This window comes from Colossoma macropomum, unplaced genomic scaffold, assembly GCF_904425465.1.
Source record: "Colossoma macropomum unplaced genomic scaffold, Colossoma_macropomum, whole genome shotgun sequence".
In the NCBI taxonomy this organism is placed as follows: Eukaryota; Metazoa; Chordata; class Actinopteri; order Characiformes; family Serrasalmidae; genus Colossoma; species Colossoma macropomum.
The window spans coordinates 39,680,062-39,823,600 of record NW_023494790.1 but is presented as its reverse complement, the minus strand read 5'-3'; the positions used below and the strand labels follow the sequence as shown (position 1 = coordinate 39,823,600).

Genomic DNA, 143,539 nt, shown 5'->3' with positions numbered 1-143,539 from the left:
CTGATGGGGGCAGTTTTGGGGTCTACCAGCTCTTCCAGGTGGTTGTTAGGAGTCCCATTTTGTCTGTAGCTTTTTATCAGTTTTTGAATAGCTTGTACTTCATTGCTGTTTTGTTTAAATAAGCCAAACAAAGGTGGTCTCTTGCACAGCACTGTATGTCAAGATGAACATGGACAAAACACAGAGTGTCTTTTAAGAAACGTATGGTGATATGTCGTGTGCTAAATGTGTTGGAAAATGTTCATAAAAGAAGGGCTTTTGTGCCTCACTGCTCTGGCAGCTCATACAGCAAACGTATCTCCACAGCTTCACTGGGACACGCCTTCATTGCTCAAGCAGATGGAGCCAGACCAAAGGGGAGGGAGATGCATCGCGTTTTCTTTTCTTTCAAACGTCCATGTTCCAGTGACCCCAGTGGTGACGTGGTTAGTGAACATGGCAAGTTTGGCCTCCTTATGAGCAGCTTTCAAACATCTACAGATGATCTGAAACATCCTGAAACCTTTAAATGTACCCGTTAAGAGCTTCAGTGCAGAAAAAAAACCTGAATGATTATTGCTATGGTCAGTTTTTTGAAATATTTAATCAAGTAACTTAACCCCTTAACAATCCAGGCTTATTACATACTGAGGCTTATTATTCAGTAACTACAGGGAATTTAATGCAAACTAATGGAGCTTTTCTAGGTTATAGAAGTGTGTAATAAGGTTTTGGGCTACTTTGAATTCCTATTTCAGCATTATCTTGTACATTGAAATAATGATATTACAAACTTTAAGAAGTTATAATAAGCTAAATGTAACAAGTTTCACTTCATTCACATTTATATTTTCTTGAAAAGTAACATAGCAATAACTGTATCAGAGAAACAGAGTGCAAAAACAAAAACAGTGGTGAGTGGTAAAGTAAGACGCCAGCAGTTTAAGGAGGACAATAATTGTGGAACCAATCAAAACAACAGAAGCAGTTTTTTTTTTCTACATTTCTACATTCTAATATTTAGCAGATCCTGTTAGAAGAGTTTTGCCTCTAGACTCTTTCTGTGGCTTTTCTGACTGGACAGGGAATCGAATCACCAGTCTTCCTTGTGTTGGGCTGGTGTTATCCTCTACACTGTCCAACCACTGACATTTCGTAATAATACATGCTGCTGACTTTTACCTCTTTTCCACTGTAGATCCAAACAGTTTCCACAGCTGTACTGTGCCGTTTCATGTTGGTTCAGACTCATGAGACCTGTTGCAGTTTCTTTTCCCATCTGATGTGCTGCTAAATCTGTAAATACTAAAGAACAACTACACAGGATAGTGGCTCAGCAACGGCTAATAGGCTAACATTTCATTCCGACTGTCACTCTTACTGCAGTCATTGAACTTTGTGTTCTTATGTATGCGTCTTCATAATGAGTCCTCTAAATGTGCATAATCTGAGTCTGAGTTAGCTGGAACTGGGCCTATACTGTGGTAGGGGGCACTATAAACCTGATAACTAAGCTAGCAATAGCTTAGCCCAGAAGGTTACAGCTTAAAACACCTCAGAACAGGTGAAATTTCAACTTTCTGCCACTCACAACACCCCTCACTCAACTTTGCTCCCTTATGATTTTTTATTATCTACGCTTGTGTGTTGTGGAGCACTGTTTGTGTTTGGATTTGTTGCCTAGTGCTGCTAAATAGGACAGAGAGGAACTGGCTAGCATTAGCCTCGCAAGCAGGCTACAGATCCAAATGGAACAGGTTTAATTTTAGTTTTCTGTCCCTCCAAAAAAACAGCTGCTCAACTTCACTCCCTCAATTTTCAGCTAAGCTTGGTCAGCGTAGCTTCTGTTAGCCGGAAGCAAACCTGTTCTGTGGTGAGCAGAGCCGTTAGCATGCTAAGCTAATCCTAACCAGGTTCTCTCTCCTAGTTAGCAGCGCTCTTTAACATTTAGCAAGTGTTGTTAGATTTATGGTTTGACGTTTATTGTATGAAAGTCGTGCATTGCTGTCATTTATTTGGTGACTGTGTAAGAGAACTCAACGTATTTGATTGTTTTCTGTTTGGAAGTAATGCAGAACGTGGTGGCACAATAACAATGTAAACATAGAACCGGTCAGCAAATAGCTACACCATTATGTCATCCAGCTGAATTATTCTAAGACCCTGAGCTTGGGTTAGCTCAGAACCGTTCGACTCTACAGTGGAAAAGAGGCGACTAATCGTTGCAGTGTTTACTGTTACCAACACTAGAGGCGCTACTCTCTTTAAAAAGCTGCGTTCACGGTGCTCTGACAGTAAAATTCTCCTCTAAGTGAAAATTACGGGTCTGAAGGAGAGAGTTGGACTATGGTTCGGTCTAAAGATGGAGGCAGACTAAGCCATGTCATTACCAAATCACTGCAGCTCACAAAGACATCAAGGTGCAACGCAGCCAAGCACTCGGAAGGCAGCCTTCCACCCTGTAATTGAGTCCTCCCACACAAATCCTGAGAGGAGGAGTCGGGCCTTTTGCTTGCAGGGTGCTGTTTAGGACACGCTTGCAGTGAAATCCACTTTGAAAGTAAGAGTGCAGGACTCTCATGGTGCTGCTGGAAGCAAAAGTTTGGCATTGTGGAAGCTAAAAAAGTTTACCTTTGGGTATTTATGCATGACCAGTATTATGTATCCAAGGAATAATGGGTGAAAGTCATAAATCATTAAAAAGCATATTTCAAGCTATATGTTTTCCTCTACATGAAAATAAATGTGCCAAAATGGGTTCTTTGATTGGTTCAAGTGATGCCATTAAAGAACCACTTTTGGTTCCCTCAGTATCTTTTAAGTGATGGTTCTTCAAAGAAAAAAGCTTGCGTCTCCAAAAATAGTAACTTTACGTAAAGTAAAAGTTCTAGACTAATTAAGTGTTCTTTCATGGATTGTACGTCCATAGATATCAGTGTATCCAAACAATCTTTTTGACAAAACACATTGTCTGGATCAACATCAATTGAGAACCTGCTAGAATTCAATCTCCTAAATTCCAGGCTGCATTGTGCCAGGTTAACCTTTAGCCCCTCCTAGTTAGACTGGGTGGCCTGAGGATCCACCTCACTCATTAAGGTGTGGCAGCAGAGAAGGGACGAGCAGAAAGAAAGACAATTACTTGGAAATGACCAAGGTAGACCAACAAAATCCGGTCTGGTATAGATATTATGCACTCCCAGCAGCTCGGTTTAATTATTCATGCCTCAATGGAAGCAACTTCATTTCTGAAAGTCCTTCTTGTCTATTAAGACAGAAAAGTCCATTCAGATGCCAAACTGTCCTTGGTTCAGTTTCCACAGAATATTTTGGTGTAGGTACAGATCTGTGCAAAAGACAGAGATCCTTCATTTATTTAATTTACAGTCAAAGCAGCCATTAAGCACAAGTAAAAGAAGCACTGATTAAAAACTGCAGAAAAAAACTGTGACTCCTAACAACCACCTGGAAGACCTGGGAGACCCCAAAACTGCCCCCATCAGATAAACAGCACTTAAAGCTTTCATCTCTGAGAGAGAGGAGAAAATCAAGCTGATCAGATCTGAAAACATCCACAGGTGTTTCTGTCCATCCTTCCACTGTGAGAAGACGACTCAGCGCTGTGGGTCTGAAAGGATGTGTAGCTGATCAAGAAGAACCTCACTGAGAAAAGGAGACGGACACATCAAACAAAGAAGCTGAACGATGGGCTGACCACCCCAGAGTCCAGACCTCAACACCACTGAATGTGTTTGATTACTTCAGAAAATGATCAACCAGCTTCTAAGACTGAACTTTGGAGGTGTGTCTGCAGATTCTTTGAGGAGCTGAAAGAGAGTCTCCTGAAGAGAATGGAAGCTGGAATAAAATGAATATGAATAACTTGCATTTAATGGCTGTTTTGAGTAGGCATTAAATAAATGAAGGATTTCCGTCTTTTGCACATTGTATCACAGTATATCAGTTAGTAAGGTCTTTAGTATGTCTTGAAAATGTCGTAGTAAGAGCATATCTGCACGGGTAGCCCAGAAAAATGGAGGCTGGAATGCCTTGTAGAGCTGTGGTGAGTCGAACATTCTGCAGGAAAAGCTGGAGTGATGTCAGGAAAAGATTAGTCAGACGCAGATTTTTTTGTACTAACTTCACCAAAGAAAACTCTCAGACAGGCTGCAGACCTTTCGATCCAACTTGCTGCTTCTAATGTATTTTGCTGGTACTTCAAAATGTGGAAACATCTAAACGTGATCAGATGACCATCATTTTACTGATATAGTCCCTTCAGAAAAGGTCACTGCTCTCAGATAAAAAGTCACATTTTGGACCTTAAAGGGAACATAAACCTAAATAGTGTCAGTAGACTCTGTAAGTCGCGGCTTGCAGATCTATAAAAGGCTCTTACACAGTGATTGATAGTATCCCAGAAGCAAGAAGTGAAGCAGGGGGAGAGAAATGGGGGTGGACAAAGGGAGTGTGTGGGGGCTTGGCAGGGATGTTCTCCAGCGCTAGCGTAGCGTTCTCCTTTGCCTCTGCAAGTACAAACACGTCAGGAAGGCCAGATGCTCAGAGATTGTGCTTGTTTGCCTTAGGCTCAGTTCTTCCTGCCCAATCAGCACTATCATTAGTGTAAACACAAAATATTCTTAATGGTGTTAAATACAATTTATTCTGAACTGGGTACTAATTGTGGAATGGAGGAGAAGAAAGGAAGAAAGGGTGGCCAACATTCATGAATCCAGGTCATAAATCTCACAATTTATGTGCATGATTCAATACAATACTTTGAAATATGTTGAAATTTGAAACTATTTTCGATGCCAAAGCCAAATAAAATTGCGTGTCATTTTATTTTTTAGATAAATGTATCAAAATAAACATAAGATTTCTCCTGTAACAGTATAAAACACATGAAAGACAACTCAATATTACCCACCCCCAGCTATAGGATGATTTAGGCCCCATGTGTCAAACACAAGGCCTACAGGCCAAATCAGGCCCGTGACACAATCCTATTCGACCCACAAAATTATTTTAATTTTCTATTAATATTAGCCCATTTTGCCATGAACTGCACTACAATCCCCAGCCTGCACTGCAACATTATGTGCCCTCAACCCCCTTCTCCCAGCAACAGGGGCCAGCGGTTACACAAAAAGAAAAGATGCCAGGTGTCTAGTTCAAGCAAATAGGCAGTTTTAAAAAACCTCCCTCCTGGAGACATTTAAAGAAGTTTAAGAGTTACCTGTAGATATGTAGCTTATTGTTTTATATAAAACCAGTTGTTATTATTTAAAATGATTTCTGAATAGTTCAAGTATTGTGCAACAGTGTCTATTTTGCTGTTGCAGGTTTGATATATTTTGAATAAGTGATGGTCAGTTAGGGTCATGGCAAAATGTTAAGTAAAAATGAAATAAAAACTGACCCACAGATTTTTTAATATGGTCCTTTTAGTGTTTGAGTTTGAAACCCCTGATTTAAGCTATAAAAATACACTAATTATTCTTTTATTTCTGGTAACATTTTCTGATAAGAACATTTAGACTATGAAGCAATCCTATCTACAGTTTCAGTATGAGGCTGAAGTTATTCACCAGCTTCTTGCTTGAATTTTCTGTACCACCTTAAATAGTGCAGCAGTTATATTTTGGTGCCGCCTTTTAAGGTGGAACGGGAACATTCTAACAAGAAGCTGGTGAATAAGAAGCCAACTTCAGCTTCGTAGTTTTAATGCTGCTAGTATTACCTAATGAAAAATTAATAGAAACCATTAAAAGTTTCTGCTGGTTCCTGGTGGTGTCCAACAGTCTCTAATGTTATTTTGTGTTTTCCTGATGGGTTGATATCACAGTGTAAAGGACTCTAATGGTTTAATAGGTGTTCTGATTCCAGATACATCTGATAGTTTCCTAATGGGATCTAAAGGTGTCCTACAGGAAACTAGTGGTCTCTAATCGTAAACACTAAGCCAACTCCCATTAGAAAGTAAAACCATCAGATTTTAGTCCACATGGTTAAAATGATCTTTTTTTAGCTGGATTTTTGATAAGGAGATTTAGGCCATCAAAATATCCTACCTAGAGTTTTCAGCAGGGTGTTTGGCCAGATTTAATGTTTTAGCACCCTAAGTTGGAACGGTTCTGAATCACCTGGCTGGCTTGCTCATGTCCTTTGGCTTTCTATCTACATTTGCTTCGAAGCCAAAGTACATCCACACAGAACTCCTGCCACTCCTGTGTTACAGAAGCATGGATGCAAACAGGAAAGTGCATTTGATATGAAGAGTATCGATACCGCTGGAAATGAGTATAGTACCATTTCAAAATGTTCAGTATCGATATGTATCAATATATCAATATTTTTGACATTTTGCCTTGTTCAAACTGCCAGCCCAAATCCAATTTTTGGCATATCCAGATTGTATCCAGATTGATTTTTGATGGTCTGGACAACCTCCATTTGGACGTGGTTTGAAATGCAACTCCGATTGGATTTTTACAGATTGTCTGGATGCTCTGGACGCTCAAATTGGATTTCAAAGTGTCACTCACAATGTGAAAAGATCCAAAAGGATGGAAGTTCTGATGATGGCCCTCCATCTCTCCAGCATCTGCATTTGAAATTTGCATCACCAGCGTAGCTACATAGTTACTGACACCTACATCGTTACCACAGCAACCCATGCAGATAGATTGGTGATGTCTGGACGCACAAATCTGATCTGATCACTTGCAAATAACAGTGCAGGCAGTCGCCTCAAAGGACCTGATTTAAGAAACAAGTCCGATCTGCCTGCAGTCTGAACATACTGCAGCCTAATACTGCATTAGCTGACAACCACATTACAGCACCCAGTATAGTGTATCATCCCTTTTGGAACAAAATGATGAATTTCTGGGCTCGGAATCTCTGCCTGACTCACAAAGTACAGCCAGGACACAAATACAAAACCATACACTCATTGGTCACTTTATTAAAAACTCTGACCTTAGAGGTCCTGATACACAGGTGGGGACTGTAGCCAGAAACTGACCAATAAAGGAAGAGGTAGAGAGCAACTGACAAACTGTGCAACAGATGGGCTACAGTCTGAAAGTGTACACCTTTACAGCAAAGTAGGTGGATCTCAAAAAGTAGTTAGTGAGTGGAAGCACAAAGTAGGTGTTTCAATTAATGTGGCCAGTGAGTGGAAGCACAAGGTAGGTGTTTCTAATAATGTGGCCACTGAGTGGAAGCACAAGGTAGGTGTTTCTAATAATGTGGCCAGTGAGTGGAAGCACAAGGTAGGTGTTTCTAATAATGTGGCCAGTGAGTGGAAGCACAAGGTAGGTGTTTCTAATAATGTGGCCAGTGAATGGAAGCACAAGGTAGGTGTTTCTAATAATGTGGCCAGTGAATGGAAGCACAAGGTAGGTGTTTCTAATAATGTGGCCAGTGAGTGGAAGCACAAGGTAGGTGTTTCTAATAATGTGGCCAGTGAGATGTGTAGGCTGGTAGCCTACTCTCCCAGTTGTAGCGCACATATTGTGCCCAAAATATTCAGCTCCTTGGCTTGCTCTGAGGAAAATGATGGAGACGGAAAGAAATCAGCTACAATGAAAGACAGGATGAATAGCTGAGAATATGCAGAATGCAAAGAGAACTTTAAAATCACTAAAGTGTAATTCAGTCTACAGAAAATACATCTAGAACACAGTGTTTGATAAGCACTGCTGCTAATTAGGGTTTTCTTAATGAGGCACTGTAGTCAAAATGAAAAATATAACCATTGCTATGTCTGTAAACATGCCTACTTTGCTCCTACAACAGTTTCTTCTGGTTTTAATAATTTTTCCTAGTTTGAATATCTCAGCCTCCAAATCTCTTTCAAAAGTATTTTAAACCCCTGATGTATTTATTAGCCTATAGATCAAAATGACAAAATTCTGTCTGAACCAACAATAACATTTATCGACCTGAAAATACTCAGAAAAACTAAATTAAAGCGGATGCTGGCCAAAATGTGTTTAAGGTAGGAGAATATAATACCTAAACGTGATCCAAGCCCAATAAATATTTGATAATTGTTGAAAGAAACCGCATATTTTGAGTTCTACTACAAGCCATGATTGTCTTGTGATCTCAAGAAGTGCAAAAACTGTTGACAAAATTTTAAGGCAAAATAGATTTTTGGAATGCACGGTTTTATTTTGATTAAATTGATTCAGATTGGTTGGTATGGTATGGATGGCATGGTGGCATAGTGGCATAGTGGGTGGGTTCGATTCCCCGGCCAGGCGACCAGGGTCCTTTCTGTGTGGAGTTTGCATGTTCTCCCCGTGTCTGTGTGGGTTTCCTCCCACAGTCCAAAGTCTGGCCAATTGGACATGCTAATTTGGCCCTAGGTGTGAATGAATATGTCTGTGTATCTGCCCTGTGATGGACTGGTGGCCTGACCAGTGCGTTTCCTGCCTTCCACCCAATGAACACTGGGACAGGCTCTAGCACAGCCCACCCCCCTCCCTGCGACCCAGAAGGACAAGCGGCTTAGAAGATAGATGGATGGATGGATGGACGGTTGGTTTGGTGCAGTTTTATAAAGGAGATACTTGAGGAAGCAGAGGCTGAGCTGCTGAACACAGGTAAGAAGTTATTTGCTGTAAGGTGCAACTCTGATGATGTAGCATTAATACCAACAGCAGCACATGAATGTACAGCACAGACCTTTGTCTGGGCACCAGGACCCACATTTATCAGACTTTTCTGAGTAAGAATGCTGATTTGGGATCGTTTATATAGTGCTGAGCTGATAAGGGATCTGATTATAGATCAATTTTCTCACTCTGTGATATATTCTGTAATATATTTCAGTCTGCACAGGCTCTCTGAAGATGGTGCCCAAGCACTGTGCATAGTGACACGTTGTTCCCGGCTAGCGAGAATGCCCCATTTAACACAGTCTGTGGCTAAATCTTTCCATTCATTTTATGTCTTTCTGCTAGGGCAGAACACACGCACTTGCTAGCAGGTAGCTTCTCTGACCACAGATGTTTGAAGAGACAAAATAAACCAGTGGAGCTGAAAGGGAGTTAGGCTCTCCTTCATCTTCTCTGGCTTCAGCTGCACAATGTGAGGCAGTGAGTAAAACTAAATCTTAAGAAAAGAAAGTGCCACCTCCAAGATAATTCACTCACTCAGCAGCTGACTGTGATAAACCATGTTTAAAAGGCAATCCACTCTCTCTGCAGGATGGGAGCCTCCAGTAATGCCAATCAGATAAGGGAACAGATCAGGCCCAAAGTTTGCTCCAGGAGGAACAGATGAATGCTAGGAATACACCTCTGTGTGAGCTAGCAGCGTTAACATTAGTACAGAGTCTAGCAGGAGAAATCAGATCCAAAGAAAGTCTTTGAAGGAAAAGGGTTTGATACAAAGATTAGCAGGTGCTGAGAGCAGTAATTATGAGGGAGCAACTTTCACTGAGCTTCTTTGGGCCAACAACAGCAGTCTAAAGGCTTACACAACATGATTTTAAAAAATAAAAAAGAGAGGTGCTGACATCTCACTCAGTGAGATAGTTTGAATTATGTATACTGATATGAAAAGTACACAAGGTTTGGTGTGAAATGGTTCTGATGTCTTTACAGTGGTGGTGATAGGAACCAGGGGTCGCCATGACTACAACACAAATATAGACATTTTATTTACTATCCAGAACCACCATTGAACCTACACGAGTCTTCTGAGTTTATATGGAATGTTGATGATGGAAAATAGTGGAAAATCTGAAATAATGATTTTTTGGGGGACTTTTTCGCCTCACAGCACCCTGCATTTTATGTATCCCTCCACCATAAATGGAGTTTAGGCCCCAAATGTTCTCAAAACTATCCTAAAACAGTGTCTCAGACATCAGGCAGTGATTTCATGTAGTAACTTTCTGTGAGGGAGCTTTTAGAGGTGGACGTCTGGTTCCTATCACCACCACTGTGAACAATTCTGACTCTGCAAGTTTCTCTAGAACAGAGCGTTTCACACCAAACCACTCTGAATGACTCTGTTTACATCTTAACCACTTAATTATGCAGAAATAATGAAGAATTTCCCTTTTAAAGATCTAAAAAAAAAACTGGTAATATTAGCCAACATTATCTAATGTGGTACTTCAGTACTTTTAGTTACACAGTGCTTTACTGACAGGTTTGTCTTGTCAGCTCAGATTTCTTAAACTCTAAAAATTCTTTAATAGTATATCTTCTGTGCAATCTATCATCAGTGTCATCTACCCATTTTATTGGCCACCCGATATATCGGCCAAGCCTTAGTTGAAATATGGACAGCTTTAATTGGCCATTGGAAACTTCTACTGATAAAACTCTTATGATAAGCATGTGCCTGATTCATGAAAATGGTCTGCAAAGCTCTGGGGCACAACTGTCCCTGAGACCTCTTTCACTCGGTGCACTGGTCACTGTGCTTCCACCCTAAACCACCGGTCTGAACTCACCCAGACACTGACCACACAGCCACGCATTACTGCGACTCCTGTCAAACAAAAACACAGAAAATTGCAACTTCTATTTAAAGCCAGACGAGCTTCTGCTGTATCTCCACACTTCCATTTCTCTCAGTGATATGAGAGCCTGACGAACGCAGAATGCATTTTAAAGAAGTCTTGCATTCTGGTAGACTGACCTGTCTGTCACAGCAAAGTGGACATGACCCAGTCAGTACAGATAAAATGCCATCTGAAGTGAAAACTGAAAATGAAAATAATTAAAATAGTGCTTTCTTTGCTCTCAGATAACACTGAGTTAAACCATTCAGAGTGTGAGCCACGCAGTAAACCAAAGACACATGTTCAACACTGCCAGCCAATGAATAAATGTTTCCGCTCGGTCATTCGAGGTTAGCTCATATGAGGGCCAACCCCTGATTGTAGTTAGCAGTTATCTAGAGGAGAAAGAAATATTCCCCATTTTAAAAGGGGACTCCTCAGAAGTAACACTGTGGGAGGAGCAAAGACAAAAACACTCTAAAGTCAGTGTCTCAGATGAGTTCAGAGACGTTACACTTAAACTGGGGGTTAATCTGAAATGAATAGCTGGGCAGATCTAAATGTACAGGCTATCTTTGTATTTTAAAAATAGTAATGACTAACTGGACATTTACAGAAGTCCAGAGAGACGATGAGGTAGTTATAACCTTCTGGATTGTTATATTTCTTTCTTAAGATCTCAAGATAGCAAATGTCGTTTTCTCGAGAACACAACTTTTTTGTCTTGTGATCTCAAGAAAATAAATGTTGTTTTCTCAAGATAACTTGATAATCTTGATGAGAAAAATAAGTTGTGACATCAAGAAAACATTTTTTGTTATCTTGAGATAACAAATATCGTTTTCTCGAGATCACAACTTTTTGTCTTGTGATCTCAAGAAAATAAATGTTGTTTTCTCAAGATAATTTGATAATCTTGATGAGAAAAATAAGTTGTGACATCAAGAAAATGTTTTTTGTTATCTTGAGATCACAAGACAATTAAGTCGTGATCTCCAGATAACAGTCCAGAAAATCACTACCTCCTGGCCTCTCTGGACTTCCGTATATACTAAGGTCCAGAATTCGCTTCTTACCCTATTAGACTGAGACATAAAAAACACAATTTAAAGGCCTCAACTAGTATAAACTCTGCTAATGACCTGTCCAATAGGAAAATTAGGTTATGTGATATGCAGGTATTACTCACTTAAAAATGCACCATGGTCTATATTTAGCTGTTACTAACATTGTGAAACTTTGACACAAGAAAGAAAAGTATTACATTAATACTAATCCCAATTCTGGACAGCCACACATATAAAACTCTACCTCACGTCTCGTCAAGCTGGCTAATGAATTTAAACAAATGCATAGAGTTCTATAGATTATATGGAAATTCTAACAAATGTTATGTTACTATATGCTAGCTAGGCTCAGCTCATAGCGTACTCACTTTTCTAGATTGGACTACAAAATTCAAGAAACTTCCAAAGATCACAAAATTGCTTCTTGTGATGACCAGTTTTACTGTGATAAGATTTTATCTACTTGCTTCCAGACAAGCTGCTGATCAAAAGAAGCTTAAAAGAAAACCGCCATCAAATCAAACCAGTAGCAGTTTGATGAAACTTTCACTGGACTGAGTTTGGAGGTCGGTGGTTCTGACCAGTTACAATGGCTTAGTGTAAAAAGAGGCATGCCCCCACTCCCACTCCCAACTCCCACTCTTTAAGAACATGTGAACCTTTGCATCATGGACTCAAGTCATGGACGTTTTCAATGAAATTCGTGTCATTTTGAACACAGCACTAAAACTGGACAATGATTTAGAAAAGCCTACATCTAAACACCACTGAAAACTGCAAGCTGAAGAGGACAGTCCACAGGCGTGAACCAGGAACTCTGAGGGATCTAGACTAGGGATCTGCATCCACACCCAAACTGGACGTGTGACTTTGAGACCTGACGCAGTAGTACCGCTAAATTTGAAACCCAAACATGACCGAAACCTGCTCATGCACACTGACATGGATTGTCTCACACACAGTTTTACAGAGCTTTGCTTTGTTACCAAGCATTATCTGTAATACTTTAACAGTGTTTATTTTCAGTATATTTCTGTGGCATTGCTGATCATACCTGGCAGAGAGCAGCATCCACCCTCCTCTGATCAGCAGCTGTGCTAAAGCTCCTCTTTTTACTGCTGCATCTTGGAGAAATGCTGTACACTTCGGTTGAGCTCAACAAGAAAGGAGAAAGATATACTTTATGGATATACTTTAAGATATACTTTTTTTTCCCTCATCATCCATGGACTGTGACTGTTGTACTGTTGAACTTCCTGTGTCATTACTAGAGAGAAAGGGAGAGAGCAGTCACAATCCTTCAAATTAAAAAAGAATCTCATTTAGAAAACTAACCTGACCTTGACCTTGATGATTTATCAGGCTGCCATTGGACTCTGAAGTGGAAAAACAGTCTAAAATCACACTCCTCCATCTGAACGCTACCTGCCAAACTGCACAGTGACAGTTGTAAAGTTTGGCGGAGGTGGAATAATGAGGTAGTGGTGTTTTCATTGTTTAGACTAGGGACGTGCCTTCAGACTAATTTTGATATTCGAGCATCTGTAAGAGTTAATGAACAGATATCTGGTTAACCACACTGAAAGAAAAAGCAACAACAAGGAGGAAAAATAGAATTTAGCCAAAATTAGCACTGAGATGCAGGCATACCTTTTAGATGCAGTACTATAGATTAAAATGGGGAAACATGTTGTATCATTCCAAAACAGCCAAGGGAAACTGGCAGGTTTTGTGTTGGATGAGTAACAGAAGCTACTAGAGAAGCTAATGTGTTGACGCTATCCGGTACAACGTTGAATGCTGATGAGGACTCATCATCTCCTACACAAGATCGTTTGTTCTTAGTGAATGATACACCTACATGCTACTTTGTCCGAAAAACCTATTTTCACTATTGCTGGCCCTAGCTAACATTAGCTACAGCAGTTAGCCTCGTGAAAATGTTATGCTAAACCATCCATGCTATCTCTGCCTTCTCAATCATGTCCTTAAAGCTACAGTAGGCAGGACTGAGAAGAGAGTGGATGAGTACAACTTCCAGTTCGGAAGAGTCACAACTTCCAGGTCTCTGCTGCACTCCAGCCCCACCTCCAAAGCCCCTCCCCACAGAGGAGGCTGCCGTGCATGCGCAGGCTAGCAACCATGTCAACTGAAAAGGCAGGGTAAACAGCATGGAGCACACGCCGCTAAGAACATGCACTAAACTCCACAAAGCTAGATATAACATGCTTTACAGTGACTGACAGATCACTGGCCTGTACTTCAGCTTGAAACTTGATCCTTAATTCATGCATGTGCAAACAGAGACGGTGTGTGGGGGAGGGGGGGCTGCCTGCAGCATGTGCATGAACAGTGATTGACACTCCATCAGACACTCCTCCTAACTCTAATTGGTTGTTTTGATTAGGCTGCGGTGGATTCTTGAAAATGGTTCTAGGTGGAGCCAGAGAAGCCTGATCACAGATGATGTGTCTCATTTACTACTATCAGGACACAGTAACAGTTTTAGCAAACATGACAAACAGTTATATTTATAGGGGTAACCTACTGCAGCTTTAATAATGTATCCGTGGCAACACACTTATGTTCAGAAATTTATGTTTTGTAGTAGCAAAACTGTCACATTTCACAGCCCTGTTAAAACAGAAAATTTTACTGAATTTTTTGCCTGTATATTTTTCATGTTCTTGTAATAAATATTCAAATAGTGAGGTCAGTATTCATATAGTGGCACTTCGAATGCTTAACCAAGCACTCGAGTAACCGTCGATTGGCTCCATGAGTTCAAGTAAATGCATACAGCATACAATCACATCCTAGAGAACTGTGTGCTTCCAACTTTGTGGAACATTGGGAGAAGGCTGTTTCCTTTCCAGTGCAACAATGCATCTTGCACAAAGCGAGGTCTGTGAAGAAATGCTTCAGGAAGAACTTGACTGGCCTGCACAGAGTTCTGACTTCAACCCCATCCAACACCTTTGGGATGGATCGGAATGTCGACTGTGAACCAGACCTTATCACCCAAAATCTCAATCTGACCTCACCAATGCTTTTGTGGCTGAATGGAAGCAAATCCCTGCAGCCATTTTGCAAAAGCTTTCCCAGAACGATGGAAGCTGTTACTGCAGCAAAAGGAGTACAGAGTCTTTGATGTAGTGAACTAAATATTGAATCTATTGTGCAGTGATACTGGCATTCATGCACTGGAATACCTTCTAGCGAAAGCTTGACGTGTGCTGCTTAGAAGCAGGGCCGACGAAACCAGGTGGCGAGCAGGCATTTGCCCCAACACTTTTCAAAGTGTGTTTGATTATCGATCGTGGAGCAAATTTTTGGCCAAGCGTCAGCAACCCGATTAGTTAAATTTATGTTGGTATTCACAAAGATGATAAGCATCTCTATTTTCTAGTTTTCTGTTTCTGTTTCTTGATGGTGAATGTGAGAATAACAGAGCACTCGCATCTGCAAAACTTCTGATCACTATATTAACACCCACGTGTGTAATTTAGTCCACTTTAGCCCTAGCAGTTCACCATCCGAACCAAAGGAAATAGATAAAATATCACAAAATCTGTGGTGTGGACTTTATAAAATGAACTGGGCATGAAAACAGCCTGGTGTTCTTCAAAGATGTTAAGTAACAAATGTCGCTTTCTAAGGCTGCAGCTACTGAAGCAGCATCAAAACTAACATTGACACTGTTCATGATCAGATTCAGAGGTGGGTAGAGGAGCCTAAATCAATACTCAAGTAAGAGTGTTGATACTTGCTTAAAATAATTAAAGTAAAAGTTACCCAAAACAACTTGAGCAGAAACAGAAAAAAGCAGGTCGAAAATCTACTTAAGTACTGGGAACTGCAGTGGAACTTCTTACTACATCCAGCATTTATTGGCATAGGAACTGAAGATTGTGATGCTCTGTTCTTCTCTTTTTGGGATTGTTTTGGTCCAAAGCACCAAAGTCAGAGATGTAACCAATTACAAAGCAGTACAAGTATTGCCACCATCAAAACAAACTGAAATTAAACACAAAAAGGAATTAGTAATTTAACATAAATGGGTAACATGCAACAGAGTAAAAAGATTCCTTTACTCACTTTAGCAAAAGTTATATGTTTTGAAAATACTCAAAAACTCAGGAGAGTAAGAATCCATCAATATTTTGTATAAGTACATGTACTTGAGTAAATGTAACTAGTTACAACCCACCTCTGAAACACGTGTCATTAGCATGACATGAAAGGCAATTTTAATCAGTGGCCTAATCACATTTCGTCACTCAGCCAGCTGTTTTTATTTATTATTATTTTATTTTTTTTGAAACAATATGTTTAGCCCAACCACTTTTGGAAATGTGGCACCACCCCTGCTTAGAAGAACATCTGAAAGTAAGTAGCTTGGAACACACATGTGATGCCTACAAACACCCAGAAAGGCTTCAGAGTGAAAAGTGAATGTTAGACTTAGTCTTATTTACAATAATATTTATCTGTCAAATAATCTTCCTATATCAATGGCCAGCATTTGAATCAGAAAAGCAGGTCACTCCCTAAAGGGTTATTGCAGACGTGTGCCAGTCTCTCTTCAGCAGCTGTTCCTCACCACTTTCATAAGGGAACAAGCGTTTGTATATCATGCTAGTGTCCATAAAATGTTCCACTGGGAAAGACTCCATCTTCTCCACTATTTCAGGCTACATCATAAAAGATGACAGAAGGTTTTTGCAAAACCTGCAAATCAGTGTGAAGTTGTAAAGCATAGTTTTGAGAGTTGTCAGTGCTGCGAAAATGCAAAGCTCTTCTCTAATGAAACGACTTGCAGGAATAGCCTTTTGTTTCCTAGTTTTCTAAAATTTTAACGTAAGCTTCAGACTGCAGGCTTCAGTTCTCATGTGAACTACATTCCTCTTCATTTAATAAGACTGGGAGTGAGTAATCAGAGACAGTCCTGCATGCAGGATAATGGATGAGGTTGCTGGATCGCGCCGTGGCTCTTGAAGTTGCAACGTGTCCACGATGCAATGAGTGCTTTGAAATGTCGCCAAATTTTCTTCTCTCCCTTTCTCGATCTGTCTTTCCGTCTCTCTTCCTGACATGTTATACATTGAAATTCATTGCATGTTGTTAATGCATGCAATGGTGAACTGTGCAGCTGGGCTGCGTGCAAATCTAACTGATTTGAAACTAATATTCCACTGGAATTAACCTAAAATGAGTATGCCAAACGCATGCACTAGTGCAGTGCTGGACTGCTGTGATGGTGCAGTGATGATAATCATAGATGCCATTCTTACTATCACAATGATAATGGGAGGAAACCCAGGCTTGTGGTGCACTAAACTGCTTCCAAAAACAGAGGCTAGTTAGACCACCCTTTTGGTGAAAATGCACATTTGCAAGCATTTAGTCAAAATAATTGTGTGTCAAAGATGCAGAATTTATTAAAAAAAAATTCTAACACATTTTAGCAGCTAAACAGCTAAAACATGTCTCTACAATAAAACTAACAAGAAGAACTCTCCCAAATCACCATGGGAAAAAAGCATTAGCATCATATGCTAACACTGACCCCATACAGAAATCTGATATATGGCCATATATGCAACATATACCATGTAGTTCAAATTAAATGCACATATATGTACATGTACATAAGTATCACGTATTGCACAATTCACAATTTATGAATGGTATATATGTGTCTGGTAGGTGGGTGAACTCATATATGCATGATATATGGATCATACATATAGTATATTTCTGATACAAAACCAAAAGATTTTTTAATGCAAAAAATCTAAATATACCAGCAACATACATGCAATAAAAACCTTTATATTATATGAAATGAACCTAGCATATATGAGTAATATATGCCATCCATATAGGAATAGTGTTTTCCGTCATATATTGTTCGATACATACACATATATGTTTGTATATGTTGATATATGACTGAAATACATGCCCCTTATTTGAAAACAGACAATTTGGCATATATGTCACATAAAGGTCCATATACGACTAATATAAGTTGAATATTCATATGTCATATATTTGAAATCCATTCAGATTTATGTATAGGACAGAAATGTGTATAAAACACAAAACACAAAACAGGAAAAAAAAGGATTCCAGGTCCATTTTTACCACCAAAAAACACAAGAAAAGCACATGCAGCTCTCCAGAGTCGTGGAGGTCCTTCACCATGACGTCCAGTTTCATCCCCTGCACTCAGAGATGCTAACATGTTTGAAAACGTCCACGTTGTAATGAGGAGGCAGATGCTGTGTGATAGGCGGCCCTTAGTGTCCTGGAGAAGGAGGGAGGTTCTGTGAACATGCAGACGGATTATTTAGGGCTCTCGGCGCCTCCCAAAAAAACTCGGTGGCATATAAAAGCCCGGGCGAGCCGTATGTTTAGGCAGTAGGGACGTATCCGCTCGGGTCTGGATCGGAGTTGACATACACACACAGGCCGGACCCAGCGTGCATGAGTGGAGCTAAAAGCAGGCTGTCCCTTCCCTCAAAGAGTCTACATGTCTAACTTTTAGACATGTTCAGCTTTGTGGATATTCGGTTAGGGCTGCTGCTCGCAGCCACAGCCCTTCTGGTCAGAGGACAAGGCGAGGAGGATAGTGAGTATCACTTTTTGTGTGTTTGAGTTTTGTTTTTGTGCGTTTTTTTTTGGAAAGATTGTCCGTTCCACCTTAAATCAAGGTGGAACATACAATTCGAATAAGAAGAAGCACAAGTTTTTTGTCCTTTTTAATTTTGCAAATCCTTTGTGCTTCTCTCTAAACTTATAAAAAAAAGTTGGAAAACTTACTAAGAAAAAGAAAAAACAGCTTCTCCTCACGTTTCACTGAAGCGCATCTGCTTGTACTGACATGTTCGCGTGTTCGCGATTTGGCCTCGAATTTAAAAAGCTATTTCTTGTGGGAATAAAATAAAAATAAAAGAAACGTATCAGCAAATCTTTCTCAAGTGAAGAGTTACGGATGGAAAAGTGAAATAAATTCATCAGATGTGCAAAATCTGCAGAGCTTCTGCTTTAACTTGGTGCAAAAGTGATTATTGCTTAAAACAGCAAATAAAACTACGAAACAACGTTCAATGTAAAACGCGCTGATTAGTAAGTTTAATTCGATGATGTAGTGAGGGCGTGAGTTTGGGTGCGCTTTTGCGATACACTGGCGGCATCTGCTGGTGGAGTCGTGTATTGCAAGGCACTGAACTCTAGGCCCAACCCCAAAATTAAAACACGCCCATTCGAATTTGATTCAGCCTTTTTTTAAACCATTTTAACCCACTGAGAACCAACAAGGCAACGTTTAAGCATTTAATAACACTTCAGTCTAGTTCAATAAAGACCATAGTTTAAATTGGGCTGCACTACTGTAAACATGTAAAGTAAACATGCACTGAGTTGCAAATGCCTGCATCTGTATTACAGCTTATTCAGAGGCATAAAAAGTGTAGAGACACTTACAGACAACCTGATGAGTTGGTCTTGTGGATCCTCATTTCAAATGGCTGTAGAAAATGTTGAGGAACTTAATGACTGACACCTTCTCCCCGCTTTTAATTCTCTCCCCACAGCCCTGTTCGGTAGCTGTACGCTAGAAGGCCAGTCCTACAACGACAAGGATGTATGGAAACCTGAGCCATGCCGGATTTGTGTCTGCGACAGCGGAACGGTTCTGTGCGACGAGGTGATCTGCGAGGACACGTCCGACTGCGCCGATCCAATCATTCCCGAAGGAGAATGCTGCCCTATTTGCCCCGAGGGTACTACTGCCTATCACCACTCTTACACCTGCTGCCCCGCGGCCGTGCTAGCTTTTATGTTGCCCTCTAGCTGCCTTTGTCACCTGGTCTGCTTGGGAAATATCAGATGAAGCGGGGTGGTCTCCTCCACTGGTCGTCCTGTTGGAGGCACACTCAGTTGGGAGGGCGCTGTTGCGCAGTTGGATCTATTGGGATCGAGCAGATTTCCAGCCCACACTGGATTGACGTTCAGTTTTGGACGGGCCCATCGGTGCTGCTTTTTGTGTGGCTTTGTTTTTTTCCCGTTGGCCCCAGAGAGCGCTTCGTCTGATATCTTAAGCAGTCACAGCATGAAAGCCTTTGTTTAGACTTGCTTCTGTTGCTTGATTTCACACAAACTGTATTTACAAAGCTCTAATTTTCGTTTTCTTTTGGTTTTGTAGACAGCCCAGTAGATGGACCTGAGGTTAGTAGGCTTACATCTGTGTCATACTTTGCTTATACAGTCTATGTACAGAATATGCAAAAAATGGACTCAATCTCAATTATACAATTTAACCAAAATGGAGTTGGCCTGTTTCAAAAGCACAAGTTCAAGAAAACCAAATTATTCTTCTTAGTTGGCACATATATATTGAGGTATGACGATATGAACCCGTGTTTATAATTTTAGGGTCCTGGAACTCCTGGCGATCCTGGTCCCAAGGGTGACCCGGTGAGTGACGTTTTGCTTCTTTTAAGCTGCTGTTTTTGCTGATATTTAAGCTGCCCATCTGAATTTGATTAGCAGGGCTGATGTAGATGTTTTACTTACCGGCTAGTTTAGGCTAATTGAGTTGAACATCTTTGGGTCTGAGAGACCATTAGTTCCTTCATGTTAAGTATACATGAGTGTAAATATATTGATTATAAGTAAATATGAGTATAGCTGTAGTCCATTAACCTGTGGTTTGTTTTTGTGTGGTTAAAACCACAGACATGTTTGGTGTAATATAGTGAATGCAGATGCTGTAGGATACCTAATGAAGTTAAACAGCAGCTATTGTTGCTTAGACAGTGAGGTCATATGGTTGTTATGGATACGGAAGTTGTACAGTTAGCCTGTTGACCTCATGATCCTACTGACCTTTGACCTCTGGCATGTGAATTATGAGGCCTTTTGAGTCATTATATTATCATTATTATTGTTTGATATAGTCTGCTATTGTCTGCTGTAACTCATGTACTTTTGCTATATTTTAAATGGCCATAATTGCAGATTTAATTTATTAATTAATTGAATTTATGAACATGATCACATGTTGGAATACTCACCCTCCACTCCAGCCTCCACATAGAATTGTTATTTTATGTACAAAAAGCTTTGTTTACATATTACATTGTTTTAATTGTCTTTTTCACTTAAATCCCATGCCATATTGACGACTCACCAAAAGTCTTGTTCGTTGTGTCTCATATCCATTTGCGGTTGCTTTGGCAGGGTCCTGAAGGTCCTCCTGGTAACGATGGCATTCCCGGAGAACCCGGACTTCCTGGCCCTCCCGGCCCCCCTGGACCCCCTGGTCTTGGCGGAGTGAGTAAACGAACTGGCTTTTTGTCGGATTTGCCACGTTGCACTTTAACAAGCACATCAATGAAGTGAACTCCCCACTCTTAAAACAAAGGTGTCAGAGAGCGTTCTATGTTCCGTAGGAGAACCATTTTTCGTTTCCTTAAGAACCTTTCAGTTGAGATTTTTTTTAAAGAACTTTCTGTAGGGAACCAAAAGTGATCATTCTGTGGCTTCTCTACGATGAACTGCACACACTGAACTGTTGTGAGGTCAGTAGGCGCAACAAAAGCCTTTAGGGGTGTATCAATACACAAAATTAATTATTCCGTTTGATGCTATATAGTGGTCTTGATTTGGTATATTTTTCAATGCAGGATAAGGAGTGGTTGAAAATGTGCCATGTATATATATATATATATATATTACTAATATGTGACTGTTTCCATTATTAGTTTATTATAGCACTTAATAGCATCAAGGTACATTAATTATTTGGAATTCAATACAATATGTTATGTTGAACTGTTATGTTCCTGCTATTGACCTACACAACTTCAGTCAGATGCAGCGTCTGAGTGGCCCCAGACTGGACAGCAAGCAAAAACAATAGTGACCAGCTTTATGTGGTTGATGTGCACATGTGAATAGAACTCATCAGTAAAAATCAGTATAAATTCCTGACATATACTTTAAAATGGATCTGAATGCCAGTGTATTGTTATTCAGTGTTATAGTCTGAACATAATAATGGTATAAGCTGAAAGCTTCATAGCAGTTGTATAGATAAAAACTCTGGAAACCCAGGCAGGATATTGTTTACAATTTAGATGCCAAAATTTTTTCACTTTTTTTTAAATCTTTGGATTATTAGAAGTTATTGAAGCAGAATATTTCTGTCATAGAATCTGCCAGGGCAGAATAAGAATCAGTAAGAAGTACACTGTGTTTACAGTCACATTTCCCTTTGAAATCAGCACTGGTAAAGTGGACAGCGCTTTTGACCCTTCTTTTCAGAGCCAATGAATGCTACAGTGGGTTGATTATGAGTTAGACGGCTATAAAATGTGCATATGGAGTCAAAAACAAGTTACGAATAGGGGAAACAATATATGGACCTGTTATGACTTGATATACCTAAATAATATTAACTGACTGTCTATGTGAAAAACCCAGGAAGATATCAGTAACATGTGCAGTAGACTCTTCTGTGAGCATACATAACTCTATAGTTAGAGCAGTAGAAACATCTAACCTGACTTATTTTCTTTCAGGGTTTCTTGCCCCAGATCTCTTATGGCAGTGAGAAGTCCAGCGGCCCAGCTGTCCCAGGACCACCAGTAAGACGTCATTCACTTTCACTGTTTTGCCCTCCATAATTGCCCCTCATTTCTCTTCTGGCCTAGAAACACCTCAGCATTCAGACTGATCTCAAAACATCTCAACATTCAGGCTGATCCTAAAACACCTCAACGTTCAGGCAGATCTGAAAACATCTCAACGTTCAGGCAGATCTGAAAACATCTTAACATTCAGGCTGATCTCAAAACACCTCAACATTCAGGCTGATTATCAAAACGTTCAGGCTGATCTCAAAACACCTCAACATTCAGGCTGATTATCAAAACGTTCAGGCTGATCCCAAAACACCTCAACATTCAGGCTGATTATCAAAACGTTCAGGCTGATCCCAAAACACCTCAACATTCAGGCTGATCTCAAAACATCTCACTATTCAGGTTGATCCCAAAACATTCAGGCTGATCTCAAAACATCTCACCATTCAGGCTGATCTCAAAACATCTCACCATTTAGGTTGATCCCAAAACATATCAAAATTCAGGCTGATCTCAAAACATTCAGGCTGATCTCAAAACATCTCAACATTCAGGCTGATCTCAAAACATCTCACCATTCAGGCTGATCTCAAAACGTCTCACCATTGAGGCTGATCTCAAAATATCTCAATTTTCAGGCTGATCTCAAAACATCTCAACATTCAAGCTGATCTCAAAACATCTCACCATTCAGGCAGATCTCAAAACATCTCACCATTGAGGCTGATCTCAAAATATCTCAACATTCAGGCTGATCTCAAACCATTTATCATTCAGGCTGATCTCACATGACCTCAATATTCAGACTGCTCTGAAAATGCTTCTACATTCAAGCCATTCTCAAAACATCTCAGCAGCAATACTATAAAACACATCTACATTGGTTTTCTGCGTTGTAACATTTTCAGCATGGCTTGTCAAAATGACCCACAGTAGCTAATTGCTTCTCTCTGTGTTTTTCCCATAGGGCCCAATGGGTCCCCGCGGACCTCCTGGATCTTCAGGTTCTCCTGTAAGTTTTCACACTTTCTGTGGGGCACCTATACAGTTATAGTTAACCTGTGTTTTAGTGTCTGGAACTTTTTGTCATTGTACTGCTGGTGCCGTGGCTGTATATTGCCATGTGGTCACCATGTTTCTTTACCCAGTTTTCCCCAAGTTTATTCATTGCCACTGCTCACCATGTGTTAAGACATTGATAACAGATAATTATTTATAATATTAAAGTTCACAGTCATACTGGATAATGACCACTGTTTTAAAAGGTATTTTCAGTTTAGAGACCAAAGTTAGTGACCGTTCTGTCTTTCTTTTTCTCTCTCAGGGCCCTCAAGGATTCACTGGCCCCCCTGGCGAGCCTGGTGAGCCTGGTGCCCCTGTGAGTATTTCCTTTCTGTGACACTCAGTGACTCAGTGTTTTTATGCCTTGTTATGACGTGATATCTATACATGACAATATAATGTCCCAAATGTTTACATATATGTTAGTATCTATATGTAGTACTATATCCCATATATATATATATCTGTGATTCTTAGAAAGCAAAAAAGTTTTTCTCTGTTTTTCAACATTTATAGCAAATTACAACATAATAACATAATTAAAAAGTATCACAACAAATCACTCACCCTTGCTTGTTCTGATTATCTACAGGGTCCTATGGGTTCTCGTGGCCCCCCTGGTCCTCCAGGAAAGAACGGAGATGATGTAAGTCCAGGCCATCTCATACTTTCTAGCTGCTGTACTGTTTAATGAGTTAGACCAGTCCTCGCTGTTAGGTTGTGAGAGCTGTGCCATAGTTTAATTAAGTAGTAGTTTTAACTCTAAGATCACTAAAGTTATTTTTGACTGTTTGATTACATTAAATAAATATTTGCATGTAATTACATTTACATTTGATTTCAAACAATGATAAAAAAAAACGGGGCAAACATGTAAAGGATGGATTACATTTTTAGAATTTGCACTTTCCACACGGTTTTTCCATTTGTTTCTGTGAGCTAAGAGTGATAAGATTGCAGCATGCTTTCGTTAGCGCTAGTGAGAGCTAAACCTGTAATATAGTGCATTGTATCCATTCAACTATGCGTGTATGTCTCAGCATTTACCCTTGTTAACCTCTGTCACTTCTCTTTATAGGGTGAGGCTGGCAAAGCTGGTCGCCCTGGTGAGCGTGGACCCGCTGGCCCTCAGGTCTGTAGTCCTGCTTGAGTTTCTTCTCACCCTCATATTGGAGTCCTACAACATCACAAATACAGGGAATATACAATCTATACAGTCAATACAATCAAAATAATCAGGACAGTCAGTACATTCAATTCAACAAGTACAGTCACTGCAGCCAATATAGTCAGTACACCAAATATAGTCAGTCCAGTCAATGTAGACATTATAGTAAATATTGTAAATATAGTCAATATAGTCAATGGAATCAATGCAGTCAATACAGTAAATGCAATCAGTAGAGGCAATACAGTCAATAAAGGCAATACAGTCCTTACAGTGAATATAGTCAACACAGTCAATACAGTTAGAGCAGTCAAAATAGACATTATAGTAAATATTGTAAATACAGTCAGCATAATCAATGCAGTCAATAGAGCAAATACAGTCAGTGTAGTTAATATGTTCAGTACAGGGACTCAGTATTATCATCAATACAGGGGATACAGTGAACACAGCAGTGCATCCAACCATAAAGGCAGCATGGAGCTTCTTTTATACGGTAGCACACAGAAAACCCCAATTCCACACACTGATCCGTTTTACTGACCACTGTGGGCATGTATGCTCACCAGCTTCTGTGGAGGTGGATTTTAATCACTTAAAAGAGACTCAAAGTCTCTGAAAGTACTGCAGATGATACATTAGGTTTGATAGGGCTAACTTAGTAGGGCAGCACCACTGCCCTTTACTGAAACGGAAAAAACCCTCAGCTTCCATTAAACCGTTCTGTCTTGTCTCTTATAGGGAGCTCGTGGATTCCCAGGAACCCCCGGACTGCCCGGCATCAAGGGACACAGAGTGAGTACCTCAGCATGTGAAGTCATAACCATTTCTTTCTTGACCTTTGACCTCTTGGTAACCTCTGGCTTTCTCATTGATCTCTGTCTTTTAGGGTTTCCCTGGTCTAGATGGATCCAAGGGTGATGCTGGACCTGCTGGACCTAAGGTATGGTTCTCGGTCTCGTGCATTCACTTGTTTATTTTTCCCTTGTCTTTAGATGCCCAGCTAACTCAGTATTGTGAATATTTTATCTTACATGGACTCAGCTGTAAAAATAGAGGTTTGAATTGAAGTGAACTGTGTTGTTGTTGGTGTGCAGGGAGAGGCTGGTGTATCTGGTGAGAACGGCGTTCCTGGAGCTATGGTTAGTCCCTCCATTCATCTTTTTAAGACACCAAATTGATCTATGAGGTCACTGTCTTTGGGAAACACTGATAAAGTAGCATAAGATTAGTGTCGTCATGATTAAACTCGATTGATGGTTTAAAAAAATTATTAAAATTTACCTTTTCAATGCATCAGCAGTGATGTGGTGGAGATTTGTGTTGTGATAATGTGTATTATTAAGAAACAGAGCCTTATGGACATTTATATGCATTTCTTATTACACAGTATTTATATATTAGTTTTCTTAAAGGCTCTTTTTCCACTCTTATTCCTAATATAATCAATAGTGAAGAGTCACTTTCTTACAGTGAACTTTTATATGAGTGCCTCAACTCTTCTTATCCTTTTCTCCTTCCTTCAGGGCCCTCGCGGTCTGCCTGGTGAGAGAGGACGCCCTGGACCTTCTGGCCCTGCTGTAAGTTCCCTGACCTCTACTTTGGCCACTCTAGCAATAGCAGGCCCTTTTGTAGCATGTGAACTGACCAGTGAGCAATAAATTGCACTGTTCTGCCTTCAAGCCTCTTTAAATTTGGCAAAATAATGCTGTACTATGGCATTTTATTTGTACACTAGATGAACAGTAACAAACGTGGTCAGCCTTCCACTGCTATATGGATCATAAGACAGTAGATGATCACAATACATATTCACATGTATCGTAACCCCAGAAAATCCTGTTGTTACTGCACAATTTAATGTCATACTTCATACGGCATGTGAACTGTTTTACTGTATAATGAAGGGTCAGCTCAATGCTGCAGTAATGGTAGTAATAAGGCAGCTAATTATGAAAAATAGCATGCATGTATTATGAAAAATACATATTGTTTTATGTTATATCAAACTAAATATAATATGTACTAGTGCATAAGATAAGTGATCTTATATCCTGTACTGGAATATGAACTCTGCTGGGGCAAATTTATTGACGTATTTAGATAAATATTCTGATTTTTTCAAAACATTCGAAAACTTTTTGTATTCTCATACTCATATACTCATATACTCATATTTGTATGAGCACAATGGCTAAATTAGGCCTCAAGGAAGATGATTGGTTTCTGCCATTCATTCTTCTGCATGTAACAAATGTATGTTTTCTACAGGGTGCTCGTGGTAACGATGGCAACTCTGGACCTGCTGGACCTCCCGTAAGTATATTCCGCAGTCTATTTGCATTCAGTTCACTGGAACACCTGTGTGCTAAAACATTAACGTAACCACTGTAATCAATTTTACTCACATATTGAACATTTGAGATTGAGATGTAAGTTTTATGTTTGTATATCTGATTCTCTCTAATTTATTCATCTGCTTTAGGGACCCACTGGCCCTGCTGGTCCTCCTGGATTCCCTGGTGGTGCTGGAGCTAAGGTAGATTTCATTAGCGTGTATACACACAACTCTGTGTTCTGTAGTGTTCCTTTAATTTTGTAGTTCGTTACAAAAGCATTTAAACTCCTCATTATGCTTGTTTCCTGTAGTTTCTTTAGCTGTGAGTTTTAGCCTCTTTTTTAGCTGCTAGTATTTATTAACATTATGCAAGAATTCATTGTTTCTGTGGTAACACGTACAGCCCACTACTGTGACCCTCATAACCCTGATGGCTCACCTCTTGCCCCTCTTTAGGGAGAGACTGGCCCCGCTGGAGGCCGTGGCTCAGAGGGACCTCAGGGAGCCCGTGGAGAGCCCGGTAACCCTGGACCTGCTGGAGCTTCTGGCCCTGCTGTGAGTCTATGATCTGCAGACATGAATTGCAGTATGTTACATGTATTTGTACAGAAAATGTAAAAGTTACAACAGTCATATGCACTGCCCTTTGCAAAAACCAGGCCTACAAAACGGGAGGAACACCTGCCAAAAGCCCAGCCTTTGGCAGTAAAGTCAGAGGTCATGCATGCATCGTGTGATGTCGGTCATACTGCATACTTTAGTGTTTGAGACACATACCAAGTCATTCAGAGTGAAACGTTTAATTGTAGAGAATCAGATGTCTTTACAGTGGTGGTGATAGGAACCAGAGGTTGCCATGTCTACAACACAAATAAAGACATTTTATTCATAACCATTTCATGTAGTAACTTTCTTTGAGGGAGCTTTTAGAGGTGGACGTCTGGTTCCTATCACCACCACTGTGAATCACTATTCTGATTCTAGAACAGAGCGTTTCACACCAAACCACTCTGAACGACTCTGTTTACAACTTAACCATGTAAGATGGTGAAAATTTTTAAACTTCTCCTTTAATTCCCATAAGAAAAGAAAAGCTGTCTCCAGAATGTTATTGTAAAGCAGAGCTGTAGGATTTGTAACTAGTTCTTGTCGCCTGGTTACCAAAATGAGGCGTATTACCAAATGACAAATCTTGTTCTTAAGACTGTTAAATCTTTTTGGACTCTGGACTCACCTCTCACTTACTCTGTTTCCCAGGGTGCACCTGGTGCTGACGGTTCTCCTGGAGCCAAGGGATCCCCTGTAAGTAGATTTGTTTACGCATTTAATAACTTTTTTAAAGCCTAATTGGAGCATTTTCATCATATGTTCATGAACTTTGAACGTTGGGTGTCTTCCTGTGTAAAGCACTTGCTGCACAGAGGTTTGCTAAAACTAACAGTGCTGTGTAAGTTATGAATATTATTGTTATTATGTGTAGGGTGCTGCTGGTATTGCTGGTGCTCCCGGTTTCCCTGGTGCTCGTGGACCTGCCGGAGCTACTGGGCCTGGAGGCGCCCCTGGACCCAAGGGTAACACTGTACGTACACTGCTGCTTCCATCCACATACAGCACATCATGTAGGTCCCCAAAAATGTGTACCTGAGACCAAGCTACAACCGAAATGAGACATAGGGCACACATATAAAGGGGCACTTTCACCCTAAATAAAAATGTGACCATCACTACGTATGTTGCTGAGATGCCTACAGGACATCTCACAGCAATGCTGTGGTAGTCTAGAGTGAGATTTCCTGGTTTAAAGACATGGAAAACCACATTCTGATGTATCTTGAAGGTGTAAGTAAATTATGAACTCCAAAGTGCTTTGGGGTGTTTTTTTAATGAATTATTGTAATTGTTTTGCTTTAGATCAGTGGCTAGTTTTCAGGATTTGTTGAGCGCCATAGGGATTTCCAATGACTGTATCATGTATTTGCATAATGCATGCTGGGTTTTGTAGTCAGAGAAGTTTGATGGATGAAAACAAGCAAATGACAGTGTCAAACCGATGAGGCTGAGGGATACAGAATACTACACAACATGACAAATAACATATTAAATGATGGTTTTTAGGTTTGAATGCCTCTTTAATATGCCTTTATATATTTTTATATACAAAAGTTAGGTGACAACGTGTGATGCGAATCAGATACATATGTTTTGTGGCTTATATGAAACCATAAAAAAAAACATAAAAAATATCCTCAAACCCAAAAACATTAACATGTATTTGTCTTTAAGCAAATTGGCTCGTTTATGTTAGTGCCTTTCTAGAGACATACATAGAATCACATTGAGAGATTTGTTTATAGTTGCATCCTGTAATGTGTAATAATTGATTTGCATCTGATTTCACATTGGAACCTGAAAATGTTCTGATCCTCCTTTATTTTGATGATCACAGGGTGATGCTGGACCCCAGGGACCCAGAGGAGAGCCCGGTCCTAAGGGAGAGCCTGTGAGTATACCTTTTAAGCAATTTTTTTGTAAACTTTGTTGACGTTTGTAGTCGGAACGGTGACTGACTCTCTCTCTCTCTCTTTCCCTGCCTTTCTCATGTACAGGGCCCCGCTGGACCTCAGGGTCTTGCTGGACCTGCTGGTGAGGAGGGCAAGAGAGGCGCTCGTGGTGAGCCTGGCGGTGCTGGACCTGTTGGACCCCCTGGAGCTCGTGTAGGTTTTAGATGCCCATAAAAACTCTGACTCTCTGTCCGCCGCACACAAACTCCTGATCTCCTGCCAGCAATTATAATTAGGACACCATGAAAAATGTAGGCGGGTGCCGAATCGCAGTGGTTAGCTAAACCCAATGACAGGGCAGCCTTTCGCATAAGAAACAGCAACAGGCACATGATCTTCAAAGCACTTACTGTGTATTAAGTATTCATAAATTGCATTTACTGAAGTTTAAATATACAGAAATTGGGCTTTTTAAAGTGTACATATTCCTTAATTGCACACATTGAAGTTTAAATATCTTTAAATGGTACTTAATGTGGTATTCCAGTTCATCAATATGCAAAGAAAATATACTTCCACTTACATATTTCAAAATATGTCAAGTTCTGACATAGATGTACACTATAACATTCATTTAGTGCATGTATATACATATCACATATATGTACATATATTGGCAAATAGTTAAATATTCTGGAATGACACATTTAAATATATGTAGCACATAATTTTATAAATAAATGCACGTGTTTCAATATAGCAAATATATATACTATTTTTGCTTCCATTTGGGGAAACATCTATAAATTGCACTTATAAACGTTTAAATATTCATTGCTGGCCCAAATGAACCAGGGTGCTAAAATTATCAGGCCAACTTTATTATAAAAACATCTGGTAGACCTTCCATATTATTCATTTTCAACAGAAAATTCTGATCACATTTAATAAATTAAGCAAAATCGCTTCACCAGACACTTTAACTGCCTCCTATTAATTTAGACTCATTTGATTCCTACTGGTGTACATATGTATTACACTGTACGTGATATTCAGTTTGAGCTTTTTCCTCTTTCTTATGTATTTTCATGTCCGTCTTTTCATACAGGGTGCCCCCGGCAACCGTGGTTTCCCTGGTACCGATGGTGCTCCAGGCCCCAAGGCAAGTCGCTCAGTTCCCTTTGCTTGTCGAGCAGGTAGCCCTTGTTTATGGAGCTGTCCGTGGTGCTGGGCAGATCTATAGAGCTTTGGAGATGTTTCTCTGTCTAAACAATCTGTCCATGTCTGCGCTGTAGGGTGCCCCTGGTGAGCGCGGAGCCAACGGACCTGCTGGAGCTCAGGGAGCCACCGGAGAGCCCGGTCGCCCTGGAGAGCCTGGATTGCCCGGATCTAAGGTCAGATATGTGTTTTTTTTCCTTTTATCTTGATGATTTCTGCCATGTGGCTCTTTTTTCTAGGCTTACCTGTTCCTCTGTGACTGTCCTTTAGGGTGTGACTGGTGCCCCTGGTTCTCCTGGACCTGATGGCAAAGCTGGACCTTCTGTAAGCAAAATTTAAAATGTTATGACAGCACAGCAACATTAGAACTTCGGTATACTTCAATATAATTGATGTTTTTTAAAAAACATACAGCAGTTTAATACTGGAATGAAGCATTAGCTACAATAAATAACACTGAAGCTTCAAACTTTCTACATTAGAAGAATATATATAGTACATAAATCTCTCAGAGATATAATACATGACAATTTTAGTATAATTCAGTGGATACTTACTGTTGGATCTGCTTCCTGCTCTTCTACAGGGCACTCCTGGTCAGGATGGTCCTGCTGGACCCCAAGGTCCTGCCGGATCTCGTGGTGCACCCGGAGTGATGGGATTCCCCGGACCTAAGGGAGCTGATGTAAGGAATGCTAACACATCTACATTCACATTTTCATTTTACAGCATTTAGCAGAGGGACTTGAAGAAGTTTACTCAGAAAACATATCCTTAAGCTAGTGCAGATAAGCTGGAGATACCATCAAGATAAGGCACCTTCTGACCCACTGCTAATACTTCCATTCCTTTTCTGCGTTCATTTTAAGAGCTATTAAAGGGCCTGTATCATGGAAAACCCAAAAGAGGTTGATGAAGTATGAGAAATATGCAACTAAGCCTATTTTAAATTGTTTTTGTGATGTCATACATCCACCTATTCAGCCTACAGCAGTCTAGCCTCACTCATTCACACTAAAGATAAAGGTTTCAGTATTACAGCTGCTTTTTTGAATGAGGCAGCCAATCAGAACAGGACTAATTTGCATGTATCATATTTAAGGGCACAGTAAGGCATAAAGAGAGGTTGGAAAAATGGTCATGGCTGTTTTTGTCCTAAATGGGTCTGTAAAAAATAAATAATAAGCTATAAAAATGTAGAATATGAACGCTTTAATATTCGGAAACACTGCTGTCGATCAATAGGGCCCAAAAAGGCAATGCTGGAGTCCGACATCACCTGAAAAGACCTCACATGTTCTCTCCCTCTCTATCTTGTAGGGTGAGAGCGGTAAGCCTGGCGAGAGAGGCATTGCTGGACCTCCTGGCGCTGTTGTACGTACCTGCTCTACTCTTTTCTCTTAAGAAAAGAATCATTTGCTTTAATTTCCCATATAACCCAGTGTAGAAGGCTTGATTGTGTTTTCTTGATCATATTTACATGTTAGGGTGCCCCCGGTAAAGACGGTGATGTTGGCGCTCCTGGCTCTCCTGGACCTGCTGTACGTTTCCACCATTTTTGAAGACAAACCGACATTTATTGTACATAATACATTATTGTACAAACCCCAGTGCTCTGTTCTAAAGCTTATCCTCTCTATAACAGGGACCTACTGGTGAGAAGGGTGAGCAGGGAAGTGCCGGACCATCTGGATTCCAGGTACATGTTCACCTGCACACCCAAACGAGCTGACGTCTTAAACAAAACACTCAGTTTAAGAGCAGAAAGGTCAACAGTTAGTCACTGTCTCGCCTTTTTTCTTGGACAGGGTCTGCCTGGACCTCAGGGTGCTACTGGTGAGGCTGGCAAGCCTGGTGACCAGGTAGGTGCTATCAAATGACCAAATGTGTTCAATGTTTAGAATATTCTGTAAGAAAATATAATATCTCGGCTATTCAAATGGAAAAAAAACAGAAGCACTAATGCACTAATGGAATGTTTTTCTTAGAAACCATTTAGGAACCTTCATTTGTAAGAATGCTGCTCATTGCTCACTGCTGTCTGTGTCTCTAAACAGGGTCTGCCCGGTGAGGGTGGTCCTCTTGGAGCTCCTGGTGCCAGAGTGAGTATCTCTGTGGTTCCTCTCTGTTCCACTTCTGGTCTACTTCTTTCACAAGCTTTTTCCCAGTGTATAGATGAAGTCTCCTAATAATGAATATTCTCCTTCTTCCAGGGTGATAGAGGTCTCCCCGGTGAGCGTGGTGCCCCAGGCCCAGCTGGACCTACTGGCCCTCGCGGTTCTCCTGGACCTGCTGGTAACGATGGTGCTAGGGTGAGTTTTCCATGGGTTATTCAAAATAACAATCATTTTATTTAATTATTTTATTTTATATGGTACATGCGCCTTCATACCACTGTGTTTTTCAATAGTGAAATAATACATATAAATATGTATTAATAATACATACACATATGTAGAAATGTAGTCCAGCACTAGGCTTAATCCCTGTCCAATCAATAAAATATTAAATACAATTAAGAAAATGTAATAAAATAAAATAAATAAGATGGATAAAATACAAAGAAAAAATTTAAGAAGTGCAAAAGTTTGTCTGAAGCTTCATATCGATTCATGAGAAATCTGAATACCTGGATCACGGATGCGTGAACGTGTGTGTTTGTGTGTGTTTAGGGAGATGCTGGTGCTGCTGGAGCTCCTGGTGCTGTGGGTCCTGGTGGTATGCAGGGAATGCCCGGAGAGCGTGGTGCTTCTGGACTGTCAGGAGCAAGAGGAGACAGAGTGAGTGCCTACGTACTGACCACACCAGACACACCATGAGAAATCCAGAATCTCATCTGAGGTGCTGGATGTACCTGCTGAAATGCTCAGTCGGCTGGATTTTATACTTTAAGCCTGATCTTTAGCTAAAAGGGCTTCTCAGGTGGTAATAGAGATTTTTTCAAACTTACTTCTGTTTGCACACAGCTGTCCATGACCTCTGTTGTGTGCGTGTTCATGTTTTTGATTTGTTTCTAAAATCTGATAGACGTTACGTTACTATATAAGATAATTACACAGCTACCTTAACACTACAGCTCACCCAACTCAAACTTACTGTCAGGTGTTCTTTTACTCCTGCATCTCGGTCACATAGACAGTGTAGAATAAAAAACATTTTTGCCTAAAATAGCCATCAGTAAATGCCTCCAGACATTCCTTATGAGCTCCCACTTATGGATGGCTGTGGCATCTCTGGGGTTCAAACAACAGCCTCCTGATGCTGGGGTGAACGCTTAGACAGCCGCACCACTTGGAGTCCCTCAAATTACTTAGATGTCTCTTTTATTATGGTTTAGCTTCCAGTGTCCATAAAGGAGATCAATAAAACGCTGTAGAGACAATCAATCAGTCAAGTAATCAATCAATGTGTCTTTAAGTGTTGGGATTAGGTGAAGAGGTGTTGTTATGTGATGATGTACTGTTTACTAATTTGGTCTTTGCTCAATAGGGTGATGCTGGACCTAAAGGCCCTGATGGTGCTCCTGGTAAGGATGGTGTCCGTGGTCCTGCCGGACCTATCGGAGCCGCTGGACCCTCTGGTGCCCCTGGTGACAAGGTTAGGAAAACTGCATTGTTTTTACAGTAAAGAGCTTGTGACCTCCTTTAAACAAACCTGAAAGCCTGCATTGCAATTACAAAACACATCTCATGCCTTACACCTCCTCTTCTCCTGTAGGGAGAGCCTGGTGGCCCTGGACCTTCAGGAGTAACCGGACCTCGTGGTTCCCCTGTGAGTAACTCAGCACAAAGCAAACAAAAATAACTCCAATCAAAGACAAGTGCAATACAAAAGCAGCGCACAGCAGAAACGTATGAGCTCAAAATGATCCGGTGACCCAGTATATCATCTGAAAACTGTGTTCTGAACAGAAACTACTGCACTGGGACCGGTTATGACTGTGACCTGGTTACTGTCACCAGACCCAAAGCAGCATATCACTGCTGTCAGCTCACTTTATCAGTGTAAAAGCTGACGCGCTTCACATTGTGAGAATATTTCATGAGAAATAGACCAAAATTACTCAGAAAACCTCTTTAAATTAATATTCAGTGCCATTCAAAGGTTTGTAGTCAAGGATTGCAGTAATGTGAAAGCAGGTGGAAGATAAATGGAATGTTCTAGTTTTCTACTATAATCACCAATAATTAGTCAGAAGCTGCAAAAATAAATAAATAAATAAATAAAGGAGTAATAGATGTGTCCAGGATGTCTGTAATGCCTTGTATTTCAAAAGTAGCAGTCTCATCTCGAGGCAGATACACACAAACATTATCTAAGCCGCTCATCCTCCTGGGTCGCGGGGGGGGTCGAGGCAGATAGCGTGCCGGAAATTCCACTTACATTACAGTATAATAATTAACCTTTAATAACTTCTTGTTGTTGCCAGAATACTTAGAAATACTAAGTACATCAACAGTAACACTGAACATACTCATAGTTGGTTGTATTTAAATCTGCATTATTTAAGTTTTACTTGTATAATGAAATGAGAAAAATTATTATTATAAAAAGCGACTCCATACTCGGTTCTGTTACGACACCAACTACTTGCGGAGAACAGAACGAAACCAAAATGCATAGCACAAACAAAATAATGCAACAATTAGACATGTCAACTAACCTGGCATAGCAATATAACCTATAACTTCTATATAAAAAATGCAACATGATGCATGATGACATGAATCAAATACTTCCAAATAGATTCATGTAGAGTCTTATGCAAACGTTTGTGCACAGGCTAACATTTGCATTTATTTTCAGAATCAGGATATGATTTATTGGCCAAGTATGTTGCCGTTGGCATCTCTGTAGTATTAAATGCAATACACAGACTTTGTACTTACAATTTACAAACACAATGTACATATTATTTACAGACAGAAAAATACACAGTGTACAGGCAACGTAAGATTATATAGGAATAAGCAATATATATCAGTGTGTGTGGCAGTGCAAACAACAGTGATTTACATCACGTATGGGAATGAAATTGCGGTGTACAGTGGTACAGATGTGAAGCAGGGTATAAAAACAATCTGGAGAAGACAGGAGTAGCTATGGCCCAGCAGAGGATACCACTGGTCAGCTGCTTATGAGGGTGATGGCCTGAGGAAAGAAGCTGCTCCTGTGTTTGGCAGTCTTAGTGTACAGGGATCTGTAGCACCTACTGAAGGAGTTGACTCTCATGCCCAAACATTTGCACCATATAAGACTGTATATGTACCTGTTTTTAAACCTGTTTATCTATTACAAGATCTTTCAATTGATCCGAGTGTTGCGTGTATAATTTGCTGACTGTGTCGTTTTCTCTCTGACCCACCCAGGGCGAGCGTGGTGAGGTTGGTCCTCCTGGACCTGCTGGATTCGCTGGACCTCCTGTGAGTACTGCAGACAGTATAAGCCAGTTAAATTAATTCTGTGCTTTATTAGCGCTGACATGTTTAGCCACAGTACTTTCAGAACATCACTGAAACATAAGAAAAGAATAAAAAAGAATAAATAAATATATGGAACACTGGGAATCTACGAATGTTCGAGTTCAAACGTATTTTTTTCTGATTTAGGGTGCAGCTGGTCAGCCTGGAGCTAAGGGTGAGACCGGAGACACTGGACCCAAGGGTGATGCTGGTGCTCCTGGACCTGCTGGACCTATTGGCGGTCCTGGACCTCAGGTACTGAGCCTGGAGCTCTTCTGTGACCAATAAAGGTTCAAAAACTTTACAGGCACTGTTCTTTAAAGGAATAATAGCAGCTGTTTCAACATCTGTCAAGGCAGATGGGACTGGATTCTAACATTAATTAATCCAGTTAAACTGTAGTGTAGTTGTGATATGATAATAGATGATTTATCATGATCACATGATAAATCTCATGGTCAGTATTGAGTATTGTTCCGGAATAAATTATTAGGTAGACACATACATACAAACACATAAATATTATCACATGTTGTGTGGAATATATATATATATATATATATATCATGTAAATGAAGGAATGTCCAGAATGATGAACAGAGATATAGAAGATTCTGAAATGACCGACAACATTGAGAATTAAGTTATAATATCAGTAACATCCAGAATTCATCTTATTCCATCGTGGAGATCAAACCTCAAGGCAGAGAACTCAACAATTGATTATGTAAAGAGACGATTACAGAATATTGTTTATCATTTTATTCACGTATTGTTCACAGAATTCCTTAAACATCTTGAAATAACTGGGTGAATAGTTTGATATATTTAAATCCTCACTGTATAAGAATAACTCTTGTCATTAGCTATTATTGATATGGCTAGTGATTCCAAATGGTAGTGTAGATAGGTAGATAGTTATATAGATGTAATAAATAGTGCTGTATATCTCTCTGTGTATATATATATATTTCTCCAGACTGATATGTATTCAAACAAATGCTTCTCTTGTCTTCACCCAGGGACCTTCTGGTGCTGCTGGATCCAAAGGTGCTCGTGGTGGTGCTGGACCTCCTGTAAGGACCTTCTTCTTTTGACCTCTCACTTGTATTCTTGGTGCATTTTGAAACTAAATTTGCTTTTATAACCAATTTTTTATGTTTTTATACCGAAGCTTAAGTGATATTATGGTTGTCTAAATGAGGAACATTCAGAGTCTATTATTTGATGCTAAAAAAAAGTCTAAATAATTGTTTATCTTTATTTTTGAACAGGGTGCTGCTGGTTTCCCTGGTGCTGCTGGTAGAGTTGGACCTCCCGGCCCTGCTGTAAGTTGACATAGCATTGTCACCTGTGTAGTTATACCTGTAGTCCATTGCTAACTGCCTTTATTATTGTTATTACAGTATTTATTAGTTGGAGAGTATACATTTATACAGTTGCATCTTCTCTGCCTCTCAGGGCGTTTCTGGACCCCCTGGTCCCACTGGCCCTGCTGGCAAAGAGGGACAAAGAGGAGCTCGTGGTGAGAAGGGAGTGCCTGGACGTCCCGGTGAGGTCGGAGCTGCTGGACCCCCAGGACCCCCTGGAGAGAGAGGTTCAACTGGTGCTGACGGTGTCCCTGTAAGTAGCTGGTCCAAAAGTGCTCCCTGACCATCTGCACATTCATCTGCATCTCAGCTGGAACCTTTTCGGCTTTCGTAATGGTGTGGTTTCTCCTGTCTAGGGCCCTGCTGGTATTGCTGGACCTTCTGGAGTGACTGGAGCTAATGGTATTGTGGGTCTGCCTGGACAGAGAGGAGAGAGAGGATTCCCAGGTCTTCCAGGACCATCTGTGAGTCCACCTTTTTTCTGCTAGAGTAACAGAAAATCTCACATCACTCATAGGCCGGCACAATATGGACAAAAATCCACATTGAGATGATATCGCTGTATATTGAGATTGAAATATCTTTTACAGTATGTTAGAACGAATATTCATGACAATAAATATATTTGATGGAGATCATTTTCATTTATTCTTTCAGGAGCTAATGCTGCTAATAACCATTTAAAGCCAGTAAGGGCCAGTTAGCATCACGTAAATATCTCAAGCTGATTGGCCTTAACTGTATTGGTTGTAGCCTTATTTGCATTTTTTCTGAAAAAAGAAACAAAGAATCTCATTTAGATCTCAGATTTGGTCAGGATGCTCATTGTTAGAGGGCTCATTTGCATAGATATCAGTGTTGCAAACAATCAGTGTCGCCATAGCAGTTAGCAAAACAACAAAGCCTTAAAAACAACTTATTTCCTGAAGTTGACTGAATACCATTGTTCCTGGATTTCACCCACTTACATGGCTTGCTTTTGTTTAATACGTGTAAGAAATGATAAGAAATGACATTAATGAAACTGGTTTGTTTTGGTAAAACTGTGATCTTTTTCACTCTCTACTCAGGGAGAGCCAGGAAAGCAGGGAACTTCTGGACCTGTTGGTGAGCGTGGACCTCCTGGCCCAATGGGACCCCCTGGTCTGAGTGGAGCTCCTGGTGAGGCTGGTCGTGAGGTGAGGAAATCATGTAAACATAGTGTGTATTATTAATGGCAGATATTCTTTCTTTTACCTGATCTCTAACTGACGCACCTGTATTATATGGCCAGTTATCAAAGACAGTGCGCTTCATGCTTTTTCCTGTGTCTCTCTGCAGGGTAGCACTGGTCACGATGGTGCACCTGGTCGTGATGGCGCTCCTGGACCCAAGGTAATCTACACTCTCTTCATAGTTTTAGCATCTGGTGTACTTTTAAACCTACTTTGCATCTGTTGGTGGAATACCTGCATGAATATTCTTAAAAGTGCTTTGAAAATAACTGGAATCACGACATTCTCCAATCTCAATACTGTATTCTTGCATATCTTTGTCTACCAAAGGGAGACCGTGGTGAGGCTGGACATGCTGGCGCTCCTGGAGCTCCCGGACCCCCTGGACCTCCTGGCTCCGTTGGTCCATCTGGAAAGAATGGAGATCGTGGAGAGGCTGTGAGTTGCAAGAGGCTAAAGCTTGATTCATTTTTTCTATTGTCAGAACGGGAATATGCAGTCAGGGTTGACGATATGGCAATAATGTAACATCACGATCCTTCATGGTGTCACAGCATTTACCTTTTTTTGTTTGCAAACAAGATTTTTCTTATTCAGTGTGCTGAACTATTGAAGAAGAAACAGGAGGACAAATAAGTGAATGGAATAAAATAATGGCATAATGGACCGATATCCAATCAGAGTTAGTTTCTATGCAGTTTACACAGTAAACTGGTTGTTATCATTTACAGGCTCTCTAGAAGTACATGCCGTGTCTGAAATGGTCCCCTAATCACTACACCATTCATTTGAAAATCTGCATTACTATACGGAACAGAATTGGTGATGGTAGTAAACGATTTCGGACACTATATCATATGGGTCAGTCCATCTTAATAGAGCTCTGAATAGAGTGCCGCCATTGTAGCTGGGCTCGCTAATCCTCCTCAGAGAAGTTGCACGTGAATCTTCAAACCAAACAACGCAGTGCATTATGGGTAACCCCTATCCGCTAGGGTACATCGGTTGTACACTACTGGATCTTCTGCACTGTGTTTTCAGACACCACTGCAAAATGGTAGAACCCTAAAATATTGCACTATACGCTGAACAGGACAGTTTCGGATGCAGCTACAGTCTTTGTTACGATCCTTGCAGCTCTTCAGTGATCTAGAAGTACTGACCATATGAATCACATACTTAGTATCATGTATCATGATGCAGTGAATCACAAAACATTTAAATTTTCGTCGTATTGCCGGTCGTTGACTTGTGTGATAGAACCTCTTTGGCCTTTTTGAATGTTATTGATTTATTTTGGTCTATGGAATGCTCATGTCACTCTCCCTTCTCTGTCTCTTTCTTTCTTTCTCTCTCTAGGGTCCCGCTGGTCCTGCTGGTCCCGCTGGTCCTGCTGGTGCTCGTGGTGCTCTTGTATGTGCCATCAAACCCATTTGTTCTTATTTTGAATCAAGAAATGACTCTACTAGTCAGCCATCATACTGAACCTCCTTATCTGTCTGTGTAGGGCCCTGCTGGACCTCGTGGAGACAGGGGTGAGGCTGGAGAGACTGGAGAGAGAGGCATGAAGGGACACCGTGGTCTCAGTGGCATGCCTGGACTGCCCGGACCTCCTGTGAGTAAACACATGAAGTAGAGAGGCTAATAATGTCTACAGAGGCATTGTAGGATTGTAGGCTTCATCCTAAAGCCATACCATTAGTAAGATGTACACTGCTATCTGAGTTACTTTTTCATAAATATGCTTTTTTTGTACTTGTAGGGCCCCCCTGGTGAGCACGGACCTGCTGGACCCACCGGCCCTGCTGGACCTCGTGTAAGCAATTGAGGTCTAATCTCTAAGGAACTGAAAGGGGCTGACATACAGGCCCTTAGAGTTTAAGGGGCTAATTTAGACAGACATTGTGCTGCAGTACTAAAATAGGATGCAAATTCCTGCCATAATTACTTATCAGTTACATGATCATGCACCTGGTTCTGCCTGTTGCTGTAGGGACCTTCTGGCTCCAGTGGCCCCCCTGGTAAGGATGGCGTGAGTGGTCTGCCTGGACCTGTTGGACCCCCTGGACCTCGTGGTCGTGCTGGAGAGATGGGACCTGCTGTAAGCATCATAAACCCTTCACCCAATCAATCCTTCCATCTTGTCCATTTATTCAAACTCTCTTGACCCACCTTCCCCTCTTTTCCAGGGTTCTCCTGGTCTTCCCGGACCTCCTGGACCTCCCGGACCTCCTGGTGTCGGCGAGCCCTTCCCACTGGTCCCCCAGCAGGAGAAGGCACCCGATCCCCTGCGTGGTGGCTACAGAGCCGACGATGCCAGCGTGCGCGACCGCGACGCAGAGGTGGACACCACCCTCAAGTCCCTCAGCCAGAAGATCGAGAACATCCGCAGCCCCGAGGGAACCCAGAAGAACCCAGCTCGCATGTGCCGCGACCTCAAGATGTGCCACTCCGAGTGGAAGAGCGGTCAGTTAAAAATTCATGTTTAGCTTTGCTTCAATTTCTGGATCAAGCTTTCCTTTAAAAACTAGTTTCTTGACGTGGATCCCAGAGTTATGTACCTAAATAATCGATCTATAGACCTATGAAGCACTGTCAACTCACTCCTCTCCACACTTTTGTCCCCCGTCCTGTTTGTTCCTAAAGGCTCCTACTACGTGGACCCCAACCAGGGCTCTCCTCTGGACGCCATCAAGGTCTTCTGCAACATGGAGACTGGTGAGACCTGCCTCTACCCATCCCGTGGCAGCGTTCCTCTGAAGAACTGGTACCTGAGCAAGAACGCCCGCGAGAAGAAGCACGTCTGGTTCGGAGAGTCCATGTCCGAGGGCTTCCAGGTAGGACCAGGAGAAGTTGCTCCGAAAGCCAGTTTTGAATGAGATCCCATTCTTCAAGTGAAAAAGAGCACATTTCCCCATGTTCTTCTCTCTCTCCACAGTTCCAGTATGGCAGCGAGGGCTCTGATCCCGAGGACGTGAACATCCAGATGACCTTCATGCGCCTGATGGCCAACAAGGCCTCTCAGAACATCACCTACCACTGCAAGAACAGCATCGCCTACATGGACCAGGCCTCCGGCAACCTGAAGAAGGCTCTGCTCCTGCAGGGCTCCAACGACGTGGAGATCAGGGCCGAGGGCAACAGCCGCTCCACATACACAGTCAGCGAGGATGGCTGCACGGTGAGCCTTTGGCCTTTTGCTCTGTCATGTAGTTTATAGTTTATACCATTTACACTGTACCCAGCTACAACTCCTCAGCTTTTTTTGCACTGGCGCAACAAAGCTGGTGCAGTTAACAAGTAACAGGAGCTTGAAGTGCCTGTCTAAATCATCATACACTGCTCTCAAAGCATGTGGAGCTCTTCAGTGATCTCTAATAGACTTGATTATGTGTTTTCTGACATGGTAAAATGGGTATGCAGTTAACTGGTGGGACAGAAGCTTAGCCTTGCAGCTCCAGTACAATAATAAGTAGATTTTCATTTTAAGCTCTCTCACTCAGTTCTGTTACATATTTCATCACATGTGCTGAGATATACTTGCTTTGTTTCGTTTGGTACTGAAGTGTCTTGGAGCAACTGCTGATCTATGACATTCTCGTTTTTGATTCTAATTAATACAACTGTACAAATATGGCAAATATAAATATGTCTCTACCTTAAAACTTTACCTCAGTCTACCTATTAGTATATAGGACATGTATAGTATATATATCCCTGTCATTATTATATATCGTATCTTTAACAATATAAATTATTGAACGTTTTGACTGTTATAAAGTGCTGCCTGCAAATTTACTGATTTCCTTCCGTCTTTTCTCCACACAGTCACACACTGGCACTTGGGGCAAGACAGTCATCAGCTACCAGACAGCGAAAACAACTCGTCTTCCCATCATTGACATCGCTCCTATGGACATTGGTGCTCCCGATCAGGAATTCGGCGTAGAAGTTGGCCCAGTCTGCTTCTTGTAAAAAAAAAAAAAGAGAGAAATCTGGACATTAAAAATGTTGTTTTATTTCTAAAGGTCATCTCCGAGTCTTTTTCTATGCATTAAAACCCCCCAAAAACTCTCATTCGGCTGCAATCGGTCCACATGCTTACACTTGCATCCGTGAGGACGGTGCTTGCTTGTGATCTCGAGAGACATTCTGCTTTTTTTTGAGAAACGTTTTTTTTCTGAGGACCACTATGCCAACCAGCGTCAACATCATGGACACTTTAGGGAGAATCTTTTGGCAACAAGAAAATAATATATGTGCTTGAAAAGTGTAAAATCACACCCCCTCCTCAAAAGTGAGAACACAACCCGAAAGGTAATGACAATACAGGTGAATTTTTTGCCTTTTTTTTTTACCACTGCAGAAGGACAATGACAAAACCTACGCTAAGTGCTAATGTACCATTCTCTGGTGTTGAATAAATCTGAAAAACGACAGTCAAGTGTCTTGTTTTTTAGCCAAAAAGGGAAAAGAAATGTCACCATCTGTCCCCATCGTGTCACACAGGCTACAGAAACAAGGGAAAAACTCGTAATGGCTACCTCAGAACAACCAAAGATCACCCAAATTACCTGAGGGTTTTGGGGGGGGACACTTACTACGCCACAAGTACTAGCTAACTAGCTGATTAGCTAGCTAACTAGTTAACTAAAACACAAGTAACAGTCAGAAAAAGGTGCTACTTTCCTCTGCAGGTCCTGTCTGTGGTGTATATTGTGTTTGACAAAACTCCTCTTGCTCATTTTATATTTTTTTTACTGTCACTTGTGCTTTCAGGACCTGTTTTGGTGCTAAATGTCAACACGATGTCTTGTTGTCAATGTGATGCCATTTTTCCTCCCATTAAAGTGTCGGCTGAAGGAAACAAAAAAAGGCTGAATGCGACGTTTACTAAAGATTTGCACTTAATCTGACGTGAGTTAAGTAAGTGGACAGATTGCCGGTTCTTTTTTCCAAACCCCGTCCCTTCCCCCCCCGTTCCCCACCCCCAGCCCCCATAGTCTTTATTTGTGTCTGCGCACGGACCCCCCGACTGTTTCATTCCTTCCACTCGAACCGCAATGCACACCTCCTTTCATTTTTCCTTTTATTTTATTTTTTGTTTTGTTTTTGTTTTGTTTTCATGTGTTTCTAATAAAAGGTTTCTAAGAAAAAAAAATGAAATGAGGCGGCACAAAGAGAGAGAGACAAAAAAAAACAAAACCAAACCACAAACAAGACACTTTAATGGTTCCAACGAGAGGATCTGTACTTATTTTGTACATGTATAATATTTCGAGATGTTTTTAATTATTTTGGATGCTGAAATAAAGCATGTTTTAAGTGGTCACCTGAATGTTCGGCATGTTATCTTCTCGCCCCCGGCCCACCCACCCCCCGCTTGGCTTTCTCTAAACTTTAAATTAAACAATCTATTCTGTCTTCACTCAACTCCATCTTAATTTCGATTTTATTGAATGTACTGTTGTGATTTGTGCAGATGTGTTTGCATGCAGTAATTAATGCAATGTGATCACAAAAATGAACGATGGGCCTCATTCACCAAATTAATTCCTGTCAAATTTCTTCTTAAAACCCACTTACGCAGTTTTCATCCAGAGCACAAAGGTGAGAACAGTTCTGCGCTTTAAGAACGTCATGAATCTGACAGAGACTTTTTCTCAAGAACACACTTAAGAAAAAACATTGGAGAATGAGGCCCATTGTTCTCAGTACATGTAGCACTGGCCATTTTATCAGAAACCCCTCTCTTATAGCTCCACCTTGCTGGTGCTCAGTGTATGTTAGCCATTGTCTAGTCCTTCACCAATGGTCAGTTTCCCTGCTGTGCTGAGAATGGACCGCCACCCAAATAATGTCTGGTCAACAGTGCTCTTGTGGTAAGAAACTGACCAATGATGAGTGTAGAGTGGGCTGATAAACTGTGCAGCACTGAGATAGTGGACTTAAAGGCAGGTAGAGGTCATAAAGAGGTTGAGTTTTAAATATAATAGTGAGAATATCTATAATCTGTGGTACTATATGTATAGTATTTTTTATTTTTTTTGATTATCAAGATCCCTACTAGAAAACCCAGCATAGACAAGCATGATTGGTCATCAACAAAACCAGCATATTTTGCATTTTGGACACTGGTATGCTGGTGATCAACTAAACCAGCACCAGATCATCATAAACCAGCTTAGACCAGCATAGAAGTTTAATCCCAAACTTTTTCAGCTTCAGGAATAAAATAAGAACAGCGCTGAGCAGTCCTGAGGTGGTTCTGACTCAGCTTTGAAAATTCCTGACAGTGAATAATTAACTGAAGTTCTCAGAAAGTCCTGCCTCCGTTAGTTGTTGTTGCTACGTCCATTGAACTTTCAGTTCAGGCTGCTTAGCAGCATCCATAGCACTTGTGCTCACAGACTACTAACCTACAAACAGACCAAATGTTCAGTAGTCCATCCATCCATCATCCATCCATTATCTTAAAACGCTTGATCCAGCTAGGGTTGTGGTAGCAGTTGGGAGAGCAGAGAATCCCAGACGACCCTGTCCCACGCAACTTCCTCCAGCTCATTCGAGGGGACCCCAAGCCGTTTCCAGGCCAACTTGGAGATATAATCCTTCCAGCGGGTCCCAGTCGGCCATGCCTATAAACCTCCAACAGGAGGCATCCAAGGGGCATCCGGATCAGACGCCTGAACCACCTCAGCTGGCTCCTCTCAATGCAGAGTAGTAGTGGCTCTACTCCAAGCTCCTCCCGGACGACCAAGTTCCTCACCCTATCAAGTAGAGTGCAGCCCGCCACCCTCATTCTTTTGGTCATTACCCACAGCTCATGACCATATTTGAGGGTCTGGACGCAGGCCGACCGGAAACAGAGAGCTTTGCTTTCTGGCTCAGCTTCCTCTTCACCACAATCCAGTACAGTGACCGCAACACTGCTGCCGCCTGACCCAGCCTGCGGCCGATCTCACGATCCCTCTTCCCATCACTCGTGAACAAGACCTCGACATACTTAAACTCCTCCACCTGGGGCAGCTCTTCTCCCCTTACTTGTTCAGTAGTACAAAGAAAAATGTAGAAATGCACAGTGAAGAATCTGAGACATTTGCAGACAAACGTGTTTGAGAGCTGACAAAATTTGAATGTGAGCCAATTTAAACCGTGTTTACATTAATCAAACTCGATGTTAAAGCTGCAGGTTTTCGTGTCTCATAATAAGGTTTTAGCGACTGAAGCTGCCCCTTCAGATGCGCTAATTCTAAAGCTAACACTGGGGCTAGCCAGAGCTGTTAGCTGCTGAGGAGAAAACTTTAATAAAATAATGCAAAGAATGGCAGGTATATGAGCGAGTCAGTATTTGTCTTCATACAGAATGTTTTAGCCACTAGTGTGAGCGCTGTACAGTCCTGTTTATCAAGCTGACTGGCTCTGCTAAGAAAAACGAACCAGTAAGCTAACTGATCTTGACATTATTTATCACTAGACATCATATTCAATTATTTTAAGCAGATTACAGTCAGTGAGTCAGTCTGTCTGTTATTAGTTAGGTCACTGAGACTGTTTGTGATTGGTTGAGAGGTCTAGCAGTCAATTGGTCCTTTGCTAGACCCCCTTCCCTTGGTCAATGTTGCTAAGCTACAATTGACCAATTGATATTTAGGAGCGAGTTCTAGTGAAGGGCCCATTTGGGAGACCAGTCGCAGATGGTAGACAGGTTTGGGCCGATTCTGGCTTTCCTGCGTGAGTGCTGGTTGACTACAGGACAGATGTTAGGCATGCGAGCCAGAATAGGGTTAGATGATGTACAGCTGCGTATGGTTTTGCCTCGTGTCTATATTTGTAGACCAATTCTGGCGTGAACTGTAGTTGGGCCAGATTCGGGCCACATTCGTTAGTTCTACTCATTAGCGGCGTGTGGGCCAGATCTAGGAAGAGGACCCAGTTGTATATCGGGCCAAAACAAACTCAAGGATGTGGCCCTCAATTGGGCCAGAAGAATTTTGCTAACTGGGATGTATTGCTTGAGTTCAGTGAAGTGGTGAAGCCACCATGTAAATAGAATATATCGCAGGTTTAACTTGGACTCGGCCACTCCTCATCGAGTGCGTTTACATGCACTTAATAATCTGATTTCTGCAGTTATCTGATTTTTCAAAGGGTCATATAAACAGCACACTCAGATTTCTTGGAACAGAGTAAGTTCTAGAAATCTGATCAAGAAATCAGATGAAGAGAGCTGGAATTTAGCTCAGTAATCAGATTACTCAGTGCATGTAAACTAGTACTCTGATTTCCTTCATATTTCATAGTCTGCGCATGTGCGAAAACAGACGGCAGCACCAGAAATAAGCGAGCAGCGTTGCAGCAAAACACTTTTGGCATGACACTGAAACCAAATACATGCTTTACAAAATGAAGGACTTAAATATTCTATATGATGTATGTTCACATTTTCGAGTAAAGTGACTTGATGTTTTAAAAAAAGCCACATCATGAAGTTTTGAGTTTTATATTAAGATTACATCATGTCATCTTCTGTGAGTTTATTGGCTGGTTGTAAAGCAGAAATCTGATTACTGTGTGACTCATGGAGATCCTGGAGTTTCCCCATTATCTGATTACGATAAGTCCATGTAAACACATTGATCAGGTTACTGGCAAAATCTGATTTTCTGCAGTTATTGGATTCTTAAGTGCATGTAAATGCACTCAATGTGTTATTAGCCTTTAGGAGGGAAGGAGTTTTGTGCTTTAAAATTTTTGGAGCTGGATTTGTTTTGCTTGAGGCCCATTAATATCTGTGTCACTATGATAGATAATATTTGCATGTGGTTTTGGGAGACAGAGGAAAGGAGGAACAGTCAGCTTCTGACCAATACATTTATAGAAACACCTGTACAGAGGCACTGGAGAAATCTGTTGGAATTTGGGGAAATTATTCAAATACTTTTTCCTTTTAGTATACTTTTTTCCTTTTTTTCAAAAGGTTTTATTGTATTTTTTTCAATATGAAGATAGAAACACAATATATTTCCACTTTTAAACAACATGCAGCGATACACATCGAAAACAGATCATCTGTGCACTACAAGCCACACAGTATGACACATACAGTACAGTCAGTTTGTCCATAACATCAGGGTTATTTAATAAATGCACTAAAGTAAAAGATCAGAAATAAAGGAAACAAATATTTCTTCATTGTTCATCATCTGCAGTTAACACAGAGAAAAGAAACTCCACAGCAAATATGTTCCTGAGATTTGTGCTTTTATTTCCTATGAAGCAGAAGAGAGAGAAATATTTAATATTTATACAAGCACCAATTCTACACTGAATATTTACATGAAACAAACTGAAGAAAATAGCAATGGACGTACGATGCATATTTATTTTTGTTTTGGATTAATTCAGTTGTATTAGGTCAAAATCACACGTGTTGATTTTCTAAGTGTAAATAAGTTACACATCCTCTACAGAGACACACTTCTGCACATTTTAACACACAATTACTGTTTTTTACTGAGGGGGAAAAATAAACCATAAAATCTGGCCTGTACAAAAGTTATGGCACTTTATATGTTTTATGCTTTATTTTCCAATATGTTAAACTAACTAAATAAAAGTAAATAAAAAGAAATTGTGCTCTAAAATTAGCAGAAAATGCTGTATTTAAGTTTCTCATATGGCAAAAAATATATGTACACATATTTGCTCATATTCAAAATTTTATGTGGACTATATGTGACATGTGTCTGATGTTTTAAAGTATATTTGCTAAATATTTTTAGAGTATATTTGCTAAATATTTTGTCATGTTAAAATATTAACATATATGCCTATTTATTCACATACATGTCACTCTATTGAAATGTGCATATGTAGATGAAATATATATGTAATAGTGTCATATTTTTTAGATAAATGTCAAACATATATAGAAATATTTTAAAAACTTTCGACAAATGGGTTGTACATATGTTGTTCCCTGAATAGGATGTGTTAACTTATTTTGACTCAAAGCTCAAATATCACAATCTAATTAAATTGTAAATTAATTAAATTCTAAATTAATCTGTTTACAGTGCTTACCTGGGCAGTGTGTCAACATTGGGCTCCCTGTGAACACAAAAAAGCAATGAATTACACTAACTACTTAGTATAGCTACTCAAAATACTGTTACCAGCTACAGTAGTAACAGTAAGTATCAACGTTTCGGTACAGCAACTCATAGAAGGGTTTTCCTTATTTGTTATTATTTTTTCACATTTTAGAGCAACAGTGAAGGCATCAAACCTATGAAATAACATACAGAATTTTGCATTGAGCAAAAAATCTAAAGTGTAAATGAACATCAAACTAACAAAAGTTAAAGTTCTCTAAAAGGTCATTTGGGGGTCTCAGCCTAATCAGTGTGCACCTTTATTCATGTTGCTTTTGAAGACTGTTACTAACTGTGATGACTACCGACAACTTTTTTACAATTATCAAATACAATTTTACATAAGCAGAGCAACAAACATTACCCAACATTTAATTCTGTACCACACACACTGATTTTTATTCACTGATGACCGTCACTCACGATCCTTCAGTAAATTAAAGCACTTTAACCTGACAAAAGTTATAGAGAATTTTGGTGAAGTCACCATTACGATTATAATTGGACACTGCACTGTTTCACATTATGTATATTTTGTAAATGTATACTGTGTGCCTACGAAAGCAGGATTAAGCTAACTTAAAGCACAGTTTAAGGTTGCCTGGGGTTTTAAGATACAACCCTGTTTCTAAAAAAGTCAGGACGCTGTGCAAAGTGTAAATACAAATAGAGTGTAATGATATGCAAATAATTTATGCCCTATTTTTAATTAAAAATAGTACAAAGACAACATGTGAAATGTTAATTTTATTGTTCTTTGAAAAATATGTGCCCATTTTAAATTTGATGCCAGCAACACGTTCCAAAAAAGTTGGGACGGGGGCCTGTTTACCACTGTGCTTCATCACCTCTTCTTTAACAACACTCTGTAAGCGTTTGGGAACTGAGGAGACACTGCTGTAGTTTAGAAAGTGAAATGTTTTCCTGTTCTTGTTTGAAACAGGATTTCAGCTGCTCAACAGTTCAGGGGCTCCTTTGTCGTATTTTTCGTTTCATGATTTGCCAAGTGTTATCAGTGGTGACAGATCTGGACTGCAGGCAGGTCAGTTTAGCCTTTTTTAGCCTTTAGACTCTTTTTATATGGAGCAATGCTGTTGTAATACGTGCAGAATGTGGTTTTACATTGTCTTGCTGAAATAAGCAAGGCCTTCCCTGAAAAAGACATCATCTAGATGGAAGCCTATTTTGCTCCAAAACCTGAATATATGAGGATGCAGCATCCACGATCTCCAAAAGGAATTTCAAATTCTGATTTTTTGGACGACAGGACACTTTTCCACTTAGCCTCAGCCTATCTTACACAGGCCTGAGCCCAAAGAAGGCAGCAGCGTTTCTGGATCCTGTTTACATACGGTTTCTTCTTTGCATGGTAGAGTTTTAACTTGAATTTGTGGATACAGTGACGAACAGAAGGTGAGGGTCCGAAATGACGGTCAGCCAATATTGTTTTTCGGCCTTGTCCCTTGCATACAGAGATTTCTCCAGATTCTCTGAATCTTTTAATGATATTGCGTACTGTAAATGATGAAATCCACAAGTTCTTTGCTATTTTACGTTGAGAAACGTTATTCTTGAATTGTTGCACACACAGTCTTTCACAGAGTGGTGAACCCCTCCTCATCTATTCTTCTGAAAGATTCAGCCTCTCTGTGATGCTATTTTTGTACCAGGTCATGTTACTGAGCTGTTGCCAATTAACCACCAGATCTTTTTTTTTAGCATTACACAACTTTACCTTCTTCTGTTGCCCTGTCCCAACTTTTTTGAAATGTATTGTTGGGATCAAATTCAAAATATTTTTCAAAAACAATAAAACTTTTCAGTTTCAACATTTGATGTATTGTCTTTGTACTATTTTCAGTAAAATAGCATTTAAATTATTTGCACATCATTGCTTTTTGTTTTTATTTACATTTTGCACAGTGTCAGCGTTTTTGGAAATAGGGTTGAACAATATGGCTGGAAATGACTTCTTCTCTCTACATTTCAATGCTAATCCTGATTTGTGAATTCAGATGACATCCTCCACTGTTCCACAGATTTACAGTCGACAGAATCCTGAATCACGAACTGCAAGCTCTCGTTATCACGGCACCTGAGCTACTGTGACAGAAGCTGCGGACTCACTGTTGGGCCATGATAAGAGGGATGTGGACGCTGTCAGAGGGATACTGAGGGGGCGCCGTCTCGCCGGTGCGGGCGTTAAACATGGGCAGCGTGGAGAGGGGCTGTGGTACGCCGGACCGACCGTCCGCCATCGTCCTCAGCTCACTGGTGTTTCCGTGGATGGTGTGATGATGGTACAGCTGGATTCTGAGAGTGAAAGATGGGGATAAAGTGTGAAAGAGGACGTATTGGTGCAAGATACTGACAGATAAACAGAGTAGAGAAGATAAGAAGCATACTGTTCATTTACTATTACTGTTGATTATGTACTGCATGTATTTATTATACACTGATTATGCACTCAGATACATTGCCTGTCCACTTTATCAGAAACACCCTTCCAGAAACAATGCTAGAAGAAGGAATGGGTGTAGTTGTGTTGTGTTACGTACTCTGAAGTCATGGCATCTCGTTTCTGACTGCAAAAGCAAAGAAACAGAGAAAGTAAGTGTACATTCACAGTCACAGAGCCTCCTCACAACTTTTTTACTCTGATGATAGTTAAACTCTAAACCAAACTCCAAAAATACTCATTAAAAAAACATACACCCCCCCATTCAATACAGTTTTAACATTGCCTCAGATATAACTAATTAGCCTAGATTAAAGGGCTAAACAAGCTTTATATAAAGTCTGTTTTTTGAGGACTTAGAGCATAATTAGCATTAACTTTGCCTGTAATTGCTTCGCCTGGCCTAGTGTTCAGTTTTAGAATAAGAATCGTGATGCACTGCCCTAGCTAGCAGTGTTTACTGTGTAAAGCCCAGTTTGAAGGTAGCAAATCAAAATAGTAAGCACTGCATCGTCTTTCTGAAGGCCACCTAGTGGCCAATCCGCTGGCAGAATGGAAATCGACTTGGATATTTGTAATGAATATAATTAAATAAAATATTTGTCCTTGTAACTCTGTTATCAGATGGACTGGGACTCTGTTGCCTCTCCGTGTGTGAATGCTGTTGAGCTGCTAGTGAGCAATGAGGGGTGAAAGTGGAGGGCTGAGACCCTCCTGCTGAATAGAAAGTAGAATTTGAACACAATAAAGACAATTTTATGAATATTGATGTGTTTGCTCACTTATGAAGGTGAAAATTAAGTTTCTGGTTTTTTACGTTTCCACAGAAATATATTCCATCAACATTACCGAAGGACAAAATGTGAATTTTAACCTCCAAAACAAGTGTAAATTGTATTTTATGGCCGCTATGAAAAGGATTAAAGTATTTTATTACTCTACCTTCTAAGCAGTTTTGTCAGACTATTTTTAAGGCTTGAAAAATGAACTGTGTCAGGCCTTTTTGTGTTCATTCTAATGCCAAACTCTATGTAGATTCAGGCCCTCACCACTACAAGAGGTCATCTTCCAAACCTTATTTGAGCTGATGCTGTAACTGCACAGCCCTTAAAGTGGTCTCAGGTCTTCCCCTGAGGGTAGATGGCAGGACTAAGTCAACAAGGGCATGTCAAAAACAGCACTGAAATGGGGGGACATGTTTGACCAGAATGCACTTACACTCCTTCCCTCCTGCAGCACATCACGTACGCTAGAATGAGGCAGAGGATGAGAGCAAGAGCGAAGGGAATGATTACGGTGATGATGTAGTCGGGGATGAAGTCTCTCTCAGGCGGAGAGTCAGGGGGGTTAAACTCTCCACCCCAGGCCAGGATTCCTGAACCAATAGTCGGGGCTACAGGAGGAGGCACAGGCCTGGACAAATCAATCTGGCAAATGAAAAGAGGAAAAAAAATTGTTGAATATCATTTGATTACACAAAAACACTAGTAAGGCTAGCCATAAGTGAAAACCATCGAGTGTAATTGGCTTGTATGATGCTGAGTGGCCCCTATTTCATCATTACTAGTGACATTTTTGTGTGAAATATTCTGGACCAAGCCTAACGAAGGCACTTGGTTATTCAAAGGTAAATGCTTTACGTTCAGTGTACATTCATTCAGTGTACTAGAGACATGTACTGTGCTTCTACTAACTGGCCACTTTTTTGGAAATACCCACCCTGTGCTCCCACTAACTGGCCACTTTATTGGAAACACCCACATTGTGCTTCTGCTAACTGGCCAGTTTATCGGAAACACCCACCCTGTGCTTCCACTCACTGGCCACTATATTGGAAACACTCACCTAGTGCTTCCACTCACTGGCCACTTTATTAGAAACACCCACCCTGTGCTTCCTCTCACTGGCCACTTTATTGGAAACACTCACCTTGTGCTTCCACTCAGTGGCCACTTTATTGGAAACACCTGCCTTGCACATCCACTCACTGGCCACTTTATTGGAAACACCTGCCTTGCGCATCCACTCACTGGCCACTTTATTGGAAACACCTACTTTGTGCATCCACTCACTGGCCACTTTATTGGAAACACCTACTTTGAACATGCACTCACTGGCCACTTTATTGGAAACACCTACCTTGTGCATGCACTCACTGGCCACTTTATTGGAAACACCTACTGTGTACATGCACTCACTGGCCACTTTATTGGAAACACACTCCCTGATCCGGCGATAACTCTAATTTACCAAAAGTTGTTGCTTTACAGGTGTAATTTTGTGTCACTTATAAATAACACCACTGCCTTTCACAGGGCAGGCTGGGGTTCAGTTCCCTGTCTAGGGAAGCACATCATGCTACAACAATAAAAGTCCTTGGGCAAGACTCCTAACGCTCCATCCGCCTACCACTATAACATGATTAAAACTGTAAATGTAATACACTTACCAGCGTTGATTTGCACCAGGTTATGCAGTCGGCAGGGATGGTGCAGACGCTGCAGTCTCCGCTGATTTTACCACCGGCTTCACACTCTCTCTGGTGCGCTGCTGTCTGCAGCCTCCGCAGACATTTAGAGTAGGGCTGATCTGAGCCCAGCTTCACATACACACTGATAAACACACAGACACAACGCCAGCATATAGGCTTAAATGTTCCGGTAGTGACAATTTTAGCACATTTTGAGCACAAACTCAGCCAGTACATGACCACAAACACAGCTCTGAACAGCTGTTCACACAGAAAATCATCATATTGTACATTAAAACACTAAAAAGTGCTGAACTGCAGAAAATATGACGATTCTTAATGTTCCACACTGATTTACAGACTTTGGGACTCATTTACTTCAAAACAATGCGATCTAACTGCTCACCATGTGGCCATGAGGGACAGGGATGCAGCCTCACTTCCTGCTCTGAAATGCAGGGTTGTGGCTAAAATAAGGCCCCGCCCACATACTAAAACTCTGTGTTTCGGTAGTGACATGAAAATGTGGAACAGCATTTTCAGAAGTTTAAAAAATAGTTTTAATAAACTTATGATAAATCTGAATCTTTTAATTGAACTTTAAAGGAATTCAAAAGACATTAAATAAATAAAAATAAATACAAAAATGTTTGATAAATATATTAATATATTAGATAAACATATTAAGTAAATATATTTTGTTTATTACTATCTCTGTTAATGTTTTGGGTTTAAATAGATCATAACGTCACCCTTGCAAATATTTAAGGAGTGAATACTCCTTATCTCAAGCAGGGTTTTATGGTGTTTCCTAATCTTATTCCCCCATATGAAAACAGAATATCCCATTATGTTGTCAATATAATCCAAATAAATGACATTTTAATGAATGTCTTTTATATAAGAGTTTGGGTTGTATGTTTGTGTTTGTGTTTATGTTTGTGTTTATGTACTGTACTGTTTGATGACGTTTTCCTCATGATCATCAAAGTTTTAAGCAAAAAAAAAAAACTGATTAGACTGACCCCTCGTAGTGCCCAGCCAGAGGCAGGGGGACACGGCCACCCCGGTCCAGGGCGGAGGTGATGTTGACGTAGTCCAGCCTTTCAGTGCCCCACATCAGCTGAATGTCCTGCTTTATCTGATTCTGAACTTCAGAGGGCAGCACCTTCTCGATCTCCCTCAGCTCAATGAAGAACTCGGCCTGGTAGGGCATCAGTTTGACTGGAAGAAGAGAAATGATTTTAGTTTTGTTCACTGATTTTCGATTATTAACTTTATTGATTTCAAAGCTTCACTATGATTTTCAATGACTGTGTTTGAAAATCTACTTTGCCCTGCTATAAAATACAGCACTGTTTAGCTGGTCACCTATCAGGGCATTGCTGGTTGACCAGCATATCAGCATCCAAAAAACAATGTATGCTGGTTTTGCTGCTTTTTCTAGCAGTGTTGCTTGTATTTATTATTGAAAATGCATTTGTTAGATGTATTTTAAAGTGCATTTTAAGTGTATTTTCTAAACATGTTTATCAAATATATTTTTGCAATGTATGAAAATGGGCAAAAAATGTATGTCATTGCTGTCGGACCAAAACCTCGTATCTCCAAAATGGTAACTTTACAGGAGAAGGGAAAAACTTACTTCACTTTTAATGTAAGTCAATGGAAAAGTAATTTTGGGCCGGTTTTTTAGTCCATTTCTTTTCAGATTTGCACACAATGTAAAGAACAGTAGGTTTTTTTCAAATAATGTCAAAAACAAAAAAACGACACAAATGGAGATTCAAGGTTTTGATCTGACAGCAGCGAAATGCTAAACAGTGCATTGATCAGTTTGTGTTATTATCAGTGTTGAGTTGTGTAATGAAGGTTCCAGATGTACCTAAACGTACTGACTGTGATCTGCACTGTACTTTACATTAACCATGTACGTCTGCAGTCAGACTCTCACACACAATGTATTTCACATAAACAAGATATCAGATCATAACTGCATTTTCACAGAGTATCAATACCCACAACACTCGCTTCTGTCCTTTTAAAGGATCATTAGATCAGATTTAAAATGAAGATACTGGAACACAAATTCATTTCAGACAGTGAAGAGCATCAGAAAGGATTCTGGATACTTTCACACATTTTCAAATGGATTTAATAAACACATTTACATACATTTATATTTGTCTATGTGTAATATTTCCCCATACATTTTAAAATATATTTGGTTAATATGGCAAAATATTCTGAAACATATTTTAGTGTTTGGAATGTGCACCGATCAGGTATAACATTCTGACCACCTCCTTGTTTCTACGCTCATTGTCCATTTTATCAGCTCCACTTACTACATAGGTGCACTTTGTAGTTCTACAGTTACAGACTGTAGTCCATCTGTTTCTCTGATACTTTGTTATCCCCCTTTTACCCTGTTCTTCAGTGGTCAGGACCCCCATGGACCCTCACAGAGCAGGTACTATTTGGGTGGTGGATCATGCTCAGCACTGCAGTAACACTGACGTGGTGGTGGTGTGTTAGTGTGTGCTGCGCTGGTCTGAGTGGATCAGACACAGCAGTGCTGCTGGAGTTTTTAAACACTGTGTCCACTTACTGTCCACTCTATTAGACACTCCTACCTTGCCGGTCCACCTTGTAGATGTAAAGTCAGAGACGATAGCTCATCTGCTGCTGCACAGTTTGTGTTGGTCATCCTCTAGTCCTTCATCAGTGGTCACAGGACGCTGCCCACAGGACACTGTTGGCTGGATATTTTTGGTTGGTGGACTATTCTCAGTCCAGCAGTGACACTGAGGTGTTTAAAAACTCCAGCAGCACTGCTGTGTCTGATCAAATATATAAAAATACCCGTCCATATTTTTTTCCATATGGGCCTATAGCTCAGTGGCTTGGCTAGTTGACACCACAGAGATTCCCAGTGGTCGTATGATGCATCTGCACATGTGTAGTGCAGGAAAAAGTAGTGAGAGAACATTATTAAACAAAAAAATCACAGACAAACAATACTAAGTGGCCAAACTGATGAGGCTGAGAGACACAATGCTGCGCTGAGGAATACTGCATAACATGGGGAATATATTCAATTCTAATTTTAGGCTGGAATTCCCCTTTAAGAATGGAGTTAAACCAGAACAAGGAGTTTCACACTGGATTTACAAAGAAGCTCCACTGCAATTAATCATTTGCAATTGCCAACAACACGTTCATCCTAACTTCCGTCCATCATCAGTCACGTACCTGCAGGCCCCACGTTTATGACCAGACGCTCCTTGAAGGTCTCGTAACTTCTCTTATTCGTCACAAAGATCTCATAGGAAAAAGGAAGAAGCATTAGAGTGAATCTCAGGGAGATGAAGGAAGGACACTGTCCTTTACTCGGTCATATTAAAAGGTTCTATAAAATAAATATGGGAATATCTTTATGATGTTTGGTTGATTATTAATTACATATTCTACATTCCTGTCATATGTGATGAAGGTGCTGTACCTCTATAATGTTCTTGCCCAGGTCCTCCTGCAGCGGGGTGCCGTACAGGAAGCCGTTGTCGTACGGGTGACGCTGGGTAAAGCGCAGCCAGCGGGGCAGGTCTGGGAACAGCTGCCTGTTGCACTTGAACACCATGGGGTCATTATATACCCTCCCTGTGTGTCCAGGACAAAGGGTTTTTAATGAATGTACACGTCCAGTCCACTTTATTGGAAACCCCTCTATTGTAGCTCCACCTTGCTGGTGCAGAGTTAGAGACTGTAACTCATCTGATGATGCGCAGTTTGTGATAGCCATTCTCTAAGCCCAGTTTCTGACCACAGAGCTGCTCTCGGCTTGATGATCATCACCAAGTGGCCAGTGAGTGGAAGTACAGGTTGGGTGTTTCTAATATAGTGGCCAGTTAGTGGATGCAAAAGGGATGCATTTCTAATAAAGTGGCCATAAGTTCATGCACAAGGTGGGTGTTTCCAATAAAGTGGCCAGTAAGTGGAAGTACAAGGTGGGTGTTTCTAATAAAGTGGCCAGTGAGTGGGAGCACAAGGTGGGCGTTTCTAATAAAGTGGCCAGTAAGTGGAAGTACAAGGTGAGTGTTTCTAATAAAGTGGCCAGTTAGTGGGAGCACAAGGTGGGTGTTTCTAATAAAGTGGCCAGTAAGTGGAAGTACAAGGTGAGTGTTTCTAATAAAGTGGCCAGTTAGTGGGAGCACAAGGTAGGTGTTTCTGATAAAGTGGCCAGTGAGTGTAATAGTATATTTTGTCCAGTCCAGCTTACCGTAGATTTTGAGGAAAGGCTCAAATTCATTCTGGAAAGTTTCTCTCTGTAGCTCATGCACGAACAGCTGGCCTACAGGAGCGTACGCTATAATGTCTGCCTGGACCACCAGCAGGCTGACCACAGTCACTGTGGAGAGAGCAGCACTGCTTTAGACGTACAGGCCTGTTAAATAAACACTAAACACAGCAGTAAAAGGCTGCCTGTAGAAATGAACATGCAATTCATGCACTCCTGTGTCCAGATTTGGGATATGAACTGACTTGTGTATGTTTAACAGTCATTATTAGTACTGATCCAGTGACATAATAACATGTTCTCAGAAGATCATCACATGAACAATAATTATAATAATAATTTTCATTTATATAGCACTTTTCATGCTGGTGGCATCTCAAAGTGTTTAACAGACAGGTGATACAGCTTAACAGTAATACAGGAAATTATAAGTATTAATTCAGAATCATATAAGAAAATGACACAGATCAAATTAGAGATAAACACCATGAGACGTAGAGTTTAATGAAGCTCTGAGTTAAAGAGCTGAGGTGTTTATTAAAAGTGAGCTCTGAGCTCGACTGTCTAATAAAAGCTGAACTGAGCTCCACAGTTTAGAAGCAGAACAACTGAAAGAGTCTCTCTGTTTTCTGTGTTTTACTGAAGGTGTTTGTAGTTTAGTATCTGCAGATCTAAGATCATAAAAAGACAGACACTCTGTGATGTAAGTGTGTGTTGGGCCATTTAGAGCCTTAAAAACTAGTAGCAGAACTTTAAAATCTATCCTGAACGATACAGGTGGCCAGCAGCTCTTTCACTGGCTACCTGTATTATTCTTTTCTAATCACACAACAGACCGACGTACTGATGCATTTCATGTCTTATTGATATTTTATATATGATATCGACTCCTGTTCATTTTTGACATGGACATACTGAAGTCAACAGTAACATAATATGACATACACCAATCAGGCATAACATTCTGACCACCTCCTTGTTTCTACGCTCATTGTCCATTTTATCAGCTCCACTTACTATATAGGTGCACTTTGTAGTTCTACAGTTACAGACTGTAGTCCATCTGTTTCTCTGCATACTTTGTTAGCCCCCTTTTACCCTGTTCTTCAGTGGTCAGGACCCCCATGGACCCTCACAGAGCAGGTACTATTTGGGTGGTGGGTCATTCTCAGCACTGCAGTAACACTGACGTGGTGGTGGTGTGTTAGTGTGTGTTGCGCTGGTCTGGGTGGATCAGACACAGCAGTGCTGCTGGAGTTTTTAAACACCTCAGTGTCACTGCTGGACTGAGAATAGTCCACCAACCAAAAATATCTAGCCAACAGCGTCCTGTGGGCAGCGTCCTGTGACCACTGATGAAGGACTAGAGGATGACCAACACAAACTGTGCAGCAGCAGATGAGCTATCGTCTCTGACTTTACATCTACAAGGTGGACCGACAAGGTAGGAGTGTCTAATAGAGTGGACAGTGAGTGGACACAGTGTTTAAAAACTCCAGCAGCACTGCTGTCTGATCCACTCAGACCAGCGCAACACACATTAACACACCACCACCACGTCAGTGTTACTGCAGTGCTGAGAATGATCCGCCACCCAAATAGTACCTGCTCTGTGAGGGTCCATGGGGGTCCTGACCACTGAAGAACAGGGTAAAAGGGGGCTAACAAAGTATCAGAGAAACAGATGGACTACAGTCTGTAACTGTAGAACTACAAAGTGCACCTATATAGTAAGTGGAGCTGATAAAATGGACAATGAGCGTAGAAACAAGGAGGTGGTCATAATGTTATGGCTGATCCGTGTATATATCAGCCTTAGTGTAGCTACATTTATAATACACACTCAGTGGTCTGTCTAAAGGCCCATCTCTGTTACACAGCAGCTCCATGTTCAGACTGACTCTACCTCTGCATTATTACTGATATTTATCAGAACAGTAAAAAGAAAAAGTTTATATACTTGCCTGCGAGTGTTAAAGCCCAGCTCCCCCCGACTGCCATTTTGTTTTGAGCCTTGACTGACAGGACCAGTTGGAAAAAGACAGTGGACTCTCCGCCTGGGTCTGAAAGCTGAGGGGGGCTATTTTTGCCGCACGCGTCAAACCATGACCCACCAGTGAACGTACACTCTTTTATTCTCTCTCTCTCAAAGGCTGCGGGGACATTTGTCAGCTTCCTATGAGCTTTTTTTCCACCTAACACAAAAGTGCTAATTTAATAACCTGAGAAACAAAGTGAGGGCTAAAGATTCCGCAGAGGTCACTGAGGTCATTGTTAAAGTTACAATTCCACCCATTTTTTAAACTTTCTGATTGATCACATGGTTGATTATGTCACACTCATCATGTGGTCATTCAGAGTGGTTTGGTGTGAAACGCTCTGTTCTAGATAAACTCACAGAGTCAGAATTGTTCACAGTGGAGGTGATAGGAACCAGACGTCCACCTCTAAAAGCTCCCTCACAGAAAGTTCTTACATGAAATGGTTATGAATTCACTGCCTGATGACTGAGACACTGTTTTATGATAGTTTTGAGAAGATTTTGACATCAAATGTATCTTTTTTATGATTTTTATAAATAAACACATATTAAATGCAGTTAAAAGGTTGACAAGTTGAAGTAATGCCATTATATACACTCTTAAAAGTGCTGGTGCTTCAGGGTTTCCTTAGTAAAGAAAATGGTTTGGTATAGAACCATGAACACTTAAAGAACCCTTTGCATGATTAATTGGTTCCGTGCATCATGAAAGGATTCCTTGGGTTGATGGAAAATGTGCATAAATGTGCTATAGACGGTTCTATACAGAAGCTTTTTGAAAAGGGTTCTATATAGCAGCCAAAAGGCTTCTTCTATTGTTTTAAGCTTGACACCGTAACAATAGAAGAAACCTTTTGCATGCTATATAGAACCCTTTTCTAAAAGTCCATCTGTCCATCAATCTGAAGAACGCTTTCATGATGCAAAGAACCCTTTAATCATGCAAAGGATTCTTGAAGTGTTCCTGATTCTATAAAGAACAATTTTCTTTACTAAAGAACCCATTAAGAACCATCTTTTTGAAGAGTATACTGTAAGGAAGAATATGTGAAAAAGAGGGGAGGACAACAATAATAAAAAAATTTGATAATTTAAATGAACAAATAATTAAATACATACATATTTATTTACCCATATGACGCAGGCAGCACAATACAGCATAAACAGAAGAAAAACTTACCCATAAATACAAAATAAATCCAATAACAATAAAAAAGCCAGAAAGTTCATGAGGTAAGGGGTCAAATATTATCTTTTTGTTCTGTTTTCATTCGAACACAGTTCAAACAATACTGACCAGTCACTGATTTCATATACTGTCCCAATTAACTGCATCGAAGCGCATAAAGATTAGTGTATTATTTATTTAATCATACATTACTGATGTGGCAGACAGATATAAAAACACTGACTTTTTCCTTGAAGGAATGTAAGTCACCACTGACCCACAGTCAGAGATACTAACGCTGACCTGAACAGCAGCAGTTGTCAGAATGCGCCACCAGATGGCGCCAAATCCACAAAAAAGAGCTGAGGACGCTTCCTTAAATCCAGAAGACGCTCTCTCACTTCTCTTCGTGTTAAATAAATATTTCGCTTTTAATAAAACAGGAATTTTAGTTTTACACCTACTTAATAAACACTCGGTCGATTTCAATAAAACGACTGCTCAAGAAAATCCTCTAACGTGGAATCATACATTTAATTTCTTAAATTCCAGCCTTAATTTCACGCTATTAATCTATAGATTCCCCTCTAAAGAGGATTTTAAGAAAAGAAGTCTGCATAATTAGGTGGTTAAGATGTAAACACAGTCGTTCAGAGAAACTTAACAAATCAGAATTGTTCACAGTGGTGGTGATAGGAACCAGACTGTAGTTCTGATAAAATACGCATATAAAAGTTACACATTTATAATACATGCTGAATAAATTAAGTTGAAAGAACCCTTTCATTTGTACCAGCTTACAAATGTACAGCAATATTTTCAAAACAAATATTTATACTCAAGATGGTTCCAATATCTTGTGGAATCCATGCCATGAGAACTGTTTTGAGAGCAAAGGGAGGCCCACCCAGCATTACTGTAGTGTTCCTAATAAAGTGGTCAGTAAGTGTACATTCACACGTTCCCTGAGCTATTTCTGTTACGGGGAATTCCACCAATTTTTCAAAACTTCTGCATAGTTCAGTCATCAAGATATTAACTAAGTCATTTGGATGGTTTTGTCTGAAATGCCTCACTGTAGAGAAACTTCCCTTCGAAAAAAAACCAAAAAAAACAGCACAGACCAGATTAGACAAGTATGAAATAGTCTGTGCTGTTTTTTTTCCGAAATTATGGTTTATGCTGGTCTGGCTCTGGTTTAGCTGGACACCCCAGCATGGTCATGCTGGTTGACCAGCATACCAGCATAAAAATACAACATATGATGGTTTGGCTGGTGACTAGCTTATCAGCCTCCATTGCTTCTGGCCAGCATACCAGCACCCAAAACACAACATACGCTGGTTATGCTGGTGACCACTCATGCTGTTTTTTCTAGCGGAGTACTTCACAGTTGTGGTGTTAGGAATCAGGTATTGTTTTCAGTGCAAATATAATTATATTATTTATTTACAATCCAAAACCACTCCATGAGTCTCCATGAGTCTTCTGAATGTAACAATGATGATGTTAAAATGGGGGTAAATCTGGGCAGAAAAAAGAGTTTTACTGGGGACTATTTTGCCACTTTGGACGTCTGGTTCCCATCACCACCACTGAACAATTCTGACTCGGTACGTTTCTTTACAACAGAACATTTCACACCAAACCACTCTGTTTACATCTCAAACAATACATGAATTTCGAAAAATCGGCGGAGTTCCCCTTTTAATCGACACTCCTCTTCCTTTAACGCTGGAATTGGTGAGTCGCGTAACTTCGGGGAAGTACGGTAAAAGAGAAAAACGAGTGAAACAGGTTTAAAGTGCGCTTTTATCAGAACGCAGCGGTAAACCCGTGCAGGCTGGACTTGGCATCGGACACAGAAACAGAAAGAGAGGTCATTTAATGCGGTGGACAACGATGGATGGCTGGCAGATAATCAGTGGTGTCGCCGGTGACTTGTGTGTAGTATTTTAAGGGCGATTAGCGTCGGGCTGAAGCCAGCGCCGCTGCAGCAGCTGTGTGAGCGCTATATAAGACTGTGCTGCTCTGCTGTGCAACAATAACAGCACTAACAGTCGATACGGGTGTGTTTATTCTCTTAAGACGACCCGGAGAACCTGTAGTGTCTGTATTTCGTAGGATAGCGGTCCGCTTTCCCCTTCGAGCTTCATTTTCCGTTTATATGTGACAGAAGTGAGGATGAAGAAGAGAGAAGTGCTCGGAGAGACACACACCGCTCCTCATCTGCTGTGTTGTGGTGAGTTAAGGCACTTTAACCATCACCATCAGACCGAGCTGAAGCCATTTAGCTTCCTATTTCTACTCCAATTTCCCCGTTCCACCTTAAATGGTGCAGCAGTTCCGTTCTGTGTGTAATTCAGAATGAATTCGGAGCGTAACTGCGGCACCATTTAAGGTGGAACGGGGAAATTCGAACTCCAGCCTCGCCGCTATCGGTCGGTTCTGAATCGCTCTGAAAGTGTATGAAGTGGTTTAATCTCGTCTTTTTTAGCTGGAGAGACTTTGTTTTAGTCTCTTTTTGACCGGAACACAAAGTTAATGTCGTTTACAAGTAGCTACTGACGTTAGCTAGCCTAGCTCAGCTTTGTTTTGGGTCTGAGGTGCTAACAGCTGGTAGAGATGGACGATAACATCGATGGCATCGATAACATCGGCTTTCTTACCGATCCGATACCAAGTCATACCGAGGCTGGCGATTTCCACGATACCTGTACCGATACTGATAGTTTTACATATAAAATAGGTAGAATCATTGTGTGATCCAGCAAATAGTAATAATAGTAATAGTAATAATAATAATAATAATAATAATAAGTTTCTTGAAGGGTTCTTTAGAAATGGTAGTGGTTTGGTTTAGCACCGTGTGTTCTGTATAGAACCATTTTTTGTGTATAATGGTTATTTGTGTGGTGAAATGTTCTATATAGCACAAAAAATGAGTTTTTCTATAGTTACAATGTCAATAGAACCATTCTCAAGGTCGTGTAGAACCATATACAACACATTCTCCATCAATCTGAAGAACAATTTCAGTGTGTAAACACTTTGGCTGGACACTTGATTTAGTGCAGCTCAGTGTGTGAAATGGTGAATAAAAATAATTGCATTCGTAGTTTTTGATAGTATTTTTTAAATGTGGCCCTTCATTGTCTGTTCCAACTTTACAGATGTCAGAAAAATAAATATCGTGATGTATCGTGTGTCGCGAAAACTTCTTGAAGTATCGTGATATTACATTTTTGCAGTATCGCCCAGCTCTATTTGAAACCCTTCTTGATTACGGCTCTGCTAAATTTTAAGGTCTTACTATTTAAGGGTGGGAGATATGACTGAAGCATAACATCACGATACGTCAAGACATTTTAATGATAAATCATAATATTTAGTTTATCTAAGATGTAATGAGATTTAAGAGGTTGAAACAGACAAAATACTTCTAGTGCCACATATAAGAAGGGCTATAATAAAAATTACAAACATACAACTACAATGATTTTTATTCATTTTTTATGTTTTATAAGCTGCACTGCACTAGATCCAATTAAACAGGCCTAATTATGCTCACTCTGTAATCAAACATGCAGTTGGTCGGTGTTCTTTAAGCACTGATGATACCCATGATACGCTCAGAAAAGCGTATTGTGACATAATCTATCACGATAATGATAAAATATCATCATATTGCCCACCCCTATGTCACGGTGCTCAAAGACAATGTGCACAATATGTACACAAAATTTCAGTTAAATAAAACATTTGCAAAAATAAACTGTCTTGCAACATCACGCATTATTCTGTGTTCTAGAAGTTCTTATTACGCACTTAAAAAAGATGGTTCTTCAAGGGTTCTTTAGTAAAGAAAATGGTTCTGTATAGAACCATAAACACTTAAGGAGCCCTTTGCATGATTAAAGGGTCCCTCCATGGTGAAATGGTTCTTCAGATTGATGGAGAATGTTTTTTTACATGGTTCTATATAGAACATTTTTGATAAAGGTTCTCTATAGCACCAAAAAGCGTTATTCTATTGTTACAGCTTGACATCATAACAGTAGAGGAATCCTTTTTGTTGCTATATAGAACCATATACAACACATTCTCCAATAGGTCTGAAGAACCCTTTAATCATGCAAAGGGTTCCTTGAGTGTTCATGGTTGTATATAGAGTCATTTTCTTTATTAAAGAACCCCTGAAGAACCGTCATTTTTTAGAGTGTAGTATTAAATAAACTGACGTAAACAAACATAGGCTGCTTAATTGTAAAGAATAAAGAGTGTTTGGAAATATTTAATTAATTAATTACAGCTATTTTTGATACATAATCCTATACGCATATAATAAGTGGGCCTGGGGGGGGGGATAAGAGGGTATGGGTCCTTTCTAGCTGTCTGCTGGAAGCTGGAGCTAAAGCAGTTGATTTAGAAGAAGGTTATGATTAACTGCAGGCTGACGTTTCAGCTTCCAGTCTCCACATCTGTTACCGGTTGAGGTATCATTGCTGCTCTGAAAATAGAAGACAGGAAATTGCTCACATTGATGGCACAGACTCGTCCTAGAGTTGACCAGGACAGCTGAGAAATGATTGCCAATGCCAGACCAAACTCATGTAGCGTTTATAAAAATAATTCCAAGAATTATAAACAGTAACGTTCACACAGAGACGGTGTCAGATAATCCGAAAAAACGCTGCGGATTTTGTCTCTGCTAACCTTTATTGTTTCAGGGAGGGAGGACATATTCACGGTACGTGATATGCATCAGTGTCATGTTTTATACTTGTATTATGTTTTTCAAATACAGAATGCAGTGCAAATGGTGGAAAAAAGCAGTAATGCCTTTGAAAAGCTATGATGAACTGTGAGGGGTTAAAGGTCAAAAATAAGCGATTTAAGAAGAAAACACAAGGAAAAGTAATCTGTAAAAAAAAAATTATTTAAATAAGATAACGGCATAATGGCCCGGTGTCCAGCCATTTGTTTCTAGAGGTGGGCGATATAACAATATATCATGTATGTATTTCGTTTTTCATACCATCATATGCTCAGAAAAGCATATTGTGATGTAATTTATTACGATAACAGTACATAATCATAGAGGTGGGCGATATGGCAGAAATATGGCAATACCTTTCATGATATGTCACAATATTTTTTCAGACATCTGCTGTGTCTGATCCACTCGTACCAGCACAACACACACTAACACACCACCACCACGTCAGTGTTACTGCAGTGCTGAGAATGACCCACCACCCAAATAGAACCTGCTCTGTGAGGGTCCATGGGGGTCCTGACCACTGAAGAACAGGGTAAAAGGGGGCTAACAAAGTATCAGAGAAACAGATGGACTACAGTCTGTAACTGTAGAACTACAAAGTGCACCTATATAGTAAGTGGAGCTGATAAACTGGACAATGAGCGTAGAAACAAGGAGGTGGTCATAATGTTATGCCTGACCGGTGTATGTTGTCATGTTGCCCAGCCCTACTAATCATTATTTCACTTTGTCTCTTGGATCAGGGTCCAGTTTGCTGCACTAAAGATGGGCACTGGAGAGCAGAGGTGGCCGAGCCCAGGCGGCTGAGCTGAGCTGAGCTGGCGCTGAGCACAGGAAGAATGCATTTGTCTTCCGTTGGCATCAGCAAATGCTGCTTCCTGGTCTCCTTGGCCCTCTGTGCCCTGCTGCTGCTGCTAATCTCCACCCTGCAGACACCACAGCGCCAGGGGGAGCCCCCCCAGCCTCGGCCCCGTGCCAGGCCCACCAGAGCCGGGAGGGGGCACGAACCCCACAGCGCCCGCAACGCCACCGGGAAGAACAGTGCCGGTAATACCAAGGATTCCAGCGTCACCCGGCCGCACCCTCCTGGGGCTGGACCCCAGAGGCCGGATGGGGACGCGCCTCATGCCAGCTCCCCTGGCTCTCGGTCCAGGGAGCCTCTGGAGCTGAAGGACATATTTATCGCCATTAAGACCACTAGGAAGTATCACAAGTCACGGCTGCAGTTGCTTTTTCAGACTTGGGTGTCGGAAGCCAAGGAACAGGTAGGGGGGAGGGCCTCGGGACACTCGTCATTCCATCACGTCAACACCTTCAGCGAGCACTTCTGGCATGGTAGAGCTAGACTGCTGGTGCCGTGGAGCTCCTGTACATGCAGGCTTCAAATTAAAGGTGCCAAGGAGGGTTCTGTGGGGCGAAGAACCACCTTTGGTTCCCTTTCAGTGCTAATAACGTGCAAACAAAGTTTAAAGAATAGATTGCAAAGGTTCTGCAATGGAATGCAAAAGTTAGGGCACCCCTGGTCAAATTATGTGTGTTGTTGAAGTTAACGTCCTCTACAGAAAACACACTTCTGCACATTTACTGCTCATTACAATTACTGCTCATTACAAATACTGTTTATTTTCTGAATTTCACATACAAATAAATAAATAGATACAAACATATAAATACAAAGAAATAGAAATTGTGCACTAAAACTTGCAGAAAAAAATGCCATATTTAAGTGAGTTCTTTGTGGGGCGGGTATGTAAACTTATTTTCTCTTAGAATATTTACCAAAACATGTGATTTGATGTTCAGCATTTTTTATATGACTTTATAACCAGTTAAAGGTTTTTCCAAGAACCGTACATCTGAGCCAAAAACTAATTAGGAAAATTTGTGCCACAAAGAGTATCTGAATGGTTCCGTAAAAGAGCCGTGTTTGAAAAGCAGTTGGTGTGGTGGGGTCCACTGATGTCTCTCTGGATTAAAAAGTCCAAACCCCAGCTCTGTGTGCTGTTATGGAGGCAGCAGAGCACAAATGATGGCAAAGTTTTTTGGTTTATAGAAGATTTAGTGGGGTCTTAAAAGAAGATGCCTGCCGAAATCCGTACATATCAGCCTTTTGATTTTGCTGTGGTGAGCAAGAAGTTTTTACCAAAAAAAGGCAGAGAGTGCAGAGAGTTTTATTTGCATTGTTGTGGAACTAAATCATTTCCCAGCTTGTATTTTAGTCTCAGAATCCAGAATTGAAATGTTAAAATCACTACAGTTTCTCCAGGAGCACTGCAGCTGGGGTTTGTAGGGTCATGGAATTGTAATTGCTGATTAATTGTCATATCAGTAATTGCGATTAATGATTTAATTGTCTTCTTTTTCATTATTTGCATCCATTGAAATACAAGCCAGAAGTGGCCAAATTGGCTTATTAGTCATTTACGGTATTTGGCAGACACTCTTATCTAGAGCGACTTATAATCTGATCATTTTACACAGGTAGGTGAAGGCAGTGTTAGGAGTCTTGCCCAAGGACTCTTATAGTGTAGGGGGCTTAAACAGATCACTGCTTGGTGGGTAACATTGGTACTATTGGATTGGTACTAGAGGTGGGCGATACACTAAAATGTCCCATCATGATACTTCAGGAATCTTTGTGTCACAATATTTATGTTTTCTGACGTCTCATAAGTTAACAGACAAAATTAGCCAACATTTTAAAAACACCAAAAAACTATAAATCCATTTATTTGTATTCAGAGTTTCACAGACTGCTGCAGTAAACCCAGTTAAACAAGAACCCTTTCATGATGCAAAGAACCCTTTATTCATGCAAAGAGTTCTTTGAGTGTTCATTTTTGTTACTAAAGAACCCTTGAAGCACCATCTTTTTTAGAAATCAATAGTAAGATGAGCATCTTCCATATGCATAAATGCAGATTTGTGAGCGTGCAGAACCTTTTTATAGGTTTAAAGAACCTTTATGTTGGGGATGAGCAGTATGGCAAAAAATAAACATCACGATGCTTCAGGATGTTTTCGCGAAACACGAGTCACAATATTTAGTTTTTCTGAGGTCTGATAAGTTGGAACAGACCAAAAGTACATTCTTAAAAAATACGGTTCTTCAGAAGTTCTTTAGTAAAGACTGTGGTTCTATATAGAACCATGAACACTGAAAGAACAATGCGCATGCTTAATTGATTCTTTGCATGGTGAAATGGTTCTTCAGATTGATGGAGAATGTGTTGTATATGGTTCTATATAGAACCTTTTTGAACACGGTTCTATATAGAACGAAAAGCTTGTTACATTAGAAGAGCCCTTTATTGGTGCTATATAGAACCCTTTTTTAAAAAGATTCTTATACAACACATTCTCCATCAATCTGAAGAACGATTTCACCCTGCAGAGAACCATTTCATCATGCAAAGGGTCTTTGAGCGTTCTATATAGAACCATTTTCTTTATTAAAGCCCTGAAGAACCTTCTTTCTCAAGACTGTAGATGTGCGAGTGTGAAGAACCTTTAAATGTTAAATGTTTTAAAGTTAAATGAAGCTTTGCATAAGGGAAAGGAACCATTTATTGGAAGGTACCTTAAGGAACCAGAAGTGGCTTTGAGCAAAGAACCATCTTTAAGACCGCAGGCTAGTCCACATTCCATTTCCATGAGCTGTAAGGAACCGCGTAGGAGCAAAGCTGATGTCGTTTGGTGGCCAGATCTTTCATTTTCTTTCCCTTTTTCATCCACGCATTCCTCCTCCTCCTCGTTCCTCTCCTGGGCATGCAGACCACACGCGAGGAAGACGGTGTCGCTCATTTGAGACTGGTTCTAGCATGCGGTTCTTGCGCGGGATTAGCAGGCAGCTGCCAAGCTCAGGCAGGGTGACCGAACACAGCAGGTTTTCAGAGGTGTAAATGGGTGACGGCAGCCTGCGAAGGCCAGTTGAGGGGGAGGAGAGGCAGCTTTTTGGCTGCATGCCTTGGTGTTGGTGGGTAGAGGGGATGTTTGGTTCCCCCCTCAGTGGAGGAAGTTCCTCAGCAACCTGAGACCTGGAGACACATGTAGAAACCGCTGTGTGTTTGCTTCCGCTCAAGAACACTCGCTGAAGCTGAGGCACCAGAAGGGTGGCAGGCAGCCCCCCAAATCGAGGCCGTTTTTTGGGGAGAGGTTTGGCTCTCGGGGTTTTACTCAGGTTAGCTGAGAAATGATTGGACATGTAGTTGGATACTTTATTGCTCTGTGTTGCGCTTAACACTCAAGCTTTTGGAGTACTAGACGTGTTTCTGCAGTGTTTGTATCTCGGGCGCGTTCTGTCTTTTATGTAAGTGGCAAACATTGAGTAACAGTTTCAGCCTCAGGCAGTCCTGTTTTATAACACCAGATTTTGGGCTCCTGTCAAGCTCAAAGCAATTAATCAGAGACAAATGTAGTGCTGGACTGCAGGAGAGCAATATGGGAAAAATATAATATCACAATTCTCATGATACAGGATGTGTATCACAATATTTAGGCACAGACACGATGCACTAGTGGTGCAACATTTAAAAACTGCCATTAAAACTTTCAAAACTGTCCATACAATGACAATTATTTAACATTTCACACACTGCTGCACTAAAACCAGTTAAACAGGACTAACGATGTTCTCATTGTTATAGTGATGATAATAATAATAATAATAATAATAATAATAATAATAGTAGACAGGTGATATTTTACACTACACACCTAAAAATTATGGTTCTTCAAGGGTTCTTTTGCAAGAAAAAAACATATGTACGTATGTATATCTAATCATATATATATATATATGATTAGAGTTCTTTGCATCATGAAAGTGTTCTTGAGATTGATGGACAGTGTGTTTTATCGGGTTCTATATGGCACCAAAAAGGGTTCTTCTACGGTTACTAGCCTAACAATAGCAGAATCTTTTTTGGTGCTGTATAGAACCATTTTCAGCATGCAAAGAGTTCTTTGACTGTTCATGGTTCTGTATAGAACTGTTTTCTTTACTCAAGGTCCCTTGAAGAACCATGTTTTTTTAAGAGTGTAGATACCAGGTTTTGCTCTGATAGTGATGATATGTGGGCAGTGTTGGAAGTGGGATAAATAAACACCATGCCAACATCTACAGTACGTTCTCCATCAATCTGAAGAACCCTTTCACAATGCACAAAGTTCTTTAAGTGTTCATGGTTCTATATAGAACCATTTTCTTTACTAAAGAACCCTTGAAGTTCTTTTAAGTACTGACGTTGTCCACGACATGCTCAGAAATGTGTGTTGTGCATCATGTAGGGCTGAAAGATCACAGAGGAAATCACAGTTTGAAAGAGAGCAGTGTTCAAATCTCAAGTGGTGCGATTTTAATTATCAACATGTTTTCTTAAGTTTTAAGTGGGAAATCTAACCAAATAACAAGAACTGCTTGTAGACACATCGGAAACAACAAAACACTAATATGCTGTGACATCACAGCCACCAGGAACTGGCAGTAACTGGCAGTGTTCATGCCTCGAGCCTGAAAAGGTGGATTTTGTGATCTTCTTGGCTAAAAATAACAGGACTGGACCTTAATTTATTTAGAATAAGGTCTCACTTTATTTGGATTGTCGACTATAGTCCCCTATAGATGATCTACAGATGTTGAAATTGTTAACAGACTATCTGTTGAAACTTGATTCTAAACGGTGGTGGAGTTGGGGTTAGGATTTGGACCGGGGTTAGGGCTAGGACCAGAGCGAGGGTTGGGTTTAGGTTTTGGGTTGAGTTTAAGGTTAGGGTTAGGATTAGAGCCATGTTTATTTAGTTTAATGTAACTTGAAACTAAATTAAGTATCTACAAAGCATCTAAAGTGGACTGTCCAAATAAAGTGTTACCAAAAAATTAATCACAGTTAAATCACAGTGATGACATTGGTCCCGAAAATCACAATTAGATGTTTTCCCCAAATCTTTCAGCCTAAGCATCATGGTAATGATAAAATATCATCATATTGCTGTGCATATGTTTATGATTTTTCACACCAACGTTGTGATTGTGATTTAAATTGTGATTATTTTCAGTAAATTAAGGCTCTTTTTTGGCCAAGAAGACCAACATATCCACTTTTTTGTAATGTAGTGTTTAAGGCCGGTTAGTCGTGGTTGTGTTGTCATGTATGCATTATGTGAGTGTTTAATTGCTTCTGATTTGCCTGAACTCTTACAGGCAGTTCACAAGCTCTGTGTTATTAGATTAATGAAAAGTCATCATCATATATTCTTCTGTTTGTTGTTAATATTAATGACCGTCTACGTACCTACATTGTTAACTACATTGTGAGTAATTAGGTTTTGCGCTTCCACTGTTGCCTTAATTATTCACTGTGTCAGGGGTTGGCAACATGCCGCATGCGGCCTTCTTACTGTCCTGTTGTGGCTCCACAGCTGAATCAGATTAGTAGGTAAAAATAAAATAATCCTCCTTTACAGTAAAATAAAGCTCTGCTGATCGTTCAACACAGTTTAACAATAAATGGTCTTAAACTCTGGAGTTAATGTAGAACTGCTGATTCACCCTTTAACCCTGAAGATCAGCGCAGACTGCTGGTCACCATAGCAACACAGACAACAATATCGCCTAGCTAGTAGCTAACGAAACGGCAAAGAGAGAGAGATTAAAGATGAACATCGATCATTTGGAGAGGAATGGACTCATTTGCATTCATAATCACTCCAGCTGGTTTCCGGATACGTTTAATCTGCAACAAGAAACTGAAACACTAAAAGGTCGCAAGGCTGAAGTCAGTTTCCTGGCGCCTCAGGCACCATTTAAGGTGGAACGGGAGAATTCGAACAAGAAGCTGGCGAAGCGAGTTCAGCCTCGTAAAAAGACGAACGTTGAGAGACATTTTACAAGAAACTGTTCTACCTTCGTGGAAAAGTTTCCTGCCGGAGATGTGAGAAAAGCAGCTATAGCTGAGCTAAAGCTTAAAGCAGAGCAAAGTAAGTCTGTGTTTTCGTTTATATTTTTTAGTCTATACTAGAACATCAGCTCATACTCAGACATATTCACAGCCAAGATGGTAAAATGGACATAAAATGTTGTGGCTTTCATAGTAGTTTGACTGTTGTTGAAAGGATTAAATGGCTCTTTATATGGTAACTACATACATACTGTAGCAACCCAAATGTTACGAAGAGCCACAGCTCTTCATTGTGAGGGCAAATCAGGGACGGAAAAGAGCCACAGATGTTCTGAAAGAGGCTTTTGTTCTTGTGGCAGCTTTTTTTTTCCACGAGGTAGAATAAAATCACTCAGTGGGGAACAAGAGTGCGTCCGCAGGCCTGGCAGCCCAAGTGTGGAAAAAGATCCATGGTTCTCTTCGTTCTGTAATTGCACCAGTAAAAGAAGCACAATAGTGCTGCACGGTGACACATTCCTATAGAATCTAGACTTTCGTCCGCATGGATAGATACACTATAGTCCAAAAATATCCAGACAGTCCGTCTGATGAGTGAATTCAGCTACTTTAAGGCATCCACTGCAGACACAGCTTCTATAGTCTCCATAGAAAAGCACTGACCAATAGAATGGGCTGTTCTCTAGCAGCTGCGTATGAGGTCTCCATGCCCAGTGCCAGGCATGGGCTAGAGAGGTCTAAAGCCCCCCAGCATTGGGCTGTGGAGCAGTGGAACTGTGTTCTCTGGAGTGATGGAGCTCCATCCAATACCTTTAGGATGAGTTGGAGTGATCCAGAACTGACCATCCAGCATCAGTACCTGACCTCACTAATGCTCAATCAAATCCTCACAGCAATGTTCAACATCTAGAGCCTTTCCAGAAGAGTAGAGGCTGTTACTGCAGCACAGACTCACTATTAACACCTTCACTGGAGGGTCGACAGGAAACACTGGAGTCGACAGTCTTCTGGCCATATAACGTATTTCGTAAGATAACACTGTAGATCTCTTGTTTTCAGTGGTGATGTTTGGATTGCTTAATGCCCCCTAAACGTCCTACACTTGCCAGAAACATTGCAAAAGCACTCGGCTGACGTAAAACAATCTGGTCCTGATGTTTCTGGTCCTCACGCAGCTGGAACTGAGCTGAGGAGCTCTGCCTGGCTGGCGTCTCCTTTGGAACGGCTGGGTTGGGCTCCGCGTGCCTGTGGTTTGGCCAGCAGCGTGCCAGGCAGGGATGGTTTAGCGGTGGACGGACGCTGTCCATTCATTGAGCAGAGGTACAGAGGCAGGAGAACGTCCAGTGTTCCAAAGAGGCCGATACTGTTTATGTAGTCCAAACCCAAAGTAAGCAAATCTGACATTTTGGTCTCATTTATTGGGGGTTGGGTTCGGAGCCTCTTTCCATCTGTGTGTCTCTTTGTATGAGCTGGGAGAGGGTGATTAGCACTTTGTAGGGATGCGCTGATATGGGAATTCCCAGCCGATGCCAGTAAACAATATTTTTCAAATACAAACAGTGCCGTGAAAAAGTGTTTCCACATTTCCTCTCTTTTTTGCATGTTTGTCACACTGAATGGTTTCAGATCCCCATACAAAATGTAGTACACGACAAAGAACATGTGGAAACACAAAAATGGTCATTTCATTTATTGGAGGAATTTTATTGCAGTACCAATCTCACCCATGTGAAGTATTTTTACAGTTAAATAGTTAGAACTGGCAAACAGCAGCAACCAAACGCTTCCTCTAACTGGAGATCAGTCTTTCACATCGCCATGGAGGAATTCTGGCCCCTCTTCTTTGCCGAATTGCTTCAATTCAGCCACTTTGGAGAACGTTTGAGCATGACCCACCAGTTTAAGGTCTTGCCACAGCATCTAAACTCCAAAACCTTTTGTTTTTCCTTTTGAGCCATTCAGAGGTGGATGTGCTTTAGTGCTTTGGACTGTTGTCTTGCTGCAGAACCCAACCGCACTTGCGCTTCGGATCACAGACTGATGTCTGGACATTCTCCAGCAGGATTTTCCCGATAGAGAGCGGAATTCGTGGTTCTGCAAGTCACCCAGCATCCCCACAGTGTCACACTACCACCACCATGTTTCACTCCTGGTATGATGTTCTTATTGTGGAATTCTGTGCTAGTTTTACACCAGATGTAACAGGACCCGTCTTCCAAAAAGCAACTAGCGACTTATCAGAACACAGAACCTTATTCCAAAACACTTGGGATTGGCAGAGTGTTTTTTTGGCAAATATGAGATGAGCTTGGTTCTCTTGGTCAGCAGTGGATACAAATTTCCTCGGTCTCTTTCTAATGGTGGAATCCTGAATCCCGACTGAGGCCTGCAGTTCCTTAGATGTTTGTCTGGGTTCTTTTTTGACTTTCTGGATGAGTCATTGCTGCGCTCTTAGAGGAATTTTGGTAGGCCGGCCACTTCTTGAAAGATTTACCACTGTTCCAAGTTTTCTCCGATTGGAGATGAAGCCTCTCACTGTGGTTTGCTGAAGTCTCAGAGCCTCCGAAAAGGTTTCGTAACCCTTTCCAGACCGTTATGTTTCAATAACTTTGTATTTCTCTCATCTGTTCTGGAATTTCTTTTGATCATAGAATAATGTGCTGCTTGTTGAGACCTTTCAGCCTATTTCACATTGCTGGAAACATTTAGGCAATGTTTAGATTCAGCAGGGCTGGTAGCAATGAAGCCTGGGTGTGTTTAGTTTATTTGGTTACCAAATTTGGTGAATAGTGTGATTGATTAACTAAGGGGTCAGTGACTTCTTCACACAGGGTCAGCTGATGTTGGATAACCTTTTTCCTGCAAAAAATGAAATAATCGTTTACAAGCTATATTGACTCACATGCTCATCTTATGTTTTTGTTCTATTAAATTTTGAAGAAACAATTAAGTGTGACACATGCAAGAATGGAAGAAGTCGGGATGGGGCCGAATACTTTTTCATGGTGCTGTATCTGTCGATGCTGAAACAAATACACACCTAATAAAATTAGTGACAAACGTAAATATTTTCCTCGCTGTAGAAGGTTAAAGGTGCAGTAAAATAAACGTCGCTTAAATATTCTGATCTTCTGAAGTTCAGTAGATACTTCAAACCAGTCAAATGTAATCGTCAGTATAATTAAATATTTTTTACCAATTATCTGCCAATACCAGTATGATTGGAATTACATGCATCTCTACACATTTATGGCCTGACTGGTGTTTCATTTCTCTAATAAAATCTGCTAATTTAAAGCTGCAGTGTGAGTTTTTGGGGATTTGGAGACCTCACTGATGAAAATGTGTAACTGCATGCATAACATTCTGTAGCATGGGTTGTGCTTCTTCCCCGAGTGGATGAATCTGAAGATTGAAAGAGAACTCAGTCTAAACATGGTGAAGGAGCGTCTTCTGAGGATGTGAGTGAATTATCTACTATTATCACATCTTCATCGGTATGATGTTGACTTTGGGATTGTTTGAAATATCAAGCAGAACCTTCTTTTAGAGTCTGTGTGTGACGTTAATACGTAAAAAGACGTATGACGTGGTGTGAAAAACTTGACGGCTCTGACTTTTAAATGATTATTTCAGGCTTTACAGGGCGACTCAGCAGCAGCACCATATGTTATTCCAAAAAAATCACTTTTAGAAATGATGCTGTTTCTGAACAAAAACCAAACAGCTACTTATCTGAGTTGATAAAATTTGACACTTAAGAACTGGCAGTCGTAACATATCAAAAAACTGTTTTTGATCAATTATATCAGCCACTGTTATGCTATATACCCCTCTAGCCCATGCTTGGCATTGAGCATGGAGACCATAGGCTCATGTGCAGCTGCTCCACAGCGTCTCATTCTATTGGTCAGTGCTTTTCAGTGGAGATTATACAAGCTGTCTAAAGCACTGTTTGAACTATTGGATCCTGTTGAATTGTTCTGAACCATATAAAATGATGTCAGTATCCAGCAAGCCTTCACACCTCTGTCGTTTCACTGTGCCTCTCTCCCTGTAGCTCCAACACTGGAGTCACTGTGCTCCAGTTGGAACACTAACCCCTTTGTTTCTTGCAGACGTTTATCTTCACTGATGGCGAGGATGCGGAGCTGAAGAAGAAAGCAGGTAATACAGCACATAAAGCCCAGATACAGATTTGCAGCTGCTTTCAGATTTGGCCCAACGTACTTGGTCAAAGGCCCAAACCCATTTCTTTCATTTTTTTTGAGTGTCTCTTTGCCCCTTGAAACTGAGTTACAGGGTAGTGGTTGAAATCTTCCCTCTGAAATGGGACCCTCAAATAAAAAGAGCATCACTTCATTAACAGCTACCAGCGCTGCTCTGTAGGCGACCCTGCCAGTCTGCAGTGACAGCAGAGGAGGGTAAAGTTCAGCTCCTCACTGCTGGGCTTTAGTTACATTTAGGGCTTCATATGACTTCAAAGAGGGGGGCAATTATTTATTATCACCCACCCCTAATTCTTCAGTGATATGAAGTTGAAGTCAGATATTCACCAGATTCTTGTTAGAATTTTCCTGTTCCACCTTAAATGGAGCACCAGTTCTGATGCCTGAGGCGCCAGAATGTAACTGCTGCACCATTTAAGGTGGAACAGGAAATTTAGCTACTGAGACGTCAGCACTACTAGAGATTTGTTATGCTTGTTATGAAAAAAAGGGCCAAAATACACTGAAACGGCATTAAACTAAGATAATACAGTGGTTATTGTAATTTTTAACAGAGAAAATTCTCACATTTGTGTGTTTCTTTGGTCTCTTGTTCAGCTATTTCGCCGTTTTATTTTTATCTCAAAACACTCTGTTTGGGGTCTCTGAAAAACCTCCGTTCTAACACTTCACCCTCCCCCTCTATCTCAACAAGAATCGGGCCACCCTGCCCCTAGACATGAACACACAAAACAGAGGAGTAGGGCTGAGTGGTAGGGGTGAGGGGTGAAATGGGACTGGGCCTAAGACAGCCCCAAATCTGCATTCTCACTGCATAACACTGAAGGAATCTTCACGTTGATCCACACATCATCCGTCCAACCTTCATTTAATTTCAGCTTCCCATCCGTTTATGTGGTGAGGTCATAGTACGTAGTTCCTCGTCTCATCAGCGTGTCGTTTGTCTACTTTTTCTTTTTTTGTCCTCTCATCCAAGGTGCCAACATCATCAACACCAACTGTTCAGCTGCCCACACCCGTCAGGCCCTGTGCTGTAAGATGTCTGTGGAGTATGACAAGTTCATCGAGTCGCAGAAAAAGTTGAGTTTTGTCCTCCCTTTAGTGCGAGAGGCCCTTTTCTCAGTGAAAAGGACTACATATGTTAAGGCTGCATAATATGCAGTCTTCCATAAATAGGAAAGTGAGAAGCGTTAAATATATAAAATAGTTGAATAGCGTATCTCTGAATGGCTGCGCAGCAACTAAAGACTCTTCATTTTCTTTCTTTTTTTCTTCCTGTTTTGTAATTAAACAGAAGTTTAAAGGGGAGTTCCACTTCTTTCTGCTGAATTATACAGGGAGATTCACTCGAAAGAGGCCCCGAACATTCTGTTGTAACTCCCGTTAGGATGAAGCAATCTGAACCAAAAAATACACGACATACCTTGATGTATGTGTAATAGATTCCATTACATGCGATGCTGGAAGTGATCTCTGTTTTCTGTCAGACACATGAAGGGGTACGGGGGGTCTGCCCCCGGAAGCTGCAAACGGAGGTAAAACGTTGCGATGGCTGTCCGGCGCCCACCTCATCGCTCTGACGCAGGGGCATCCCGGCTTGTTCGAAGCTCCATATACTGAGGAGCTCATTGCATCTTGTTTTGTTCAGATTGATTCGTCCTAGAGAGAGTTAGTACAGAATATTCAGGGCCTCTTTCGAGTGAATCTCCCAGTATAATAATGTAAGATGTAAACAAAGTCGTTCAGAGTGGTTTGGTGTGAAATGACAGTCAGAATTGTTCCCAGTTGTGGTGACGGGATGTTTTATTTGTTTTAACCCAAAGCATAATACTTAACTCCAGTATGTGTGTTTTCAAAATCGAAAAACATGCAATGGTCAAAGCCAGAAAAACGCAATTACAAATACGAAGTGGCGTCCAGAGAATAGTGAACACAAAGACACAGGTTGAAACCGAAAGGCCAAAACACAATAACCGAAACCAAACAGAGAAAATGTACCTGAAAATACGAACAAAAGGGTCGAGATACACAATTAATCACACAGAAAAGGCTCGGTACGCTCTGAAAAACACAAACAGTGGTGAGAGCAAACAGTCTTTATAGAAGTCTGGGGAATGAGCAACAGGTGGGATAATCAATATTCAGATGAAGCCGATGTCTGAAGCAGTTTGTGGTTGGTGGATGGTGTCACATGATCTCCAAGAGGATTCTGGGAGTTGGAGTCTGTAGCTCTGCAGGGCCAGGATGTGGCGTCACAGAGATTTTACCCAAATCATAAAATGTGTCCATAAAGGAAAAGCTTCTCTCATACATATCCCATAAATCTGCATTGAATCTTTTTAAAACTAGTGTTTTTATGAATGGGGTTTGATTATTAGCTGTTTAGTGTCACTGTCTGTTCATCACCTGATCCACAGTTAAAGAGATCCCAGTGATCAGTGTCTATGGGGGGCAGTCGTGGGCTGGATGTTAGGGAACCAGCTTAGCAACCAGAAGGTCACCGGTTTGATACCCTGAGCCGACAGTGTAGTGATAGTGTGTATGTGGTGTTTCACTGCATGGATGTTTTAGATTGTGGAGGTGAAATTTCTCCCTTGTGGGACTAATAAGGGTCACTTAATTTAATTTAATGTAATTTAAAAACCTTTCTGAACTAAGGACTGTATCGCTGTAGTAATGATTTCTACTGTGCTAATATCTGTAACGCCAGTACAGTGTTCATTTAAGTGTCTTGGTTTCTTGTTTGCCATTTTCTGAACTGTGTATATTGTCATATTGTTCACTGTATATGTCTATAACTTATTATTAATAAAACGACATTTCATCATCCTTTCTCCACTCTCTCCTCTATACTCTAGATGGTTCTGTCATGTGGATGACGATAATTACGTGATCCTCCCCAGTCTCCTGCAGCTGCTGTCCTCCTATTCCCATACGCAGGACGTGTACCTGGGCCGGCCCAGCCTGGACCACCCCATAGAGACCGCCGAGAGGGTTAAGAGCGATGGATCGGTGAGCTAGTGTCTTCTTTTCCCTTACACTTAACAAAAGCTAGTCATGCAGAGCAAATTTGACTCTGTTTTTATCAGTTTGTTCTACTTTTAAATGGTACCACGCTGTGCCCAGGAATTAGAAATTGCATCATTTTAAAAGGACACAGTGTCACTGATGCGCAGCAACACTCTTAAAAAGCACCAAAAGACACTTGGGTGCTAATAGCACCCCCTTGTGGAGAGTCTTCAGTCTGCTAAACACGAGTGAGTTACAAGACAGGTCTATGAGGTGTTTCGCATCTAAAACGAAAACTACAACATTCTGAAACGTAGGTTATCCAGAGTAGGAGTGGCTGAAGGTAGTGGTGGAGGGTTAATGTTTCTGGAATTGGGACGGAATTCTGTCAAAAAGTGGACCTGGTTCAGAATCAGTCCCACTTTTTAAAGTTTTTGAGCATTGGTGTGTGATTTGGTGTGTAGGTGTTGTCAGGATGAAGCCACGAATCTCTTAAATCTGTATGTCCATGTGTTTTTCAGGTGTCTGTCAAGTTCTGGTTCGCCACTGGAGGTGCCGGGTTCTGCATAAGTCGAGGCTTAGCGCTCAAGATGAGTCCGTGGGCGAGGTAAGACTTTCACTTCATTAACATCCTGGTTCACTGAATAATCAAATTTGCATTTATTTTTACCCCAAACAGAGTCAGTCGGCCAAAACGTATTTGGTGTCTGAGGTTTGCTGGAGCTATGAGGCCAGTATAAATACTGTTTAGCTACATTAGCCCCATAGCTCATAGTTAAACGACTCGTGTTGCATTTTAAGTGCTGTGAATCAAATACAGTGTTTACCCTATGAAAATATATTTATTAAAATATTGAATTCTACATCAGTGAGTGTGTTTACATACACTTAATAATCCAATCGTAATCGTATTTCTGCAGTTATCTGATTATTCAAATGGTCATGTAAACAGAACAGTCCGATTTAGAAATCTGATTAAGAAAAACAATAAAGAGGCTGGATTTTAGCTCAGTAATCAGATTTCTCAGTGCATGTAAACTCTTACTCTGATTTCTATCAAATTTCTCAGTCTGCGCATGCGCCAGAAAAGACGGTGGTACCAGCAGCGTTGCTGCGAGACACAACAAAACACTTTTGGAGCAACACTGAAACAAAACACGAAATATTTACAAAGTATTTAAATGTTCTTCATCTTCTAGATGATGTATGTTCATGTTTTCAGGAAAAGAGCTGCGATGTTAAAACCTGCTGCATGAAGTTTGAGTTTTACGTCACGTCTTCTTCTCTGAGTTTATTGGCTGATTGCAAAGCAGAAATCCGATTACTGTCTGACTCATGTAGACCTGGAGTTTCCCCATTGTCTGATTACTCAAGTGCATGTAAACACACTGTGTTACACATACTGACATACATTGACGTGGTTTTGACTGTCTTAAAAAAACTGTGCTGCATTTTTTTCTATCTGTAAAGAAAATCTATCTTATGGTGCAAAAACCACCATAAATAAAATTGTATGCAAAAGTTTTAACACCCTGGTCAGATTCCACATTTTTGTTGAGGTTCTAAGTGTTAATTAGTGATACACTAATACACATCCTCTACAGAGAACACAGTTAAAATATGGCATTTTTCTGCTAATTTTAGTACAAAATTTCTGTTTATTTAACATATTTTTTACATGTTGGAAAAATAGAACTGAAAATGTATAATGTGCCATAACATTTGTGCAACCCACAGCCCCCCCCCACCCCAATATGTTAAACTGTTTATTAAAATGTGCAGAAGTGTGTCTCTGTAGAGAACGTGTTCTTATTTTCAATTATAAAAATCAACAATAACATGTAATTTGGTCCAATCCTTTGCTTATGACTATCTTATTGTTTAAAACCTCTAGTGATGTTTGAGCAGCATTGCTTTCGAGTGACGTTCTGTTTGTTCTTCCAGTCTGGGGAACTTCATCACTACAGCGGAGAAAATCCGTCTCCCTGACGACTGCACGATCGGTTACATCATCGAGGCTTTACTGGAGGTTCCTCTGAAGCACACGCGGCTGTTCCACTCACACCTGGAGAACCTGCAGAGACTGCGCACTGACAGCGTTCTCAAACAGGTCCCTGCCACACTCGTCACATTCACGCGTCATATCAGGAGGCGGGCCTGAATGTGCGAGGGAGCTCATTTTAACTTCTGTGTGATCTGTTGTCCTCTCTCCCTGTAGGTGACCCTCAGCTACGGTGGCTTTGAGAACAGGAGGAACGTGGTCAGCATCGCAGGAGGTTTCTCTTTGGCTGAAGATCCTTCACGGTAATCATCAGAATCAGATTTAGTTCAGTCACAGTGTTTAAGGCTGCCACAATTACATGATTAAACTCGATAGATAAAATTTGTCATGGCTTGTTAAGATTTTGAATGACAGGCCTTTTTTGTCAATCTTTGATTACTTGATTGATCATTAAAATAACCCGTAGATTATTCTGGGTGACTGGTAGCTTAGTGATAGGAGAAGTGAGCCATCAACCAGAAGGATGCAGGTTCAAATCCCAAGAAGTGCAAGGCACTTAACCCCCAGGTGGCGCTGCTCTGCTGGCGACGCTGTGCTGCTCCCAGATTGGCCATAGTTAGGCAGCAGAATGACAAATTCCCCTTGTAGGATTAATAAAGTACAAAAATTTTGAATTTGATGCCAACAACATGTTCCAAAAAAGCTGGGGCAACAAAAGACTGATAAAGTTGTGTAATGCTAAAAAAAAACACCTGGTGGTTGATTGACAACAGGTCAGTAACATGATTGGGTATAAAGAGCATCTCAGAGAGGCGGAGTCTTTCAGAAGTAAAGATGAGGAGGGGTTCACCACTCTGTGAAGGACTGCACCATCAAATAGTGCAACAATTCAAGAAGAACGTTTCTCAATGTAAAACAGCAAAGAACTTCTGCTTTTCATCATCTACGGTACAGAATATCATTAAAAACATTGCTGAAAATGTTGAAGCTGTGACACTGTAACCATCCCGTCACCATCACCAATGAAAAATGTACATTACATTCATTTTGCTTGGCTGTGATCGTGAGATAGACACTGCTTTTGTCCCTACAGCTCATTTACTGAGTGTTTTTCATCTACAGGTTTAAGACGGTCCACTGCCTGCTTTACCCCAAGACTCACTGGTGTCCCCGCAACATTCACCACTGACCTCACCACCTGAAAGTCTACTCCACATTAAAGTGACACTTTTTTTTTAAAGTCTAATCTCTATCTGCTGGATCTGGAATGTACAGACCACTTGAAACTCACTTTCAGTCGCACTTGAATTTGGCATCAAATTCTCTCTAGTGAAATAGCGTTTGTTTTAATGGTTGACCAATTCGGTCTTGCAGCGTTCCAGAGTGAGTACATCTCACATGCAAAGTTCAGCTTTGGTCATTTGAAAATGTGAATCCAGTTCATAGCATTCCAAAGACGCCACTGCCACCATTATGGCAGACAACTTTAAATTACTTCGGCAGCACAGTGGCAGTTTGGCATGAGACGACAGAGCCATGACCCACCCAGCAAAGACAGTAACCGCCCACCTCCTTGTTTCTACACTCCCTGTCCACTTTATCAGCTCCACTGACCACATAGTTTCACTCTGTAGTTCTACAGTTACAGACTGTAGTCCATCTGTTTCTCTGCATACTTTGTCACCCTGTTCTTCAGTGGTCAGGACCCCCATGGACCCTCACAGAGCAGGTACTATTTGGGTGGTGAGTCATTCTCAGCACTGCAGTAACACTGATGTGGTGGTGGTGTGTTAGTGTGTGTTGCGCTGGTGTGAGTGGATCAGACACAGCAGTGCTGCTGGAGTTTTTAAACACTGTGTCCACTCACTGTCCACTCTATTAGACACTCCTACCTTGTCGGACCACCTTGTAGATGTAAAGTCAGAGACGATAGCTCATCTGCTGCTGCACAGTTTGTGTTGGTCATCCTCTAGTCCTTCATCAGTGGTCACAGGACGCTGCCCACAGGACGCTGTTGGCTGGATATTTTTGGTTGGTGGACTATTCTCAGTCCAGCAGTGACACTGAGGTGTTTAAACACTCCAGCAGCACTGCTGTGTCTGATCCACACCACCACCATGACAGTGTTACTGCAGTGCTGAGAATGACCATAGTGTAAGCCAGTGAGCAGATACTGAACTCTGAGTTGACCATATGCTGTAAAGACAGACAGCAGACAGAGATTAGGCTGAGATTAGGCTGGAGTAGTCCCTTAATGTCACGGTGGCCGTCAGCAGTGGCAGTTTACCGCTGTTGTGTTTTGTGCTTAATGTACAGATCTCTTTAAAGCTGTGGTACAGCTTCGTTTGTTTTTTTTAAACATTGCTTAGTAAGATGTTTGCTTATGATCCTAAAATGTGGTCTTAGGGTAATTTATACATTTTTTGTCCCAAAGCTTTTGGCCTGAGAGTTTTGAGACATACCAACAGATTGAGACACTTTAAATAAGAGCTGTGGAAGGAATGTGTTTCTTCTTCCAGATATTTCTGAAGGCAGCGATTCAGGGGGTGTTTAGTGGCTTTTATGTCACTGTTTTTATTCCTATTCTCCAGCTGAAGTCAGCAGATGAGGCTCAAGGCTGAATCGAGTCGCTCTCATAAGCATGTTAGTATTACTTCAGCCTGCATTTCAGTTTACTTTGGGATAAAGGATGTAGTGCAACACTACACAGCCTGCCAAAGTGATTTGGTGTCATGCCTGAACAGTTGCATCAGTTGTTGGGACACGAAATGCCATTTCACATGATTTCAAGGCCTTGGTTAAAGGGGAGTTCCACCCCTCTTTCAAAATTTCTGCATAATTGAATGGTTTTATTAAAAAATAAACTTATTAAACTATCTTTTTTCAGATTTTCTACTATTTTACCATCAACACTACATGTAAAAACCCAGAGGATGTGTGTAGGTTCGCTGGTGGTTCTGGATAGTAAATAAAATGTCTATATTTGTGTTGTACTCATGGTGACCCCTGGTTCCTATCACCACCACTGTAAAGACATCTGAACCATTTCACACCAAACCACTCTGAATCTCTCTGTTTACATCTCAAACATTGAGTTATACCGAAATTTTGTAAAAATGGTGGAATTCCCCTTCAGCAAAGACAGATTTCAGATGTGATGAATAAAGTCACAGTGTGGAGTCACAGGATTCAGCTGACTAATGAAAATACTGAACCAAAGTTGATCATTCAGCCTGTTTAAAGCAGGAAAGTTCTAGAGTGCTTAGAGTTACTCTGATTTATTGTGAACCATTTTACCCATCAAAGAAAGGCACTTCACCGGTTCGTCTTAACATGAAGGAACATTGCTGAAAGAGACAGTTCAGAAGTGATTCCTGCCAAAAAGTGTTTTTCTTTTTAATACAGATATATATACAAATATTGAGACTGCTGTGGAAGCCCAAACCCGCCAGGAAGAGTTCTGTTTCTGCAATAGTATGTCAACATTTTGACTTATTATCTCAAAATAATGACTTATTTTCTTGAAATACTGACTTAGTATCTCAAAAAAATGTGTTTTATTATATTTACTTGAAATCTTAACATCTTAAAGTACATATTTTCTCAAAATGTTGACTTAATGTTTTGAAATACTGACTTATTTTCTCATAATATTGAACATTAGTGTCTACAAATAACACATTTTTTAAAAATATTGATTTAATATCTGAAAATGATGACTTATTTTCTCAAGAAAGAAATAAGTCATTATTTTGAGATATTAAATCAGTATTTTCAAAAAATACATTTTTTCGAAATAACATTTTTATAAGTCATTAGCACAAGATATTGAGTCCAGTTAATTCCAGTCCTGTCTTAAAATATTGACTTAATATCTTGTGATAATGATTTATTTCCTCAAGACAATGAGGTCAAAATAATGAGTTTATTACATTTCAAGAAAGTAATTAATTAATAGATCAAAATGTTGCCATGCTGCTGTCAGAAATAGAGGCGCGGACATTTTCTGTCTCTTGTTTTTGAGAATGGGCTTCTATGGTCTGCAGTCCTGTCTTCTTGTTCATGCACAAACCTCTCACTGCAGGTCAGTGACTCACGTGAACGCACCAAAGTCAGGCTTGGAGTCAACAGTGACGACTCTGTAGTGTCTAAACGGTGAAGGAGCTTACGAACGCTAACATGCTGCCAAATTCTGCTGGTACTTTTTTGTCTGTCCTCTTTTTCCATGTGAATAAATAATTTACTTAATTGTGTCGTTTTATTCTTTGTTCAGTTTAATTGGGGAGAAAGTGTCAACACAGCCCTTTAATTAGTTAAATGTGTAAAGCTTGTATAGTCTCCATAGAAAAGCACTGACCAATAGAATGGGACACTCTGGAGCAGCTGCACATGATCCTAAGGTCTCCATGCCCAATGCCAAGTGTGGGCTAGAGGGTGTCTAAAGCCCCCCAGCATTGGGCTGTGGAGCAGTGGAACTGTGTTCTCTGGAGTGATGGAGCTCCATCCAATACCTTTGGGATGAGCTGGAGTGATCCAGAACTGACCATCCAACATCAGTACCTGACCTCACTAATGCTCAATCAAATCCTCACAGCAATGTTCCAACATCTAGAGCCTTTCCAGAAGAGTAGAGGCTGTTACTGCAGCACAGACTCACTATTAACACCTTCATTTCAGAAGAAACACTACAGATGTTTAGACATACAGTGTATATATTGGAGTTGGGCGACTTTGGCTGTTATTATTAGACTGTATTCAGAAAATGCGTTAATTCCAGTCCTGTTTCCTTACGTGGGCAGAAGTCTGGCCTGCTCTTATCTAAGCAGTGCCCTTCTCCCTGGTTCCAAAGGTTCATAGTTGAATAGTGAGGTACACACTGAGAAAAGAGTTCGCCGAGTTCAGGAGTTGGAGTTCCTGGAGAGGAAACAGTGGTTAAACACTGAGCTGGAACGGCACACGATCCTCCAATCCACCGTCCTTCAGGATTCATACACAGGATATGGCCTTATAATTTCAGTCTTTAAGGCCAAATTTCAGTGGAGGATGAAGTAGAAAATGTATGTACTTGAGTGGAAGTAGAAATATCCTTGGTATAATATTACTTCAGTAAAAATAAAAGTGTTTTATTTATATTTCTACTTGAGTAAAACTGTCTTTTGATGTACTTGCATATCATAAGTATTAGTACTGTGAGTTGTTACAAATGGTTCTTTATATTTATGGACAATGAACAGTTGACTCAGTTTTCTGTGCAGCCACCAAGCGGCCTCCTAAAGAGGAACGGTTCATCAAAATGATATCTACAATAACTCAAGGTACCTACAGTTTCTGAGATATAATAATCCCCAGAAAATGCCACTGCTGGTCGCCCCTCAGACCACCCAGATTACTGTCCTGCATACAAGCTCTCACTAGTTTTTAATCTCCTCAATCAGATTTTAAATCCACAGCGCCTTTTATTTTGGAAAATAAACTAAGACAATATTACGAACAACTGAGAGACAAAAAATAATAACTAGGCCTGATATAAAATGATTCTATAGAAAGTTGTTTCTGACTCTGAGCTTGACTAAAATTATTTACTGAACTAGTTTACAAAGTATAACTAGAGAAAGGAAGGAAGGAAAAATAAAATGGGACTGTAAATGGAAAATGAGCGATGGTAAGTGGAGTTTTGTATAATACTCTGCTTAAGCACCAGTTTTGCCATCAACAAGCCAACACTGGTCCACTATCCTCTTGCTATCAGGCATGTTCTGTTTTGAATGCTGGTATGCTGGTCAACCAGCATGACTATGCTGGGGTGACCAGCTAAACCAGCACCAGACCGTAGAACGGCTTAAACCAGCATGAAATACATGCTGGTCTGTGTGTTTTTTTCAGCAGAGTGAATATCTGTTTACATCTCAAGCACAGAAATTTTGAAATATGGGTGGAATTCCCCTTTAAGCCACTCTGCTTTTCGGGCGACATTCAGACTCTTCATATTCAGCACTTTGGCCTCATTTACTGCCTAAACTGTCTCACTACTCCCAGTAAACCAGCTGTTTCTCAGTGCAGGTAACTGAAGGGAGATGGTCCTCGGTGCGGAACCAGAAGTCCAGGGGGTTCGGCTGGATCTGATCCAACTCCTCCCACGTCGTGTTTTAATTGGTCTGAACTCGAGTGGAGCTGATCAAATGGACAGCGAGGGTAGAAACAAGGTAGTGAGCTAATAAAGTGGCTCATCAGGGTTTATAACATTTAATATGATTTTTTTAGGCATATTGAGTCATTTTTATTAGACTTATGGAAATTCGCGGACTTAGTTGATAAAAACAGTTATGTGGGTTATTTTGACCGGTCATATGTCCATTCTAGTGTTTAAAAACCCTCATCGTTTTTAACTAGAACCCGTCTATCATAAGTATGCTTGATTTGTAGGCCTACAGAACGGACTTTATACCGGAATGTGAAAAAAGCTTTTCGAGTTGTGACAAATAAGTGTGAACGTCGTAAACCATGAGCGGTTATAAAGGCTGTGTTGTGGCGTTCAAGACACCAGGAACACCTTTTGGTTTCCCACAGAGAAACACGCGGCAGGGCAGACCAATGAAAGAAGTCGTAGGAGGACAAAGTAAGCGACACATACTCGTTTAAAGACTAATAGAAATGTGAAAAGAAGACGTGGGCGGAGTTGGATCAGGTCCGGCTCCGCCCCTTTGGACTTCTGGTTCTGAAGCGAGTGATATTTGGACTGAGGTCGCCGCTCTGCTTCGGTCAGCATTTCTGTTCTTATTAACTGTTTTTCACGGAGCTCCTAATTCACTGACCCTGAACTTTACCCAGTCTGCTCACACGCACGCGCTGAGAAGGTAGGGCAGCTGCTTTAAGGTGGACTTTTCTGAATTAACAGTAATTAAAGCAGAATTAAAGCGATTCTCTTTCGTTTGGGGCTCTTCCAGCTGTGTAAACATGGCGACTGTGTGTTTTTCAGCGATATTACTAAGCTGGCTTTCTCTTCGCCAGCGTGTTCGGATTTCCCCGGTCCACCTTAAATGGCGCTGCATTACATTCTGGCGCCTGAGGCGCTGCAATATTACTGCTGCGCCGTTTAAGGTGGAACGGGGAAATTTGAAGGAAAAGCTGACTTCAGCTCCACAGCTTCCTGTTGTGTTTTCAGGGCGCAGAGCTCACTATGGAGATCACGTTCACCGGCAAACGGGCCTTAGTGACCGGAGCTGGGAAAGGTACTGTCACTTTTAATGCACTTCAGATCAGGGCCGCGAGCCTCCTCTGATCTGAGGGGGATCAAACTAGGTAAACACGGCTGAAAGGTGCGAGTGTTCAAAGGGCAGTATCCTATTTTTCTAGCATTTAATTCTCCCCTTAAACACCCAGGGAGCCTAAATCTGTGTTGTATTTCTAATTATGAAGTTCCTGCAGGCAAACAGTAAACATGTACTAAGTTCACCCTCTAAATAAGGTTCTAGTGACCAATAAATGGCCCATATATTTCACCATGTTTCTCTCCTCTTGGTGTAAACAGGGCAGTCCTAATCTTGGGTCATGCTTCCATAAGCATTCCCCTGACCAATCACAAGCCTGCATCTCTTGCCCCACCCACACAACAGTTTCAGAGTGAGAGAAGCTTAGTGAGCTAAAGTTAACCCAGCACACCTAAAATCTAGCGCGCTGGCCCACCTGCCCGTAGCTGCATGTCACCCGTTCATTCTTTTATCCAACACCAGCATTGTTCGTTCATCTGTTACGTATGTAAATGAGATCTGTTCTGATTGGCTGCCCTCATTCAGTCCAGGCTGAAACACTCCTTATGACTTCAGTGTGAGTGGGTGGGGCTAAACTGCTGTAGGCTGGTGTAAATGCATCACATCACAAAAGCAAGTAAGGTGTACTCTGTTGGATTGTGGATGACAGAAGGCCGTGAAGGATACTCTGATCTGGGGAGCGTCCTTGGAAATATTCCGAATGGGTGCAGCGGTCAAAAAATGCAGCCCACCTGGACCGCAGCCCAGCTTTTGGAACACAGCTTATGAACATTTTTGTGCTTTTCCTCCTCCAGCACACCTAATCGCGTTTCTCTGCTCCTGCAGGGATCGGCAGGGCCACCGCACTCGCTCTCGCGCGTTGCGGTGCTGACGTCACTGCTGTCACACGCACCAAGGCGGATTTGGAGAGTCTTGTGCAGGAGGTAAGTTCAGAAGAAGTCTCTAAATGTCCTGTTCATCCGCTAGAGGGCGCCAGAGAGAGAGTCCTGAGTGAATGAGGGTGAATGAGCTAAACGGCTAAAAATGTTGACATGTTTCCTTCACGCTGGAACGTCTCGATTTTTGAGATGTATTACATACAAAAATAGAGGAAAACTTACCAGTACCTTTAGGTTTACTACAGCACACAGGGTTTAGGTATTAGAGCGTACTGAGTACTGACTGGCTAGCATTACTGCTACTGAGTGCTGGTAGGTTAGCTTTACTGCTGCTGAGCGCCGATTGGTTAGCATTACTGCTACTGAGTGCTGATTGGTTAGCATTACTGCTACTGAGTGCTGATTGGTTAGCATTACTGCTACTGAGTGCTGATTGGTTAGCTTTACTGCTGCTGAGTGCTGAATGGTTAGCGTTACTGCTGCTGAGTGCTGGTAGGTTAGCTTTACTGCTGCTGAGCGCCGATTGGTTAGCGTTACTGCTACTGAGTGCTGATTGGTTAGCATTACTGCTACTGAGTGCTGATTGGTTAGCATTACTGCTACTGAGTGCTGATTGGTTAGCATTACTGCTACTGAGTGCTGATAGGTTAGCTTTACTGCTACTGAGTGCTGATAGGTTAGCTTTACTGCTGCTGAGTGCTGAATGGTTAGCATTACTGCTACTGAGTGCTGATAGGTTAGCTTTACTGCTGCTGAGTGCTGATAGGTTAGCTTTACTGCTGCTGAGCGCCGATTGGTTAGCATTACTGCTACTGAGTGCTGATAGGTTAGCTTTACTGCTACTGAGCGCTGATTGGTTAGCATTACTGCTACTGAGTGCTGATTGGTTAGCATTACTGCTGCTGAGCGCTGATTGGTTAGCATTACTGCTACTGAGCGCTGATAGGTTAGCTTTACTGCTACTGAGCGCTGATTGGTTAGCATTACTGCTACTGAGTGCTGATTGGTTAGCATTACTGCTGCTGAGCGCTGATTGGTTAGCATTACTGCTACTGAGCGCTGATTGGTTAGCAATACTGCTACTGAGTGCTGATAGGTTAGCTTTACTGCTACTGAGCGCTGAAAAGCCCTTGTCTAGTATAGTATAAGATGCAGAAAGTAAAGATTAGCTTCATTTACAGATCTTATCTCTTAACTCTTGTCTCTCAGTGTCCTTCCATCAAGCCGGTGTGTGTTGACCTGTCGGACTGGGACGACACGGCGAATGCGCTGAAGGACGTGGGGCCGATCGATCTGCTGGTAAACAATGCAGCCTATGGTAACCTGCAGCCCTTTCTGGAGGTCACGCAGGACCGGTTTGACAGGTAAGACTGTTTTACATCACATACTGCAGTACGTGTGTACAGCCCTTGGGGAATACTCAGCCAGTGTAAAACGTGTGATGACATTACAGGCCAAATGTTTGCAACCAACACAAACTTAAAAAATGGATTTTTGACCGTTACGTTTATGAACATAAAAAAAGGGATTATTTCTGAAATATAGTTATACAACAGTTAGTTCTAACTGTGCTGTTATTTCACCATAACATCACGGGTTTTTCACAAACACTGTATCACTCCGCTGAGACGCTGTTGCTAAGCAACGACTTTGACAGCTGTAGGAGACGCTCAACCATTTGAACGTTTTTACTTCTTACTTTGCCACAAATAGAAAATGGACACTTTTAAGATCACATTTGACCGACAGCCGATTTGGTCAGACTCTGAAGATGAGACAATACTAAATTCCCAACACCATTCGCCAAACTAAATGGGCTGTAAGATGCTTTACAGACTGGCTGGAACAAAACAACATGAATACTGATCTGGAAAAAACTGACAAAACTGAGCTGAACTTGATATTGCGGCAGTTTTATGGCTCAGTCTGATTTGGTCAGACTATGAAGATCAGACTACACGTTTGGCGAATGGTGTTGGGTTCATTTCTGGCTGATTCCAGGTTGTTCAGCTGTTCTTCTGTCTCAGCTGCCGACTGAAAAGCTGCTCAGTGGTGATGACAGTTTGGGAATTTAGTGTAAGGAGCTGGAGAACGAACTGCCGGCTGTGCAGCGAGTGGGCGGAGCTCGTTACCATGGCGTAGCAACGAGCTGCTCGTTAAGGAACTATAATTTGGTGAAGGAACTGCGAACATTAAAACATATTAAACGCCGCGTTCACGGCCCAGTTTATTAATTTATTACTTTATTTATTTAACTGTTGTATTAAAGCAGTAGAACACTCGAGGAGTGTGTTATCGCCAATAACATCACGGCTGTGATGATCTACGGCGACCAAATCACAGCCGTGATGTTATTTCATGATAACACACTCCTCTCGGGTTCTACTGCCTAAACATATAACACAGCAATAATATGGCAATAGTACGTGCAGAAAATGACTGTTCAAAGAGTTTAGTTGTGCAGTTTATTGCAGCTGTACCACAAGGTCTGTCTCACAAAACAGGATTTCTGTCTTAGCCAACTCTACGCTTAGACTGTGGTGGAAAAAATGAACCTCTTTTTCTTTTAAAGGTACAGGAAGCTCGACAGTGTGGATGTAACAGATTAACAGAGAAATAAGGCTGAAAATGATAAATTATATTCTGACTCGTTGACGATGCGACTGTTCAGTGAAACGCCGTCTGTAATTGCAGGTCCTTCAATGTGAACGTGAAAGCTGCACTGCACGTCGCACAAGTAAGGAAAATCCTATATAAGCTTTTCTCAGAACGTACGTGACGTGATCTGAATGAAACAGCGTTTCTTGTCTTTAAAATAGATTGTGGCCAGAGGAATGAAGGCCAGGGGAACCGGCGGCTCCATTGTGAACGTGTCCAGCCAGGCTGCGCAGCGCGCCTTAAAAGACCATGCAGTTTACTGTGAGTAGAGCTCAGTGATGGAGCCTCAGAGTTCTGTGTTCTTGTCCTTTGTCCTTCCTCCTTTGGTGTTTATTATGTGAGGTTTCAGAGCTGGTGTGGTTTATCAATGGCTTTACGAATTTCAAAAATTGGTGTCCAAATGAACATCTGACCATCAGAGAGTCCAAATGATGGGCTCTCTGATGGTCAGACGCCTTGCTTGGCCTTGCAGACCTACAAACAGTTCTGAAGGTCTGTTACTGAATCATCAAATCTGTCTGTCTGTCAGTCTATCTATCTATGTAACTGTCTATCTGTCTGTCCATCTATCCATCTGTCTGTGTAACTGTCTATCTGTCAGTCTATCTATCTATCTGTGTAACTCTATCTATCTATCTATCCTGTCTGTCTGTCTATCTGTCTGTCTATGTAACTGTCTGTCTATTTATGTAAGTGTATCTATATCTATTTATCTATTTATCTATCTATCTATCTATCTATCTATCTGTGTGTCTGTCTGTCTTTCTGTCGTATATCTACAGCTGTCTGTCTGACATCTTTTTGTCTGTTTGTTGCTCTGTCTGCCTGTCTATCTTTTTGTTTGTCTGTCTATCTGTTTATCTGTCTGTATGTCTGTCTATATATCTCACTGTTTATTTGCTTGGAAAACATAAAACAAAAATGTAACATTGTGTGGCAACATTTTATATTTTGTTTTATTTTTCACCAATATGTTAGCAAATATATAGAAATTGTGCACTGAAATTTGTAAAAATTTAAATTGTGTCTCTGTAGAGGATGTGGAACTTATGTTCACTTAGAAAATCCACAGAACGTGTCATCTGACCGAGGCTGTTCAGACAGTGACTCTGTGCTCTGATCATCTTTCTGAAGGCGCCACCAAAGGAGCTCTTGACATGCTGACGAGGGTGATGGCTCTGGAGCTGGGGCCGTACCAGGTGAATCACCGAGAACTCAGTAATGGACCAGAACCAGGGTGTAGATTTGGTCTAAGACGACACCAGCTGTGTATCAGGTTCTGTATGGCAGCAACTAATGTTAATGCTGACACTGGCTTGTTGGTGAACTAGGTCACTATATTTCATTGCAATCTGTCGACTCCAGAGTTTCTTCTGAAATGAAGGTGTTAATAGTGAGTCTGTGCTGCAGTAACAGCCTCTACTCTTCTGGGAAGGCTTCTAGATGTTGAACATTGCTGTGAGGATTTGATTGAGCATTACTGAGGTCAGGTACTGATGTTGGACGGTCAGTTCTGGATCACTCCAACTCATCCCAAAGGTATTGGATGGAGCTCCATCACTCCAGAGAACACAGTTCCACTGCTCCACAGCCCGGTGCTGGGGGGCTTTATACCCTATATCTAGCCCACGCTTGACATTGGGCTAAAAAAGTGAAATGAATGTGTTTTTCTGTTAAGGGTTTATTTCTCCAGTTTGGGTAAACTGGCTTATTTTTGTGATTGATTATGTGCAGATTCGAGTGAACTCCGTGAACCCCACTGTGGTGATGACGGACATGGGTAAAATAGCATGGAGTGACCCGGAGAAGGCCAAGACCATGAGATCACGTATCCCGCTGGGCAAATTTGCTGGTATGCCTTTAAGGAATGTGTATGGATTGGGGCAGGGTTTGAGTAAAAGGTTGTTATTACCAATTGGGGTAATATAATTTTTCATTTGGATAAGCCATAGAATGAACCACAATCATATATTTCATACATTTTTATATTTTAATAGTCTGTACATGCAAAAAGTATAAGAACTAATAGAGCATATACCACCAATTAGTGTTGATTATGTGTTTTCTGACATTGTATGACTTAAACATGGACTAAACTACAGACCGAATTTATGTTTTGACAGTTTGGTCCAAAGTGCAGGAATTAGATTTTCCCCCAAACTATTGTTTTAATATTGGCTTCATGCCAAATTTCATGTACAGTACTGTGCAAAAGTCAGAGACCATCATTCATTGATTGAGAACTCCACGGAAGCTTCACCAGCTAATCTACTCTCAGCTGTTTGAGTGCTCAGCGAGTCTCTCTTCACCTTTATTCCAGCTTCCACTCACTTTCAGCTCCTCAAAGAATCTGCAGACACACCTCCAAAGTTCAGTCTTAGACGCTGGTTGATCATTTTCTGAAGGAATCAAACACATTCAGTGGTGTTGAGGTCTGGACTCTGGGGTGGTCAGTCCATCGTTCAGCTTCTTTGTTTGATGTGTCCGTCTCCTTTTCTCAGTGAGGTTCTTCTTGATCAGCTACACATCCTTTCAGACCCACAGCGCTGAGTCGTCTTCTCACAGTGGAAGGATGGACAGAAACACCTGTGGATGTTTTCAGATCTGAAGCAGCTTGATTTTCTCCTCTCTCTCAGAGATGAAAGCTTTAAGTGCTGTTTATCTGATGGGGGCAGTTTTGGGGGTCTACCAGGTCCTCCAGGTGGTTGTTAGGAGACACATTTTCTGTGGAGCTTTTGATCAGTTTTTTGAAACTGCTATTTTATCTCTTATTTTTGTTTGATTTTGTCCTTCGTTATGCAAGTGGATTATCTTATATCTAATCCCCTCACAAATATCTCCCAAAAATGGACTTAGGCACAGTACTGTTTGTTGGTTAGAATGGAAATGCAATATAATTAATTTTTAGAGAACTTTCTGATGAAAGTTGTGTCTGGCTGTTTCTTGCAGAGGTGGAAGATGTGGTCAACTCCATCTTGTTCCTTCTCAGTGACAAGAGTGCCATGACCAACGGAGTGACCCTGCCAATCGATGGAGGCTTCCTGGCCAGCTAGATCCTCAGCTGAGCTCATCTTCACTGCAGTTAGATGACAGTTCAGAGAATCCTGAAGGAAAATGTTAGGTGCAAAGTTCTTGTATGGTGTAACGAATTACAGACATTAGCTCAATAATATATAATGTGAACTAACAAGGAATCAACCCTCCTGGCTGTACAGAAGAACACATATTTCACACAATGAAACACTGAGAAAACATCTTAAACATCTGTCCGTTTTGGTAAAGGCTCATCAGTCACTATTCTGACAAGGTTTTTCCGCCCAGCTGTGACAGATGATTTTGGGTTACTGAGTTGTAGTACCACTGATAACCAGTAGAGGGTGAATGCTAAAAGCTAATCAAAGTGGTCTTTCTAGTTTGGTTTCCAGTAAAGTTTAATGAACATTTTCCTACTCAAATAGTTTTCCCTCTTTACTGTTCTCTCTGCCACCACTGAGGATAATAAAAACTTAAAAGCTTTAATATTTCAAAAAAATATAGCTGATATGTAAGCAATATGTAAAAAAAAAGAAAGATGTTAAATGTTTGTCCAGGCTACCCAAATCACAGTGCTGGACAGTGAAACAGCAAATGTTTTTAGAAAGATGAAGGATGTTCAAAGCATTAGGAACTCTTAAGTTGGCTGTAAAGATGTTTGACAACCAGAAATAAAGTCAAGAAATCAAGCAACAAGTCTGACACAGCAGTGTTTGATAGGTCATTGAGTGAACAACGACTTTCTTCAGAAAAATGGAAAAGTCACTAAATTAACCACTAATAGTGGGTGATATACTGGTTCATACAGAATACCAGTTGAAATTCTTCCTCAGGTGGAGTTTTGTCACAACCCTTACACCGCTATGCCACAAATGAGCGCAGGTAATGCGACATAAAGCCATGTTAACGTTACCCCGTCTAGCTGAATGTCTGAGTCAGGGACGTTTTAGTCACGTTTCAAATGAAAATGAAAACACAGCCGACCCTTGATCACCTTCCGCTGTCTAGTACGTGCATACTGTCTAGTAAAATCCATATTTTTTAAATGTAACAATGATATAAAAAGTAAACATGAATCTGTTTTATACAAATTTCTAAGTTAAACCTCATAAAAATATTGTTCAATATTAAAAATGCTTGAAAATTGGTTTAGTGATGAGCTGTTTTACAGATGCAGAGCGACTGAAACAGGATAAAAAGAGAAAAATCAGAATCATAAAGGAAAAGTGTTATTTAATCTCAGCTCAACTGTGTAAATGTACATACTGACTTTTGGAGCTGTGCCTCATATTTTAAGCATCTTTTTAGGCCCTGAAACCTCTGTGACATGGTTTCCCCTCCAAATGGAGAACGACCCACGTACATTTTTGCTCATCACAGGGTGAGACAGCAGCCAAACGGCATTCATTTTTCATAGAGGTAAATGGCTTCGACCCGGAGTCCCTAATTTGGACACCAAGTCCAGACAAATTGCGAGGTCTATGTCAGACGCTACTGAAAATACCGATGACGTCAGAGGACGGTTAAGATGTGAACAGATTTATTAATGCATTCCTCATTTAAGACATTGTGTTTTTAAATATTCCATATTGATTCACTGAAATGTCTTTTGGCAGCTGTGAACATCATTTCTCCCCTCCAGCTTTAGAGTTAGTGACAGTGTAGGACATGGAAGGCTGTAGCACCGATGCAGGACACTGCTAGTGACCATGCACACCACTCACTCACATCCACACAGCATGCAGACAAGAGGAGGCTGTTCCAAAGTGGAGGAGGAGAACCCCCCCGTACATGAGCCTGAGCCTAAAGACGCTTTCAGGGTACCAAGGCTTCTCAGCCTCACATGCAAATCACATTTACATCTCATCGGCTTTTCTCAATCCACAGACCTTCTGGAGAACAAAAAGGAACTAATCTTCTAATCGACTGTTAACCAAACGAAGCGTTTTCCGTTTAAATGTATAAAACCAGTGTTTTAATTCACAAAAGCATTAAATAATAATCCTGTATGACTCACACAGACCACTGAACTGTCTTACAGTTACTTCCCTAAACTCTTAAAGGGGAACTCCACTGATTTTTCAAAATTTCTGCATAAATTACATGGGTAAAATGTAAACAGAGAAACTTAAGAGTCAGAACTGTTCACAGTGGTGGTGATAGGAACCAGACGTCCACCTCTAAAAGCTCCCTCACAGAAAGTTACTACATGAAATGGTTATGAATTCACTGCCTGATGACTGAGACACTGTTTTATGATAGTTTTGAGAAGAGTTTGGGCCTAAAATCCATTCATGGTGGAGGGATACATAATATGCAGGGTGCTGTGAGGCAAAATAGTCCCCAAAAAATATTTCCACTATTTTACCATCAATAACATCCTATATAAAACTCAGAAGACTCGTGTAGGTTCACTGGTGGTTCTGGATAGTAAATAAAATGTCTATATTTGTGTTGTAGTCATGGCGACCCCTGGTTCCTATCACCACCACTGTAAAGACATCTGAACCATTTCACACCAAACCACTCTGAATCTCTCTGATTACACCTCACACACAGTTACAGAGTTACAGAGGAATTTGGGGGAAATCAGAGGAAACCGCCTTTAAAAATAAAGGTCCCTGAAGGGTTCTTGTCTTGGAAGGAGCTTAAACTGGAGTAGATCCTGCACATTATGTCAGCTTTAAGAAGGTTCTTCACAAAAAAGAACCCACTGATGCTGACTGAAAGCTCTTCCAGGAGCATAAAGTGGTTCTCCAATGACATCATTTCAAAGAACGTTATAGCACCTTTATTTATAAGCGTGTATGTACATTGAATATGCTTTCATAAGTTTAAGTGCCATATAAACAGTTTTAAACCCTCCGTTCACACCTGTGAGCCGTATCGGTAACACTGTGCAGGGCAATGTGAGCTTTCTACAACTGTGTGTAGGTGAGTGTGTGTGCTTCCCTTACCGCCCTCCTTCAGGAGCTACACTGAAACATCCCCTCGTCAACACACACCTGTATTTACCACTAAAACACCTCATAGAAAACAGTGTGAAAGGGGTGTTGTGCCACCGTGTGAAAGGGAAAACAAAAAAAGGCACCTAGTCAGCCATCTACCATGATGCTTCTGACCGTCATCCTATGGGTCAAGCCATGCCAACAACTTACATACACACACACACCTATTACTCTCCTTGTGGAAAAGCCTCAGGGGACGGAGGCACCTGTCTCGGAACCTGTTCGTAGTGGTTGGTGTAGGCCGCTTCACAGTTACTGTAGTGTTGAGTAGTGAAGGCAGGAAGCTGCCAGTGGTCTGTCCAGCTTTCAGAACAGTGTGCACCTCCGGCCATGTTTCTTGACCGGCGGAGGGCAGAGGACGGCACGGATTGCCTCGTCAAACACGGTCTTCAGGCCGCGCTGGGTCAGAGCCGAGCACTCCAGGTACTTCACAGCACCTACATGGAGAGAAAACAGAGGCAAGAGGTGAGCACAGATGTTTACGTCATACTGAGGAGGAGCTAATTCATAGACACGCCCCCTTCCACTGAATACACAGAGTCTCTTATGTATTTATCATTAAATTTCTCAGCATTCCTCCATAACTCAGCGTGTGAGATGTAATCAGAGAGATTCAGAGTGGTTTGGTGTGAAATGGTTCAGGTGTCTTTACAGTGGTGGTGATAGGAACCAGGGGTCGCCATGACTACAACACAAATATAGACATTTTATTTACTATCCAGAACCACCAGTGAACCTACACGAGTCTTCTGAGTTTATATGGAATGTTGATGATGGAAAATAGTGGAAAATCTGAAATAATAAGTTTTCTTTGGGGACTATTTTGCCTCACAGCGCCCTGCATGTATCCCTCCACCATGAATGGAGTTTAAAATGACACTTTAGGCCAAATCAGGGTCTCAGACAGTATCAGGCAGTGAATTCATAACCATTTCATGTAGTAACAAGTTCACCACTTATATTTAAGGCTTTGTGCGCTGTTCAACTTCCTTGATCACAAATCCAGAGGATGATCTGAACACACCACAATCTCAAACCATTTTGTGTTGACAGCGCAAAAAATGGTCCCTGTCTGACTGTAAAATCAGCGATAATCTGGCTCCATAAACCTGCTCTTCTCAAAAGTGGCGCAGGAAACTGACGGTAGAGCAAAAGTGGTTTCCAAGAGCTGCTATCTAAACGGTGAACAAAGAAGAGCTGGTTTTCCATGTTTTTAGGAAAAATGAGTGAAAATCTGCAAATCATCTGTCTGTAGCGTACACTCTTAAAAAAGATGGTTCTATATAGAACCATGAACACTCAAAGAGCCCATGATTAAACGCTTCTCTGCATGGTGAAATGGTTCTTCAGGTTGATGGAGAATGTGTTGTATATGGTTCTATTTAGAACCTTTTTGAGAAAGGTTCTATATATCACCGAAAAAGGTTCTTCTATTGTAACAAGTTTGACACTGTAACAATAGCAGAACCTTTTTGGTGCTATATAGAACCGTAAACAACACATTCTCCATCAATTTAAAGAAAACATTTGCGATGTAAAGAATCCTCTAATCATGCAAAGGGTTCTTTAAGTGTCCGTGGTTCTATATAGAACCATTTTCTTTACTAAAGAATTTTTGAAGAACCATCTTTTTAAGTGTGTAGTAGCTGAAGTGTTTACTAAATACTAGATTACTGAGGCTGGAACAACAAAAATATAAACAAAATGAAAAAATACAATAAAGGGACTAAAATATAAGCCAAAAAGTAAAATTGGCTGAATTTTTGACTGTTCTAGGCCTGGGAACCCCCACACTCAAATACGTAAAAGCTCATCTCTCAAGCCAGTGGAATGGTTGTTAAAAAGGGTTACTGGTTCCACTGGTGCAAATTTAGGGAGTGGCGGTGATTTTCTGTGAGTAATACTGCTTGTTTCTTTTTTTTAATGTTGACATATAAACCATAAAATATCATAAGATTATGGTAACTCTGCATATTTTGTTTACGTAGCTGAAATCTGCAACTTTTATGTGGTGCTACTATTGTATGTATGTAAGAGCCTCACCCTGTTGGCTCCGCCTACTTGTCATGTCAAACTTGCACCCCTAAATTGTTCCCAGCTCCGGCTTGAGCACCAGAACTTTGTCAGTGAAAAACAAGTAACAGAGCACCAGCAGGCAGAGTGCAGCCTACAGAACAATAGTACAGTCCAGTATAATGGAGCACAGGAAATACATAATTAGAGGAAATTATTCATTTAGCTGGAACAGCAGTCGGGGAAGTGAGAGTGCAGGAGCTCCCAGAGATGATTATCTGGGCAGTGGTCTTGTTTAAGTCAGGCTTTTATTGTTCCTGGCGAGCTCTAAAGCGGCGCTCAGTCTCAGGACGGCGGCCTGGAGAAACGCACGCGCCACAAAGGAGCCCTCTGTTCCAGCGGACGGGCGGCTCTCCCCGCAATGGCCATTCAGTTTGCCAAACATCTTTCTCGGGCTCCTCCTTGCTCCCCCTCGCGCTTCAGACAATGGGCCTCTGTGCTCCGCTGAACAAGCTCAAGCACATGACAACACAGACCATAAAGCCACTGGCTCTGAGAGTCCGGCACTTTACTCTGAGCCTCCAGCCTGTAGAAAAGGCCGCTGAAGCCCTTCTATATTCCAAACACAACAGGGTCACTTCAGGTCATGCATGGCTGATTTTCTGCACCTGGGTCTGTTTAGGCCGTTTATATGAAGCCGTCAGAGTCAGAACTGTTCACAGTGGTGGTGATAGGAACCAGACGTCCACCTCTAAAAGCTCCCTCACAGAAAGTTCCTACATGAAATGGTTATGAATTCACTGCCTGATGACTGAGACACTGTTTTATGATGGTTTAGAGAACTTAAACTCCATTCATGGTGGAGGGATACATGCAGGGCGCTGTGAGGCAAAATAGTCCCCAAAGAAAACTTATTATTTCAGATTTTCCACTATTTTCCATCATAAACATTCCATATAAACTCAGAAGACTCGTGTAGGTTCACTGGTGGTTCTGGATAGTAAATAAAATGTCTATATTTGTGTTGTAGTCATGGCGACCCCTGGTTCCTATCACCACCACTGTAAAGACATCTGAACCATTTCACACCAAACCACTCTGAATCTCTCTGTTTACACCTCACACACGGAGTTATGGAGAAATGTGCTCAGGGTAACTGTAGTCAATTATATAATTTGTGAACTATTCTCGATGTTCAAATTGCACAGAAGTCGTTCGGTTCGGGGCTGTAATGTGATCTGTAAAGCCCCAGAACGTGTTTGGATTCACTACAGTCATTATCTGAGCTTATCCTCTGGTGTTGGTTAACTCTATGGTTTGTCGCCATGCAGAACTCTCCGCTGCCCTCACCGATCTCCCGGGCCATGGCCAGGCCCTGAGGGTAAGTGATGGGCGAGAGCTTTTTGTCACGCAGCCTCTCTATGGTGTCCTTATCGTCACGCAAGTCCAACTTGGTGCCCACCAGGATGATGGGTGTGTTGGGGCAGTGATGTCTCACCTCTGGATACCACTGTACAATTCACAGAATGAAGAATTAGCATGAAAGGGGACTAGCATTCGCTATCCAGTTATTAATGGACATAAAGAAGGCAAAGACAAATGCTAACATACACCGATCAGGCATAACATTCTGATAACATTATCAGCTCCACTTACTATATAGGTGCACTTTGTAGTTCTACAGTTACAGACTGTAGTCCATCTGTTTCTCTGATACTTTGTTAGCCCCCTTTTACCCTGTTCTTCAGTGGTCAGGACCCCCATGGACCCTCACAGAGCAGGTACTATTTGGGTGGTGGGGCATTCTCAGCACTGCAGTAACACTGACGTAGTGGTGGTGTGTTAGTGTGTGTTGTGCTGGTCTGAGTGGATCAGACACAGCAGTGCTGCTGGAGTTTTTAAACACTGTGTCCACTCACTGTCCACTCTATTAGACACACCTACCTTGTCAGTCCACCTTGTAGATGTAAAGTCAGAGACGATAGCTCATCTGCTGCTGCACAGTTTGTGTTGGTCATCCTCTAGTCCTTCATCAGTGGTCACAGGACGCTACCCACAGGACGCTGTTGGCTGGATATTTTTGGTTGATGGACTATTCTCAGTCCAGCAGCGACACTGAGGTGTTTAAAAACTCCAGCAGCACTGCTGTGTCTGATCCACTCGCACCAGCGCAACACACACTAACACACCACCACCACGTCAGTGTTACTGCAGTACTGAGAATGATCCACCACCCAAATAGTACCTGCTCTGTGAGGGTCCATGGAGGTCCTGACCACTCAAGAACAGGGTAAAAGGGGGCTAACAAAGTATCAGAGAAACAGATGGACTACAGTCTGTAACTGTAGAACTACAAAGTGCACCTATATAGTAAGTGGAGCTGAAAAAATGGACAATGAGTGTAGAAACAAGGAGGTGGTCAGAATGTTATGCCTGATCGGTGTATGGCTAACAATGAATCAGCATTTGGGTGTGATATAGGAGAACTCAAGACAAACAGCCTATGTGAAGTTACCATACTTATGACACCTCCTTCACCTTCGTGGACCCCAAGACCCTAATTATGACTGTGTTTTAAATATATTTAACAAATATATTTGGTAAATACATCTGGAATATACATTTCTCCATATGGGGCTGTAGAACCACCAGTGGGCCGCCCAGAAAACGCTGAGCAGAAAGGCAGTGGGCCGTCAGCTTTTGCCCTGTTATCCTCTTGCTATCTGGGTAATAACATGGGACAGCTAACCAAAGTGATCTAGCCAGTTCTTTTGGTAGCCACTGTGCTAAGATTCAGTAGTTAGCCACGTTAGCCGCTTTTACAGCTACAGAAGTGATCACAGCTGTACTGAACAAGCGTTTGATGGAACTGATGAAGCTCCTGATCCAATGTACTGAAAAGTGAATTTTAGGAGAATTTGGTTTGGCCAAGAAACAAATGAACAGAAACTGTTAAAACAAACCTTCGCACGGACGTTCTCGAAGGACGCTGGGCTCACTAAGGAGAAGCATATCAAGAACACATCCTGTAAAGAAATGCACAGCGCTATTAACATCACAGCCTTCGCTTATTTTACTCTGAGCACATTAGAGTGGGGCGTAAGATCAGTTTTAGCCAATGATTAACTGTCTTATAAATAACTGTCTTTTCTTGTTAATGAACAGTACAAGCCTAAACCGACTGATTAGCCATCTCACTTCCCAGCTAGGTTTGATTTAAGCAGTAGAACACAGAGGGAGTGTGTTACCATGAAATAACATCACGGCTGTGATTTGGTCGCCGTAGATCATCACAGCCGTGATGTTATTGGCGATAACACACTCCTCGAGTGTTCTATTGCTTTAATACAGCAGTTAAATAAATACAGTAATAAATTAATAAACTGGGCCGTGAACGCGGCGTTTAATATGTTTTAATGCTCGCAGCTCCTTCACCAAATTATAGTTCCTTAACGAGCAGCTTGTTGCTACGTCAGAGTAATGAGCTCCGCCCACTCGCTGCACAGCCGGCAGTTCGTTCTCCAACTCCTTACACTAAATTCCCAAACTGTCGTCACCACTGAGCAGCTTTTCAGTCGGCAGCTGTGACAGAAGAACAGCTAAACAACCTGGAATCAGCCAGAAATGAACCCAACACCATTCGCCAAACGTGTAGTCTGATCTTCAGAGTCTGACCAAATCGGCCGTCGGTCAAATGTGATCTTAAAAGTACCCATCATGCCTTGAGCGTCTCCTACAGCTGTCAAAGTCGTTGCTTAGCAACAGTGGACTGCTACAGTGTTTGTGAAAAACCTGTGATGTTATGGTGAAATAACAGCACAGTTAGAACGCCTCTCAATCAGCTTACGTGGCCAGAACTAACTGTTGTATAATAGTAGCTAATACTGGTTGCACTGACAAAGTGATACACTGGGCTGTTGTGAGTGTGACCGAATCGTGTGTGGAGTCACACAAGAGCGAACATATAAGCACTCAGTCTGCTAGCATACATGCTAAATATGTTAGAATTAGCTACATAGCTAACAAATACACCAACATCACTCAGCACTGCCCGCTGATCATCTTACACTGTTAATAAAAACGGTTCTTCAAGGGTTCTTTAGTAAAGGCAATGGTTCTAGAACAATGAACCATTTGCATGCTTAAAGGGTTCTTTGCATGGTGAAATGGTTTGATGGAGCATGAGTTGTATATGGTTCTAAATAGAACCTTTTTTTTTTATAAATGGTTCTATGGAGCACCAAAAAGGCTTCTGCTATTGTCATGATGTCAAGCTTGCACACTTTTGGTTCTTCAAGGGTTCTTTAGTAAAAAAAATGGTTCTATGCAGAACCATGAACACTCAAAGAACCCTTGTGTTCTCTGCATCATGAAAGGATTGATGAAGAACGTGATTCTTAGGATTGATGAAGAACGTGCTGTATATGGTTCTATATAGAACCTATTTGAAAAGGGTTTTTTATAGCACTAAAATTGTATTGTTACAAGCTTGACGTCATAACAATAGAATAACCCTTTTTGGTGCTATATAGAACCCTTATATATGTAGAACAAAAATGTTACACATAGAACCATCTACAGCGCAGTAGTTTTCACCGATCTAAAGAACCATTTCACCATGCAAAGAACCCTTTAATCGTGTTCTATATAGAACCATTTTCTTTACTTAGGAACAGTCTTTTTAAGAGTGTGTAACAGTAGAAGAACCCTTTTTGGTGCTTACATAGAACCATTTTCAAATGTTTTTTTGGAAAAATGAGTCAAAATCTGCACATCATCAGTCTGTAGCCTACACTTATAAAAATGAGTTCAAGGGTTCTTTAGAAAAGAAAATGGTTCTGTATAGACCCATGAACACTCAAAGAACCCTTCTGACATTCTAACGAGAAGATCCTTTTTGGTGCTATGTAGAACCCTTTTCAAAAATGTTCTATATAGAACCATCTACAACACATTCTCCATCAGTCTGAAGAACCGTTTCACCATGCAGAGAAACATTTAAGCATGCAAAGCTGAACTGTTTAGTTTTCATAACCCGCAAAATGTCTTAATGAATTAAATTATTACTTTCTTTTATTTACATTTATTTGCCTCACAATTCACATTTTGCTTGTTAGAGAAATTTAACGGCCGAGGAAAATAACTGCGGTATTAAATAATTACGATCATAATTGCGTTTATGTAATAATCCTGACAGGCCTACATAGGAGATCCGCCTGCTCACCGTCTGTGGGTAAGAGAGAGGACGAAGGCGGTCGTAGTCTTCCTGTCCTGCTGTGTCCCACAGGCCGAGATTGACCGGCTTCCCATCCACCATCACGTTGGCGGAATAGTTATCGAATCTGGACAAAACAGACGCCCCCATCAGGTCGTGTTTTAAAGCTGCGGTATGTGGAGAATGTATGTGGTATTTGGTATCATTATAATGTGCTCATTTGCTAATTTTCCCGACACATTCCAAAACCTGACCTCTATTCCAAACCGGTGACCATAAACGAACGGCCTTTTATTTCTGTGGTGAGCGTGAAAATTAAAATTCTGACACCACATTCCAAAAATTCAACCTGGCTCTGGAACTGGGCGACGATCAGAATCAGCTCATAGCTCAGCAGCTCCATAGAGCCGTAGAGTCTCCCTGGTTCCTGCATGGTGATGCTAATCAGTGCTCCTTTGTGGTGACTTGACACCAGATTCCTCTGTGTTAAAGGGCCCATATCTCGCATTTTGCTTGTGTTTTGTTTTCCCAGAAAGGTCCTTTTATGACATTTGTGTGGTTTTATGTGCCAAAACAAGTCAAAATTCATCATTTTTCATGACCATTTTCCAAGCTCTTTTTATCCCTTTCTGTGCTGGATTACCACAAAGATACAGACACAGATACAGAGACAGAGACTTTGATCCAGAGGGCCAAACAGGCGTTTTTTTGTTACTGTGCCTTTAAGACAATAGAGCTTTACAAATGAGCTCTATTCTTATTGGCTGCCCCGAATTGTGCCTCTTTTAGAAAGCAGCCCTCTCACACTGAAGTCTCTCTTTAAAACATCAGCGCGAATGGGCGGGGCTAAAGTGCTGTTTAGGTTTCAGTTTATTATGTAATACTTTCCTCATTTTAGTAGTTCTCTTCATTAAAACCTTACAGTTGTGTTGAAGCATGTTATTCCTACGCTGAAGGTGATGTTTAGATACACTTTACATTTTTTTGTGATTCTCAGATCCTCCAGTTCCGGCTTTATTGCTGTCATGTACTGCAGTTCAACAGAATTTATTATGTGTTTCCCGGTAGTATCTGTTTTTAGGTTTCACGGTAGATTGTGAGTTCAAATCCCAGTGATGTCACATATAAAAAAGACGCTCGTTATCAGCACATATAACCGATAAAACTGTTCAGATGTTGTCAATATCGGCCGATGTTATCGGCCCCCGCCGTATCGGTCGGGCCCTACTGTACTGCAAACCTTAAAAAGCGAACTTCAGACACCACTTCTTTTCACCACACAGGGGTGGCTGATATGGCGAAAATATAATACATGGTATGTACCATGATATTTGATTTTTTTAACAATACTGAGTTTAAACAGACAAAACAGAGCCAGCAATGTTGCATTAAAAAGTTACTATAAAAACTATGAATACAGCGACTTCTATTCAGTGTTTCACCCACTCTGCTGCACTAAATCCCATTAAACAGGCCTAATTAAGCTTTCTTTGTAATTAAACATGCAGTTGGTCAGGGTTCTTTAAGTATTGGTCCACAATAAGCTCAGAAAAGCATATTGTGATGTAATTTACCACATAATATATATAAATATTGTGCATATTGCCGACCCATGACTACATTTGGCATAAGGGGTGGGGAGGCTGCATAAATGTGTGGAAAGCAGGCCGAGAGAGCATCAGTTTGAATAGGGGTCAGACAAAAACAAGACTAAATAGGCTAATGGAGTTTAAAGCCTGAGGGTACTCACACTGTGGGTATGTACTCGCCCGGGAAGGCATTGGTGGTGTAGCTGATTAGTAGACAGGTCTTACCCACAGCCCTAAGAGAGAGAGAGAGGAGAGAGAGAGAGAGAAACGGCAAAGTAATTCACTCGTTAACCCTCTTACAGGCAGTTTCCCACACAAACAAGTCTAATCTTGGACTAAATTGTAAAGTCAATGGTGATTTTCCATTGACAGTCCTTTCTAGTCCAGGCACAGGCCTAATCTGGGTCTGCGAAGCTGCTGATCAGTGCACTATAATGATGTAAAAGTATACATTTGCAGTGTTTCCCACAGGTCTAAGGGGGGGGCATTGGAGCGGGGGGTGTGGGGGGGGGCGGTTAGATGTACATTCAACTTTATCATTGCTTAGTACAAGTACGAGACAACGAAATGCAGTTCAGCATCAACCAGAAGCGCAAATAGTACCACTGCGCAAAAAGGAACACAATGCAAGTGTAATATTATCTGTATATACAAGTTATAACTACACAAAATACATAAACTAGTTAAATAACAGTTAGAGAACAGTCTATTTTATAACAATATTTACCATAGGTACTATTTTCCTTTACATATATATATATATATATATATATATATATATATATGTATATACACCGATCAGGCATAACGTTCTGACCACCTCCTTGTCTCTACGCTCATTGTCCATTTTATCAGCTCCACTTACTATATAGGTGCACTTTGTAGTTCTACAGTTACAGACTGTAGTCCATCTGTTTCTCTGATACTTTGTTAGCCCCCTTTTACCCTGTTCTTGAGTGGTCAGGACCCCCATGGACCCTCACAGAGCAGGTACTATTTGGGTGGTGGACAGTGAGTGTGTTTAAAAACTCCAGCAGCACTGCTGTGTCTGATCCACTCGTACCAGCACAACACACACTAACACACCACCACCACGTCAGTGTTACTGCAGTGCTGAGAATGATCCCACCACCCAAATAGTACCTGCTCTGTGAGGGTCCATGGGGGTCCTGACCACTGAAGAACAGGGTAAAAGGGGGCTAACAAAGTATCAGAGAACTACAAAGTAGAACTAGAAGTAACTGTAGAACTACAAAGTGCACCTATATAGTAAGTGGAGCTGATAAAATGGACAATGAGCGTAGAAACAAGGAGGTGGTCAGAATGTTATGCCTGATCGGTGTAGTAACGCATGGCACTCCTTGTTTTTGCTGTATTGACAATCAAGACACTGCCGTATTGTATTGAATTGAATGGTGAATTTGATGAATCGTTACACCCCCAGCAGAAACCACACCATTTGTGCTTTATAGATTAATGTGAAAGGTCTTCCATAGAGCAAACATAGCTCATTGAAAACACATAAAGAGGGTGGGGGGGTGTAACTGTGTTTGAGTGTGAACGTTAGTGACAGACTCTGTCCCAGATTCACTCTGCCCGAGGCCACACTCCCTCTGTCAGGAGAGCACGCAGGGACAGTCCAGAGAAATACTCACATTCGCTCTGCTCTCATTCGTTCTGACCGCAGTGAAGGGAGTGGCCCTTCAGTCTTAGGGACGGACGATACCTCCCGTTTTCTTACAGAGTGATATTAGGGCGACAGATACTTTCTAAAATCACTTTTCACACCAGTTTTGAGTTTCAGAGACGTTTTCATTTGATTGGGTTGGTTTCACAGTGCAGCGGCTAAAGCACACCCAGTTATACATGTAGGTAGGGCTGGGCAATATGATGATATTTTATCGTTATCGTGATAAATTATGTAAATTATGGATATCATCAGTACTTAAAAAACACTGACTGACCGCTGTTTCATTACAAAGTCAGCACAATTATTATTATTACAAATTACTGTTGTTATTATTATTGTGTGTAGTGAAACTGCCTTGAAGTATCGTTATATAATACTTTCTGACATATCGCCCACCCCTACACCTGGATGCTTTCCCATATGGAAAGAAAATGTATGAACGTGTATTTTTAAATATTTGAAATATGTTTCAAACACATTGCAGGCCATTGAAAATACATTTTAGTGTTTGGAATGTATTTCAGAATTTGTTTCCATAAACCAAATATATTTAAAATACACGTATTATAAAATGTATGGGGAAATATTACACAGACAAATATAAATGTATGTAAATGTGTTTATTAAATCCATTTGAAAATGTGTGAAAGTATCCAGAATCCTGTCTGATGCTCTTCACTGTCTGAAATGAATTTGTGTTCCAGTCTCTTCATTTTAAATCTGATCTAATGATCCTTTAACAGGACAGAAGCGAGTGTTGTGGGTATTGATACTCTGTGAAAATGCAGTTATGATCTGATATCTTGTTTATGTGAAATACATTGTGTGTGAGAGTCTGACTGCAGACGTACATGGTTAATGTAAAGTACAGTGTGGATCACAGTCAGTACGTTTAGGTACATCTGGAACCTTCATTACACAACTCAACACAGATAATAACACAAACTGATAAATGCATTTTAAATATATTTAACAAATATATTTTTGGCCATTTTCATACACTGCACAAATATATCTGATAAATACATTTGGAATATATTTTTTCTTCCATATGGGTTGATTGGTCGGGATAAACACTTATTATCGATATTTTTTATGTAAATATCGATACTCTGAAGTATCAGTAGTATTGATACTTCAGTATCGAGTTGCCCAGTCCTTCCTCTGCTTAACGTTAGGCTTGTTTTTAGAATTTCCCGTTCCACCTTAAACGGTTCAGGCGCTAGAATGTAACTGCTGCACCATTTAAGGTGGAACGGGAAATTCGAACATAGTTCAGTCACTAAAAACATATGAATGAACTAATTATGCCTTTAATAAGAGGGAAAATGACTCCAGCTACAGAGAATCTCAGGATGTAGCTCATCTAATAACGTTATAGTCATTTTCACGCAAAATATGCTTCATAAGTCTGACTGGAGAACAGAATTTGGCTTAGGCAGTGACAAAAATGACAGAATACTGTGTGCACAGACGCGTTTTTGCATTGTAGAACCGTGTCTGAGGTTCGGTCCACCTCCCTCCCTCTCTCTCTCTCCCTCTCCCTCTCTCTCTCTCTCTCTCTCTCTCTCTCCCTCTCTCTCTCCATTCACAAAATCATAGTCACTCACCCGTCGCCGACCACCACGCATTTAATAGCCTGCATCTGTGAAGTGGCGGTGCAGCTTCTTCGAGGCGACAGCAGATCTTAGTGTTTCTGGATCTGTATTTATTCCAGGTTGTGATGCAGAGCAGAAAAGCCCACATTCACTGTCCCAGCCCTCCCCGGCGGATTCGGAGCATCGGCGAAAACCTCCGGAAAGTGCCGAGCACCTTTAAAGGGCCAGTACCGTCACTGTATGATGAACTCACACATTTGCTATGTACACTCTACAAGGCTTTATAAGGCTCTATAAGGGTTCTTCAGTAAAGGGAATGGTTCTGTGTAGAACCACGAGTTCTATATAGAACGATTTCATGCTTCAAGTGTTCTTTAGTAAAGACAATGGTTCTATTTAGAACCATGAACACTCATATAACCATTTGCATGCTTTACATGGTGAAATGGTTCTTCAGATCGATGGAGAACATGTTGTATATGGTTCTTAATAGCACCAAAAAGGGTTCTGCTATTGTTACCATGTCAAGTTTGTATACAATAGAAAACTATTTTTGGTGGTATATAGAACCCTTTTCAAAATAGTTCTAAACGCTCTTAAAAATGATGGTTCTTCAAGGGTTCTTTCATAAAGACAAAGATTCTATATAGAACCATTAACACTGAAAGAACCATTTGCATGCTTAAACTGTTCTTTACATGGTAAAATTGTTCTTCAGATTGATGGAGAATGCGTTGCATATGGTTCTAAATAGCACCAAAGAGGGTTCTGCTGTTGTTACTATGTTAAGTTTCTGTACAATAGAGAAACCCTTTTTGGTGGTATATAGAACCATATACAACATATTCTACATTCGTTTGAAGAACGATTTCACCATACAGAGAACAATTTAAGCATGCAAACGGTTGATTCAAGGGATGGCTCTATTTAGAACCATTGTTTTTTGAAGCACCACCTTTTTTAAGTTTATGGCTGCGTTTAAAGGGATGATTTGACCTAAAAATGACATTTACATAGTTTCCCTTTACCCCTAATAAAGATAACGCCTCTGTGACTTAAACCACCATTTTTTTTTCAAAATTTCATAATTAAATGGTTAAACAGTCGTTCAGAGTGGTTTGGTGTGAAATGCTCAGTTCTAAAGAAACTTACCGAGTCATAATTGTTCACAGTGGTGGTGATAGGAACCAGAGGTCCAATCGAAAGTCAGATTTTCCACTATTTTCCTATCATCAATATTCCATATAAACTCAGAAGACATGTGTAGGTTCACTGGTGGTTTGGGATAGGAAATCAAATAGTTATATATTCTGAATGACAATGTTTATATCTGAAAGACTGAACCATGCAGAGATTTTGAAAAATGGTGAAATTTCCCTCTAATTCTTTTGCACAAATGGCTAAATCACTTGTCAAAATGCATTAAGACAAGTCGTCTGAAACAGACCTGCTTATGTGTATCTACAAAAAAAACAAACTGACCACTTTTTTGTAAACATTTTATTGTATAAAAACAGTCCATACAAGAAAATAAAATAATCAAGTATAAAATATTAAAAAATGATCTGGCTCACAGCACCCGCCAGCAGACAACACATACAATTCATAAAGATCATAATTTTTTCCCAGTTTACACAAAAATATGGATCAAATACAGATTTGCTGCATTGGTTCTGATGAAGCCTCGCTTGAGTTGGTTTATCCTGAGATAACAGCTGGTTTCAGTGAAGAGGTTTAAATGATCTGAATATAATTTATTCATATTAAAGAGAAAAATACCACACAGGACACCACTTAGATAATTTTATCATCACTGCCGTAACAAAACCTCATAACTCCATTTTAAGTTTTAATTTAGTTTTTAACTATTTGGAGCTGTTACACTGTGTGAAGATTTCACGATGAATTGACAAACAAAAATGGTCCCAAATTACTTGGAATAAGATCTCATTGCATTAACACACATTCAGCTTGAAGAGAAATTCCACCAATATCCCAAAAATGTTCTCATCTAGAGTCAGAATTGTTCACAGTGGTGGTGATAGGAAGCAGATGTCCACCTCTAAAAGCTCCCTCACAGAAAGTTCCTACATGAAATGGTTATGAATTCACTGCCTGATGACTGAGACACTGTTTTATGATAGTTTTGAGAACTTAAAATCCATTCATGGTGGAGGGATACATGCAGGGGGCTGAGAGGCAAAATAGTCCCCAAAGAAAACTTATTATTTCAGATTTTCCACTATTTTCCATCATCAACATTCCATATAGACTCAGAAGACTCGTGTAGGTTCACTGGTGGTTCTGGATAGTGAATAAAATGTAGTCATGGCGACCCCTGGTTCCTGTCACCACCACTGTAAAGACATCTGAACCATTTCACAGCAAACCACTCTGAATCACTCTGTTTACGTCTCACACACTGAATTATGTGGACATTTTACAAAATGGGTGGAATTCCCCTTTAAGAACATGTTTCCCCTGTAAAGTTAGCTTTTCAGAGATATGGAGTTCAGTTACAACAGTGACAAAATGCAAAGCCACCTCAAGCAGCTGCATTTTACGTCCTCTGGTCCAAACCAGAAAATTTCAAAACTAAACAACGTTCAAAAAATGTACAAATCCGCACATCAAATATCCTAAAAACCAGCCAGGAGTGTTTATTAATCAGATAAGTTGATGTCCAGCTGACGTGAGAGGAAGTGCGTGGTTGTAATGCTGACTGTGTCTGTTGAGGAGGGCTGGGGGTCACTTTTTGGGGCTGTAATGTCCGAGCGGTGAGCCCTGGACGTAGGTAAGTATCGCGTTCTGGAGGAAGCTGGCTCTCTGCGCCTCGTCCTCGCGCATGCGCTGAATCTCTCCCTCCTTCATACGCAGACGCTCCAGCAGAGAAGAGATCTCGCTCTCTTTGTCCAGGAGAGCCTCGCGGTGGGAGGCACCAAGAGCTGTACAGCAGAAACACATACAGACACACAAAATTATCTAAAGGCATGTAGTGTAGCATATCCAAAACGTGTGTATGATAACTGATATATTACATATCAGTGAGTTACACACACTCTCAGAAATAAATGTACTAAACTGTCACTGTCCCTGAAGGCTCCATCTCAGTACCTTCAGTCAGGGAACATAACTGAACCATAATCCACTGAAATGATATGTTCTAAGCTGTACTGACTCCACACACCCCGTCTCGTCTCCAGGACTTTATTTTACTGTTCTGTTTAAAACATTCGGTTATGAAAAGGTACAAATACGAACTTTTCACCTGGAAACACTTATTTAAGGTTCACAATCAGACCTTAAAACCACTGTTGGAGCTTTGAGGGAACATTGACACTGTTTGTACCTTGATGGACAAAAAAGGAACTGGCACAGAACGTTTATTTCTAACAGTATATGAAGTGTATGAGCTGTGGAGTGAACAGTGTGTAAAGCATGGTTGTTTTTCCATGATATGAGCCCTTTTAGCCGTGTGTGTGAGAAGAAGCCACTGAGGTTTTTATCTGTTACCCTTCATTTCTCTCTCCAGAGCAGCGATCTTCTCCTTCAGGCCACTCTGAGCCGTCCGCTCCGCCTGAAGGTGGCCGATCTGCTCCTGCAGCTCCACCCTGACCCGCGTCACCTCCGCCATCTTCTCCTGCTCCTTCCCCGCCAGATCCTGCAGACGAAGAACAGAGTCGTGCTACTGGAAGGATGGAAGCTTCATCTGTGTGGCCTCATAGGACTTTAATCGCAAGTGGGACAGTCTTTACTGTCTTTTTTCATTAGTTACTGTAGCAGAGAGAGATTATTTATTTATTAACTTAATTTACTGACCTAGTTTGGTTTTTCATTTAGTCCACTTATTTTTTTTCTTTATTGCTATTCTTTAAATGTACAACATGCTACCTGTATGAAAAGTGCTCTATAAAAACGCTTTTATTATTATTATTGTTATTATTATTATTATCATTATTATTATTATATATTCATGTCGAGGCAGATGCCAGTTTGTTAAGGAGATATTATCCATCCATTACTTTAAAGCGACGTAATATAAAATTAACACAATCTTACACAAAATATAAAATTATAATAATTTATATATACATAAAATATAAAACATACCAAAAAAGAACATGTTTTGGTGTCTGAAGTTTGCTTCTTAAATTTTAGCACCAGAGCTAAAAGGCTATTACCCACCAATTAGCATTTTGCCAACTACATGCCTAAATCATTTCATCAGTTAGCACTGGGCCTGGAAGATATCTAAAAATAATTATCATGATATTTTCTAGTTAGAAAGATTTTTGATAATATTGCCCCCACACGCCCAAAAACAAAAAAGACGCCGTCTGTGGCAGCTTTGACCTACTTTCTATTCTATTTTAGTCTATATGCTTTTTTAACATAGACGGTTTCAATAAAACTCTTTAATAAAACTCACATATTAAATAATACGATAGTGAGTGGCTGAACATCTTTAGAGAACAACTCTAACTTCATCTGTTATTATAATAAACGTTACTGTAAGCACATGTGCTCATGAGCTTCTTCTGTCGCAGATTTGCAGAGACTTGCGCCCCTGCTGGAGAAACTTCAGACTGCAAGGGATTTCCAAAGCCACGTCCGCACTTTCCACATTAAAGACAAGCTGTTTTCCACCTTTACAGCAGTGTTTTCATAATGCAGCACTTAATCTGTACAGAAAATACTGAACACCGGCCGCAGACGAGGATCACAGGTTAGAGTTAACTGAGCTGCTCTACACTAACTTTCAGTCATTTTAGCTCGTTTTTACTGCAGTGAGTTACTCTGAGGCTGAAGCTCCAAACAACGTCAGCTTCATTTTAGATTACTGTAAAGTAAATTAAGGGGGAATTCACAGTAAAGCTAGCACTATAGTGCATAGCAGAGAGAAATAAGACACACAGTTTCTTAACAAACCCCTCTCTCCCTCTCTCTCTCTCTCTCTCTCTGTGTGTGTGTGTGAAATTGCCTACTGGTGTGCTCCCCGCACACTCCTTAAACATAAGCCCCAGTTTCCCAGTGTATTTTTCAAGCTGCCATCGGGTTACTGGTCCATCATCGACGATTTCCAATTACATTGCAATATATCACCCAGGCCTAGTTAACACAATGCTTTTTGGTCTGCATAAGCTTCCATTACTCGTTAGCTACATTAGCCTTGTAGCTCCAGAGCTAAAACTAAAGAAGACAACTTCAGACACCAAACTCGTCTTGGCTGATCGACTACATTTGTGATAAGGAAAAATTTTAGTTTCACCAAACTATCACTTTAATCTGATGTGAAACCTGGTTACAGTGAAGATTAAGAAAAAAGGACTTGGTGCTTTTTCCCCTGAAAGTTCTGAGCAAAATAACTCCTCGTATTTAGACATTGTGGTTCTGCTGCTAGCGCCACCTGCTGTAGCTCATCTATCCTGCGGCGCAGGGCGTCCATCTCGATGCTCTGCTGGCCGACGCGTGCGTGCAGCTCGGCGATGGTCTGTTTCTGCTGGGCGCAGTGGCTCTGAGCCTCGTCCCGGGACTGACGTGTGCTCCGGAGCTTCTCCTCCATGCTGCTCAGATGCTGCTGCTGCGGGTGTGAATAAACAAGCAGGTTATAAAATAACGTCTTATTTGGAGAATAATTCCAATTATGACGTTTTGAATTCATCATAGTTGTGACATCACAACCATGAACACAAGGGCACATGCAAAGTCTACATACTACATACGAAGCTTACCCCCGCTCCATGTCTCTGAGGATTTCAGCCTGAATTTAAATAGTTCGTTCCACATTTGTAACCAGATTGCTTAGTGAGTAAGGCACAGCCAGCCAATCGGAACAGAGGACATTTACATATTTACAGTCTTAAAGGCACAGTAACAAGCACAGGCAGTTCTAATACTAGCCACAACCTAATACATTAGCCCTGAGCTAACATACTAGCCACGACCTAATAGGTTAGCCCCAAGCTAACATGCTAACCAAAGCCTAATATGTTAGCCCCAAGCTAACACGCTAGCTACAACCTAATAGTTTAGCCCTAAGCTAACATGCCAGCCATGACTTAATATGCTAGCCCTGAGCTAACATGCTAGCTATGACCTAATAGTTTAGCCCCGTGCTAACACGCTAACCACAGCCTACTATGTTAGCTCTGAGCTAACATGTTAGCCAGGACGTAATAGGTGAGCCCCAAGCTAACATGATCTAATAGGTTAGCCCCGAGCTAACATGCTAGCCACAGCCTAATATGTTAGCCCCGAGCTAACACGTTAGCCATGACCTAAAAGGTTAGCCCCAAGCTAACATGCTAGCCACAGCTTAATATGTTAGCCCCGAGCTAACCTGCCAGCCATGACCTAATAGGTTATCCCCGAACTCACATGTTAGCCAGGACATAATAGGTTAGCCCTGAGCTAACACGCCAGAGATGACCTAAAAGGTTAGCCCCAAGCTAACACGTTAGCCATGACCTTATATTTTAGCCTCAAGCTAATGCATCAGCCCTGAGCTAACGCTCTAAAAGGAGTGACCTTTTCCGTTTTGCATCATTCAGCATCTGATATGTTTTGAACTGTGAGCCTCAATCTGAAGAACACAGCATGTTGTACTGCCATCGTTAGAGTCCTGATATCCACAGAAATGGCTTTAAAGCTTCACTCCAGCATCTTCTGAGTTCGCTTACAAGATGTTGGTTTGCTAGATGTTCCTGATTCTTTCCAAATATGATGATGTATTTATGTTACATAGAGATCCAAACCTCCTCCAGGCGCACTTGCGTCCGCACTTTCCCCAGCTCTTCTTCCGCCTGCGCTCTCTCGGTCACCATAGCGGCCTTCACTCGGCTCAGCTCCTGCATGAGGACAACAGGCTGGCCAAACTGCATTCTTTCACATCGAAATCCTGAAAGCTTGTCATTCTCGTAAAACTGTTAGTCTTACTCAAACGTCTAATGTTGATTTTCTTCCTTAAAATAAAATATAACCAAACCAAACAAAGATCAAAGCTTGATTTGAGTTTATCTGACCTCCTCCAGCTGGATCCGCTGGCCCTCCAGTTTGAGAATACGATCTTGTAAAGCCCTCTCGCTCTCCTCCAGGTGCCTGTTGACATGATCTACCTGAAGAAGAGAGAAAAAGAAACAACAAAACACACAAAGAGAAATGAATAATTTCATAGTAACTTTCTGATCACATCATGTTTTTCCGTTCAGAACTGAATTTTATATTTATTTATTTATTTATTTTTTGTAATGCTTGCATGAATTTATTTTATTCAACGTTCTCCAATCACTTTTACACTTCTAAAATCTAAGCATCAGCCATACAACCATGGAAAAAGTTAAAATGTACTGTAATTATGAAATTTTAAACTTTTTAATGCAAGTGGATTATCTTATCTTATAATCAAACCTCTTCAAAAACATCTCCTGAAATGAAAAACTTGTACATATAATGGCTGTTTTGACAGGAAATTAAATAAATGGTCTCTGACTTCCGCACAGTTCTGCAGACTCATGAAGAATTACCTCTTTCTGTCGTAAACTGTCCATGTCTTCAAGAGCTTGTTTGGATCTTCTCTTCTCCATGTCCAAACGCTCTAATGAAAAAACATCTCAGTGTAATAAACCTCCTCAAACCTCAGCGTAACAAACCTCAGTGTAATAAACCTCCTCAAACCTCAGCGTAACAAATCTCAGTGTAATAAACCTCCTCAAACCTCAGCGTAACAAACCTCAGAGTAATAAACCTCATTAAACCTCAGTATAATAAACCTCATTAAACCTCAGTATAATAAACCTCATTAAACCTCAGTATAACAAACCTCAGTATAAGCTTTATTAAACCTCAGAGTAATAAACCTTTTCAAACCCCAGTATAATAAACCTCAGTGTAATAAACCTCATTAAACCTCAGCATAATAACCCTCAGTGTAATAAACCTCATTAAACCTCAGTGTAATAAACCTCAGTGTAATAAACCTCATTAAACCTCAGTTTAATAAACCTCATTAAACCTCAGTGTAATAAACCTCAGTGTAATAAACCTCATTAAGCCTCAGTTTGCAGAGATACTGTCTCTGTGTGTGTGTGTCTGTGTGTGTGTGTGTCTGTGTGTGTGTGTGTGTGTGTCTGTGTGTGTGTGTCTGTGTGTGTGTGTGTCTGTGTCTGTGTGTGTGTGTGTCTGTGTGTGTGTATTTGTGTGTGTGTAAGATGGCGGTACCTTCAGCCTGGGCCAGACGCAGTTTCAGCTCTGCAGTGGAGTTTGTGAGCTCCTGCTTCAGCTCAAAGATCTGATCTTGCTGAGCTTTGCACCGTCGCTCACTCTCGTCCAGCTGCAGGCAGAAGATCCTCACATTAACATACATATCAAAACACATCACAATACACCACCTGCAGCTCCTGTACCTTGTTCTTCAGTTGGTGGTTCTTCTCAGACAGACTGTTGGTCTCCCTTAAAAGCTTCCCTTCTCGCAGGACACTCTCCTGAACACAAATCCATCATCAACATCCATTAATACTAAACATCGTTTAACATTTAGATCAAAAGGTTCACTTAGAATTAAACAACAGTGTTTCAAAAAATCTCATTTAGACCCCCCTTTAGCCCAAACGGAAACCCACATGCATATCATGATACTAACTGTATGTCTAAATCATCACAGACTCGCCTCAAACCGTGTGGAGTTGTTAACGAATGTCTAATAGATGTGATTATTACAGACTGCTATCTATAAACATGTACTATAGTCTATGTTTATAGATAACAGTCAGTCATACAGTGTCAGACACCCCATAATCAAGTCTATTAGAGTTTACTTAAAGGGCCCAAATCATGGAAAAACAAATCCTCCTCGCTTTTTTGTAATAAAAGAGTTCAGTGTAGTACGTAAACACTGTTAAAGTTCATTCCCCTGGACACACCGTCCAAATATGAACAATAAACAGCTTGTTTTGAATTAACTGTTTTTGTGATGTCATGAAAAACCAGCACATTTACATCCACCGATCAGGCATAACATTCTGACCACCTCCTTGTTTCTACACTCCTTGTCCATTTTATCAGCTCCACTTACTATATAGGTGCACTTTGTAGTTCTACAGTTACAGACTGTAGTCCATCTGTTTCTCTGATACTTTGTTAGCCCCCTTTTACCCTGTTCTTCAGTGGTCAGGACCCCCATGGACCCTCACAGAGCAGGTACTATTTGGGTGGTGGATCATTCTCAGCACTGCAGTAACACTGACGTGGTGGTGGTGTGTTAGTGTGTGTTGTGCTGGTACGAGTGGATCAGACACAGCAGTGGTGCTGGAGTTTTTAAACACTGTGTCCACTCACTGTCCACTCTATTAGACACTACCTTGTCAGTCCACCTTGTAGATGTAAAGTCAGAGACGATAGCTCATCTGCTGCTGCACAGTTTGTGTTGGTCATCCTCTAGTCCTTCATCAGTGGTCACTGCTGTGTCTGATCCACTCAGACCAGCGCAACACACTAACACACCACCACCCTGTCAGTGTTACTGCAGTGCTGAGGATGACCCACCACCCAAATAGTACCTGCTCTGTGAGGGTCCATGGGGGTCCTGACCCCTGAAGAACAGGGTAAAAGGGGGCTAACAAAGTATGCAGAGAAACAGATGGACTACAGTCTGTAACTGTAGAACTACAAAGTGCACCTATATAGTAAGTGGAGCTGATAAAATGGACAATGAGCGTAGAAACAAGGAGGTGGTCATAAAATTATGCCTGATCGGTGTATATCCCCCTGTTCTACCTACAGCAGTTTGGCCACGCCCACTCACACTGCTGTTATAAGGAGTACAATACAGGGCAGTCAATCAGAACAGAGTTAATTTAAAAATGAATAGCATGTAACAGCAGGCACATCAACAGCTTGTTTAATTTGGTCAAGTAAAAGTGAATTCCAACTATTTTTGGTACATAAAAACATAGAAACGTAATATGTCGACCACAGGGGAACAAAAATGTAAGATATGGGCCTTTTAACTTGAAACGGTTTGAGGTTTGACGTCTTTGATGTCTTGTTCATGCAGTTAGCACCATGCTAATTTCGTTAGTTGTTAGCTACACTCGCCTCGTAGCTCCAGGCTAAAGCCAAAGTAGTACTCTTTGTCCAAATTAAACATGTCTTGGGAAAATTAAGGGCAAAATTGCATAAATTTGATTTTTTTTGCTGAACTACCACATTAAGTGTCATGCAACACCTCTTGAAGCTTCTTTATTTCTCTGGACTGCCGGTCCATGAGCTCAGTCTTCTCCAGCTTCAGTCTGGTCAGCAGGTCTCCCAGGTTATTGACCTTCTGCTCAGACAGAGCCAGCGCAGCTTCGGTCATCTGCAGCCTGTCCAGCCAAAACAACCATTACACAATGGTGTACATTTAAACTTTTACACATATTGCAAGAAAATGGAAACTCCTCTACACACAGCGTAAGCGCTGACCTTTCAATAGAGCGGAAAAACAACACAAAGTACAAGGCTAGCTGAGATTAGCATAAAGGCAAGATATTATAGCATGGCTGAAGTGTGTGAGCAGCTTACTTGGCTGTGAGAGAGTTCACTGCTGACTTCCGTTCATGTAGCGCTTCTTGCAGCTGCCCTAGACGTATCGATGAATTTCTGAAAGAAGTCATGCAATAAGCCTGTTTTCATTAATCATATTCTATAACATATATTACCCATCAGCATAATGCATCTTATATTATGCTTCTATGGCTATAAATTGGATTTCCTATTAGAGATCCACAAATATGGAATTTCTTAGACAACAGCTATAACCAATAATTAGTATCTTATGGTGCATATGGCTTAAAAACTAACACTGCCTGTTAGTGATCAGAGTCCATGTCAGCTCGAGTGCTACTGGGATTAAGGCAAAACAGGGACACAACCTGAGAAATTCTGAAATTCAGGTTGAAAGTTCAAAGTTTCTCCTGATCATTCAGGTTGTTATACTGATAATATAATTTGTAATTAAGAACTTTGTATTAAATTAGAGTAGAACACAAAATACTACTTACTAATGCTCACAGACTTTTGTATATATATATATATATATATATATTTATATATATATATGTGTGTGTGTGTGTGTGTGTGTGTGTGTGTATAGTCTCTTCATGTCATTTTTTTTCTAGTTGTCCCTTACATTGTGTGAAAACAATGAACAAAAATGCTCAAAATTACTTAAACAAAATAAAGTTACATTAACTTTCCTGTGAAAAGTTGAGAATTTTTGTCAAGTTACCATTCTGGAGGAATTATGTTTTGTTCCGACAGTGTAATTCCAATATTGGACAGATAATAATAATTAAATTTGCCAATTTATCAGTAATAATACAATAGGCACCAATATGTCATGCACCCCCTTTTTTACTGCTTCGCATTAGCTCCAGCCCTAATGGACCCCATCTGATCCATCTAATTCCGGTATTCAGAAGTAACTGATTAGCTGAGTGACAAAGACTGAAGATCTGGAGGTGAAACGTGAAGGAAGGTGGGAAGTTTGTGACCTCTAAAGATTTACAGTAGAACTCACCTGCTGCTTCTCCCCATCTCCTCCCTCTGTTTATCGATGGTCTCCATCAGACTTAGAAACTAAACAGACCCATTAAAAAGACAGTTAGAGACTAAAACCAACTGAACAGGGAAAAGAACTCAAACCTACGACTCCCAGCAGCACTGACCTGCCGGCCCTTCTCCTCCTTTAGATTTTGGATCTCCTTGCTGAGCACCTGGGTCCTGGAGCGGCTCTCTCTCAGAGAGGACTGCCGGTCTGCATTGTGCTCCATAGACTGCTCTGAAGAAACAAGGTCAAAATGAGGATGTGTGGCCTGTACTGTATGTATGTTTCTCTGCTGTTAATGATGTTATTTAGTTTTAGGATAATGTACACGCTTAAAAAGATGGTTCTTCAAGGATTCTTTAGTAAAGAAAATGGTTCTACATAGAACCAGGAACATAGGGTTCTTCAGATTGATTCTACATAGAATCTTTGAAAATGGTTCTGTATAGCACTGTTCTATATAGCATTGTTATGGTGTCAAGCTTGTAACAATAGAAGAACCCTTTTGGGTGCTATTTAAAACCCTTTTCAAAATGGTTCTATATAGAACCATCTGTAGCACGTTCATGCACATTTTCCTTCACAACAATGTCACCATGCAAATAACCCTGTAACCATGTTTTATATATATATATATATATATATATATATATATATATATATATATATATAAAAACCATCTACAGCACATTCTCCATCAATCTAAAAAACATTTTACCATGCAAAGAACCCTTTAACTATATAAATCATTCTCTGAACGTTCATGGTTCTTTATAGAACCATTTTCCTTACTAAAGAACACTTGAAGAACCCTCTTTTTAAGCTAATATGGAAGCTTACACCCCTCCAATTAGCTAAATCAAGCTGTTATTTCATTCGGGCTTTAAGACGACGCAGGCATGCAGGACTGCATGACGCTAACTGGTGGGGTATAAGCTTCATTATTTGTTAGCTATGTTAGCCTCGTAGCTCCTTTTAGCAAACATGACACATCAAACTTGCCTTGGCTGATCAGCAAAATTTGAGCTAAGGAGAAAAAACTGTAAATCTGATTTTTCACCAAACTCAAATCACTTTGAGGGTGTTTTGTTTTACATATAGCTCCTTTTAATGAACTGAACTCAGTTCTGTTAAAGTGAACCTGAAAGGGAACCTTAAAATGACCACTTTTTTGTGTTCACCGTGTAAGAAAAGTTTGAAAGGGGCTAGGTTCTCTTTCAGGTCCTCTTTAGCAGTGATGAGAACTCCTTTAGAACTCAGACCCCCCCTGTTGGCACTGATTTATTAAAATAAGGACATTAAGCCACCTGAGTCTACATTACAGCGATCTCAATTTGGTTAGAAAACCAAGAAATGAAAAAGTCCTAAAATGTTCAGTTATTTGTGCCTCAGTGCTGTGATGTGTTGACTGTATCTGACCGATGGCTCTGAGGATGTCGCTGGGGATGTTGTTGCCGGCCATCTCGAGCTGGAGAAGAGTGCGGTTCTGCTGCAGAGCATCCAGCAAGGAGCGACCACCCAATAAACCAATGTTATTCCACCGCAGATCTGTCTCACACACACACAAAAGTTCACAAGTTTGGAATCAGTTATTAGGCTATTAGGTATTATATTCATACTGCTTATTCAATAATAATACAGTTTCAATTAGCATCTTATTCACTAGGCATCAAAATGTAGTCTTTTAATGGTTTATTTACAATTTCAAAGGGCTAAAGTAAAAAATAGCATACCTTATAAATAATAATTATATTAAATAATTTAATTATCTATTTATAGTAATTTCTTAACACAAAATTACTATGAGTAGCTAATTTTATCACTACTTTTCCAATATGAGATATTCCAGATATACATTTATCTTTTTCTCGATGCTATAGAATGTTATACTGTATAGTGACAGATATTTGGTAAAGTGTTAAATATAAAAAAGAACAAAAATGTGGATGAAATTCTGGCTACTAGTGTTTTTAGCTATGCTAATGTACTTCAGTCCATGTTTGTAGATAATTGGATGTCAAATGGTGCCAGGAACTGCACGCAGAACATTTTTGTAGCATGGGTAAATTCAAGGTATCACTTAAGTTAAGATGGCAGTGAACTTAAGGTGGAGATGCATTTAAGGTAGCAACGAAATCCATTTAAGGTAGCAAAAATCCAGCAAGCTTTGGATACTGTAGCAACCGCCTAGCAACATCTAAGCAACACTTTAGCAACCATCAACAGTCTTCCACCATTTTTTAAAGTTTTAACGTAATTAGCTGGCTTTTTTAAGCCAACTTAAGGTTTGTTTACAAACTTTCCCTTTCTAGGTCTATATTCTATTTATTTTTATTCTATATTATTTTATTTTTACTTTTTCCTTAGTTTAATACTTTTTAATAGTCTGGTGTTTGTCTGGTCTGTTTAGTATGTTACATGTCATATATGTGTGACTCACCAAGACAAATTCCTTGTATGTGAAACATACTTGGCGAAATAAAGTGATTCTGATTCTTTTTAAAAAATCTTACGTAGTGCAGCTTTAACAACTCCACACCATTACTAAGCCATTAATAAGCTTCCATTACTAGTTAGCTACATTAGCATCAGTGCTAAAAACACAGAAATAAACTTCAGACACCAAAAAGCTGATCGACTACATTTGGAGCAATAAGGGACAATAATATTAGAGACTGAGTGAAGGCCTGTGCCGACTCTCACCGAGCTCCTGGAGGACTGAGTTCCTTTTTAAAGCTAAGGCGAGCTCTGCTGCCCCCTGGTGGTTGATCTGGTTGTTGCGCAGGTCAAGCTGGGTAAGGCAACCGTTAGAGGCGAGACCTTCACAGAATATAGAAAAGCCCTCTTCCCACATGCCGAGAGCGTTCCACTCCAGAACGAGCCTGTAAAGAAGACAACGGCACCGCTGAAAATGATATACAGGAGCTGGTCTGATTATGGACATCAGCCACAGATGAGGAGTGGCTGTAATTCTGTTCTTCTGTTCGATACACAGCTGTGTATTTACCTTCGTAACGTCTTGTTCCTCACCAGCAACTTCCCCAAAGCCTCCGCACCGGCTCCTCTTAAGTTGTTTCCCTGAAACAGAAGACAATGTGTCAGAAATCAAGGTGGGCTCAAAGGAAAATTGGACTCTGTTGATTCTTTCCACAATCATAATAATAATAATATTTTTAGAGCTCTTTTCATACATTTAGCAGCTCAAAGTGCTTTACAATGAAATAGCAAAATTAAAAAATAAAAACAAAAAACACACAAAGTAAAAATACCCATAAAATAAAGCAAAGTAACACAAGTTAGCATGAAAAGATGATAAAATTGGTGTGCATTATAATTTTAAACAAAAGCAAAGTTTATTAGGACTTGTTTTTGTAGATGCATCATGGATGTAACACTAATCATGATAAATAAGCATGACAGCAGGCTGTTAGCTACGTTCTCTTTGAGGTTTGACGTGGGAATCCTTTCTGCAGTGATTGCACAAAAACAAAAATACAGTCTCTCTCTCTCTGTCTCTCTATGTCTTTCTTTATCTCTCTCTCTTCTTTTTTTTGCAAGAATTTGTTTTGTAGTGGATATTACTGCTCTTTATTTTCGCTTTTCTTTTTTTGAAAATTGTCGTTTTTATTTCTATGACAGTACATTTTTTCATTTTTTACATTTTCAACCTGCTTAGACTTTTTACATGTTAACGTCTTGCAAACCGACAAAGAAAACAAGCACAGCATTTGCATTAAAAACATTGGGCCTCATTCATCATCTCTTCTTCAGAAGACATTTCTTTTTAAACCCACTTATGCAGTTCTGACGAAGACTCTGATTCACCAGTGTTCTCTTATCTGGGGTTTGTTCTTAGGTGAGGACAGAATCTACACACACTCAAGAGCACAAAGGTGAGAACAGTTCTGCGCTTTAAGAACACGTCATGAATCTGATGGAGACTTTTTCTTAGGATCTTTCTCAAGAACACGTTTCAGAACAAACTTGGAGGATACTGTAGAATGAGGCCTATTATTTTGAAAGGTCAGGTGACTCCAAACCTTTGATGGTCAGTGTCCATGGCTATATGTGAAATCCTGACTAACTTACCTTCAGATCCAGCGCTCTAACTGTGGTGTTGGAACACAGCCCGTTCAGGAAGAGCTTGGCGCCTGTGAATGACACGTCCAGAACAGGTGGCTCTGAGTATAAACGGCAATCAGAGTCTCAGCTGCAGTGCTGAGAGATTATTCCTTTTATATGCAAATCACAATTTAAAAAAGTGCATTTTTAACTATTGATAACTTTACCTACAGTTATGTCTTACCAAGTTTAACATGAGGATATTTAATACAGCTGAATGATATGGGCAAAACATCCAAATGCATTTTTTCTGACCAATACTGCGACTGCGTTCTACAAATTTAGGTCTATTTTTTTTTTTTTTTACCAAGAAGACCAACATTTCCACTTTTTCTTGGTTGTTGTGGTTGTGATGTCACAGCACAGGGGTGTTTTGTTGCTTTCAATTGGTTTAAACTCATCTACAAGCAGCTCACAAGCTCTGTGTTATTAATTAATGCTAAATTCTCCCACTTAAAGCTTGTTGAGTACAAAGTACACTCCAAAAGATGGTTCCTCATGGGTTCTTTAGTAAAGAAAATGGATCTTGCTTTAGTAAAAACAACAGTTCCATATATACCAAAATGTGTTGCATGCTTAAATGGTTCCCTGCATGGTGAAACTGCTTTTGAGATTATGGAAAATTGCCGTATATGGTTCTACATAGTACCTTTTTGAAAATAATTCTATATAGCACCAAAAAGGTTCTTCTATTGGTACAAGCTTGACATCCTAACATTAGCAGAACCCTTTTTGGTGCTATATAGAACCATATACAACACATTCTCCATCAATCTGAAGAACTCACCATATGTTTTCTACTGAAAGTCGACCCATTTTTCCACAAATCTGGGCTATAAACTATAAACAGACGGCGTCTCTTCAGTGATCTGCTCTGTAAACATTATTTTATAAAATAATACAAAGAGCGTCTAAGATTTTTGGCTTGCAGCAGTAAATTGTAAGCATATAGCAATATGTGTATCATAAAACACATGTTCTGTTAATTTGAGAGGAACTTTTACAAAAAAAACACCAACACTTTACATTTATTTCATGCAGTTACTGAATAATTTGCCTTACGATTTGGTCATGTGAATTCAGATGGATAAACCAAAATATACCCTGGAGAAAAAGAGGTTAAACATGCAAAGGGTCCTTTAAGTTTTCATGGTTCTATATAGAACCCATTCTTTACTACAGAACCCTTGACTAACCATCTTGTTTAAGTGTGTAGCTACCTTACTAGCATAATATTGTGGTACACCACAGTATATAGTGTCGCATTACTTTATAGTAATTTCTAATCTAGCTAATAAGCTCACAAACAATTTAAAAAGCAAACAATATAATTTTTTTTTTTTTATAAGCATCTGCCGATACCGATATGATTCCGATATCTTCATGCATCGCTATTATTTAGATTTGACCAATATTTTAAACGAATATCTGATGACATATTGGGCATGACATACCTCACCAGATGTACCTGGAACCTTTTGAATATCAGCATCAGCCCCCAGTTCCCATATCGGTGCATCCCTATTCCTGACCCAGTGATCATGTGTCTGTGTGCAATGATCCATGTCCCTCTCCGAGCCTGCTGGCCACTCACCTTCCTCGCTGAGCATGCAGTCGCTGAGCACAAGCTCAGTGAACAGCGTGTCCTTTTGCAGCGTCCTGCCCAGCACGGCGCACGACTCCACCGTCAGACTCTGGCCGTTCAGGTCCAGTCTGGTTCCGCCGGCCACGGCCCGGGCCTCCTGGAGCTGAACCAGGACCGACTCCTGGGGCTCCACGCCAGCCTCCTTACACAGCCGCAGGTAGGCCCTCCTGAAGTCCTCCATCCCTGGATCAGCTCCCTCACCCACACACAGCGCTGCAGGAAGACAAAAGGAGAGAGGGAGAGAAGCTGAAGTGGTGTGGATTGGCAGGAGTTGGCATCATCAAGTAGCTCGATGGAAAATCATTCCCACTTATGCCGGAGTCTGATTTGCCTCGTGTTCCTGACGGATTCCATTTCTGATGTAAATGCAATCATCATGATTGCAGGAGAGGCAGTGGGTCGTGCCCAAGATGTTCAAGACGGTTTACTTTCAAATGAGGAGCTCTAACACAGCCACACATCAGCACAGGGGGTTCTCCGTCAGCCAGCAAGCATCTAGCTTTAGTTCATCTAGTTGGTCTTATAACTGAAGAGCAGCACAGATGCAAACAAACAAGTAGGTTCCCTGTACGGATTTTCCGTTCCATCTTAAATGGTGCAGCAGTTACACTCTGATGCCTCGGGCTAACTTACACTCTTAAAAATGATGGTTCTTCAAGGGCAGCGGTGGACGAAGCACACAAACCCTGTACTTGAGTTAAAGTAGAGACACCCAAGGTAAAATATTACTCCAGTAAAAGTAGAAGTTCCTCCCTTTAGACCTCCACTTGAGTAAAAGTACTAAAGTATTTGCCTTCAAATGTACTTAAGTATCAAAAGTAAAAGTACTAAAAGATTAATTATGACTTTAAAGTCCTGTTATCATTACTGTAAGAAGACTCGCTTCATTAACTCATTTTTAGTGAAAATACTCCAGTGTCTCTCTTGGTAAACCAGTCTTTTAATAGAATGTCATTAATTAGTGACGCTGATGTCTATTAAAATTATCATAAGCACAAAACACTGAAGGCAAACAGTTTCCATCAGGTAGAACTGAGTGGCTCTGAAATCACTTTTTACAAACAAGCAAAGTTCCAGTTTAAGATTTATTTAACTTAGTTCCAAGTTTAAGATTAATAAAAACTTTAAACTCAGATTCACAAATGAGTTTCCTTTACTAAACTGCATCTGTAGGTCTCTGTTCATAAACATAAACTAGACAAAACTAATTTACTATAAAATGAAATAGTGTTTGTATAAACTCAGAAAAAAGACACGATACCCTGATTGGTGTTTTTGCTTTGCACTTCTTTCGTTTTGACATGTTACGTTTTTATACACACATAAACCAAAAGGAAGGACAGATTTCTCATAATGTAGTGGAGTGAAAAGTGAGATATCTGACTTTGAAATGTGGAGTGAAAGTAAAAAGTCGCCCAAAACGGAAATATTTCAGTAAAGTACAGATACAGGAAAAACTACTCAAGTACAGCAACGAATTACATTTACTTAGTTACTGTCTAACACTGTTCAAGGGCTGTTTGGCAAAGACAATGGTTCTATGTAGAACTATGAACACTCAAAGCACCATTTGCATGCCTAAAGGGTTCTGCATGGTGACATGGTTCTTCAGATTGATGCAGAATGCACTGTTAAAAATGGTTCTATGTAGCACAAAAAAAGGTTCTTCTATAGTTTAGCTTGTAAAAACAGCAGAACCTTTTTTTGGTGCTATATAGAACCATACACAACACATGCTCTATCAATCTAAAGAACCACCTTACCATGCAAAGAACCGTATGTTTATGGGCCTTTATAGCACCATTATCTTTACTAAGGAGCTCCTGAAGAACCATCTTTTTTACATTTAAACAAACACGTTAAACTTCCTGATCGACTTTTCAAAGCAAGACATTTGAAAACACACAGGACTGCTAGCTCAGTTAGCTATCCTGCTAACCAGCTAATTATTTCGCTACACCGGGTGTCTCATTACTTCTTATGGCTTTCTATACTCTATACTTATATAAGCTTATAAACGACTTAAAATGCAAACAATCGTTCAGTTACAGCTGTCCGCCAGGGCAGAGCCGTTACTGAGCTGGTCAGCTATCGTCCGCAGGTTTCAGGAGAACCTGTCCAAGTTAAACCCGTTCTTGGTTCGTCAGTAAAGGACAGAAATGCTCTAAATAAGAACAAATCTTACTCAGTGTCGCTGAAAAGCATCTCTGTCCTGCTGTTTTGGCAGGTAGGCTCTTTTCCTGCTTGGCTAATGGTTTCTTGGTTTCTTCTGACAGTTGATATGTATCCAGGAAAAGAGGAACCTGCCGGACCCCGGGAATTCTGGGAAATGTAGTTCTACCGTAAGAACAGATTCCACCAGAGGACTCTGATTCCTACGACGGCGTTTTAGGGCCACTCTTAATAAAAATAAAAACAGTAGACTTTGAGAATAAAGTTAAGGAGCCCCGCTGGCGACATCCTGAATAAATAAAAATAATGCGTGGCCACGACTTATTTCCATTTCCAATAAGTAGACCAAAAAAAACACGTTTTGATGTAAAGTCTGTCATACTGTGAACATATGAAAGATAAGATCCATTCACTGAAGCATTTTAACACAAAAGGCTGCACTTGAAAGCCTTAAAATTTTTCAATGAAGATTAAAGTTCATATATGAATCCTTACTGACATGCACCCGCAGAGGGTCGTGGCCAAAAAAACAATGTTGGACGAACTTGCAAAGCAAGCTTGGACCCCGCAAATCGCCGCTTGCAGCTATATTTATTATTATTGTCGTTGTGTTGTTGTTTTGTATTATTATTATTATTATCATTAATAACACAATCACAAAGTGCTTAACACAGGAGTTTATGTAAACATTGTTACAATGTTATTAAATGACAGCAAAATTACACACCAAAAAAGAGGAGCTTGTTGGGAACTAGGAATACTGGGAAATGTAATGCTACAGCAACATGCCTCTTAGAAAACTAATATTCTCTTGTAGTAGTAGTAATAACAATAATAATAATAATAATAATAATAATAATACTTTTATATTATGGATATTAATGACTAATTTTACATAAGTTTATTTTATATTGGTGCTTCACACAGGAGTATGTGTAAACATTGTCACATAGTGATGAAACAGCAGCACATTTACGAACAAGAAAAAGAGACTCAGAAGTCATGCAAAACACTTAATAAATAGGTAAATAAGGAAACGGCAGTAATTAAATCAATAAACCCTTATTGTCCGTATCTGAAATATTAAATAAACTTTGGTCCAAATATTCTGTGAACTCCAATCAGTAAAACTGTACGGCTAAAAAATGCATAATTTTTATCACTTATCATTCAGTTTAGCCTTTTTAATTGATCATTAAATTCAGTCGTTCATGGGACTACTGATATCAAATTTAAGAAAGTCCAAATTTTACTGTGAATAATTGTAAATGTGAACATTTCATCAAAAAATTAAATGGCGAGTGTAATAATAATAATAATGTTTCTCCTGACTCCTCTCATTGCTCTTGTTGCTGTTCGTTGTGTTTTACCTCCAGCTGCTCCAGCATCATTGTCTTTTCACCTGAGCTGATGCTGAACTATCATCACGTTCTGTGGCCTTTTTCCTGTCTAATCAAACATAACAGTACCTGTGCACTTATGAAGACGATGTCCATGGTTTGTATTGATAAACGTCTCCAGTTCTGGCTTTTCTCAGCTTCACTGTAACGACCTGTGTGGCCTGAAGTCATTCATGGTCGATCATTAAGCTTCTCTTAGTGCAACATTTACTCAGTTAACCTCCTGCAAGGCTATTTCAACCAATCAGGATGATCCACTGAAACCTGCTGCAGAGATGTTTCCTCAGAGCTCTCCACCTTTTTTACTGCTTTACTTTTTCTGAGTGAATCATCCAGGAGAAAATCACTAAAGCTTTCATCAACTGTCACGTAGAAGATCTTTACAGGATCTTAATGAGGACCAGGATGTAATGGAATACAAGCATGAGGAGAACATATTGAGAATACAGAAATGATCTGTGTTTATGAGTTCAGAATACAGTTATCTTTACAAAACAGACAGTATTTACCCCCCTGTGTGGTGTTCAGGTCCGTGGGACACGTTTTCAATGTTTACTGAAAGAAAAAATGGTGTGATTTATTATTATTTCAACCTCAGATTCCTTGGCCTTTGCTCATTTTCTGTGAAGAACATACACCGGTCAGGCATAACATTCTGACCACCTCCTTGTTTCTACGCTCATTGTCCATTTTATCAGCTCCACTTACTATATAGGTGCACTTTGTAGTTCTACAGTTACAGACTGTAGTCCATCTGTTTCTCTGCATACTTTGTTAGCCCCCTTTTACCCTGTTCTTCAGTGGTCAGGACCCCCATGGACCCTCACAGAGCAGGTACTATTTGGGTGGTGGATCATTCTCAGCACTGCAGTAACACTGACAGGGTGGTGGTGTGTTAGTGTGTGTTGCGCTGGTCTGAGTGGATCAGACACAGCAGTGGTGCTGGAGTTTTTCGGGTCAATACGTGTGACAAACAGCCTTTAACGAGTGCGGTGTTGACGCTGGTGGACTCTCTGTTGTTGCCAGGGTGATTGATGGATGATTAATCCGGAAGCTTGACCGTTCTGTCCCTCCTGTTTGAGTCACAGGGTTCAGGAACGCTCAGCCTGGAGGGAGAAGCAGAAGCTCTGAGCAGAAGCCAGAGAGAAGCTGCATGAATAGTTTGTGGTTGTGAGTGTTTAGAATCATAGAAGCTTCTGTAGAGCTGCGTCCAGCGGTGCTGTGACCAGAAGAACGGTCAACATCTAGAACATCTCTGAAGGACAGGCAGATCTTCTGTATTTACTGTTCTGAGGGACGGACGCTGCGGAGATGTCCAAAGATGACCCACGGGAAGTCTGTGAGATGGAGACCCCAAACAGAACCGTTCAGTAGGTCTACCACAATTTATAAAGTAAAACTCTTAAAAAAGGGTTCTTCAAGGGTTCTTTAGTAAGGAAAATGGATCTGTAAAGAACCAAGAACACTCGAAGAACCCATTGCATGTCCAAAGGGTTCTTTGCATCATGAAAAGTTTCTTCAGATTGATGGAGACTGTGTTGTATATGGTTCTGTATTGAACCTTCTTCTATTGTGACGATGTCAAGCTTGTTACAATAGAAGAACCTTTTTCAAAAAGATTCTATATAGAACCATGTCCAACACATTCTCCATCAATCTGAAGAACAATTCCATGATGCAAAGAAGAACCTTGAAGAACCGTCTTTTTTAAGTGCGTAGAAGAACCAGTGAATGGTTCTTTCAAGAACATAGTTTATTAATGCGATTTGTGAATGTGAAGAACATAATGTGAAGGTTCTGTAGGTTTTTCCCATGTGCCCAAGCCAAGAAGCGCTGAGGAACGTTAATGTTTAACAGTGTTGGTGCTTCTTTTATTAAAGCTTCTCGCATAAATTTACATAAATTGACATTAATTAACTACAGACAACAACTTTGTCACAACATATATTTTTACATATTTGAAATGCATTTGAAACACACTGGAGTCGATGCTGAAATACATTCCAAACACTAACATGTATTTCAGAATAGTTTGCCATATTAATCAAATATATTTTAAAATACATTTATTTTAATATGTATGGAGAAATATTAGACATAGAAATATACCATACAAAAATAAATGTATGTAAATATATTTATCAGATACATTTGAAAATTAATAGGGTGTCCTTCTCTTGCATCAATGTTTTTTTACTGAGATGAAATATTGAAGTATCCATGGCAACAAGGCTATATAGTAAGTTTCTGTGAGGGAGCTTTTAGAGGTGAACGTCTGGTTCCTATCACCACCACTGTAAACAATTCGGTACGTTTATCTAGAACGGAGCGTTTCACACCAAACCACTCTGAACCGCTCTGAACCACTCTTTTGAATTTACATGAATGAATGGATTTTAAAAATCTGTGGATTTCCCCTTTTTAGAGTGTATGCAGGATCAGCTAATGTATCTGGCCTTAAAGGGGAAGTCCAAAAGGGGACATCAAACATGATATAATTGGTATTAATATGCACGCTGACATCATTAAAAGATCTGAAAAGGTGAAAGTCACTATGCTCTGATGGAAGATTACAGAAAAACAAGAATTTAGTTTTTAAATGACATGATATGATGAATCATGAGCACAAAAGTGAACTAACAAGGAAAGGAAAATATTTTTATACAGTTTATGTTGCTTTTCAAAGTACAGAGACAAAGTGTATAATATATATATATGATTCATCATATCATGTCATTTAAAAACATATACATATATATATATATATATATATATATATATATTAAACAGCTGGTCGGGTGTCACGATATTCATATAATCTGTAAACAGTTGCCAGGTCTTGTAAAACTTGATACTTTTATTCTTTAGGTGGTTATAAAAAAAAGTTAAGTTAGGTGGTGGATTGAGACAGAATCTATTGAAACAGATGAAAAAAAAAACAGATTTGAGTTTTATGGGTTGGGCATAAATTATCATAGGTTTAAATTATCATGAAAAAGATGCAGCATAATCAGGATCACTGAATCTGATTACCTGAACAAGCTTAGTTGAGCTCAGTTTTGGTTTTATTATTCAGGGCTTCACTAGATGGCGCCAACATTCTTTCAGACCCACAGCGCTGAGTCGTCTTCTCACAGTGGAAGGATGGACAGAAACACCTGTGGATGTTTTCAGATCTGATCAGCTTGATTTTCTCCTCTCTCTCAGAGATGAAAGCTTTAAGTGCTGTTTATCTGATGGGGGCAGTTTTGGGGTCGACCAGCTCTTCCAGGTGGTTGTTAGGAGCCACATTTTCTGTGGAGCTTTTAATCAGTTTTTGAACTCCAGTTTTGGAAACTCCTTTTTTTGCACTTCGACTTTCTCCTTCATTATGCAAATTAATTATTTTATATTTAATCCTCACAAATATCTCCAGAAAAATGAATAACTTGTACTTAAGGGCTGTTTTGAATGGAAATTAAATAATTGATGGCTGACTTTTGCGCAGTGGGCCCCACAGTCAATGATGTTAGCCAACACAGTTGAATGTAAAATTCCAATAAGAAGCCCAATCAGAAAGTGTTCATGTGAATCGACGTTAGCTTAGTGCTAACAAACTAATAGAGTCCAATAGGGATGCTAGCAGAAGTTAGCATTATCACTCAGGTGGGTTTTTTCCTCATGCTTTGACCGAGTTTTGACATTTATGGCCCAAACTGAAGGCCCAGTGCTAAGCATCACAGCTCACCACTGAGTTTGAGAGCACATTATGGAATATTTAAGGAGTAGAACCCGAGAGGAGTGTGTTATCACCAATAACATCACAGCTGTGATTTGGTCGCCGTAGATCATCTATTGTGTTCTATTGCTTTAATACAGCAGTTAAATAAATAAAGTAATAAATTAATAAACTGGGCCGTGAATATGTTTTAATATGTTTAATATGTTTTAATGTTCGCAGTTCCTTCACCAAATTATAGTTCCTTAACGATCAGCTCGTTGCTACGTCAGAGTAACGAGCTCCGCCCACTCGCTGCACAGCCAGGAGTTCGTTCTCCAGCTCCTTACACTAAATTCCCAAACTGTCATCACCACTGAGCAGCTTTTCAGTCGGCAGCTGTGACAGAAGAACAGCTAAACAACCTGGAATCAGCCAGAAATGAACCCAACACCATTCACCAAACGTGTAGTCTGATCTTCAGAGTCTGACCAAATCTGACTGAGCCATAAAACTGCTGCAATATCAGGTTCAGCTCAGTTTTGTCAGTTTTTGCCAGATCATTATTAATGTTGTTTCGTTCCAGCCAGTCTGTAAAGCATCTTACAGCCCATTTAGTTTGGCGAATGGTGTTGGGTTCATTTCTGGCTGATTCCAGGTTGTTCAGCTGTTCTTCTGTCTCAGCTGCCGACTGAAAAGCTGCTCAGTGGTGATGACAGTTTGGGAATTTAATGTCGTCTCATCTTCAGAGTCTGACCAAATCGGCTGTCGGTCAAATGTGATCTTAAAAGTGTCCATTTTCTGTTTGTGGCAAAGTAAGAAGTAAAAACGTTCAAATGTCTTGAGCGTCTCCTACAGCTGTCAAACTCGTTGCTTAGCAACAGCATCTCAGCGGAGTGATACAGTGTTTGTGAATAAACCCGTGATGTTATGGTGAAATAACAGCACAGTTAGAACACTTCTCAACCAATCAGCTCGCATGGCCGAAACTGACTGTTGTATAATACATAATATTACATAGTGTTAATATTACATCACTTTCTCTTTACCCAGAGAATTAAACTCACTCATGAACTTTCGAGGCCATCCTGATATAAAACTGTTTAGCTGTTCTGTTTTATTATTTTTTATTGTGGTGTCCAGTCATGATGACCGGAGTGCTGATTTCCACGACTCGCTGCAGCTCCATCATCTACAGCTCCTCTTCGACACCTTCTCCCAGCAGCTAACTATAACCGGCCACTCTCAGAGGAGGGTCAGAGCGTGTAACACCGGTCACTCTGCTGACACTCTGAGCCTGGAGCAGTTCCGCTCGGCTCTGACCACTGCGATCGGCGAGGAGTCCTGGAATGAGAAGATGGAGGAGCTGTTTAGAGAGGTAGCTGACTCAGCTATCTTAGTCCCACCCTTTCAGCCAACAGCAGTTTAGCCCCGCCCATTCAGCCTACAGCAGTTTAGCCCCACCCATTCAGCCTACAGCAGTTTAGCTCCACCCATTCAGCTACAGCAGTTTAGCCCCACCATTCAGCTACAGCAGTTAAGCTCCACCCATTCAGCCTACAGCAGTTTAGCCCCACCCATTCAGCTACAGCAGTTTAGCTCCACCATTCAGCCTACAGCAGTTTAGCCCCACCCATTCAGCCTACTGCAGTTTAGCCCCGCCCATTCAGCCTACAGCAGTTTAGCTCCACCCATTCAGCTGCAGCAGTTTAGCTCCACTATTCAGCCTACAGCAGTTTAGCCCCACCCATTCAGCCTACAGCAGTTTAGCCCCACCCATTCAGCCTACAGCAGTTTACCCCACCCATTCAGCCGTGAGGAGCAGCTAAAGTTTATTTTTCCTACCAGCAAATCAGAACAGGGCTACATCAGTCTTACAGGCAACAAAAACAGATACAAAGAGAAGTTGAAAAATGGTCGTACAAAACATCTCAAACGTCTCTAAACAGGCGTGTTCTTCTCATTCGTAGCTGGAGTCGTCCTGTGACGGCCATGTTGGGTGGCAGACGTTGTGCGACTGCGTTCTCCAGCAGCTCAAACAGAGTGAAGACACATCCGAGGCCGAACTCAGCAGCGTGAGCTCGGAACCAGTCATACGCCACTGTCGGCGTTACAAGGTCAGGCCTTCACAATCCTTACTATAATCATTATTCTTCATGACATATAATCATAAACCCGTTTCAACAGCAATTCCCAGTTATTCGCATTGTGGAAGTGAGTCAGCCACCCCCTCTGCGTTACATCACCGTCAGTAAAAGGGGAACTCTCACCATCTGGAACAGCCAGCTTCATGTCATAGAGTCACTGGAGGTAAGAAAGTAGGTTTAAACATTAAAAGGCACCATATAAATACAATGTATTATTATTATTATTATTGCTATTATTGTTATTAGTAGTAATAGTAGTAGTAGTGTAGCACATGTGCCCCGGTTTCACAACTGACTGGGGCCCCAAAATGGGCAGCTGCAGTGGGCCAAGTTTTCAGCCCATTGCTGGGATGGTCTCCCAACACTGAGGCCCACGTGTTCCCACCGTTTCACATTATATGCAGGCAACCAACACTTTAAACAGGCTCAGTGTGGGTTTGGTCACAGTGGAGCCGTTAACACTCGGTCAGTATATGTAAGTTACCTCTAAACACTATGGAGGACAAGGTCTGCTAATATGAAAAATAAATAAAATAATAAACAATAAAAAAAAACAAATGTATACATAAATTAATTTCAGTATTTATTTTTATTTTCATTGTTGTTCAAATGTTTTTCATTGTGCCTATGATAATGGGGGGTTACATACATTAAGAATTTATTTATTATTTTATTTATTTTCCATATTAGGACACGCACACACACACACACACACACACACACACACACACACACACACACACACACACACACTCTCACACAAAAGTCCTCTCCTTGACCTCTCCATGCACCATGCAGCACTTACATTCTGGCCCCTGTACACGTACCAGAATAAAACTGCTGCACCATTAAAGGTGGAAAATAAAATTTGAATTAGTAACTTAGCTGCAAGTGTAGAAAGCAGTAGACGGTAAAAACAGACACTAAAATATAAACAGAAATAAAGTCAGACGTTATCTTTTTATGGCTATAAACTACGTTTATCTTTTTCAGTTACAGTTTCTTTTTCATCAAATTCATTTTATGGCCTCGCTCAGTTTTTGTCAGCTAGCTAGCATTATCTATATTAGTGAGGTACCTGACCATCAAAGAATTCAGATATAGAACCGAATTCTTCCACTGTCAGGAACCTCACTAACATACCGTAACTGTTCTCACGAGTGTTGCGATGCAACAATGGCAGAGTAGAGCCCTGAGAACCCTTTGGTTCTGCAGAGGAAGAGAGATGTGGGAATGTAATACAGAACTGGGACTGTTAGAGCTCGGTCTTCAGTTCAGGCCTCAGATCTCAAAACTCAGCTAAAAACAAGGAAAAACTCCTCTGTAAAAGCGCAAATATCTTCTAGCGCCCCTATGAGATTATGGGCTGTAAAAACACTCTTTATTACTGATCCTGACTGATCTTGATTCAATATATTAGCAAAAACCTAACCTTTATTTGAAGTGCAATGAAAAAAACTAAATCTCATCATGAATTACATATTTTTCTCGTATCTATGTGTGCCACAATTGTCAGCACCCCTAGAAATTTGTTTACATCTCAGTGACTGAATTGTGCAGGCATTTTGAAAAATTGGTGAAATTTCTCTTTAATGGGACTCCTGGGCCTCTGGCTTTTCACACGGTTCTTTTAAGTTGTGTGAGAATGCTGGTGAAAAAGGAGGCTCAAGCAGGCAGTTCCGGAGCTGGATGACCGACGCTGTCTACATGCCCAACGTCCACAAGATCGCAGTGGCCTCCATGAGCCGGAACATTCACCTGGTTGACGTGTCCACCAGCACCTGTTTCGAGACGTTCCACTTGTCAGGTTTGCTGCCTTAACCAAATCTTAATTTACGGTCAAAGTACAAGTGATTCATTTTTCAGGAGATATTTGTGAGGAGATTAGATATAAGATAATCGACTTGAAGGAGACAGATGAAGTGAAAATAATTAGTTTCCAAAAACTGATCAAAAGCTGCAGAGAAAATGTGACTCCTAACAACCACCTGGAAGAGCTGGTCGACCCCAAAACTGCCCCCATCAGATAAACAGCACTTAAAGCTTTTATCTCTGAGAGAGAGGAGAAAATCAAGCTGCTTCAGATCTGAAAACATCCACAGGTGTTTCTGTCCATCCTTCCACTGTGAGAAGACGACTCAGCGCTGTGGGTCTGAAAGGATGTGTAGCTGATCAAGAAGAACCTCACTGAGAAAAGGAGACGGACACATCAAACAAAGAAGCTGAACGATGGACTGACCACCCCAGAGTCCAGACCTCGACACCACTGAATGTGTTTGATTACTTCAGAAAATCATCAACCAGCTTCTAAGACTGAACTTTGGAGGCGTGTCTGCAGATTCTTTGAGGAACTGAAAGTGAGTCTCCTGAAAAGAACGGAAGCTGGAATAAAGGTGAAGAGCGACACACTGACTCACACAGCTGATAGTAGATTTAGCTGTTGAGGCTTCTGTGAGATTTTCGGTTAAATTTGTTTTCTATATTTTTCTGATACTACTGTACGTAATGGTCATTTTGCCTGGAAATATTAAAAATAAAAGGTGGTCTCTGACTTTGGCACTGTGTTGGATGGTATGATGGGCATCGTCAGCACTTCTAGAACACTAAACAACTTCAGAAGGATGATTAAAAATGACAGATTTATACTAATTATAGAAAACCTGTAAACAACAACAACCAGCACACTGTAACTGCATAAACTGCCTAATAACAAGTAGCTGATTAGATAGCAACCTTCATCAGATAGTTCAGTTAGTTTATTTGTTGTCCTTCTGTTCCTTTTAAATAGTTCATTTGTGCAAATGTTTAATAAAAATCACAATTTTAACAAAAGGAAGCTTTGCTGTCTTGTCCTGAACTGTGATGTCATTTTTTTCCATTTCTTCCTGTGATTTTACAGGACTAAGTCATGTTGCAACCGCTCTTTGTTACTGGTACAATGTCGAGGTAGGTCAAGCGGCCGATGCTGGCCACGGTTGGAATGAGATTTGGTTTAATGCTCATAAACACTCCCCAGCAGTTTCTGCAAGCCTGTTATTGACTGACTCACCAAGAGCTGCCTTTGTTTTCCGGGCACTTAAACCCTCGTCCAGGCTCCAGGAGAGAGGTGCGCTCTGATGTGGGGGGATGAGAAAGGAGCTGTGAATTTGCTTTGGTTCCTGCAGCCTCACAAAGGCTTGTTTGAGACACCATTTTCCAACCAAAGTGGACCTCAGCAAGTGTTTTTGTCGGTAAGCACATCGGTCATCTGTTTGATGCATTGCAATAAAAACTCACCATCCGTTTATTAGAAACACCCGCCCTGTACTTCCAACTCACTGGCCACTTTATTAGAAACACCCACCTTGTACTTCCAACTCACTGGCCACTTTATTAGAAACACCCGCCCTGTACTTCCACTCACTGGCCACTTTATTAGAAACACCCACCTTGTACTTCCAACTCACTGGCCACTTATTAGAAACACCCACACTGTGCTTACACTCACTGGCCACTTTATCAGAAACACCCACCTTGTGCTTCCACTCACCGGCCACTTTATTAGAAACACCCACCCTGTACTTACACTCACTGGCCACTTTATTAGAAACACCTGCCCTGTACTTCCACTCACTGGCCACTTTATTAGAAACACCCACCTTGTGCTTACACTCACTGGCCACTTTATTAGAAACACCCACCTTGTGCTTACACTCACTGGCCACTTTATTAGAAACACCCACCCTGTACTTACACTCACTGGCCACTTTATTAGAAACACCCACCTTGTGCTTCCACTCACTGGCCACTTTATTAGAAACACCCACCTTGTGCTTCCACTCACTGGACACTTTATCTCCTTATATCAGGTTGCCTTTATTGCAAAACTAAGTCAGCATGTCCGCATAGTCTGTCATGGCATCCGCTCAAACTCCACTATAGCATCTGTGCTACAGTCTCTAAATGTACACCAATAAGCTGGACCTTCAAGGGAGGGGTTTCTAATAAAGTGGCCAGCATGTTTACATGCTTTGACCAACCTTCAAAAAACAGTGACAGGCAGTTCAAGCACAGCATCAATTGCATATCATTTTAAAATGCCTGAGTCATCAGATGACCGCTGTTTTGCCTCTGCACCCTTACAGGACCTCTGTGTTCAGACCTCACTGATCTCTTACCAGCAAAGCCCAAAGATCCACAGGGAAGCCATCAACAGAATCAGATATAACCCCCGAACTGATCTCATCGCTACGTCATCAGAGAGCAGTGCCAGCTCGGTGGTCATCATGGACGTGGATCAGAGGAGCGACAGTTACATTTGGAAAATTGAAAAGGTGAATATAGACTGAAGGGGACACATTTTGGTTGAAACACAGAAATATAGCCGTCTTATTTACAGTGAACCTACATGAGTCTTCTGAGTTTATATGGAGTGTTGATGATGGAAAATCTGAAATAATAAGTTTTCTTTGGGGACTATTTTGCCTCACAGCGCCCTGCATGTATCCCTCCACCATGAATGGAGTTTAAGTTCTCTAAACTATCATAAAACAGTGTCTCAGTCATCAGTCAGTGAATTCATAACCATTTCATGTAGGAACTTTCTGTGAGGGAGCTTTTAGAGGTGGACGTCTGGTTCCTATCACCACCACTGTGAACAGTTCTGACTCGGTAAGTTTCTCTAGAACGGAGTGTTTCACACCAAACCACTCTGCATGAATGGTTTACAGTTTAAGCATCTAACTATGGAGAAATTTTGGAGTTCCCCTTTAAACCACCCCTCTGCCCCGTGTGGAGGCCGTACTTTAGCCTGTCTGGCTCTCACTGTGAGCTGTTTATCAGCTTCTAAATGCTGCTATATTACACACCGAGAGGAGATTAACATAATATATGAGTGAATTCTGTACAGCTCACTAACCACAAACACTATCACAAACACTGATGATGGGAAAAGTTACTTTTACGGTATAAAAACAGTCTTTAGAGTGAATCTGGAGAAACATCTGTCTGACTGCTGTGAAAATTCACAGATGATGTTGCTATGGGAACACGAGAAGATGAACAAAGTGTGTTCTTCTGGAACCTATTTAACTACATAAAATATCGATGTTAGAGGCCAAGAAAAACACATTACAAAACACAAACACTGTTTATCTGGGTAATAAGTGCTTTTGCTTTTGAAATATTGCATAACATTAGAAAAAACGCAGTACAAATAAACAAATACAGTAAAAAAAAAATATATAAGGTCGTTGTGTGACGGTTGTGAGCTGGTTAGAAGAGCTTCAGCCGTGTTGTGGATTTGCTCAATTCTGTCATCTGTATTCTTGATTTAACTTAAAGAAGGATTGATTAGATCAGGGGTGTCAAACTCAGCCACTAAAAGGGCCATATTAAAAAATCTTAATGAATCTGTGAACTAAAAAGGTTTTTTCATTTTTTAAAACACATTTTGCTAAAACCTGAACTGGCCATTGTTTACTTAAAGCACATCAAAACATCAAAACATCAACATAAAAAAAAACATAAACGTGTGTGTGTATATATATAAATATATATATAAATATATATATATATAAATATATATATATATATATATATGCACATATGCACAGTCCTCCGTTTGATGCAATGCAGTATAAACTCACCATCCATTTACACCCACCCTGTACTTACACTCACTGGCCACTTTATTAGAAACACCCACCCTGTACTTACACTCACTGGCCACTTTATTAGAAACACCCACCATGTACTTACACTCACTG

At 40.7% G+C, this 143,539-nt stretch overlaps 7 protein-coding genes across 14 annotated transcripts in view; 4 read left to right on the top strand and 3 right to left on the bottom strand.

The window, feature by feature from the left end:
* Positions 1–17,996: 17,996 nt before the first annotated feature.
* col1a1b (collagen, type I, alpha 1b) lies at positions 17,997–43,900 on the top strand. 2 transcript variants are annotated; one of them, XM_036573374.1, is made up of 51 exons: positions 17,997–18,217; positions 19,182–19,370; positions 19,793–19,815; positions 20,023–20,064; positions 20,830–20,922; positions 22,173–22,238; positions 23,203–23,247; positions 23,560–23,613; positions 23,890–23,943; positions 24,376–24,429; positions 25,207–25,260; positions 25,355–25,408; positions 25,563–25,607; positions 25,992–26,045; positions 26,737–26,781; positions 26,951–27,004; positions 27,260–27,358; positions 28,061–28,105; positions 28,284–28,382; positions 29,250–29,303; positions 29,410–29,517; positions 30,413–30,466; positions 30,600–30,698; positions 30,793–30,846; positions 31,109–31,207; positions 31,843–31,896; positions 32,010–32,063; positions 32,168–32,221; positions 32,331–32,384; positions 32,580–32,624; positions 32,736–32,834; positions 33,195–33,302; positions 34,012–34,119; positions 34,240–34,293; positions 35,892–35,945; positions 36,132–36,239; positions 37,007–37,060; positions 37,259–37,312; positions 37,446–37,607; positions 37,711–37,818; positions 38,425–38,532; positions 38,675–38,728; positions 38,899–39,006; positions 39,928–39,981; positions 40,076–40,183; positions 40,331–40,384; positions 40,562–40,669; positions 40,758–41,034; positions 41,215–41,405; positions 41,507–41,749; positions 42,397–43,900. In XM_036573374.1, the coding sequence occupies exons 1-51, from the start codon at positions 18,136–18,138 to the stop codon at positions 42,541–42,543; spliced, it is 4,341 nt and encodes a 1,446-aa protein (XP_036429267.1). In that variant the 5' UTR covers positions 17,997–18,135; the 3' UTR covers positions 42,544–43,900. The 2 variants fall into 2 exon arrangements, with proteins under 2 accessions (XP_036429267.1, XP_036429268.1); XM_036573375.1 differs by lacking the exons at positions 36,132–36,239; positions 37,007–37,060.
* A 3,829-nt stretch (positions 43,901–47,729) lies between these two features.
* On the bottom strand, positions 47,730–59,991 carry sgca (sarcoglycan, alpha). Its single transcript, XM_036573372.1, has 11 exons — positions 59,915–59,991; positions 57,933–58,061; positions 57,159–57,313; positions 56,909–56,978; positions 54,679–54,877; positions 53,633–53,795; positions 52,402–52,610; positions 51,284–51,310; positions 50,853–51,038; positions 48,655–48,681; positions 47,730–47,840 (listed from the first exon to the last, which is right to left on the bottom strand). The coding sequence occupies exons 1-11, from the start codon at positions 59,949–59,951 to the stop codon at positions 47,834–47,836; spliced, it is 1,209 nt and encodes a 402-aa protein (XP_036429265.1). The 5' UTR covers positions 59,952–59,991; the 3' UTR covers positions 47,730–47,833.
* A 2,948-nt stretch (positions 59,992–62,939) lies between these two features.
* rfng (RFNG O-fucosylpeptide 3-beta-N-acetylglucosaminyltransferase) lies at positions 62,940–83,813 on the top strand. Its single transcript, XM_036573373.1, has 9 exons — positions 62,940–63,401; positions 66,686–67,207; positions 76,957–77,005; positions 78,044–78,146; positions 79,926–80,079; positions 80,598–80,683; positions 82,021–82,186; positions 82,295–82,380; positions 83,201–83,813. Exons 2-9 carry the CDS (start codon positions 66,782–66,784, stop codon positions 83,265–83,267), a joined length of 1,137 nt encoding a protein of 378 aa, XP_036429266.1. The 5' UTR covers positions 62,940–63,401; positions 66,686–66,781; the 3' UTR covers positions 83,268–83,813.
* A 4,645-nt stretch (positions 83,814–88,458) lies between these two features.
* On the top strand, positions 88,459–96,617 carry dcxr (dicarbonyl/L-xylulose reductase). 6 transcript variants are annotated; one of them, XM_036573368.1, is made up of 9 exons: positions 88,719–88,932; positions 89,241–89,307; positions 90,172–90,269; positions 91,434–91,588; positions 92,919–92,961; positions 93,044–93,143; positions 94,017–94,081; positions 94,617–94,734; positions 95,832–96,617. In XM_036573368.1, exons 2-9 carry the CDS (start codon positions 89,256–89,258, stop codon positions 95,933–95,935), a joined length of 735 nt encoding a protein of 244 aa, XP_036429261.1. In that variant the 5' UTR covers positions 88,719–88,932; positions 89,241–89,255; the 3' UTR covers positions 95,936–96,617. The 6 variants fall into 6 exon arrangements, 5 of the variants coding, with proteins under 5 accessions (XP_036429260.1, XP_036429261.1, XP_036429264.1 ...); XM_036573371.1 differs by having other exon boundaries at positions 89,087–89,307; XM_036573370.1 differs by having other exon boundaries at positions 89,055–89,307.
* Positions 96,618–98,395: 1,778 nt separating this feature from the next.
* rac3b (Rac family small GTPase 3b) lies at positions 98,396–111,249 on the bottom strand. 2 transcript variants are annotated; one of them, XM_036573366.1, is made up of 6 exons: positions 111,041–111,249; positions 107,902–107,973; positions 106,161–106,278; positions 103,900–103,962; positions 102,284–102,446; positions 98,396–99,361 (listed from the first exon to the last, which is right to left on the bottom strand). In XM_036573366.1, exons 1-6 carry the CDS (start codon positions 111,073–111,075, stop codon positions 99,300–99,302), a joined length of 513 nt encoding a protein of 170 aa, XP_036429259.1. In that variant the 5' UTR covers positions 111,076–111,249; the 3' UTR covers positions 98,396–99,299. The 2 variants fall into 2 exon arrangements, with proteins under 2 accessions (XP_036429259.1, XP_036429257.1); XM_036573364.1 differs by having other exon boundaries at positions 98,396–99,360; positions 102,287–102,446.
* Positions 111,250–113,376: 2,127 nt separating this feature from the next.
* On the bottom strand, positions 113,377–130,679 carry lrrc45 (leucine rich repeat containing 45). Its single transcript, XM_036573363.1, has 18 exons — positions 130,562–130,679; positions 128,326–128,589; positions 126,699–126,760; positions 125,617–125,687; positions 125,313–125,491; positions 124,029–124,157; positions 122,731–122,843; positions 122,583–122,641; positions 121,586–121,663; positions 121,251–121,386; positions 119,431–119,508; positions 119,246–119,357; positions 118,552–118,622; positions 118,051–118,143; positions 117,784–117,876; positions 116,436–116,609; positions 114,542–114,689; positions 113,377–113,973 (listed from the first exon to the last, which is right to left on the bottom strand). Exons 2-18 carry the CDS (start codon positions 128,555–128,557, stop codon positions 113,777–113,779), a joined length of 2,025 nt encoding a protein of 674 aa, XP_036429256.1. The 5' UTR covers positions 128,558–128,589; positions 130,562–130,679; the 3' UTR covers positions 113,377–113,776.
* Positions 130,680–132,818: 2,139 nt separating this feature from the next.
* LOC118808783 (WD repeat-containing protein on Y chromosome) overlaps positions 132,819–143,539 on the top strand; it is a 30,777-nt gene continuing 20,056 nt past the window's right edge. The window contains 8 exon segments of the mRNA XM_036571660.1: positions 132,819–133,318; positions 136,789–137,023; positions 137,616–137,762; positions 137,833–137,955; positions 139,428–139,599; positions 140,692–140,738; positions 140,885–141,022; positions 141,917–142,105. Of these exon segments, the coding sequence (XP_036427553.1) occupies positions 133,260–133,318; positions 136,789–137,023; positions 137,616–137,762; positions 137,833–137,955; positions 139,428–139,599; positions 140,692–140,738; positions 140,885–141,022; positions 141,917–142,105 (1,110 nt within the window). The 5' untranslated portion in view covers positions 132,819–133,259.

What these genes read in the sequence shown, in the direction of transcription:
- col1a1b (XM_036573374.1), top strand. Translation starts at nt 18,136, where the DNA reads ATGTTCAGCTTTGTGGATATTCGGTTAGGGCTGCTGCTCGCAGCCACA. An exon ending in CTGGAGCTTCTGGCCCTGCT is followed by an intron (nt 27,359 to 28,060) that starts GTGAGTCTATGA and finishes TCTGTTTCCCAG; the next exon opens with GGTGCACCTGGTGCTGACGG. An exon ending in CCGGACCATCTGGATTCCAG is followed by an intron (nt 32,222 to 32,330) that starts GTACATGTTCAC and finishes TTTCTTGGACAG; the next exon opens with GGTCTGCCTGGACCTCAGGG.
- rac3b (XM_036573364.1), bottom strand. Translation starts at nt 111,075, where the DNA reads ATGCAGGCTATTAAATGCGTGGTGGTCGGCGACGG. An exon ending in TGCGTGGTGGTCGGCGACGG is followed by an intron (nt 107,974 to 111,040) that starts GTGAGTGACTAT and finishes TCTCTCTCTTAG; the next exon opens with GGCTGTGGGTAAGACCTGTC. An exon ending in GGCCATGGCCCGGGAGATCG is followed by an intron (nt 99,361 to 102,286) that starts GTGAGGGCAGCG and finishes CTCTCCATGTAG; the next exon opens with GTGCTGTGAAGTACCTGGAG.
- lrrc45 (XM_036573363.1), bottom strand. Translation starts at nt 128,557, where the DNA reads ATGGAGGACTTCAGGAGGGCCTACCTGCGGCTGTGTAAGGAGGCTGGC. An exon ending in TTAGAGCGCTGGATCTGAAG is followed by an intron (nt 125,688 to 126,698) that starts GTAAGTTAGTCA and finishes CTTCTGTTTCAG; the next exon opens with GGAAACAACTTAAGAGGAGC. An exon ending in GGATAGATGAGCTACAGCAG is followed by an intron (nt 114,690 to 116,435) that starts GTGGCGCTAGCA and finishes CTTCGTCTGCAG; the next exon opens with GATCTGGCGGGGAAGGAGCA.
- sgca (XM_036573372.1), bottom strand. Translation starts at nt 59,951, where the DNA reads ATGGCAGTCGGGGGGAGCTGGGCTTTAACACTCGCAG. An exon ending in TGGGCAAGAACATTATAGAG is followed by an intron (nt 56,979 to 57,158) that starts GTACAGCACCTT and finishes TTTTCCTATGAG; the next exon opens with ATCTTTGTGACGAATAAGAG. An exon ending in TGCTGCAGGAGGGAAGGAGT is followed by an intron (nt 51,311 to 52,401) that starts GTAAGTGCATTC and finishes TTGCTTTTGCAG; the next exon opens with TCAGAAACGAGATGCCATGA.
- dcxr (XM_036573367.1), top strand. Translation starts at nt 88,580, where the DNA reads ATGAGCGGTTATAAAGGCTGTGTTGTGGCGTTCAAGACACCAGGAACA. An exon ending in AGAAGTCGTAGGAGGACAAA is followed by an intron (nt 88,695 to 90,171) that starts GTAAGCGACACA and finishes CTGCTCCTGCAG; the next exon opens with GGATCGGCAGGGCCACCGCA. An exon ending in CCCGCTGGGCAAATTTGCTG is followed by an intron (nt 94,735 to 95,831) that starts GTATGCCTTTAA and finishes TGTTTCTTGCAG; the next exon opens with AGGTGGAAGATGTGGTCAAC.
- rfng (XM_036573373.1), top strand. Translation starts at nt 66,782, where the DNA reads ATGCATTTGTCTTCCGTTGGCATCAGCAAATGCTGCTTCCTGGTCTCC. An exon ending in AAGATGAGTCCGTGGGCGAG is followed by an intron (nt 80,684 to 82,020) that starts GTAAGACTTTCA and finishes TTGTTCTTCCAG; the next exon opens with TCTGGGGAACTTCATCACTA. An exon ending in CTGACAGCGTTCTCAAACAG is followed by an intron (nt 82,187 to 82,294) that starts GTCCCTGCCACA and finishes CTCTCCCTGTAG; the next exon opens with GTGACCCTCAGCTACGGTGG.